Source organism: Anastrepha obliqua, chromosome 1 (assembly GCF_027943255.1).
Source record: "Anastrepha obliqua isolate idAnaObli1 chromosome 1, idAnaObli1_1.0, whole genome shotgun sequence".
Taxonomy (NCBI): domain Eukaryota; kingdom Metazoa; phylum Arthropoda; class Insecta; order Diptera; family Tephritidae; genus Anastrepha; species Anastrepha obliqua.
In genome coordinates, this window is record NC_072892.1 from 21320612 (window position 1) to 21464790 (window position 144179).

General features: G+C 37.9%; 4 protein-coding genes across 4 annotated transcripts; 3 read left to right on the top strand and 1 right to left on the bottom strand.

The window, feature by feature from the left end:
- Positions 1–13435: 13435 nt before the first annotated feature.
- On the bottom strand, positions 13436–94138 carry LOC129243392 (furin-like protease 1). Its single transcript, XM_054880406.1, has 10 exons — positions 94124–94138; positions 93828–94073; positions 93635–93763; positions 92685–93559; positions 92376–92549; positions 83108–83226; positions 81280–82746; positions 73751–73905; positions 49458–49536; positions 13436–14785 (listed from the first exon to the last, which is right to left on the bottom strand). The coding sequence occupies exons 1-10, from the start codon at positions 94136–94138 to the stop codon at positions 13908–13910; spliced, it is 4137 nt and encodes a 1378-aa protein (XP_054736381.1). The 3' UTR covers positions 13436–13907.
- On the top strand, positions 86096–87770 carry LOC129246216 (uncharacterized). Its single transcript, XM_054884842.1, has one exon. The coding sequence runs from the start codon at positions 86282–86284 to the stop codon at positions 87365–87367; it is 1086 nt and encodes a 361-aa protein (XP_054740817.1). The 5' UTR covers positions 86096–86281; the 3' UTR covers positions 87368–87770.
- Positions 94139–94178: 40 nt separating the features above from the next.
- On the top strand, positions 94179–96138 carry LOC129246214 (NADH-ubiquinone oxidoreductase 49 kDa subunit). The gene is made up of 2 exons (XM_054884826.1): positions 94179–94430; positions 94491–96138. Exons 1-2 carry the CDS (start codon positions 94238–94240, stop codon positions 95858–95860), a joined length of 1563 nt encoding a protein of 520 aa, XP_054740801.1. The 5' UTR covers positions 94179–94237; the 3' UTR covers positions 95861–96138.
- A 16477-nt stretch (positions 96139–112615) lies between these two features.
- On the top strand, positions 112616–114085 carry LOC129243454 (uncharacterized). The gene has a single exon (XM_054880529.1). It carries the CDS (start codon positions 112616–112618, stop codon positions 114083–114085), a length of 1470 nt encoding a protein of 489 aa, XP_054736504.1.
- The last annotated feature ends 30094 nt before the right edge of the window (positions 114086–144179 follow it).

Here is a 144179-nt window from a genome sequence, read left to right on the forward strand (position 1 = left end):
GCATTGAGAATATAGCGGCAGTAGCAGAGAGTGTACGTGAAAACCGCGATGAATCGATTCGGCACCGTTCTCAGCAACTTGGACTGTCGTATGGAACAACTTGGTCAATTTTACGGAAGGATCTTCATTTAAAAGCATACAAAATACAGCTCGTACAAGAACTAAAGCCAAATGACCTTCCTGCACGTCACCGTTTTGCTGATTGGGCTCTTGAAAAGATTGAAGAAGATCCGCTGTTTTCGAGCAAAATTTTGTTCAGCGATGAGGCGCATTTCTGGCTCAATGGTTACGTCAATAAGCAAAATTGCCGTATTTTGGATGAAGAGCAACCAGAACAGGTTCAAGAGCTACCTTTACACCCAGAGAAAACAACGGTCTGGTGTGGTTTATGGGCTGGTGGAATCATCGGTCCATATTTTTTCAAAAATGATGATGGCCGCAACGTAACTGTGAATGGTGCTCGCTACCGTACCATGATATCGGACTTTTTGCTAATATACCTGAAATTGAATCTATTGATCTCTACGACATTTGGTTTCAACAAGACGGAGCCACTTGCCATACAGCTCGTGAAACAATGACTTTATTGAGAAGTCATTTTGGAGAGCAGCTGATTTCACGTTTAGGACCTGTGAGTTGGCCACCAAGATCTTGTGATATCACACCTTTGGACTTTTTTCTTTGGGGATTCGTGAAGTCCAAGGTCTATGCTGATAAACCAGCTACGATTGAAGCTCTGGAAGCCAACATTACGCGTGTTATTCACGACATACCAGTCAAAATGCTCGAACGAGTGATTGAAAATTGGACCTTCAGAATGGACCACCTTAAGCGTAGTTGCGGCCAACATTTGAATGAAGTCACATTCAAAAAGTAAATGTCAAAGAATGTCCTTTCAAATGATAAATAAAGGTTTTGAACATAATTTACATTTTTGTTTTTTTTTAACTATTGAAAAAAGCACCTCATGATTGATCACCCGTTATATCCCTAAGGTCATCAGTATCATTCAAGAACGATGAGCCAAAGTACATGACTCGCAGGACAGTGCCAGAGAAGATGTCTGACAGGCTCTTCCTCCTCCTCATTCTTAAAGCTTCTGCAATAGTCGAAATAAGGTGCATTCAATATTAGAGCATGTCGACAAAAAAGATAGTGGCCTGTGATCAATGCAACTAACATAAAGACATTTTTCCTTGACCGATTAAGTAGCGTCTGACGTCCCATTTTGAGCAAATTCTTTGTAGGAGTATATGTCAGACTGTCAACATATCTCGTGTGTGCGGAAGTGACAGTGCAGCTTGTGCCACGTAGTTGGAGAGATATACCTACAATTTCCATACCAAGAGGGAGCCGAGGGGTAGTGCTCTCTCTCGCTAACCTGTACTTTAACCTTTCAGTAAGTTACTCACCAAATCAGGGTGCAAAACAGATTCATTATAATAAAAAATATGAATTTTACGAATAAGACAGTAACATTTCTATTTCAGTCCTTCTCGTTTGTCTGCGTGTAATTAAGAATTATTTCTACAAGCCGGGCTCTTTTTAATTTTCTTTAACGTCATGCATACGATAGCTGCTGGTTTAAAATAACACTTCCTGACGTTGAAAGAGTTTGTTGGCTATGGGTATGTGAGCATAACTGGACATTTCCCTCTTTAAATGTAGTCTTAGCTTCAAGCTTTTCCCTACATTTCCCATCCAAAAAACGAAAGATACGCCACAGTTATAATAATTCGAAAACAGGCGCGTATTTATTGTTTTTTACCAATATCGAGTGTCCATTCATTACGTCAGATTAGAGGCTTATCAATCAGTAACCAGTAAGTAAAAAGCATTCAGCGGCCACCAACGTACAATTATAAAATCATGTAAATACATATATATTATACTAAATATACTCGTACACTACTTATATATATCAGCTAATGGTGAAGTGTTTCGCACTTCTGATGCATGATAGTGATACGGTGTTGACATAAGGTTTGTTCATGAAGCAAATATAATAATTTGTAACAATTGTTCATGCATCCAAAACATTTGCAAAGTAGGGGAAAGTGAGAGAGCAAAATTACATTTCATTTTGAGGAGAAGTTGCAGGTGGGAAAAACAGCTGATCACAAAGTAAAAATAAACACGAACCGAATGTAAAGGGTGGTTAAGTTTCAAGGGCCGGTGTTGATTTTGAATAAAATACAATTTTTTTTAGAAAATTATTGCCATTTCTCTTTATTATGATAATATTGGTATGGCTCAAATATGTATGGAACAAAATATCAGCCAAATGGCCGCCGTGGCCTCGGCGGCACACCTCCATCCGATGGTCCAAATTTTCGATGACGCTGAGGCATAATTGAAGTTCTATGCCGTTAATGTGCCGAATTATCTCCCCCTTTAGCTCTTGAATTGTTGCTGGCTTATCGACGTACACCTTTTCTTTCAAATAACTCCAAAGAAAGGAGTCCAACGGTGTCAAATCACATAATCTTGGCGGCCAATTGACATCGCCGCGACGTGAGATTATTCAGCCATCAAATTTTTCACGCAAAAGAGCCATTGTTTCGTTAGCTGTGTGATAAGTGGCACCGTCCTGTTGAAACCATATATTGTTCACATCCATATCTGCCAATTCGGGCCATAAAATGTTCGTTAGCATCTCACAATAGCGAACTCTATTCCCAGTAACTGCCTGGCCGGCCCCATTTTGGAAAAAATACGGCCCAATGATGCCGCCGGTCCATAAACCGCACTCTTTGAGAGTGCATTGGTTTTTCCGCAATCACTCTTGGAGTATCATTCGCCCAAATGCGGAAATTCTGCTTATTGACGAATCCACCGAAGTGAAAATGTGCCTCATCACTGAAGATGAAGTGCGCGATATGCATTTTGATTTGAACGCCTGTTTTCATAATAAGCCTGAATAACTTTAACGCGTTGCCCGATTGTGTATCTTTCCATGGTTCAAATTGAGTTAGTCTGAAATTGAAAAATGTCAAACGAATTGTAGAAAAAAACTTGACGTTTAGGTGTGGTTCACATTCAACATCGGGCCATGAAATTTAACCACCCTTATAAATACATGCAAAGAAATTTCGTATAGTGGAAGTCAACAATAAAGGAGACCTAGGAGGACGCCATTTTAAGTTAAAACGAAATAAAAAAATTTCTGGTTCTGTTTTCAATTAACGATAGTTTAAATAAATAAATATATTAGTGTACACTGCCCTGAAAAATCGGCCTTATGTGATATACAGTGAACCACAAAAAAAAAAAAAACTGGAACCCTTGTTTGTTTTGATTTCAATCCTCTGCAATCCTCTGTATTTTGAGAACAGTTTAATCATTTTTCAAAAGACAAAAGCCAATAAAAAGTATTCAACTCAGTCTTTTATTATAAAAACCGAAAATAATATAATATTTAATTTATTTGGAAGTTTCCCGTAAACAAAACAATAACTTAATTTTACAACTCAAGCATAAAGATTATATAGAGATAAAGAAAAATGTATGAATAAATATTTTGTGCAGCATCCTTTTGCATTAATTACTGCTTGAAAGCGGCGTTGTTTTGAGTCTACAAGAGTTTAGGTGTCCGCTCTTGGAATATTTTCCCATATCTCTGCAATGGCTGATTTTAGGGAATTCTTACCATTAATGGTAATGGCGCAATTCTCTTTCAATGTGGGCGTACAAGTGCTCGATGGGATTGAAATTTGAGCTCTGAGGAGGATGGCACAATATTTTGTTTTTACATTTTAAAGCAAACATTCCCTTGCAATCATCGCAGTATGCTTTGGGTCGTTGCCGTGCATAAAGGTGAACGTTGCTGGTAACTGTTTTTTCGACAGTTTTGGGGGAAAAAGAGCTTAATATTTCTAGTTTTAGTTATAGTGCCTTCAATGAAGCAAAGCGAACTCACTCAATTTGCCATCATTACTGCCCCAATCCCTACATCCGCGCAACTATGTTTGACAGTACCAACCACATTAGATGGATTGAACGGCGTACCTTCCCTTCTTCATACAAAACTGCGGCCATCCGACCGTTTGATTTCGCCGGTTGCTTTAAAATTCGTTCTGTTTGCTAACGGTCTTTTTAGCACAGTTCAACCTTTTACTGAAATTAATCCTTGAAAGATGGGGCTTTTTTTGGGAGTGCACGCTCTGTATAGGCTACTGTGCAGAAAATTTCTGATAGTTGGTGGGTCTACGTCCATAAAATTGTCGAATTTTTAAGTGAATTGGCAATATTAACTGCATACATACATTTTCGGGTTCTCGTATCTTAAATGTATAATCCTTCTTTCGGTCACATTTGAGTTAATTCTGGAAACTCTTCTAGTACAACTTTTTCTAAGAAATTCTCTAAGGAAAGAAAGGTTTTAATTATATTTTTTTGACGTGATAACGTCTTATAATTCGATTTAGCCGGCTGCACGCACGAAAAATGTGTCGTTACCTTGCTCATTTGTCGTTACCCTGTTCATTTGTCGTTACCTTGCTCATTGCCGTTACCTTGAATGAACTGCAAGCGAAAGCGCGGAACGAACGACAAAGCAAACAAAGCAAACGAACGGCAACGTTCGACATCTTGCTCTCTCCTATTTAAGTGAGCGTATATATGTATGTATATGCGCATTTGTACATATATAAATTCACGTATTTGTATTTTCATATGCCTTCTTATTGATTATTATCATTAATTTTTTTATTATATATGAAGAAAAAAATGTGTGGTAATATTTACCACATAGCTTATAAGATATGTTGTATACTAATATATAAGGTTGTCAAAAAGGTCTTGCGGTATTTTTATTGAATTTTCAATTGTTCATAAAATTGGTTATAATAATGCGATTTAAGTCAAATATGTGCCGTTTTGTTCGATGACGAGTTCCCAACGAGATGCCAACTTCATAATGCCCCTCTTATAGAAGCTCGCTTCCCTATTGTCAAAAAACTCGGAGAGCCAATTTTCACAGGACTCTCTTGTGGACAACTTCTGACTACCAAGCTCGTTCGCCATGGACAGAAATAGGTGGTAATCACTTCGTGCGAGATCCGGACTATACGGTGGATGCAAAAGAACCTCCCATCCGAGCTGCCGGATCTTCTGGCGCGTCACCAAAGATGTGTGTGGCCTGGCGTTGTCCTGATGGAAGACAATTCGGCCTCTGTTGATCAAAGATGGCCTCTTCGGCATGAGTGCTGCATTCAAGCGGTCCAGTTGTTGGCAGTACAGGTCCGAATTGAGCGTTTGGCCATAGGGGAGCAGCTCATAGTGGATGATTCCCTGCCAATCCCACCAAACACACAGAAGAACCTTCCTGGCCGTCAATCCAGGCTTGGCCACCGTCTGGGCAGCTTCACCGCTTTTCGACCACGACCGTTTGCGCTTCACGTTGTCGTAAGTGACCCACTTTTCATTGCCAGTCACCATCCGCTTCAAAAACGGGTCGATTTTGTTGCGATTCAGAAGCGATTCGCATGCATCCATACGGGCAAAAATGTTTTTTTGCGTCAAGTCGTGTGGCACCCATACAACGAGCTGCTTTTTGAATCCAAGCTTCTTCAAATGGCTTATAACGGTTTGATGACTTATGCCCAGCTCTTGGCCGATGCTACGGCTGCTACTATGCCGGTCTCTTTCGATCAATTCAGCGATTTTATCGAAATTTTTGACGACAGGTCTTCCGGACCGTGGCGCATCTTCGATCACCTTTGCACCAGAACGAAAACGTTGAAACCATCGTTGTGCGGTGGAAATGGAAACTGTATCGGGTCCATAAACTGCACAAATTTTATTGGCAGCATGAGATGCATTTTTGCCTTTATCGTAGTAGTACTGTAAAATATGCCGTATTTTCTCTTTATTTTGCTCCATGTTTGCGACGCTATAACTCACGAACGACTAAAAGCAAACAACAATTAATCAAACACGTGTAAGCACGTGAAAAGAGCTTTCCAAAAAGCTCTAGCGTCAACCGATGCGACGAATACAACTAGAATTACGCGCTTGCAAAGACAAGCTTGCGGAAATACCGCAAGACTTTTTGGCCAACCTTATATGTATATAAACATGCATATACATATACAATTTCGCGCAATTTTCAAAAAGAACAAATCTATATGTAAAGATGCATACAAATCATATGGACATATCAAATATACGAATCTATTCCGTACGCAAGCAAATGTAAGCTAATATGCCTTCTTCCTGTGTGCATGGTAATGAACCATTTCTCTGTTGAGAATAGGACGATGATAGAAAAAGTAGGAAATGAAAGGGAGTGTTTCGAGTGTAAAGTGTCTTGAAAAAGGCAAATCGATGATGGTGCCTCTTAGTGTTGTTGACTTATTAACGTCTGATGCACAATCGAAATTGAAGATATCTTTCATGAATTTGATAAGTGTTTCGTCATTTTTCACGTTTGTGTAAATGTAACTTGATCAATTCCATTGCGATTCCATTTACCCCCTCCTCTATATCCATACAAAATATCTATCAAACAAATAAAATTAAAATTTTGTTTTGAAAATTGCAACCCTTACATCAGTATTTTCTTATGACGTTGTCACGTTAAACTATCGTCAGTAAACCGACTTTACAGACAACCTCTTTTTTCAATATATTAAATACTGTCGACTTGGATTTTATCAAAATTTCTGCGACTTGACACACACTTTTCCCTTCGGAATGGCATTTCACCATAAGTTCTAAATCACTCGATGTTTGCTTATTCATCTTCATTGTTAACAACTCGTAGTCAATGGCAAAATCTGAGAAATAAAACTAATTTTTGCAGTTCAGCTATGAAGAAATAACGGAATACACATAGTTTACTAAAATGGGATAAAAAATTGGGGTGTCCCACTTTTTGTTTGACTTTGAAGAATTATGCTATTGAGGTTACTACTTGAATAAACGGAGTTATCGCTAAACAACAATAATGCAAATTGAATTGTTAAAAATTAAATATATTCAATGTTAAAGATTTCTTAAAAATCTGTGAATAATTTTTTTATTTATATAAATTTGAAGTTTTTGCATATTTGGGTCCCAGTTTCTTTTCCGCTCACTGTATGCATGTAAATAGATAAGGAACTATTTGCATTTGGTGGTCTTTGGAGGCGTGTCGCCGAGGCCGCGGCGGCCATTTGGCTGATAATTTGTCCCATAAGTTATTGAGCCATACCAATATTGTCATAATAAAGAGAAATAACAATAATATCCTAAAAAAATTGTATTTCAAAATCAACACCGGCCCTTGAAACTTAGCCACCCTTTATAATTACTTTTAAGGTTAAGCCACTGTTTAAAATTGCAATTGACTTCCGATAACTTATATGTATATATGTACATATGCAAATATGCACCTACTTGTGCATACATACAAATATAAAGCACACTCACTAATTAAATAGTTTAGAATAACAAAATCATTAACAATAATTTTATCTACTTCGCATTCGAGAGTATGCATAGTCATGTTCGTATGCATGCATGTGTATGCACACACTCGTACATACATATGCACATAAGCTTTTGCTTTTTCGAACAATACAAAAATCATGTGTTGTATGAGTGCTGAAAACTGTTTATTTCCACATATTCCCATCCATACTTGATTAGAATTACACGCATCAGTTACATTGATTTCCATCGTGAAACCGACGTGATGTGCACGAGTGTCAGCAACAATAGCTTCGCTTTCATTGAGTGCTGCTGCGGTTGCCCAATGTTGGATGAGGTGCCGTAGTAAACAAACATTAATTGTTGTCTATCAAATGAGTGGTCAATGGCCACATCGACGATTTTGACGATCAATATTTATGTATCTACATATAAGCGTAGATAAGCGCACACAAACATACATACAAACGTTGCTCTCAATACATACAGGCATCACGTTTGTATGGCATAAAAATCTTTTTACGAGAGTTAGTGCTTGAAGTAGATGTGCCACAGTAGGCGTTTGACGAGTAGAAATGCCAGCGAAATTGCAATTTTTCCACGGCTACTAACTGTGGTTGTTGCAATCGCGGATTCTGATTAATTTTATCGGATATTTACATGTGCTCCAAATACCGCATGGGGAACGTCTGCGGACGCGTGTTGGTAGCGTGCGAGCGCTTGGAATATGATTCAACCACAAGTGGGTGGCTCGGTTGCAGTTGTGCATTATTCAAATATAATAAATAATACGTGGGAAGCTTAGGGGTGGAGAATAGCCTGGACTCGGGTTCTTGTGGGGGCTCGAAAACTCGGATTTATGAAAAAGTTTCCAGTTTTTTATGCTAGGAAAATATAAAAAAATGGGTTAAAAATTCGCAAGTAAATTAATCGGCGAATGAATAAATTTTTTAAGTTCCGCATATAGTTCAAAGCGCTGCAATTACAATTATCGACTGTTTATTGACTTGTGAATTTTTTGTGGCAAAAGGCACCAGGCTTATAAAATATTTTGGGGTGGCCCACGGACCTTTTGTTCCTTAAAAACAGAAATATATTTTTTTTAATTTCGACATTAAAATTTTTTTAAGTTGATGAAAAATATTCATGCTTTAAAAATCTTGTTGACGTAATAAACCTGACAATAACTGGTGAAAATTGTCTTTGGTGTCATCTTGACATCCAGACATCATTTTTTAAGGTGATATTTGACCTGCCATGAAAAAGCTTCTCATAAAAACCATTTGCCGTTCGGAGTCGGCATAAAACTGTAGGTCCCTCCATTTGTGGAACAATATCAAGACGCACACTACAAATAGGAGGAGAAGTTCGGCCAAACACCTAACAGAAGTGTACGCGCCAATTATTTTTTTATTTGGCTTAATAAAAATTTAAAAAAAAATATTTGAAGCCAATTAAAAGCGATGAGTAACTAAATAAAACTTTTTCAGTCAAAAAATTTACTGAACTAAAATGACTGTAAAGGTTTAAATCATTTGCGCAAAATAAATAAAAATAAAAATAATGGATCTCTTTTAATGGTTGAAATACACTCGGAGGCTTTCCATTGTCTGCCGAGGGGCGACCAGCCACCATGCGGCACCAATCCATTCGGCTATGGGGCCTCCATAGTTTAGGTTAGGATTGTCCACTGTGGAACACATTCAGGCTCATGGCCCATCTACTAAAGGGTGGTTAAATTTCAAGGGCCGATGTTGAATGTGAACCACACGTAAACGTCAAGTTTTTTTGTACAATTCATTTGACATTTTTCAATTTCAGACTAACTCAATTTGAACCATGGAAAGATACACAATCGAGCAACGCGTTAAAGTTATTCAGGCTTATTATGAAAACGGGCGTTCAAATCAAAATGCATATCGCGCACTTCATCTTCAGTGATGAGGCACATTTTCACCTCGGTGGATTCGTCAATAAGCAGAATTGCCGCATTTGGGTGAATGATAATCCAAGAGTGATTGCCGAAAAACCAATACACCCACAAAGAGTGACTGTTTGGGGCGGTTTATGGGCCGGCGGCATCATTGGGCCGTATTTTTTGCGCGAAAAATTTGATGACGGGATAATCTCACGTCGCGGCGATGTCAATTGGCCGCCAAGATCATGTGATTTGACACTGTTGGACTTCTTTCTTTGGAGTTATTTGAAAGAAAAGGTGTACGTCGATAAGCCAGAAAAAATCGTTTACGCCCAAACGCCCGAAAACACCCGCCCGAATCCACACGCCCGAATGTATATTTCCCCGAATTGACAGTTTCCCGAATTTTTTTGCCCGAACGTCTTCGCCCGAACCCATTTGCCCGAATCCTTTTACCCGAAAAGAAAAAAAAATTTAAAATAATTAAGAATTAGTATACACTTGAAGTACATGCAAGAAAAGAACAAAAGAGTGCTATTCCTTTATTTATTCATAACAAATGTTGTCAAAATTCTTGTGTCAAATTCATCAGTCAGTCATTCGTTCTTAATTATTCATAAAAATGGAAGAAATTGAGGAAGTGGGACAACTTGTCGGAAAAAAATTAATAATCGGAGGATACATTTATGTCAGATCCAAACCGTCGAAAAATAATCAATTCTATTGGGACTGTCAATTGGTTCGAAGAAAAGAATGCAAAGCGCGGGCAATTACATTGCAGACAGTTTCTGAGTTAATAGTTTTAAAAAATTTTGGAATACTTAACTAATTTAGCATACAACATTCAAATATCCTAAATTCACACAATTCAATTTCTTTCACACCATGCCATATAATTAAAACTTGTTTACAAAATTTTGAATTTTAATTATTTATTAACATTTTTATATAAAATTTATTTTTATTTTTTCGGGCATTTTTCGGGAAAATTAATAAGATTCGGGTATTCGTATTCGGGCAAATTTATTCGGGTAAATTATTTTCGGGTGATTGGGTTTCGGGTGAATGTCCATTCGGGCATGTGTTTTCGGGATTTTGACCTGGAATCGAAAAAATTCAAGAGCTAAAGGGTGAGATAATTCGGCAAATTAACGGCATAGATCCTCAATTATGCCTCAGCGTCATCGAAAATTTGGACCATCGGATGGAGGTGTGCCGCCGAGGCCACGGCGGCCATTTGGCTGATATTTTGTTCCATACGTAATTGAGCCATACCAATATTACCATAATAAAGAGAAATGACAATAGTTTCCTAAAAAATTGTACATATTTTATTCAAAATCAACACCGGTCCTTGAAACTTAGCCACCCTTTAAAACCAGTGTGTACTTTTCAAAAATCGTCTCTTCCTCTTCCTCATCTAGACAACTTCTGCAGAAGTCATGTGTTTGCCCACCCATCCTCTGGGCGTGCCTGCCGATTAGACGATGCCCCGTTGTAGCTGAAATCAGTGTGCTAAGTCTGTGCTTATTTCGTCTTAGCAGCGATTCTGTGCGTTTACCATAGAGAGTCGGCCACAGTTGTCGGGCGATTTCGCATGTGGTTTCATTATGATATCTCTTATTCTTTCATTCAAAAATAAGTAGCTTCCATATTTGCAAGGGTATGGCTGTATCATTGTCTATGTACGCATCGGCCAATTTGGTGCCGAGTTTCGCTAGTTCACCGGCTCTACAGTTACCCTCAATGTCGCGATGGCCAGGTGCCCATGTTAATTTAAGGTGAAATGACTCAGCCATCTCGTTAAGAGATGTGCGGCATTTCATGGCTACCTTGGAGGTGGTCGACTGTCTTGTGAGAGATTTTATTGCCGCCTGGCTATCAGCGAAAATGTAGATATCATCTCCAGGTATCGCTTAACATTGTACCAGTGTCACGGCTTTCATTACGGTCATCAGTTCAGTCTGGATGACACTGCAGTAGTCGGAAAGCCGAAAACTGAAGGAGATCTTCAGATGTTCAGAACATACACCTCCGCATACCCTGCCCTCAAGCTTTGAGCCACCTGTGTATACATGGATGGACTCGCCCTATCTTACATCGTTTCGTTCTCCCTCTTCCCTCGAGAGTAGGAGGGTTTTGAACGTTGTAATGGCAAGTGCAGGCGGGACTGTATAGTCCACCTGTGCGGGAACCTCCAAAATGGCATCCAGGACTTTACCGTGGTCTGTATATGAACACTTACTCAATGCCTTCAAGATTCTTGCCGCACTGCGCGTGTTACGATAAAGTGAAAAAAATTCACGCCCAAGCAAAAAAAAAAAAATAATCGGTGTCAAAAAGGCTTAACAATCAATTAAATTTGTACAGGGAAGTGTAACCAATTAAAAAGAAGGCCATACATTTAGTACGGAAAATTACTTTTATTCTATTCAAAGTAAAAAATGTGTGAAAATAATACAAAATTAAGAATCAATTTACTTTTGCTCGATATGACCACCTTTTTTGCCTTGACTATGGCCTTGAGACGGTCCAGAAACGAATCGCAAGCTGCCCGAATGTGACTTGTAGGTATTTTGGTCCACTCGCGAACAATGGATTTTTTCAGCACTTCGAGACTGGTGAATATTTTAGTTCCGACCTTTCTCTCCAAAATGGCCCAAAGAGAATAACCCATTGGATTCGCGTCTGGTGAAGTTGAGAGCCATTGTGTGGACGTTATGAAGTTCAGAGCAATGTTTTTTAGCCATTCTTGGTTCACTCGAGCTTTGTGAGACGGTGCCGAGTCCTGTTGAAAGGTCCATGGTCTGCCATCGAAATGTTTGTCTGCCCACGGCTTCAAAGCAACTCCAGAATACTTTTCCGATAATATTTCGTTTTTACCTTGACGCCAGGCTCAATGAAAACGATTGGGGAGCGCCCATCTGCGGTTACAGCGGCCAAAACCATTACCTGTCGCGGGTGTTGCCTCCTGGTGGCCAATCGATGACTCGAATTTGCGTACGAATGGTCGGTCAAATAAGCCCTATCGTTTTGGGAGTTTACGAGTTGCTCAATTTAAAAATTTTCCCGTCAGAAAACACAATGTTCGGAAATTTACCGCTTTCGTCCAAGCGAAGCAACTCCTTCCCTCTCTCAAGTGTGACTTGTGGCTGCTTTGATGTGAGATCACTTGCCTTATGGATCTTGTAAGGCTTGACTTTGAGATCATTTTTTAGTATGCGGCGGATGCTACGGTCAAATATTTTCAGTTCTTTCGCCATTTGATTGGCAGTTCGTCGAGGATTTCGCTCAAGTCGCTTCTTTACTTTTTGAACCATTTCTCGTGACGTTGCAGTCTTTTGATGACCACCTCCATGATGTTTCGCGATGCTACCAGTATCGTTGTAACGAGTAATGGTGCGATAAACAAAAACTTTATTTACTTTAAGGTGCCCGAGCTCACGAACAATCGCTGGTTGTGAGTTTCCAGCCAAATAAATGTAAATGCAATCACTCAGTTGCTGATTTTTTTTCTTGCGTTTACTCTCGGCAAAATGCTTCCGCGCACTTGTAAACAATACTCCGGACTGTAATTTAGCCAACTAACAAACAGTTGATGCTTTTGGATCAGCTGCGCGAGCGGTCTGAAGTTGGTTACACTTCGAATGCCGGATCCTGTACTTTACACAAAAAAAAATTAAATAAAACACGTTTTAAAGGTCATATGCATTTTTATTTAAATTATTTTGTAAAATGGAATAGTTGCTCTTATTTTCAGGTCTCCAAACTTAGTAGTCCAATGGTCAAACTGATTCATTCTCTAAAAGCGGTAAGTCTCAAGAGCCAAAAACGCGTGAAGCATTTTTTCTTTAGCTGAGTTATAAAAGAGTTTGTGTTTATGGACGTCATGACTTTTTACAGTTTTAATATAATTGATATAATAAAATGCCATAATTTAAATTTACAAACAGAAAAACCGTTTGATTTATGGATATAAAGTTTTGTGCGGAATCCCAAGTTTGAAGTTTGGAGACCACTAGTTTAGCCTAAAGTATAATTATTTTATATGGTTTTCGGCAATTTCACAAAAGATGTGTACAAGATTACTTATTTGTTTATTAGTTAAGGCTGCCCCTCTTGTAAATTGTTTCGAGGGGCTTATAAGATAAAATCACGATAGCATCAAAAAAGAATTACTATAGAAAAAATATGTTTGCAAAGCTCGAAGCCATTATATTATCATTGTTGATTAATGATCAAAGAATTTGAAGTAAATATTTTCTATGATTATATAATTATTACACATAAGACAGTGTGCACCATGTAAAAGTTTTTCGCATATATATATTTGTATATATTTCTTCATTGAAATTGTTCGTTCGTTTAAAATGTCATTTTATGATATCTGCAAGCGCTTCAGGAAGCATATGAATACTAAATAAGTTAAAATAAAAATAATTAACTATTATAAAGGCGCAGAGAGCAATAAAATGGACCACAAATGTTACTTAGTTTTTACTTAATAATTGTAGGACGACGATATACGGCAATTACTACGAGCACTTGAACCCGCACAATCCCCTTTTGCTAACGCTCAGTTGCCATTCTCTGCGGCATCCTCCGATTCGCTCATACCCACAGCTTCAATAATCGTCGGCGTCAAATCGATTTCAACTGTACCATCATCGCCGCCACTCAACTCGCAAATTGTCACTTCATCGCGATAGGCGCGCACTCCAACACGGTCACCGTGCTCCTCCTTTGCAACATCAGCTTCTTCACACTCTTCACCCTCACCCTCATCGTCATCGGTCAGCAGAGCTACGCGATCGTAGGCGACATTTGGTAGCATGACGGCGTTTCCCGCCCCAACATCACGCCGAAAAAAAGGCAGTCGTGTATTGTTACGTCGTGTTCTCGCAACGAATATGACGACGATCAGGATCAGCAGTGCCGGCACCATGATCAACATAAGTATGATGACGCTTGTCATTGCATTGCTACCTTTGCCGCGCTCTACGCTATTGATCGTCTCGACTTTGGCGGTGTAGCGGCCATCATGACTGTTACCGGAGCTGCGTTCGGCAAAGATGTAGCAGTAAGTTTCATTGGTTTGTGGTATTTTGCGTAATTGACTGCCGGGCGGGCAGGTGCTGCATTGGGAGTTGAGTGGTCCGTAACAGCGCTGGCAGCTAACGTCACATCGTTCGCAACGCCGCAATCGTGCTGGCTCCAAGAGTTCGCTGGTATCGGCATAAAGGCGCACAGCTTCGTGGCGTGTACGCCGTCTACGATCGATCGATTGCAATTCATCCTCATCGGCTTCGCTCACCTTCGAGATGATGTTGTCATTTTGGGCGCCAGAGGCTGTAGGATTGGCATCTTTATTGCTGTCGCTGGAGATGGAATAAGTGTGCGTAGGACATTGGTCGTAGCAGTGACCGTTGTAAAAATATGTGGGCATTGCACATTCTAGAGCAGTCGAAAAGAGAGAGAGAGAGAGAGGGAGAAATAGAGATTGAAATATACTGGTAAGAATTAAGTATTTATGTGTTTCAAATGTGTGAACGATGAGATGTACAGTTAAATTTTGCAAAAATGATAAACTACTACCAAAAATTATGTTAGAGACGAAAAAGGTGAAACTAGGCACACTAATCGCAATTACATCCACCAATTTTAGAGGTCATTGAAGCAAGAGTTAACACAACCGCCAACTAATTTTGTAAGTATGTAAGTATGTATTTCTACGCATAATTTTTACCTCTTCGGCTTTGCAAGCTACAAATAAAACACCAAAAAACTTATATTTGTGTGGAACCAACAATCGTTCATAAATAATTAATATGTACACACATACCTACAAACTTAAAGTACTTAGTCATGGAGTAAAGAATAAATGTTTTCTTGCTAAGCTTTTTCTTGCTGGCAATCCATTTTAATTACAGCACTGATATCGTTATTTCCAACTCTTAGGTTTTATACATACGCTACCAATTATATATTTTTTAGTATATTAAATATTTTAAATAAATACTTTCTGAGGTTATGAATCGCTGTGGTAAATCTCCCGGTTCGCTTCAATTTAGGCAGCTCGATGACTATAGATGAGTACAGAAATTATGGGACGGCCGCTGTAGCCGAAAGTGTTGATGCGTGCCCACCATTCGGTAGTGCGAAACCCGTAACAAATGATTGAAAACGTTTTTTCTAAAACCAGTCTCCCCTCACCAGGCAAAGGCAAAATTCTGTCTCGATTTCGGCCATGAAAAGGTTCCTCATAAAAGGGCTTCTCTGTCGTTCGAAGGCGGCGAAAAATTGTAGATCCCTGCATTTCAGAAAGAGAAGGAAGAGTTCGGCTAACTACCCGCTAAAGAGTGTAAGCGCCACATTAAAGTCTGGCAGGCTATTTTAGTAGAAATATCTCGTAGTTTTGCTTAAAATCCGAGTGGATTCATAGAAATATAATGCCTACACCGAAGTAAGCATTCTAGGTGAGTGCTCCGTCAATTAGTTTCCCCAGTAGTTTTATTTTGCTGCTTTTTTTTAAGTATTTATGAGGACCTTTCCGGCAACTCGGTATATGAGACAAAACTCGTCAAGTGTACGCGCCCAAAATCTTAATCGCTTCGATTTTGATGAAATTTGGTGAAGCTGTTTTAATATGAAGCAGTATAAATTTTGCAATATTTCCTCCCCCAGTGGTTTCCGAGTTATAGGGACTTAAGATTTTTATTTTTTCTGTGCAAGTGATTTTTCTTTGAATTGAAGTTAAATAATTGTCGTTTTAAGAAAAAACGAAATAAGAACTTTTTATAGGATTTTCTCTAAACTTTCCGATAAGGAATTTAAAAAAATGGAACAAATTTTTGTGGTACAAAATTTTTGTTTTTAATTTAGCCATTTTTGATTTGCCTTACAGTTGGTTGGAAAAACACGTTCTGTGTAGAAATTTACGTTGATTTGTACGTTGATCAGATCAATGCGGCGCGGTTGCGGAAGAGTGAGTGCAAGATACAAATTCAATCAGGAAATTTTGGCTCTCCGTAAAGAGATCAATTTAAGGGGAAAATTGCAAGCTTTAATTTTAGCGTAATTAAAAAAATTTAGAATTTTAATGAATTTTAATAAAAAATGAAAAATTTGTAAAAAACTAAAAAAAGAATTTAGAAAAGTTTGGCGAAAATTAAAAAAAGAAAATTAGAAAAAAACAAATAGAATTTTAATGAATTTTATTAAAAATTTAAAATTTTTTAAAAAATTATTTTTCTTAGAAAAAGCAAAATGTTTGAATTTTTTTAGATATTTTTTGTAGATTTTTTTTTTAAGGAAAAACTTTAAGCATTAATTTGAGTATAATTAAAAAAGTAAAAGTTTGAAAAAATAGTAGAATCTTAATAAAAAAATAAAATTTTGAAAAAAATAAATGGATTTTTTTATATAGTAGATATCATTCTAAAGAAAATTTAAGTTTTAATTAGTGCGTAATTAAAAAAAAAAATTTAAAATTTCAAAAAAAAAGTTTAAAGAAAAAAAAATTATAATTTTAGTGAAAAATAGAACTCTAATTGAAATATTGTAAGCTTTAATTTTAGCGTAGTTAAAAAAATAAAAATATAGAGTTTTAATGAACTTTAATAAAAAATGAAAATATTGGAAAAAATTAAAAAAAAATTTGTTAGGAAAGTTTGAAGAAAATTAAAAAAAAAACTGACTAAAAAAGAAATAGAATTTTAATGAATTTTAATAAAAGGTGCAAAATTTTTTAAAAAATTATTTTTCTTAGAAAAAAATATGTTTGAATTTTTTTTAGATATCGTTTTAAAGGAAAAATTGTAAGCTTTAATTTGAACGTCATTAAAAAAGGAAAAGTTTGGAAAAAATGGTAGAACTTTAATGACTTTAATAAAAAATGTAAAATTTTGAAAAGCAGAAATAGATTTTTGTTTGTTTGTAGATATCTTTTTAAAAGAAACAATTTAAGCTTTAATTTGCGCGCAATTGAAAAAATGAAAGATGTAAAAATCTGAAAAAAATTTCATTAAAAATCTATAGTAAAAAGTAGAATTTTAGTGAGAAATAGAACTTTAATTGAAAATTGCAATTTGGGCGCAATAAAATATATATAAAAAAATGGTTTTTGTAGAATTTTTTTTAGATATCATTTCAAAGGAAAAGCAGTTAAATATCATTTTAAAGGGAAAATTGAGTTTAATTTGGGCTCAATTAAAAACAAATAAAAAATTTAGAAACTTAAAACAAATACAAATTCTTTATTTTTTTTTATTTTTTAGATATAATTTCAAAGGAAAAATTAGTTAGATATCATTTTAAAAGAAACATTTTAAGTTTTAATTTGAGCGTAATAAAAAAAAATTATAAATGTTAACATTTAAAAAAAAAATTTGTTAATTTTAATTTCTCCTTTTTTATTTTTTTTTTATTTTTCTAATTACGTCTAAATAAAGTCTTACAATTTTTCCTTTAAAATGATATCTTACTACTACGTTTACTTGAAATTGTATCTAAAAAATTATAGAAAAAAATTAAAAAAAAAATTTTATAAAACGAAAATTTTTTTTAACAAATTTTTTTTTATAGAAAGAAAACACATTTTTTTAAGTTTATTTTAGATATCATTTCAAAGGAAAAATTAGTTGGATATCATTTTGAAGGAAAAATTATTAGCTTGAATTTGAGCGTAATTAAAAAAAAATTAATTTTTTTTTTTTTTTTTAAATCGGTCTATGTAAATATAAAGTAAGAAGGTAAAATTTTTTCTGCTGCCAATGTTATCCTTTTTCTTCTTATTTCCTTGAAATTATATCTAAAAAAATTATAGAAAAAAAAATGTTTTTACAAAGTTTTTTAAAGCATTTAAAAACGAAAATTTTTTAACAACAAAAAATTTTTTTATAGAAACAAAACAATTTTTTTTTACAATAATTTTTTTTAAGTTTATTTTAGATATCATTTCAAAGGAAAAATTAGTTAGATATCATTTTGAAGTAGAAAATTATTAGCTTGAATTTGAGCGTAATTAAAAAATAAGAAATGTAAACATTAAAAAAAAATTTTAAATGTAAAAAAATTTATTGAAAAATAAAAAATTGAAAAATTTGAAAATAACTTTTAAAGATTTGTTTTGTTTTTAGGAAGAAAGCATTGGTAGAATTCGTAGACATTTTTCTTCTTACTTTACTTTTACATGGACTGGTTTTCGAATTTTCTTCCTTCGGGATTCCTGTGGTTTACCACTGACTTGGACAGCTGCCACAAGCACACCAGCTCTTTTGACAGATGTTAGGTAAAAATCTACCATTTGCAAAAACTGAGTTCGTTTTCGTTGAATGGAAAGTTTTGAAAAAATTAAAATTTGCGCTTACGCTCAATGGATTGCGATGTCGAGATATGTTTAGAAATAGCATACAATTCTTTGCCTATGGATATTGATTGGGGTTTCAACCAGAATTAGGGAAAATTCTATGGGCAATAAAGCTGCGTGCTCGAGATTTTTCATTCTTCATTTTAAAAGATTTACATTCGTGTACAGATGTATGTATATACATATATATTTTTTTTAACAACTTACAAGCGTGGCTGTACTAAACAGCTTAACATATTTTAACTATAAAAAATTGAACAAACATATAGTCAATCGAATTTAATTTGAAAACTATGTCTAAAACTACAACAACAAATTTTCAATCAAATAGTGAATCAAACTACAGACTCCATGAATCACTAGAAACTATTACGAAGTTTGATTTAAATAACAAACATAAAAAAGAAACAAACAATTTTTTTTCATCATAAAACAAATTAACATAAAATTATGTAAAAATGAGTTCGCATGCTGCCAAGGAAATCACAATTGCAGTTCACAAAAAAACGACAAAAAAAATTGAATGACAAAACAAAAACCAGCCGAAAACCAAAACCACATTTGAACCAAAATAAAAATTGCCATTGAATAGCTAATGAAAAGCTGAGACCAAATTGAAACCATAATTCAACACGCGAGTGCATTGATTTGTTATTAATTTAGTGTTATAATTAAATTGTTGTGTCGGCAATGAATGACATGATTCTTTTTAATTTTTTTATTTAAAATGAGCGAATATGAAATTTGCATACTTGACTTGATTTCTTTTTCGAAAATATAGTACATACATACATTTAATTATTTATTTATTGCATAGTTATATGGTTTTGTTTTATTAGTGCTGCAGTTAATGAAGGAGAGATTGTTAATTAGTGAAAAAAAAATTATAATAAACTGTATTTATTTAATGTCTAAAATTAAGAAATATTAGCTGGACTCACCTTTGACTTTTTTCGACTGATTTGCTTCTATTTCGTTTTGGCTTATTTTATTAAATACATGGGAATGCTAGCAGTGACTTTTTTAAAAATTGTTTTACAACGCTTTGGTTTTCGGTATTAATTTTCTGATTACTAATAAAAATTAAATTCGACTACTCGCGCGTAATACATTCTGTCAAAAAGGTACCGGGAATTGTTCAATGTTTTATACTTTGTCGCCCTCAAAATAGGCTCGAAGCAATACACATATGCCAAGTATATAGTCCAGTCATCAGAGCACCTTTTAAACGCGTTTGAAGAGATCTTCTTCAGCTCCTTCAGCGAATTCTCCTTAAGGGGTTAGTCTACTTTGTCACTTTAAAATTTTTAAATTTTTTTTTTTTGCATAATTTGAAAGTATATACATATATCCAGAAATATTGTGTAAAAATTTTAAGAAAATCCGAGCACTCTAACTATTTTTTTTTTACCTGAACATCATTTCGTCTACCTGCGCGTATAGCGTGCATTAAAAACTTTAAACGCGTTTTTCTCAAAACAACGTTTTCAAAATCTAGCTCCACTGTATCTCAAAAACTAATCAACCGATTTTCATAAAATTTGGATCACATATTCTAGACATAATTTGCACCAAATTGACGCTCGGGGGTTTTGAAATTTTAAATTTTTACTATATATTTTTTTTAAATATGCGAAAAAAAAAACCGTTCTATCAAAAATTTTCCATTTTTATCAGTCATTTTTTTTGTCTTCATTAAAACCTAATATCCGAGGGTCATTTTGTAGCCAGTATCTTACTGAATCTGAAACATTTTGATTTTTTTGTTTCAGACAAGCCGTTCTTGAGTTCTGATGGAGCTGCCTCACCAACCCATGTTTGAGACGTTACGCTTCACTGCTATTTTTTTACTAAAAATACTATAAAATTGAATAAAAAAAAATTTATTTCTGAATTTTAAGACTTTATTTAATAAATCAAACAAATTTTATATTACTATCATTTATAGTTTTCTCAAAAAAAAAATCACGAATATAGCCTTTTTTTCGAGTCTCCAAAGTAGACTGACCCCTTAATGGCCTCTATCGCCTCAAAGCGGCGTCCGCGGAGTGGCAATTCAAGTTTTGGGAAAAGAAAAAAGTCACAGAGGGCTAATCAGGTGCTAATACGGTGCTTGTTCGTTGATATTTGTCGAGTTTTTGGTCAAAAAAGTGTTCACAATATGGGCCTTGTGAGACGGTCCGTTATCATGGTGCAACATCCATGAGTTTTCTTTCCACAATTTGTGCCGTTTTCTACGCACATTCTCTCTAAAACGTCGCATAACTTCCAAATAATATTCTTTATTTTCCGCAGAACCGTTTGGAACGAATTCCGAGACACAACACCAGGAAAATCAAACAAAACGAGTAGCATGACTTTCACTTTTGACCGACTTTGACGTGGTTTTTTGAGTTTCGGCTCATGTGGATAGCGCCATTCAGCCGCCTGTTGACTGGTTTGCATGTCAAGCTCATATATCCACGTCTCATCACCGCTTATGATGCGCTGGATGAACGTTGGGTCCGAATTCACTTACTCAAACATGTCCTCAGCCACCTTCTTTCGATGAATTTTTTGTAAGAAATTCCACTCTCTTGGAACGAGTCGAGCAGCCACGCGTCTCATGTCCAATTGATGGTGTAAAATGTTACGAATAGATTCGTGAGACACGCTAAGGTCACAAGATACCTCCCTCAAACTTAATTGATGGTTTTCGAGCACCATTTCCTTGACTTTGTTGACGTTTTCATCCGTTGATGATGTTGATGGGCGGCCAGATCGGGGCAAATCTTCCACGACTTCTCGGCCTGTCTTATACCACTCGTAGACCCGTGTTTTTGATAAAGCACACTCGCCATAGGCTTTCTGCAACATTTTCAACGATTCCGCACACGAAATCCCGTTCAAAACTTAACGTACAAAAATTTAAGACAAATTCTTTCTTCGATATTTTTATCCATAGTGAAAATCGCAGAGCACACCTGCGGTTGACTGATATAATTAAATGCCAAAAACAAGCTAATTGACAGATCGCGCTCAAACTCTGCGTCAAAATAGAGGACAGTTGTACCAACATTCCAGCAAAAAAAAAATTAGACATATGTATGTATGTGTAACGCCCGCTTTTTAATTGAAAAGTTCCTGATATTTTTTTGACAGAATGTGTTCGAAATTGGTTAAAAATTTCCTTGAAGCAATTTAAGCGTTAATAACTTTTAAGCGATAATAATTTTTATCTATAGTGGATTTTAGATTGAGTGGCGCAAAATTAATCATCCTTTTTTTTATAACTTTTTTACTAAATAAAAAAACAATGGCTTCGAGTGATGGAAACCTTTTCGCGCTCTATCGCATGCTGCAGCTATCCACTTCATATGATTGACGTACACCAACATTTGCAAAGTTTTAAATCTTCCGATAGTTTGATTAATTCTGTACACGTCAAAATCCTGGGTCCATATGAAAAGCCGCATTCGTGAACATAAAACTTGCCATGCAAAAGTTGATGTTTCTAATTCTGATATCCATAGCATATCGCCTGCTGTTGTTGTAGTTAAAAAGTATAAAATATGCTTCAAAATTTGTTTACCCAAGCTGCCGAAGTGACATTCCTTGGCTGGATATAGGCAAATCTTGCATTGTTGTGGAAACGATGCGTTGTACGTCTCATCTCATAGTTCGAGCTGATGATTTCCTTGTAGATGTGGTTGAGTTCGCTAGTTTGTGCGAGATCTCATTCGAATGTAATTGAGTGTGTGCAAATTTTGTGGAATATTAAAAAAAAAAATTAAAAAATTCTCAAAAGTATTCAAGCCCCGATATGATTACGCAAATTTTTCATGTTCATTTGCACATAGACAGCAAATTAAACTATGTTTGAGAGTAACAAAAAAAAAATACAAATTAAAAAAAAAATTACAATTTTTTTTATTATTATTTAAAAAAAATTACAAATTAAAAAAAAAATAAAATTTTTAATTTTTTATATATTTTTTTAAGCAAATAAATATGGTAGAATGTTTTTTGGATATCATTCCAAAGAAAAGTAATTACATATCTTTTATTAAAAGTACCTGTACCCCCAGTCTCGAGGTGCGTACGCTGATCGCATGCAAATCATCTCATACGATATAATGCAAATGGAGACCACTCGCTGCAGATCTCATGCGATAAATCGAAGAGCTTACGGCAAAAGGTTTATCTCATGCAATGAACTGCCACTAATGGCGTTGTGACAGCTATATTTTCATTTACACGAAATCTTTGTAGTGGCAACATTATAAGTAAAAAAAATTTAAAAAAGAAGTGTTTCTTGTATCGGGTGTTTTTTTAAGCGCATAAGAACTATCGCTATCGATAACTATAGTTTGATAGCTGAGAATGGCAAACTGTCTTGACATTTCTGTACAGTAAGGTTTGGCAAGCGGCAGGCTAATCACCTGTCAGAAATCAAATAGATTAACGAAACCAACACAAGACGAGCTTTGTCAAGGCTCTATGCTCCCGAGAAGAGTGAATAAAGGGGAGAAAAAGGTTTGGCAAGTCATCATGAATCGTTTAACACCAGAACAACGTTTTCAAGTCGTGAAAATTTAATTTGAAAAAAAAAAAAAAATCTGTTCGGGAAGTTCATAAAGCGAAGTGTTGAAAAATAGGCTGAAATGTCGATTCGTCGCCGTTTTAAACTTGTTGGCCTTTATACTTCGAATACGTTAATAATTTTTTAAATTTAATTTTACGAAGTATTAAATTCAGTTCGCGTAAGAATTGAAGCCAAATTACCATTGCTTGCTTCTCATTTTTGCTGATTGGGCTCATTTGAATTTATTATTCAGATTTATTCGAAAAAGTAGTCAAAAATTGGATTGATCGGATGGAACATGTAACTTGTAGCCACGGCGGACATATGACGGATTTCATATTAAAAAAATAAATGCCATGAATTTATCTACCAGATTATAGGGGGAAAAATTCGTTCCAACAATATATCTTTTTTTTTGTTGCCATTTTAAGTTCTCAAGCTCTTAAAAAAACGACCGATATTTATAAAATTATGCAGCCCGACCAAAATTTGACAGTTGTCTATTAATAGAGAACAGTTGAACATCATATTTTCCTTTTCTAAATGAAAATTAAGTAATATAAATACAAAATTTCAGCAAAATATGACCACACTTGGGCTGAAAAGTCCCGGGCCTAACACATAGATGTCACTAGTTTTACTGCACGCACCTCTTTTTCAGTTAGTACTAACCTTAAAAAGACATTTTAAAATTTCATGATATTATTTTCATTAGTTCGAGATTTATTGCGCTACGATCAAAAAAATGGATCAAAAATAATTTCGTGTTTTAATTTTACACTGCTTCTTGATGGGAAAAAATACTTTTCAAGCGAAGCAAAGAGCTGAAAAGTGTTATGGGGACTTCGCTCCATCAGAAACAGCAATAAAACGATGGCTTGCTGACTTCGAACGTGATCGTAGAGTCACCGCTGATGCACAACGCAGTGGACGTCTAGAAAACATCAAAAAAATCCACAAAATCGTTTTGAATGATCGAAAAGTGAAGTTGCGACATCCACCGTACCGTATTCGCCAGATTTGGCCCCTAGCGACTATTGTCTGTTCGCAGAACTAAAAAATGCTCGCTGGTACTAAATTTCGCTCGAATGAAGAGGTTATCGCTGAAACTGAAGCCTTTTTGGAGGCAAAGATAAATCGTTCTACAAAAGTGGTATTGAAATGTTAGAGCGGCGCTGGAATGATTGCGTTGTTCTTGATGGAAATTGCGTTGATGAATACAACTATAGGGTGCGCCATGTAAAATAAGGTTTTTGAATCGGCTATAAAAAAAAACTAATCAACATTTTTCAAATTTTTTTTTTATTTTGAAGATTGAACATTGTCATTTATGAATGAAAAATAATATCGTTCAAATGACTGCCACGACTGGCTTTACAGTAGGCCATTCGATCAACCCAATTTTTAAGCACATTTTCTATTGTTTGGGCTCCAATTTCATGAATGGCAACTTCGATTTCGTGTTTTAAAGCATCAATCGTCTCTGGATGGTTCGCATAGCATTTGTTCTTAACGGCTCCCCACAAAAAATAGTCCAACGGGCTTAAATAACAGCTCCGAGGCGGCCAATTGATATCGGAATTTCGGCTGATTATTCGGTTTTCAAAAACGGTAGCCAAAAGTTCGAGTGTAACTTTGGCAGTGAGACAAGTTGCACCGTCCTGTTGAAACCAAATGTCGTCCATATCATCCTCTTCAATTTTTGGAAACAACTCGTTGAGCATGTCACGGTAACGCTCGCCATTTACTGTAACCGCGGCTCCTCGCTCATTTTCGAAAAAAAATGGCCCGATGATGCCGCCAGACCAAAAACCGCACCAAACAGTGACTCGTTGTGGATGCATTTGCTTCTCTACAGTAACGTGTGGATTTTCTGAGCCCCAAATCCGACAATTTTGCTTATTGACGTAGCCACCGATGTGAAAATCAGAAAAGAAGAAGAAGACTCACCACTTTGGAAATAGGTTTTCAATATTTCCCAATTTTGTTCAAGCGTATAGCGTCCCATTTCGTAAATGTCAAACCTTTAAGTAAATTATGAACACATTTGACATGTCATTTGTGTTACCATTCTCAAAAAAATAGGTGGTTCAAAAAGCAAACGCTATATGGCCCACCCTGTACAAGGTGAAGTCCAAAATAAACAAGACTGGCGTGATAAAAGAGTTTTTGACGGCGCCATCTTTTTAATGAGTTAGTGCGTAGGAAGTTATATTCCTAGCTGACTTCCAATGACAGCTTGGAGACATTCAATTCAGTGGAAGCGAAGTTATTGCGTCTAAAGTGTCAGTATGTTCGTGTCATCGGTACAAAAATGAGCTTCGAACAAAGAGCTAATTTCAAATTTTGTTTTTAAATCGGCAAAACGTTTACCGAAAGATTTGAATCGAAAAAAACTTTATGGCGATGATTGTCTATCTCGTGCCAGAGTTCATGAGTGGTTTACGCGTTTCAGAGATGTTTGTGAGGGCATAGATGACAATGAACATATGGGCCGCCCAAAATCAATAATCACCGATAACTGCATCGAAATTGTTAGTAAATTTATGAAAAATGAACCGAAATCATCGTTGAAATTCATGAAATCGGAGTTGAATATCTCCGTCATTGATTTATTGCATTTTAACTGATCATTTGGGCTTACGAAAAGTCCGTGCACGTTTTACTCCACACAAGTTACCTGAGGACCAAAAATTGCTTAGAATTCAACATTCGAAAGACCTCATTAAAGAGGCCAGAAAAGATGAGAACTTCCTTTACAACATTGTAACTGGTGATGAAACTACTGTTTCCAACATGAACCTCAAACTAAGCGTCAAGAGTCACCACTCAAGAACTCGCGTTTGGGGAAGTCAAAAATCAAGTCGATGCTCATTTGTTTTTAAGATTTCAAGGGAATCGTTCACAAGAAGTTCATACCAATGGGATAAACCGTCAATGCAATTTGCTATCTTGGGATTTTCAAGCGTTCGTTGCATCGCATTCGTCGAGTTCGTCCTGAATACCGCGAAGGACGAAGCTGGCGTTTATTGCAGGAAAATGCACCAACTCATCGATCCAATCATGTGACTGATTTTTTGCCTAGAAATCGCATTCTAACCATCAACCACTCACCGCATTCGCCTGATATGGCTCCCTGTGACTTCTCCCTATTCGGAAAATTGCATTTGTTCATGAAAGGAAAACGTTTTGCGGCCGTAGAGGCCATCCAAAAGGCTTGTAAAGACATCCTGAAGGACATTCCGGATTCCATCCAATGACCTGAAACACTCTTTCGAAAGGCTTTTATATATACTATATATTATATATAAATGGCACGTACGCCCTTTTTGGGTGTTTGGTCGAGCTCCTCCTCGTATTTGTGGTGTGCGTCTTATTGTTGTTCGACAAATGGAGGGACCTACAGTTTCAAGCCGACTCCGAACAGCAGATATTTTTATGAAGAGCTTTTTTCATGGCAGGAATACACTCGGAGGTTTGCCATTGCCTGCCGAGGGGCGACCGCTAATAGAAAAATGGTTTTCTTATTTTGGTGTTTCACCGAGATTCGAACCTACGTTCTCTCTGTGCATTCCGAATGGTAGTCACGCACCAACCTTTAGATCACGCAAAATAGTGCATCGAGGCCAAAGAGACTATTTTGAATAAATAAACTCGACTATCAGAACAAAGCTCCTGTCGTTTCTACGGGTGGCTGATGAAAGCCGCTACCAAAAAAAAATTGAATAACTTTTTTCTTTTTAAGTTATCTGTTCCATTTTTGTTTTAATTTGCAGATTGATCTTTAAAATTTATTAAAATGGATAACTGGGACACGCAAACAAGAATTTGGATAGTCCGCCGCTATCACGCACTGGAGTCCGTAGTTTTGGTACAGAGAGAGTACAGGCGGATGTTTGGCGGCGATCCCCCGAGCAGATGGACCGTAATGAGACTGGTGAATAATTTTGCTGAGCAAGGAACAGTCGCAAGAAGGCCTTATCATCGAAACCCACCAGTTCGGACGGAGGAAACGATCGCTGCTGTAGCTGCAGCTATACAAAGCAATCCAAGGGTTTCAACAAGAAGCTTATCTGCTCAACTTGGTGTCAGCCGACAGTCTTTGCAAACAATAATGCACAAAGATTTAGACTTATTTCCCTACAAAATTCAAATGGTTAACAAACTGAATGCAGCAGACTTGCCGATTCGCTTGGAATTTTGCCAGAAGATCCTGCAAATGGTGGAAGAAGACCAAAACATGTTAAACTGCCTTTTCATGTCTGATGAGGCCCATTTCGATTTAAACGGCAATGTGAACAAACAAAATTGTCGAATATGGAGTACTTCTAACCCACAGATACTCCACGAGACGGAATTGCATCCTCTTCGCGTGACAGTGTGGTGTGCGGTTTCTTCACGCTGTATTGTCGGGTCTTATTTTTTTGAAGAAAATGGTCACACCGTTACGGTTACTGGAGACCGTTATTTGAAAATGCTGAAAGAATTTTTCTATCCAGAACCACGCCGAAAGAGAATTCCTTTCAACTCTGTGTGGTTTCAACAAGATGGGGCAACGTCTCACATAGCCCAGACTGTTATGACAGAGTTGCGACGAAAATTTCCCAATTAACTGATTTCAAGAAACTCCGAATTTCGTTGGCTCCCCAGGTCGCCTGACCTTACTGTACCTGACTTTTTCTTGTGGGGTTTATGTAAACAAGAAGTTTATAAAACAAAGCCAACAAATTTGGATGAACTAAAACAATCCATTCGGTCAACAATTGCGGCTATTCCTGTCGCAACTCTCAAAGCAGCAATGAACAACTTTTTACTAAGATGCCGCACTTGTGTCAACGAGCATGGGGGGCATTTAAATTCAATTATTTTTAAAACTAGTTAAGCTACATTTAATAAAATTTAATGACCTTTAACTTGAAAAAAAAATAAATGAATTCCATACGCTAAAAAAAAAGTTATTTGAGTTTCTTAATGTAGCAAAATTCATCAGCCACCCTGTATTTTAGCGCAGCCTTGTTTATTTTGCACTTCACCTTGCAATTTTTAACAAAAAAAACGTGTTTTCTGTGTTAGACCCGGGACTTTTCAGCCCATGTGTTATAGGGGCGAAGTTACACTGTGCGATATGGTAACTTTGAAGCTGGTTTTCTTCAATTTTTGAGTTATGACGTTTCCATTTGTTTACATTTTTTATTTTTTGGAAATTTATTTCTTTTTCCACTAGCTAAGTTGCACGTTAGCCTCAGTTAACCTTCCACGGCCAGGCGAAATAAAATACGTGAATTTTGTGAAAACATAGTTTATTTTTCGCATTTTTTCATTTCCGTTTTTTCTGGCTGTTTTCTATGCAATTGTTTGTTATAATTATTTATTATTTATCATTTATTAATTTTCAATTACGTTATCAATTACTTAAGACTGTAACTACTGCACATTACTCACATTACTATGCATTACTAAATAGATTTTTACTTTAAATTGTTTTTATGCACTTTTTTTTATATTTACACACAATACAACAACACTCAAGTGTTGCTCATTAATTTTATAGAATTGTTTTTTTTTCCTTAGCTTTTGCTTTAATTATATTTTTTATTGTATTTGTTGCTGTGCTGTGTTCTCTTATCGATTTTTGTTTTGTATATTCATAGTAGTAGTAGTAATATGTATAGTATGTATGTAGGTATATAAGTATCATATTTATGTGTATAATTGTTTATCATTTTTTCTTGCTTAAATACTAAATGCATATAAGTTTTATTGATATATTACATTTCTTTTATAAATTTGCTGCCACCGTGTTTTTTTTTGTAGTTTTTTCTTTTATAAAATTTTATATTATATTTTAAATTTTTTGTTTTCCATAATTTCCTTCTAAGTAAACTCTACGGCTTGAGTTGAAAAAATAAACTTCGCATGAATCACACATATTTTTTAAGCTTACTGTTTGTTTTTTTTTTTGTTTTTGCTGTTTTTGTTGCTGTGATTTTCCCGCCTGCATTCGCATACATACATATATTTGCTCTTTGCGGTTGCTACCTTTGCTATTTTCTATGTTAATTTTACTATTCAGTTTTGCTTTGCTTTGTATTTCCCTACATTACAGCTGCTTTTTATTCCGGCGTTTAGGTTTAGGTAGGTGTGAGTTTATTATTCATTATTTATTATTTATTACTTTTCCTATTTTTATTGCATTTGGCTTCTTCGCTACTTCGCTTGTGCTTGTTTTTGTATTTTGTATTTTTTTAAAGTACGTATGTATGTATGTGAAAACATAATTGATTAAGTCATAAGTACCAAAGCCCCAAAAAGGCAAATTTAAGCAAAGGATCAACGAAAAATATTCTAAACTTTTATATAACTAAAATATGCAAAATTTAGTTAAATAAAAATCGCAAAAAGTAACCAAATCACTACAAGAATAATGAGTTAAAATTTTATTCTAAATACAAAGTCTAATTAATATTAATAAAAATATGCTAGACTATTTTTACCACAGCTTAAAAACAAACAAAAAATATTTAAAAAAAAATTCTAAATTAAAAATTCTGTTTTACAAATTTCAACACCAATAACAGTTTAAATATAATATCAGCATTAATATTTAAAATATTGAAAATAGATGCCCATAGTTATCAAAAAAACAAAAAACTTGTTATCGTTTTTTTTAATATTTTCACCTATTTGTGCGTTGTATTTCCTGCTGCAATTTGTTCTTTTGCTAAGTATTTTTGTTAAGCAAAAATCCAAAGGCAAATTGTCTAATTAAAAAAAAGAAAAGAGAAATTGTGCTAATATTCGACTATTACTTAACGCTGCCCCACACGTACATATACATACATACTTTTTGTTATTTACTCGCTTGACCTTATCCTGTTAAATTACAAGGTTATTTTTAAATCATATCTTATTTAAATTGGTGGAATATACACAGAGGATGCGATAAAATGGCGTCCGTATGCAACAGAATCCTCAAAATACTGCGCCACTTATAGGAGTCTAATGGCGTGTGTAAGTAAAAGGGAAACAGTCAAATCGTGTAGAATTTGGGGCTGGGCACTTGAAGGCTGGCAGGCAAAAAAAAAAGTTGGCTAAATTCAAATTGCACTGTTTTTATTCGAAATAATATATTGCGTTTACATCTAAATCCTATTTATGGGATATCGGCAACGAAGCGATAGGGCTAACAAAAATATCAGAAAAATGTTCATTTGACTTGAAGGCACCTTTCGGGTCTAGAATTTCGAAAAAACTCGATTTTTTTCCATGTTAGGATAGTTTATACTTTCAAAAATATGCTTGAAAATTTTTATATTTAAATTCGTTGTAGTTTAGACTTTACAGTCCTTTAAAACGATACCGGTTTGGAGTGCGACGCCCAGGTATAAGCGCGTTTATCGTGTTTTTCTCGAAACTATTTTTTCCCAGTTGGCGTTGGTAGATAATATCTCAAAAAGTACTGCACCGATTGACTTGAATTTTTAATATGTTATTGCATAGACTCGTGGCTCTCGCGGGTGGCAGAATTATAAATTTTCTCGGTGTACAACTAATTACAACCAAAAGCGTAAAAGATCATATGTGAAGCCAGGCCAACCAGCCAAATCAACGCCAAAGCCGAATATTCATGGTTTGAAGGTAATGCTCTGTATTTGGTGGGATCAGAAGGGTGTGCTGTACTATGTGCTGTTGAAATCGGGCCAGACGATAACGGGAGAGCTATACAGGCAACAATTGATACGTTTGAAGCAAGCAATAGCCGAAAAACGGCCAGAATGGGCAAGCAGACACGAGAAATTGATTTTCCATCATGAAAATGCTCGGCCACATGTTGCAGTACCGGTCAAAAATTATTTGGAAAATGCCGGATGGGAAATTCTACCTCACCCGCCTTATAGCCCAGACATATGTAGCTCCTTCTGATTACCACTTGTTTCGGTCGTTGCAGAATCACCTTTCTGGAATACGGTTCACCAATGTTGAAGGTATTAAAAAATGGCTTGATGACTTTCTAGGCGCAAAAGATGAGAAATTTTTTTGGGATGCAATCCATAAATTCCCTGAAAGATGGGAAAAAGTTGCCGCTTCCGATAGGCAATATTTTGAATAAAATATTTGTTCACTTTTATACTTAAATAAATGCGGTTTTTAACAAAAAAATACGAAATTAATTAGTTGTACAGCAATATAATCAATTTTTTTTATTTTTTTTTCAAGAGCGAGAACGTGAAAAAAATAATTTTTTTTTTGTTTTTCCAATAAACCGATAAAATATAAGAAAATTATTTTTTTCTAAATCTGCTACCCACCATAGCGACATATTTCCTGTTGAATAATCGACCGAATTTTGTTTTCAGACGTACCTGAGCAGCCCAATCAGTGACGCCAGTGGCATGTGTTACGTCAGGGGAAGCAATTTTTTTTTATTATTGTCATTGAAAAAAATATATTTTGTTTTTTGTAAATAAATAATTGATTTAATGAAAAACAAAATATATTTGGTTTTTTGTAAATAAAAAATTGATCTAATGAATAAAAACGATATTCAATTGATACCGATTGTTTTTCTTCAAGGCTTTCAATTTTCACGTCTCTAGACCAGAAAGGAGCCTTAAGATTGCTATGCTTCATTCAGCTGTAGACTTCTTATATTCATTCAGATTTAAGATGCCTTAGCTTCATTCAGCTATAGATTTCCTAGTTTTATTCAATTGCAAGACTGCTTAGGCGCATTTGGTTTTCGGATCTCTGTGCTTTATTCAGCTATAGACTTCTCAGTTTTATTCAGCTTAAAGATTTTTTTCTTTTATTCATATTTTAGATATCTTAGCATCATTCAGCTGTATATTTCTAAGCTTCAGTCAGCTATAATGTTTTTTGGCTTACTTCAGCCGTAGATTTCTCAGTTATTTTCAGCTTTAAAATGCTTTACCTATATTCATTCATATTTCTTACTTTTCATCAGCTATAAGATTTCTTAGTTTTGTTCAGCTTCAAGAGACCTTGTCTTTATTCAGCTCTTTATTTCTCAGCTTCATTAACTTTCTTAGCTTAACTCAGCTTTAAGATTTCTTAGCTTTATTCCGCTTTAAGATTCCTTAGCTTTATTCAGCTAAAGGGTTTTCAGTTTTATTCAGCTTTAAGATGCCTTGGCTTTGTTCAGCTGTATATTTCCAAGATTTAATTAGCTGAAAGAGTTCTTAGTTTGATTCACTTATAAGTTTTAGCTCGGATTTATTCAGCTATAGACTTCCCAGTTTTATTCAGCTTTAAGATGCCTTAGCTTTATTTAGCTGTGCATCTCTAAGCTTCAATCAGTTTTGAGATTTCTTACTTTTCATCAGCTACAAAGGTTTCTTAGCTTTATTTAGCTGTATATTCAGCTTCAATCAGCCAGAAGATTTCTTAGTCTAATTCAGCTATATTTGTAACCTTTATTCAGCTGTAGCACTGACAGCGGCAACGCGCGAACGCCTAGCAGGGAGTTTCGCATAGATACTATTGGGAAAGACAATATGACAATGTTCTTATGACACTCAGAATTTCATATCAAACAATATTAGAAATCCTGGCTGCTGTAGACATAAGAGCGACCCTCTTTAGTGAGAAGAGGATGTCATCATGAATACTTTGACTTTCAGCCATTACTGCGACTTAGGCCATCGCGGTGAGTTCAAGCTGCAATATAAGTGCACCCAGACTATGCAACCATTGAGCGCCCAATTTTACAATTTTGCAAATTTAAAACATTTACAAATGTTTTCCTAATCTATTCTTACAGCATTCATTTCTTAAACGTACTTTAGTTCTGCACCCAAGTTGCTGTTCGTAGGAAAACCGCCCGTTTAAAGGCTAACATTTCGAAGTTGTAATTTTTGTAATGCTAACCATGAAAAAAAACAAAAAAAAAAAAAAAAAAAAAATTATTACAATATATTTCTAAGCTCATTGCTTCACTTTCTTGCCTACCTGCCTGCCCAACCCTTTTGGACCTCGTTTTATCGCACCCTGTATTAAAAATGCATTTAGTTAAAGCTGCTCAAGCTGCTACGGATTCCTTAGAATTTAGTCTTATTTAAAATTGAAATAAAATTTAGTTACTTAGTGTAAGCGTGTAGTGGTTTAACAAAAACAACAACAAAAAGGCAATAAAAATGTGCAAAATATTAGAACAAAATAATGTAAAACAGGGAGCAAAATGAAAACGGGGAATCACTGGTTTTCCGCTTGATTAATTTACAGAAAATATTTTTATAAATTTAAAAATATTAGAAGGCATAATAATTCAAGAAAAAAAAGACAAAAACAAATTATCAAAATAATTAGAGAAAATTATGTTGCATTGGTTTGAAACTTTTTTATAAAAATATGTACATATTTTTGTTTTAAAGCTTTGGAAAATCATACAAATTAAAATGCGTGCATATTTCTGTAGCGCTGCGCTGTAGGTTTAAGTTTTAATTTTTTTTTTATTTAACGGTGTTAATTTTTTTTGTATTATTATTATTATTTTTTAATTAATTTATAATCTGAAGGCATACAAAAACAATTTTACTGAAATAATTAACTACATAATTTTCCAAATGAAGTTCAAGTCATTAATTATAAAACACAAATTCTGTCAGGGAAGAGCAGAAATCAATTTAATTAATTAAAAACAAAAATACAATTAATTTGGGAAGACGGCAGTTGTTTAAAAAAAAACGTGTATTTAAAAAAAAAAATGTTTTAAACATAAATCGTCAAAGCGCTGCATTGGTTTTAATGCAATTTAAAAATATTAATCACTCAGGTTTTTTTCTATATTTTTTTTGTTTAGCTTAAAGAAGCAGCGATGCAATTACATTCCAGCCTTGAAGAAATTATCAAGTATTCTTAAGGGGTTATATACATTGTGGGGTTATATACCTTGTCGAACATTTTTTTATGGCATATTCTAAAAGTACATCATCTTAAAAATATAAATTCAAAAAATCATAACGATCAGAGCACTAGAACGAAAGTTACAAACCGTGGAAGCGCGCGACCTTATCCATAAATGAAGTGCACGCAAAACTTTAGACGCGATTATCTCGAAGTCGTGTTTTTTGAAAACCACCGTCGCGGTGATCATTATTTATCAACAACTATTTGACCGATTTGCATGCACTTTTTTTTAATTATTCGAAGTTACAACTTCGTGAATCTGAACGGTTCACTTTTTATAAATATTTGCATAGTTCGCTGGAATTAATTTTTTTTTAATTTTTCAACCCCCTTCATCGTTTTTTTGGTGCAAAGCGGTTTTCATATCAAGAAAACTTTTTTTTGGGTAAATAAACCGTTCAGATTCACTAAAAAACATTTTTCTACAATAATCATTTAATTTTTTTGATTTCAGTCGATCTGCTCATGCGCTAACGTGATCACCGCAATCCTCTTCTAAAAAACGGTGTTTCGGGGGAGGGACGATATCAACAATAAATAATCACATTTAAAAAAAAAAACACCAAAATGTATTCTTCGAGAGTTACCCTTCAGTGTGATATATGCCTCATTTGAATAAAAGTTCTAAAACATATTTAAAAAAATGTCTGACAATCGTCCATTTTTTCGGGCTCACAAGATATATAACCCCTTAAAATTGAGTAAAAAGCGTCTTGAAGTTGTGAACGAAATTTGTGTGAACTTTGCATCCCTGCACTGATAATTTTGCATTCAAGATCTTAGTGCCAGTTTTTCAGTGTTATTTGAAGCGTCGTGTTCTCATCTTGCCAATAGACTAGGCTTCACCCACGGAAACGATACATCTTTTCTTGCTGCAAAGTGCGCCTGGCTATTTTTTCGCTTTCTTAGAAAGCCATTAAACAAAAATGTATCAATTACGAAAGTATGGAAGCAACCGATTAATTTAATATTGAGTAACAATTTGCGTTTACCCTTATGAGGCCGTAAGGTGGCCTGAAAAAAGTTTGAGCTTAATTGAGAAAACGACTGCAATTAGTGGCGCCATAACGCCATAGCCGTAACCATAACCATATTCGCAACATTACAGCATTTGTCGATTAATCATGCCGAAACCATAAATGGCTGATATTAAAGTAGAAGTAATGACAACATTTGCCTTTTGTCATAAAAACAGGGATAATTTTCCACTAAGTCAATTAATTTTTTGTCGTTCATTTCTGGCATTCCAATTTTTATCGCAAATATTAAAGCAAATGTAAAATACAATATTTCACAGTTGCTTACGGTTTTGGGGGGAAACCAAACTTCAATAGAAACATACGGTTACGGTCATGGTTGCGGCGTAATGGTGCGGCGCCTAGAATCGTTTACAGTGATGCCCATCTGTTTGATCAGAACAGCTGATTGTTGTGGTTGCGGCTATAACTACCGTACGCCACCACTAATTGCAGCTTTAGTTTAGCTATAAAGCCGAGTTGAAATTGGGCTGAAAAACTGGCGCTTAGAGTTTTTAGACGTTTTCGGGTTCGAAGTATTTTCCTCTTATTAAATAAAAAAAATATATAAACAAAATTCCATCGAATATTAAAACCAGAACTAAACTAAACTATTGTACATATCCAAATTTAAAGTTGTTTAGACTCAGGTGTACATAAATTACAAAAAAAAATTAATTGGTAAAAAATTACAAAAAAAGAAATACATTAAAAAATTAAAAAATAAAATAAATAAAGATTAATTGTTAAAAAATTACAAAAAAAGAAATACATTAAAAAAATTAAAAAAAGAATTAATTGGTAAAAAATTACAAAAAAAGAAATACGTTAAAAAATTAAAAAAAAAAAGAATTAATTGGTAAAAAATTTCAAAAAAAGAAATACATTAAATAATACAAAAAAAAAATAATTGGTAAAAAATAACAAAAAAAGAAATGCATTAAAAAATTAAAAAAATAAAATAAATAAAAATTAATTGGTAAAAAATTACAAAAAAAGAAATACATTAAAAAAATAAAAAAAATAATTAATTGATAAAAAATTACAAAAAAAAGAAATACGTTAAAAAATGAAAACAAAAATTAATTGGTAAAAAATTACAAAGGAAGAAAAACATTAAATAATTAAAAAAATAATAATTAATTGGTAAAAAATTACAAAAAAAAGAAATACATTAAATAATAAAAAAAAATTAATTGGTAAAAAATACTCGGCATTAAAAAATTAAAAAAATAAAATAAATAAAAATTAATTGGTAAAAAATTACAAAAAAAGAAATACATTAAAAAAATTAAAAAAAAAGAATTAATTGGTAAAAAATTACAAAAAAAGAAATACATTAAAAAATCAAAAAAAAAAAAATTAATTGGTAAAAAATTAAAAAAAAAGAAATACATTAAAAAATCAAAAAAAATAAAAATTAATTGGTAAAAAATTACAAAAAAAGAAATACATTAAAAAAAAAGAAAACATTAATGGTTATTAGGTCTTGAAAGCTTGCTTTGTGGTTTGTAAGCTGAAAGGGCAATAATTGCAACCAGAGAAATCCATTTTATCTATCATACATACATAAGAAATAGAAAATATGAATACATTAGCTTGGGCGAAAAAGAAATCCATTATTTTTGCGCCAATGGTTTAAAACTGTATTATGGTCGATTTTTGATCACGTGATTAATAACATGCCGGTCAGCTCGGATTATTTCTGTGATTTTATTTACATTATCTAAATTTGTTTTTAACATCAAAAATGCCTGAACAGAATCGACGAAACCAAAACTGTTACAGTTACAGCTGTTACAGTATCGGCACTAGTATATACAGGATTCAGCATTTTTGCCTTTCTCAAAGAAAAACTGTAAAATTAATTTTCTCTTTACTGACTTCCACTGTTAACACCCTGTAACTCACAACTGAATGGAACTAACAAAAAAACAACAAAAGAATTTTTTTCAGTGTGAAATGCCACTTTGACAATGAGCATAAACTTTAAATTGTTTCATCGATACTTTACGAGATATCGACCACTACGGCAGCCTACCGAGAAAATAATGGATTTCTTTTTCCTCAAACTAATATTATAAACTGTTAACAACTTTAAATTTTATAGTTCATTTAAATAAAATATTGGCAGAGTGAAACAAAATTTCACAGCTCACTTTTATGCTACATCATTTAATATAAAAGAAATTTACACAAATAAAAAAATCGACTACTAATAAAATCGCTTGTAAATACTCTGTTGATTGAATGCTGTTAAATAGATTTCTCGGTGCATGGGCAAGGTCTACTTTTAGGGCGATGTTAAAACTTAACGAGAGCAGCATGCATTTTACATTTCAACGCTTAAATAGCTAACAGCATAGCCCCTTCAGCTTGTCTTACTCATACGATATGTACATTGCATTGTATTGTAAATGTGTACATAATAACACATGCATGCATCTGTATTTGTGTTAAAATAAATAAGCGCTATATATGTATACCCTTAGCAAATGCACATATAAACATAGTATATAGCATAAGTATGTGTACGATATTGCAGTTAAATAATATATTTATATTTTTTTTCTAAAGTATGTGTATAGTATATAAATATGTATGTATGTAATAAACATAATTAAATAGCATATGTTTGTATACTTGTAATATTGCACTCAAGTTACTTTGATTATCGAGGAATTCTAAATGTGTGTATTAGTAAAAAAATATTATGTACATTTGTACAAATAAAATAAAATATTAAAATAGTTTTACAAATAAGCTATAGTAGTTATTTATGAAGTTAAGTGCTATATAATTACAATGAAGAAAAAAATTTAAGCAAAACAAAAGGGACATTTGTGGCAAAAAAATAAAAAGAGAAGAGGCTTTAAATTACCTATTCTCAGATAGGTGGCTATGTACAAGGTGGCGCAGAATTAATCATCCATATTGTTTTTAATCTATTTATTTATTGCAATCTGCTTTCTAACATTCAGCATTTAAATTTTGTTAAATATCCTCTTTTTTTTTGTAAAACTTTTTTTACTTAATAAAAACAAAAAAAATATTATGAGCGCTGAAAATCTTAATTTTGATCCTTACACGCTTCTTTGCTTGCCTGTACACTGCAGCTGTCTTGTTCAAAAGTGTTAACTGTGATTGACCTACGGCGCCATTTGTTAAAAATGTTAACTCTTCCGAAAGCGTGATTAATTTTGCGCCACCTTATACACACATATAATATGCCTTCTGAGCTCTTAATAAGCACATACTCGATGGCACGTCCAACCTATAGTCAGTCAATATCACCCCATATAGCCGTAAGCGCTTCCTGACACTAAAATGAAATGAAAGATTTTGCCAGCTAAACAGACAAGAGCATTGACTGGTCATGCGAAAGTAAACCGTGTGTGATTTTATGAAATAGATTTTCAAGAGCAGAGTTTATAGATAGAGACTCCACAATCTTTGCAAAACTAACTCCAGACACAAGCGACTATTAGTCACGTTGTCAGTTGAGTCTCAGAGAGTACAAAATAATATTAGCTGGGCTCCCGTGACACATGCGGTTCTCTTTTTGTGTAGATTAAATGTCGCAGAAACGACTTGGAACATTTTTTTTTAGATCTTAGCTGCACTAACTGGACTTGTCTGAGACTCGGAAGTAGCTAATTTCTCTAAGTTAGGCAGTAGAGAAAATGTAACCTACTTAAGAGAGATGGTGAAAAGATTTTAGAAGTTTGTGCAAGATCTGAATGCTAACCGGTTCTCAGTGAATTTGAACGAATCAGCTGATTGGCTGCCGCATATCCGGTGACGTGGCCAGCCGAAGTTACTCGCTTAATTTCGTTTTTCTCCATAGCTGAAGGCCAAATCTGGTAATCTATCAGCTTTGCTTAAGAGCCACTTTAAAGTTGGGAATAGTTTATCTGCTCGGTGAGCAAAGCTTTCGCCAAAATGGTTAGTTAAGAAAACGACCTTAAAAGTTTTCTATCCAATTGTTATAATAACAATTAAATTGCATTTATTTTATTTACCAGCAAAACCCCACACCTACGCCTTCCATAGCCTCTGTTAACAGCGCTCTGTTAAAACAGAAATGTCAGTTGCGGACCACAAATTTCACTGTTAAAACAAATTTGTCTTACAGAATTTACTGCCATCTCTGTTTGTGTTGTTGTTGTGGTTGTAGCAGTGTAAACATTCCCCAAGCATGTGCGAGGAATGCTGCTGGAGTGACACGTCCTTGACCGGATATAAATCCGAGTCGTTTCGGAAACGTAGAACTGACTGTCATGGGAATGCTGCCATCACTGCCTCAACATCGTCTCGTCGTTTGACAACTCAATTTTCATTTTACTGCGCCTTCTATTTTCGCGAATTCAGCGATTTGATTAATTTGATGTCATTTTGAAAATGAAATGTTAAGACAAGAGGAACCGGGACAAAGTCAAAACAGAAATTTGGCAGATGTTAAAACGCATTTAGTGGAAGGTGTAGATGTGCGGTAAGAACGAAGTGAAATACGGATCATCGATGAATCGATTTTTATTTAGGAAAGAAGTTGTAATTGATTTTTTAAACGTCACAATGTCACGGAAACGCATTTGCCAAGGGAACGTAGCGCTAATTGACTGAGCATACAGTGGACATATCATCGCGAATACCCACATTATAAATTTTTTCTAAAAGCTCATCGTAGATGATAGTCAGTACGGACAATATCTTGAGCTAAGGTTTTAAGCGAATTGCCAATTTTTTATTAATTTTTATTAACAAAAATTGCTTGGAGAAAATTAAAGCAAATTTTTACAAATGCGGCAAATTCATACAATTTTCAATAGTTTCGACTTATGGAAAATTCAATGATTTGTTAATTTTTTCAAACGAATTAAATTAAATTAAAAAAAATTCGAAAACAAAAATTCCAGTACGCAAAAAAAAATGTTTTCAGCAAGCAAAAGTGTGCGGTTAACATTTAAATGTAATAATAAAAATTTAATACATTTTTGCATTTAAAAATTTTCAAGTGTTTTCATTTTAGTGAAAGAAAAACAAAAAAAATATAAATTTCCTAACTGCTTGCGACAGTTATTCCCCTATTTATGGCGTCTAATTTTAGTAATTTAAACTGCATTCTATTGCAGACGTAGGCATAGCCACAATGCTTGCGTTTCACAATGCAAAACTGTTTACGGCACATTGTAGGGCTGTTATAGCCTAGACACATGGCGTCGTTAATCGGGATTACCGGCGTCAGTTAATTCTGATTAAAATTGTAGTGTGACAGCCGGTGTTTCCGCGGATTAGTGAACAGCTGTTTTGCTTATGGGATAGTTTGCCAGTAAAGGAAGGATCGCAGGCAAAAAATACGGCTATAAGTTGCCCTGATACTAAGAAATAATTATTTATTTTAAAAAATCTTAAATTTTAATTTCTCAAACTGCTCCGAAATATCAAAACAATACATGTAATTTGGGACATGTCAGTGCAAACTAGCACAGCATCGTGTCTTTCTTGTTCTTCTCATTACAAGAGTCATTACGCTTCATTCACAATAGATATTAACTGCGATTTTGTGGCAATGTTGCCATCGAAAATTCCCATAATCCGCCTGAACTATGAGAATTAAGTTTAGTTGTGAATTCGGATTAGTTGCACTTAATTTCTGAGACAATTCCGAATTAAGTCGTTAATCCCGATCAAAAGCACCGTCTGTCTGGGCTATTAGTTTAATTGCGGCGAATTCTGTTTTTTGTTTTTGTTCGAGTGCAAAAACAAATGAAATTTTCTCGCGTAGATCTAAGTAGTTTTCGGGGTTTTGTATAGTTTCTCGCAAAACACTTGAAATTTTTAGGGGCACATTGAAAAAATTTAAATAATTTTTTTGCGTATTTGATGTTTTTTCTCTCGAAAAATTATACCAAACAAGGCACATTGAACAGGTAGTGGCAGTAGAACAAAAACAACAATAAAAATGCACTCTTTTGTGCATTTGGCCACTCGAATGTCAAAATCTATAGACTTAGATTGACAACTTAAAATAATTTACACAAAATTTTGCAATTTAGAGACCAAATAAATGGAAAAACATGAAAAAAGCTGCGTTACTGCTGCCACCTGTTTAATGTGTCTTGTTTACGGAACCGCTGACGGTCTGATGCTGGCCACAATTTTTTGAATACTCTGCAACGTGCAATTTTTCGAGCGGAAGAAAGCAACCAAAATTAAATAATTTTTTTTTTAACTTTTTGGCCACATCTGGAGCATCCGTGCAATTTTTTAAGAGAAAAAAACTTTAAAAACTCAATAATTTTTTCACATCTGTTTCGAGCGAAAAAAATCACGAAAAGCTAAATAAATTTTTTTTTTAATTTTTTAGCCACATCTTTTGAATTCTCTCCACCGTTCAATTTTTCAAGAGAAAACAACTTCAAAAACTCAATAATTTTTTTTTAATTTTTTGGCCACATCTCTTGAATTCTCTGCATCGTGCAAATTTTCAAGAGAAAAAAACTTAGAAAACTCAATAATCTTTTTTTTAATTTTTTGACCACAATTTGGTGCACCCTGCAATTTTTCGAGCGGAAAAAGCACCAAAAACTGAATAAATTTTTTTTAATTTTTTGGTCACATCTATTGAATTCTCTCCACCGTTAAATTTTTAAAGAAAAAAAAGTTAAATTTTTTTTTAAATTTAAATTTTGAATTTGCATTTTTTTCCTTAACGAGCTCATTTTTTTACATAAAAAAAAAAATAATTAAATTTTTTTATATTGTCAGTCGCTAGTGAATTATGAAAAAATTCATACAAGGTGGCTCAAAATTATTCATCCGATTTGGTTCTTGAATGACTAAATAAAAAAAGTTGAATTTTCTCCACCGTTAAATTTTTCAAGAGAAAAAATTTAAAAAACTGAATAATTTTTTTCCCCATTTTTTGACCACATCTGGTGCACCGTGCAATTTTTCGATCGGAAAAAGCACCAAAAACTCAAAAAATTTTTTTTAATTTTTGGTCCGTTTTAAATTTTTCTCCAAGCAACTTTAGTATGAAGATAAAAAAAACCATAAAATATTTTTTTAAAATATAAACTAACCAATTGCGTTTTACGTGCTTGCAACATCATTCTGATATGTGGCAAATCTAATTTCTACGTAAGTATATACATATATAAAATTTACACAATTTATTTTTAGTCATGCATTTAAAATTTTCAATTTAATAAATTGCATAATGATATGAAAATTATTGTTCGAAATTCGCTATTCACTGCGTGTCGTAGAAAATTCATAAAAAAAAACAGTTTTAATGTATTGCGCCAATGAGGCTACGTTTTTACAATAGTGTGGCATCACTTGTCATTCGTTTTATATTTTACGTAGCTGTGTTTACGCTTTTACTTTATTTTCGTTTTTAAATTTGTTTTTGTTGTTTTTTTGTTTGTTTACAGCAGCGTTTGAATTATTCTTATTTTAATTTTTTTATTACTACTTTTTTGTTCTTCTTAAAAATGTTTGCTCTGCGTTTCAAGGAACTTTTTGCTTAACCAAATTTTTTCATATTTTTGTATTCCTACTTAAACTTTGTATTCTTACTGCCTTTTCTCAATTAGTTATTGTTTTGGTCCCTTTTACCTTATTTTGCTTAATTTTTGCTTAAGTTAAAAATTATTTGTTTGCCTAAATTTAGGCTAAAGACCCGACCACCGTTTTGAGCTTAAGTTATTAGTTTAATATTTATTCCTTTATTTGCTTTCTGCCTTTTTGTAGAAACACTATTCGAAAAACAAGAACAAAAAAAAAAAAGCAAAAAAAAAGTTTTTATTATAAAATACGAAATTTCTTGCCGCATGACCACATATTTTTCCATCAAGTAAAGTAGTTGTTGCTACTAGTTTGAGCTGCCTAATAGTTCTTAAATTTGTTTTCCTTTATTTTGCTGCTTTCAGAATAACATTCTTTTAACACAGTTTTCTGCTAACGACTCTAAATGGAATATTAAAAATTGTTGTGTAAAGAAAAACATAGGCTTTGTCCTACAATAAAAGATAAAGAAGAAGAATATCTTCTCTAATCAAAAATTTTTTTTTTTCATAATTCATGGAAAAGTGTGAAATTTACTGAGCAGCTACAGTTGAAAAATTTTGTCTTTTATAAATAAAATTCGCTAAAGCTTGTTCGCTCGAATCTTGGCACCACTTCAAGCGGATTAAAATTTATCATTTTTGTTTTTGCATTTTGCACTTTGCTTGTGGTAAATAGCTTAGCATGCGCTTCATCGAACCTAAATTAGATTCTCTATGAGGTTTGCACTTCGACCTAATGGTCTTTTATGCCCTTCATCGAGCTTAGCCAGCGTTTTTGTCTGCGTTTACTTAATTTTATTTTGAGTCAAAAATTTGAACCCAAAAAAATCTAGATTTTATGTAAATTTGATTGACACATTTGGAATTAATTAATTTTTGTGTTTTGTTTTTTTTTTTTTGTTTATTAATCATTTAGAAATGCATTACTGATTCGGCTGTGATAGTAAAATGAATGAGTCTCAAATTTGAATTTTTCTCCTTAACGAGTCACTGTTTTGTATTAAAAAAAATTCAATTTTTTTTAATTAAAAAAAAATCAATTTTTTTTAATTAAAAAAAAATTAAATTTTAATTTAAAAAATTTTAATTATTATTTTTTTTATGTAAAGCAATGAGCTCGTTAAGGAAAAAAATTTTAATTCAAAATTTAAATAAAAAAAAAAAATTTAAATTAAATGTTTTTTTTTTTTAATTTAAATTTTGAATTTGAATTTTTTTCCTTAAAAAAACTCATTGCTTTACATAAAAACAAAAAATAAAAAATTAAAAAAAAGTTAAATTTTTTTTTAAATTTACAAAAATTTTGAATTTGAATTTTTTTCCTTAACGAGTTCATTGTTTTACATAAAAATATAATAATTAAAGTTTTTTATATTGTCAGTCGCTAGTGAATTATGAAAAAAATCATACAAGGTGGCGCAAAATTACTCATCCGATTTGGTTCTTGAATGACTAAATAAAAAAAGTGATGCAAATCTTTCTCTTCACCTTTAAGCAGTTCACAAGTGTGAAATATGACTGACGTGCGACGTCACCTTCTACCTTTCAAAAAGCGAAATTTACTCAATGAACACAGAAATGAGCCTAAAAATTTTATGCTAAAAAAGTTTGGCAATACAAATTTATACGCTGAAAAAGCTTGAAATTTTAAACAACTAAAAATTTCCAAAGGAAATCAAAATAGCTGGCGGTAGCAAAACAGCCTTCCTTCCTGTGCGTTGGAAAGATCAGGTGGAGAAGCCCACGACTTCACTTGGCGAGCCCAACTGGCGCCGGTTATCACGAGAAAGAAACGAGCGGCGCGCTTTGTTAAACTCGTGCAAAATTGCGTAAGCGGTTATTGCGCTTATCAAGAAGAAGAGAAGTCAAAATTTGTAAAGTTTTGAATAATTTAGGGGCCAAAGTGCTTAGAGAGAAATTTATTTAACTAAGGTTGTGAGGTAAGATTTTGCAAAAAAAAAAGTTTAAATTACTAAAAACGCGCCACAAAAAAGTTGACATTTATAAGAATTTCTACAACTTAGTTAAGAGGCGAATTTAATTTCTTCTCAAAAAATAATCATGAAGTTTAAACATTCTGCGTTAAAAAAATGGCCCATGCTCTCAGTTGCTAGCAAAATATACAAAAAATTCAAGAAATGTAAATATTTTGTAGGAGTCCGTTGAATGCGTTGCCAAAAGCCTTTTCAGTTGCTCAAAAGCGCTTCAAAAGCTTAGTAGATTCAAAACTGTAAGGGTTCACGATGGTCTAGAATTTTCAAAAAATCATTTTTTTTTTGTTAAATTCGAAAGCAAAGGCTTTTAAGAGTATACTGCCAAATTTTTGGGAAGGATATTTCCAGTATTTTCGATTCTACAGCCGTTTTAGCAGGTAGAGTCAGATTCGTCACGCGGCGGCATCAATGGGAAATATCCACTCAAAACTACTTTTATCGGCCTGGTGTTGTAAAAAAAAAACCGTTCAACCGAGTCGACTGAAATTTTAATATGTTGTTCACAACATCAATTGGCTATCGCCCGTACTAGAATCATATTATTATTTCAATGATGTCGTATTTTTTTATTAAAAAACTGAAAAACCCGAGTTTTAGAGCTTCAAATTCGAAACCGCGCCATTTTGTCAATTTTTTTTTCTAGTCTAATATTTTTTTTTCCTTTTGTGTTTCAGACAAATAGAAGAGCCAAAATGGACAACACCGTTCAGGTCCAATTTTTCGGGAGCGTCAACTTTATTTTTAAAATTATTAAGCAAAAAATTAAATTAAACTAAATTAAATTAACATCTTTTTTTCATGTGTGTATGAGAAAGTATAAGAAGTTAAACAAAAAGCCGGTGTCGTTTTTCATTTTTTTTACTGTAAAAAAAAAATTCCTGAAAGTACCCTACATTTTCGACCTCTAGACCACCGGGAGGACCCCTTAAGTGCTGAATTTGCTAAAATTTTATTTGCAAAGTTTAAACGATTTACTGTTTGCGGCGAATTTTTGTAAAATTTCACAGAATTACTTGCTCGTTCAAAAGCATTTGTTTTTATTTTTTGCTTAACACTTAACTTAAATGCAGCGCTCACTTTCACATGGCATTTGGCAGGTGCTTTCGAGCGATGCTATCATAAAAAAATTCGCTACAAAAGTTAATTGCTTGCAATTGTGAACAAAGTAAATACAAAAAATAAAATAAAGTGCCATTGATGATTTTGCTTACTTCGATTGTGGACCATTCAATGGTTAAGGGTGCGCCGAAAAATATGCAATACATTCATGTAACAAAGGACTTTTTACGCTTGACGCAGGTGGCTACATACATATGTTTTTTGTTGTTGCAAGCGTTGGCTTGCCATGGAATTTGCTGTATTGTTATTGCAAAATTCGATCCATGAAAGTTTTGTTGGACCATTTATTTTTCATGCAATTGACTTTATAAAGCAAAAATATTATATTATGAATAAATTTAATGGTCTCGCATATGAAACGCTGCTAAAAATGCATTTGATTGTTTTTTCTTTGTGGCAAGATTAAAAAAAGTTGTGAAGAATGCTTTAAAAACACGCATTCCTCTAGTAAAAAAGTAGCAGTGTGCAGCGGGAAGACTTGGAAACTTTTTGGTACTTTTCGTCATGTTTCAAAAATGATTTTTTTTTATTTACTGCCTAAAGTTTAATTTTAAATGCCTTAATTTGTTTTTTTTTCTACAACTAACTACAATTTAGACTTGAACGTTGAAAAAAAACAAAGAGTTGTAAATTTTTTGAAAAAAAAAGAAAAATATTTTGACACGGCAAGCTTGTGCGTTTAAAAACAAAAAAAAAAACTTTTTTGGTGAAAAATTATTAGCAAATGCTTCAGTTATACAATTTCTAATATATGCTATATTAATAGCACTCGAAATCGGTTTTGGCCGAAAATTTTAAAAGATTTGTGAAGGAAGTGGTAATAATAAACGAGAAACGTGACTGCAGTAGCAATAGTGAAAGGCCTAAAAAGTGGGCAAATATACAAAAATAGACGGCCAGTCCAAGGTGAATTGAGTACTGAATGTGGCGTCTTCCCAAAACAGTTACTTTATTTTTAGCGATTTTGACAGGTCTGACGTCAGAAACATTACCAATACAAAATAAACGAACAAAAGGAGGAGAAATTGCATTTTTGAGAAAATTCCACTGGTTTGGGCTTAGCAATGCTGCTGTTTGTGTGATGTAAACTAAACAAACTAATGAAAACCAAGTGCCGGGTGTTAAATTGCGAAAGCACAAATGAATTTAAAGCCGCCAAATACAGTTTTTTGCGTTTTTATGCGGAAGATGCAATGCCAAGAAAGTGTGTGTGTGTGCGTATAACTTCTTGTATGTTGGTTGTTTCCATTGCTTTCGCCTACTCTTCCGCTTCACAAACAAGTAATTCCCTTCCTTTTGACCGTTTATTGATGGACTCTGACGAAACAGCGAATTTGGAAGAAGCAACCTTGTATTTTAACATCCTTGAAGGAGAGTGAATTTCATTGAAATTTGCTGGCAATTGGATTGAAATTCACTGAAAAGTGAATGGCAGAATCTGCCCGAGAAATTCAAAATTTCAAAAAGGGGGGGGGGGGGGGGGGGGGGGAAATTATATTCAAATTAAGATTCCCATAGTATTAGTCGTGCGTAAATTTAAATTGATGTATTTATAAAAAAACTATAATTTTTCTAATAGTTTTAAAATTAAAAAAAAGTACACAATTTATCTTAAAACATTTAAGTTTTGAGTGTTAAATCGAGCTAAAGCTAAAACTCCATACCAAGCATTTCAGGCGCTTTGGCTTTTAGCGCTCCATTCAGCCATATGATTGGTCAGCTTGAAAAAAAAAACCGTGATGGAGTTCTAGCAAGGCGAATTCGTCAAAGGCGATAGCACTAGAAAAAACAGAAAACAAAAAGAAATGGACGAGCGGCATGACAGTCGGACAGGCGGTTGGAGCCAATTTACACGATGACTTTTAAGCCTGGGTGGAAATTTTCTCGAAAATTAAAAAAAAAATGGAAAAAAATTGAACAAAAAATGTAAAAAAGTATAGAGAACTCAACGGAAAAACCGGCAATTGGAAAAAAAAATCAAAAAAAAAACTAAAAAAAAAATTAAAAAAAAAAAAAATTAAAAAAAAAAAAAATAGAAAATAGAAATTAAAAAAAAAAACAATTAAAAAAATAAATTGATAAAAAATTGAAAAAAAAAATTAAAAAAAAAAAAAAACGGAAAATAGTTTAGAGAAGTCAACAGGGAAGGTATGCACGCACTGTCAGCTAAATCGAGGTTTGTTTTTGACATTTCGCTTTCACCGTATTCCCATTTTCGTATTTTTATTCCAGTGCACTTTGGGCTCGCGCTCAAAGTACGAATGACCAAACAAAATTATCCACACCTAAGCCACAAACAAAAAGTTAACGTGCAAATCCACGAAGATACCCGACGGCTTCTTTAAAAGAGAGTTTGCAAAAAACCTAGGGTGACAGGCCGTCGTGTAAATTGGCTCTTGGAAGCATACGACAGTGCGAATGGAACGTCATTTCATTTTATGCTAGCAGTCTAATGTAAACAACGAAAAAAAAAAACAAATTAGCGGGCTTACTTATATCACCTCCAAAAGATTCGCCTTGAGTTCTAGCGCAACTATCTGAAGCACTGAATTTTCTTTAGTACCTAGGCTAGTATTCTCCAAGTTTTGTGTTTTAGCTAACCAAATATTTTTTTTTTCAATTGCTTCCTTTTTTAACATGAAACGTGGCAACACTACACTAAATTCTTATCATGTTCCTCTGTTCTTCTGTCTAGTCTAGTCTGTACAAATTTGAAACAACCTTTAGCGCGTGTTCAGCATTTTTCTCCTTATTAACTACAATACATTTTTTTCTTTTAGTTTTGTCTGAATGTTAAGCATTACTAGATTTTCGAATTTCGCCAAAAACAAAAAAAAAATTTCTTTTATCAAAATTTTTTGTTGTTGTTAGCTATTTTAAATATTTGCTTTAATTTTTTGTTTTTTTTTTTTTAATTTTTTTTGCACCTAACCTAAGTTGGACACTTTTTCGCTTAGTTTTCTTTGAAATCTTAACCTACACAGCACTTTGAAATGAATTATCGAAATTCAAAGGAAATATACAAAATTTTTACAAAAAAAGTGTTTTCGGAAAAGAAAGTTCTTAGAAGAGCATTTTTGAAATTCCATTATTACACTGAAAATTTACACGCATCTTAAATATATTTTAATAATTTGTTACGTTTACAGTATTTCTAGCATCTTTTTTTGTTTTTGTGCTTTGTTTTTGTAACTCTACGTTTTACTACAGCTTTAATCTCAATATAAAATGTTTGCAAAAGTTTTTTGGGTTTAGAAAAAATTTTGCTCGTCAGAGGGTTAATGACTTCTTGTTTTTCATTTTTCATTTTCCAATTTTTCGTTTTGCAATTTTTCTTTTTGCTTTTTTTACTTTTTGGCTTTCTACTTTAATTTACAAGTTTATTTTATACAGCTTTTGCATTCTTATCGGAATTTTTAGATCTGGTTTTAGTTCTTTGTTTTGTTACTTGTTTTTGGTTAACTGTATCTATCTATTGCCACTTTTGTTGTTGCTGTTGTTGTTGTGGTTGTTGAAGTTGCAGTTTAATAGTAATTGTGTTAATAAAATGAAAATTAAACACAAACCTAAACATCTTTGGTCGGCTGTCGCCTTCAGGCAGGACGTATTCGTCTTATCATTGGCCATCGCACTCGATTCTCCAACCTGCAAGTAAGAAGGGGAATAGTTGAAACGAAAATACACATACATACATACATACATATACTATATAGTTCACAAATACAAGTTTTTATCTTTTATTATATTTACTTGTATATAAGGAGAAAAAAAAAACACTACTGGCGGTTTTCAGTCAGCAGCCAGAAGTCATTATTGGCGAGATTTGGACTCAATTACAAATTGTGACTGTTGACTGACATTGACTGTTGGGTTGGACATTTGTACCATAAGTCACATACCATGATGGAAAGAATAATGAGATGGCGCCTACCGTGGTGCCGTTACTTTGCGCTCAGCGAATTTGACAATGAGTTAGTTACGTGGTTTTAGCTTCAGTATGGCCAGATTACCATTTACGTAACTTGATTTAGCATTTTTTTTTTGTTATTTAGTCACGGAGTTTTAGTTCTTTCTTCATGACATTTTTCTAGTCTGTTCTAATTAAAATGTAATGTTTATAGTTTTGTAAAATATACATTTTTTAAAAATTAGTTCAATAATTCACTCAGTTTTATTTAGCTTTACTTTTTTTAACATCTGGTCGCATTGCCTGCGATTGCAGTTGTTGTTGGTGTTCTTCTGCTTTCAGCAGTCAAATCTCTCTCTCGCTACGGCAGTGTTGCCTAGCTTTGGATATAAAAACGCATTAAAATGCCCATTTACAGAAAACAAAATACCAAATTTTTATTAAATTACTTAAAGAACTTTGTATGCGTGATGAATTGTCTTTAAAATGTGCGTTTTTTAAATAAATGTGTTATGGATATGTACAATTTAATTTATGAGTTTTTGGTTGAAGGAAACTCTTTTGTTAAGGGAACGACTTATTTGCTATATTTGGGGTTATGTAACAAATAAGGTACTCTTTTTGTAAAAATGTCATTATGGTTTCTTTAGTATTTTCTGGTATTTTTTTGTTATTTTTGCCATGAATACACTTCTTAATGCCCTATGTCCCACTAAGAATTGAAGACCGGAAGAAATGATTACACCTCTATGGTTTTAATTCGCATTCAGTAAGTTCAAACGCTTTTTAAAATGCGTAAAAAGGTTTTCAATCTTACGAAGAGTTGAGAGAAGAAGATTTAATATTCTTGCATAAACTTAAATGGAGCCAAAAATTAAATTTGCACTTTCAAATTATCAAATTTTTTTACTAAAATCTTGTCAGAGTGACCTTTTTCAACCTTCTTTTGTTTAATAGTATAGTTTTTTTTTAAACTTACAGTTTCGGTAACTTTGAATTAAAAAAAAAGAAACAAACGCGAAACTTAAAATTTTTTGTATTTTGGGTATAAAAAAGCACTAAATTTATTGTGAAGAGCAAATGGTTGGCAACACTGCACAACTCGGCAAACGTGACGTCACGCACTCTCTGATGGGCGCAATCTTCTTTCTATCATTCTTGATCTAAACCAAACTGTTTCTCTTTGTTACATAAAAACAACAACAATTTACATTTTGACTCTCACTACTAGTTTTTAAGCTCATATTTGTTAACTAAGTTGTAAGAATTATGTGACCTTGAAAATGATTAATAAAGTTACCTTCGAAAAGAACGGATTATTATTAATATAATATTATAAATGCTTTAAATCCTTTTCGAGGGGGAAAAAATTATACTGATATAAATTATAAAATATTTATTTCTTAATTAATTAATTATTAATTTATTTATTTCCCTATTTGGAAAAATTACTCTTAAATTATTTGTATGTAAAATAAACCTATAAAATATAGTAATTAGAAGTCACGAAAAGCAACTACAGATTGATGTATGAATTCCGACATTTGTAAGAATTATAGTTAGATCATATTATACAATAAATATATTACTTGTATATAATATTGTATATGTATACATAACAATGTTAGCACAGATGCCATCCAACGGGCGTTGATAGACCTGGAGGTGGACAGTTGCGTTAGTAACTGGGTCATCTCCATGCTAGAAACCAGGATCATCAAAGCTAATATGGGCAATATCAACATAACCAAGAAGGTCCACGGGGGCACTCCACAAGGGGGAGTATTATCTCCACTTCTTTGGCTATATGTGATCAGCAAAATCTTAATAAAACTTAACGGAGGTGGGGTAAAAGTGGTGGCGTACGCTGATGATGTGGTGCTAATGGTGTCAGGACTGTGTCCAAATACGATCAGTGGGATCATCCAAAGGGCGTTAGGCGAGCTTAACTCTTGGGCCACAGGATGTGGGCTAAGTTTAAACCCGCGTAAAACAGAACTTATGCTTTTCACCACCAGATACAAGGTACCAACTTTCACCCTACCAAACATCAACGGACAAACTCTGCCACTATCAACCAGTGCAAAGTACTTAGGAGTAATTCTGGACTCCAAACTTAGCTGGAAGTTAAACGTCGAAGAACGGGTAAGGAAAGCAGAAATTGCTTTATATGCCTGCAAACGTATGCTTGGAAGAAGATGGGGTCTTCAACCTAAGCATACATTATGGCTGTATAAGGCGGTTATACGGCCAATTTTAACGTATGGCTCGGTAGTTTGGTGGAAAGCTCTGGAGAGAGAGTACAATACCAAATTACTCGGCAGAATACAAAGATCAGCCTGTGCAATAACGGTCGGTGCAATTAGATCATGTGCTAGAGAGGCTCTCAATGCACTGACACACGTTATTCCAATAGACCTACATATAAAGAAGACGGCAACCATGAGTGCATTTAGGTTAAATGAAGCGGGTCGCTGGAAAGAAAAAACGTATGGTCACGCTAGTCTATTATTGCGACAAACTCAGTTAACCTCGGTGAGGACTGACTACATCGTCCCGATGGCAACGTTCAACAGGAATTTTGCCACACTATTTCCATCTAAAAAAGAATGGAATAAGGGATTCTCTCTAAACACCTTCGATACCACCGTCTATACAGATGGCAGTAAAATGGATTGTGGTGTCGGAGCTGGTATATATTCTCAGAGACTTGGAATTGAAAAATCTGTGCGTCTCCCTAATACCAGTAGCGTCTTCCAAGCGGAAGTACTAGCAATTGGGGAAGCCTGTAGGTTACTAATCGCAGATTTCTCTTTCAAGGGCAATATCGCTATTCTTTCGGATAGCCAAGCTGCAATACAGGCGCTGGATGCGACTATAACAACCTCTAAAGTGGTGGAGCAAAGTAGGAATAGCCTCACCAACTTGAGTGAAAACCATAGAGTAACCTTAATTTGGGTCCCGGGACACCGGAACATAGAAGGTAACGAAAAAGCTGATGAACTGGCAAGAGGGGGATCTGCCATGAATAGCGCTCTTGCAGTACCAGTACTCACCCCACTAGGTGCGGTCAAGAATGCAATTTCCCTAAAATACCTTCGAATTGCAGAGTGTAGATGGAGAGACCAGACGAAATGCAAAATCAGCAGAACGTTATGGCCCACCTACAGCCTCAAGCAATCGTCGACATTAATAAACATGAAACGACGGGACACCTGTAGACTTACGGCAGTCATAACTGGCTTCTGGTCTATCGGAGAACAAGCCGCCAAAATGGGCATCCCTCACAACACATACTGTCATAGTTGTAAACAACCGGAGAAAAAAGAAACAATCTTCCATTATCTCTGTGAATGCCCTGCCCTATGGAAGGACAGAATGTCAACCCTGGGCAAACCGCTGTTCGAGAGTCTCGAGCAGCTGTCTGGCTTAGACGTCAACAACCTAATAAGGTTCCTAAACCGCACAGACTGGATATAGTCCTGCTGCAAATAACTGTTAAACAATTTGGTAACGAGGATGTGGCAACAAAATGGTGCGGAAGCGCTAGTTGGATTCTGGATGAATCACCACTCTAACCAACCAACCAATGCATACCCTACAAGACAGCTGACTATCATATAAGCACTCATATTATCATCATCATTATCCTCATTAAACTACACATTTTCGTTCTAGTCATGGGATAGTTCTGAATGTTTCCTCTTGTCGGTGTGATATTTTACCTCTCTTTTACCAATAGCAATTTCTTATCACTGAGAAATATATCTACTATGCTCTAAAGGCAAGGAAACTAATCATTTTTATTCTTACAATGTAATAACTGCTGACAACTAAACTCCTCATTGTCGTCATAACAAATTTCTCAGCACTAATAATCATACTTCTCTTTTTTGTTATCAAAACGTAATAAGCACTGATGGGCCAAACTACTCATTTCTGTTATCAAAAAGTAATCAGCACTGATAAAAACTCCTCATTTTCGTTATCATACAATGTTTTATTTAGAAATTATATAAAATTATTATTTTTTGTATTCAATAGAAACCTCTTACATATCAATTCGGTGTTTTATCCACGGAGATTCGAATTCACGAATTTTCAAATGTTAGCCAAGCATCTACTCATTCGGATATGGGGAACATACAACAAATACAGCAAAAATTCACGCTAGTTCTTTTTCTAGAGCAGCCACATTATAAGCATACAAATGAGTTGCCTTGCCGTTTAAAGTACAGTAGATATATTTTTCACTTATATTATATTAAATTGCTTTTGGTAAAAGAGAGATAGAATTCACGCCGATAAGGGGAAACGAATATCAAATGAAATATTTGATTTCCCCCATTAAAAAATGTTGTATATGCCATTCTGATAATGCGAATGTATTAGAGACTAATAAAATACTTGTAAATGTGTTTGAATTTTTGTCTTAAGTGCTCAGCACTGTCTTGTAGGGCAGGCATACCCACTACAGAGATCGAATACCCCATGCCACTAACAATCGATTGGTTTGAATTCGATTGGAAAAAATAAAATTAAATCACGGCAAAAAAACAGACCGACTTCTTAACTCCCTATGCCAAAGTTCTTAGCCATTACACATCAAGTGAAATAAAAAAAGAACTAAAACAAGTGCGACAAGAGGTTAGCTTTATTACTTTACTTCAGGTACATAATTTCTTTTCTCAACTTTCCAATAAGTCTAGTGAAAGCCGGAACATATGTACAGGCTGTGTCAGTAGAAAAGAACCGGTTTTTTTCTTGTAACTTCAAAATATATTTCGTTCTGCTTTTTGCTGCATAAGAGTCCCACTCAAGGGCTACGGCGCCAGTGCTAACTCAGGTTAGTGTCATTCGAAACTTTCCCGTAAACACATCCAAACAAAAATGAGTGAGAAGTACGCGAAGCGCTTTGAGGAGGTATTTTTATGCACGCATTCGAAAGAGCCTAAATTGTCTTACGCCGCGGCTGCAAAAGTAATTAAAAAATCAAAAAAGTTTGTTGTGATTTGGAATCAGCGGTATAAACTGTATAAAAATGTTGATGACTTTTCCGAGTGCGCCTTGAAGCGAGTGACGACAAAGAAGCAGGATAAAGTGATCGTCCAAATTTTTAAGCGGGACCCTTCTTTGTGACTACGTCAAGAACGATCAGTTCTTACTAAAAAAGCAATAGATATGAGTATCAACACCATCGAATGTCGACTGAAGGAGGCGAACATATTCTACCGTCCCACATCATGAAAACCACCGCTCTCAGAAAAACACATTGAGAAATCACAAAACAAGCAAATGGCGTCACAGTATTGGACTGGCCTTCCTAGTCCCCTATGAAAACCCATCTTGCCGGAAGGCCAGTCCATCTTTTAAAGAAACTCGTGCGTCAAGTTTGCAAAATTTAGTCCTGTTTGTCCACGAGCTACACAGAAAAGCTGGTTCAAAGCATGAAGAGATGCCAGACTATACTCGACAGCAATGAAGCCTACACGGCTTATTGAGTAATTGCGACTCGTAGTTTTGTACATACTTTACTGTACATACTGTAAAAAAAATTTTAAATACATATATGTATATCTTTTATACTTCATGAATAACCGCGGTTCCTTTTTTTTGACACAGACTGTATATACATATATATTAGTCACCAGTTGTTGTTTTTGTTGCAGCAGTACATTCCCAATATATGCACGGAGAATGCTGCTGGGGTGACAATCCTTGACCGGATATTTATTCGAATCGTTCCGGCCACGTTGGGCCAACGTGGGAAAGTCAGTAGTAAAAACTATTGCATGAAAGGAAAAAATGCGCCAAACAAGTCGAAACCTGATAAAGGGAAGTCACCAAGCAAGTCATATTTTCGATTTTTGCCAGCAAACTAAAAAAAACCAAGAAAAAGTGAAGAGATCAACTGCCCAACACATTTATTTAGGGGATTGAAAACTCGTCAATTGAGTCCGAATATTCCAAGTGTCGAAGAGCGAAGGGAAATTGTCGGCAATGCGGTTATAAAAATACCCCAAAGTGTTGTCAACTATTAAAAAGTTTTTAAAAAGTTGTGCGCACTTCACACGTACGTGGCCAATCTACTTTTCTACACCCTTCAGTATGTAAGTATGCACAGCTGGAAGATAAAGAAATGTTCGAGTAAAAAAAAAAACAAAATTCAAGACGAAAGCCAAGAGCAACGAAAAGATTTCTGATACAACTAAGTGGCAAAACGTTGTTACAAACAAATGGCTACTTTGTATTTGATTTTCGTATGTATTAGTTTACGGCGTTGACTGCAATCCCCAACCAGTGATAACTAAGGCACAACAACAACAGCAGCATGACGACAGACAAGGAATACACTTAAGAAGTGAAAAGTATACGCCAGGGAACGACGAAGGCGGAGAGTAACAACAACTAAAGCAATGCAATGCGTGAATGAGAGACGGAAAGGGAATGGCGAGAATCCGCGAAGGGAATGGAAAAGTGAAAAACCGGCAACAATGTCAAATATGCGCACAGATCCATACATTTGCCTTGCAACTTTGTGGTCGTTTACGTCGTTTTTCCTCACTCCGCTGGAATGACTCCGCTCGGTCGCTGTACAGCGCCATTTGAATAATGTACGAGTGTTTCAGGCGCTTTAGCGGAATGTCTTTGCCGCAAAGTAGTAGATACGTAGTTAAGGAGACAAAGCCACACACACACACACACACACACATCCCTGCATACTCAAGCACACAACGGTTACCGCGGAATGTTGCATGTTGCCGTGATGTCTGCTAGAAATAACGCAGTGACCAACGGCGCAAGTATTTCGACTGGTTGCCTTTTGTGGGCTGTCTAACCATTTGCAGGAGAATGGCGGCGCACTTCGTGTTCGTTGCTGTTTGCCAGACGCCAGTTGTTCGCAACATGCAATGCGGGGAGTGGCGGCGTGCGGCAGTGAGCGTCGTGATGGTAGCCGACAAGTGTCATGCATGCAACTTATAAATACACTCATAAATTTAAAGGATCTCGTGGGACTTAGCTGCATAGTCGCAACGTTGTGGGCTTTGCCTTTTACACACTTGTTTGTGCCTGTGTAGCAACTGCAGTGGCAAATGCAACAACTTGTGTCCAACTATGTGCCGCTAGTGGGCAGCTATTTTGCACCGAACTGTTGCTTTTACTTTGGCCGCTGCATTCACTTTATTTAATTTTTGTTTTTATTATATGCCATTTGCAACACCAAAATCGTAACAAGCAGCCACATGAAAAGTGGAATAAAAAATTATAAGTAATAAAAAAAAAAACAGAAAATAGTTGCGAGAGAATTATAGCGATAGCTGCAACAGTCGTGGCAACAAGCAGTGGGGCAGGAGGAACAGTGGCAGCGGACAGTGGCAGACGAATTGGCAGCACAAGGTTATTCAACTTTTAGTTTATTACACTCTTTCCAACATTGTTGCTGTAATTATTTGTTGTTTTGCTATTTCTGATGCCAATTTTTGTTTATATTTTATTTTAGTGTTGCTTTTTTCCCGTAGTGACTGAAGTGGCTTTAAATGTGCTTGTGCAGTGTCACGCACACACAAACACACATACACATACATATAGCTCGTAATTTTTTATTTATTTCTATACATTTGTATGCGAGAATTTTCATATTTTGTATCCATGCAAGTTTGTGGTTCACACTTTGCGTCCACAAAGAAAAAAGCTTTTAAATTTTGATGTGAAAAACCTAATCTGCTTACATTGCTTTTGTAGTTGCACTTAAAAATATATATACAGCTACAAATAAATACGCTGTAGTACGTACAAAAAACTGAGATGAAATCGCCAATGTTTTGACTTTATTAGCTTGACAATTTTAAGGGCTGTTATTAAAAAAATAATAAATAATTGGCGCGCACATTTTTGTAAAGAGTTTGGCCGAGCTCCTCCTCCTATTTGCGGTGCGCTGGTCTGTTTCCGCTTATAAATAATTTCTCTCACATGTCCACCTTATTCTTATGACGAGCATTCGGTGGGACCAGCGTTGCCGGCTTTATCTTGCCTGCAGCGAGCTTAGGTTAGGTTAGATTGGTATGGTTGCCCAAGGAATGAGCACACTTGGACGAGGAAAAACGGATTCGTCCTTTGTGATTTCATTATGAAGGAGGTGAGGTGAGAGAGGAAGACCGATGACATGCGGGGAGAGGGCGGGGAAAGGTGGTGCTGGGATGGTTAGGAGGGTGGGTTAGAGTGTATAAACCACGAACGATGACTGTGCTGCGTTTGCGTCAACCGCTTCGTGCTACTGATGAAATTCATCAGATTTCTAATATCAACAAGCAGCAAAGAAGTAAGAGCCAATATGCCTGGATCTTAGCCCCGCCAGAGCAGGGCAGCTAAGGAGTAGGTGCTGGGATGATTCCACCTCATCCTCCATACATCCATCGCAAAAGGGGCTTGGTAATTCCAAGCCTCACAGCATGCATTCCTCGCGCATAGTGACCTGTGAGAAAACCCACGAGATTCGGGAGCTGATATTTTGTCAACCTCAGAAGCTCGCCCGACCGCCCCCGGTCTACACGTGGCCAGAAGGATTTCGCGACCTTACAAGTTTGTGTACTTGCCCAATGCTCGCTAAGTTGGCGCGATGCCCATCTTTCCAGGAGCAGACCACAGGTAGTCAGGGGGATCCCAATTCTCTCCTTTGGCGGGGAGATCACCTCACATGTCACTTGTCTAGCAGGCTCATCCGCCTCGCAGTTTCCCGCAATGTCGCTGTGACACGGAACCCAGATGAGGCTAATGTCAAAGAATTCGGACGCAGTCGAAAGTGAGGTCAGGCAGCGAGCTTATTTTCATTCGACTTCGGTTCAGGAAGAACATTTGGCAGCCATTAGCCAAAATTTCTTGAGGAAATTGTCTTGTACAGTTGACTTCGGTTCACTTGTTCTTTCAGATGATGAGGTCATTCAGGGATTGTTAAAGATTAAAAACTCTTCTCAATCGGATGTTGACGATCTTAAATTCTTATTTTCCTTCATTTTTAATAAATCCTTATCTGAAGGAATATTTGTCGATGTTCGGATGCAGGGAAACAAACACTATTAGTGAATAGATATTCGGCCGAAATAAGACTATAAAATCTTAACTTTATTCTGAAACTGTCACGCCCATTTCAGGGACTTTCTTCTCTAACGGTGGTTCGTATCATCACCGGGCACTGTCTAAAGGGAGCACATGGGAGCACAGGGAAATGACTTCTAACGCAGTAGCAGGAACGAGAATGAGCTGGACAGCGTTGAACACTTTCTCTGCCACTGCCGGCTCATGACAGAACGCTATATCGCTGTCTAAAGTCTTTCTTCTTTGGATGTCTAGCAGACTTGGAATCGGCAGAAATGCAAGGTGAAGCCCAAAATAAGCAAGACTGGCGCCGTAAAAAAGTTTTTTATGGTGCCATCGTCTTAATGAGTTAGTGCATTGGAAGTTACATCCCTAGCTGACTTCAAGTGAAAGCTTGGTGACATTCGATCCAGTGGAAGCGAAGTTATTGCGTCCAAAATGTCAGTATGTTTGTGTCATTGGTACAAAAATTAACTTCGAACAAAGAGCTAATATCAAATTTTGTCTCAAAACCGGTAAAAGTTTACCGAAATATTTGAATTGATGAAAAATTTATGGCGATGATTGTCTATCTTGTGCCAGAGTTCATGAGTGGTTTACACGTTTTAGAGATGGTTGTGAGGACATAAATGACAATGAATATACGGGCCGCCCAAAATCAATAATCACCGAAAACTCCGTCGAAATTGTTCGTAAATTTATCAAAAATTAACCGAAATCATAGTTGAAATTCATGAAATCGGAGTTGAATATCTCCAAAACATTGATTTATAGCATTTTAACTGATCATTTGGGCTTACAAAAGGTCTGTGTGCACGTTTCAATCCACACAAGTTAACTGAGGACCAAAAATTGCTCAGAATTCAACATTCGAAAGGCCTGATTACAGAGGCGAGAAAAGACGCGAACTTCCTTTACAACATTGTAACTGGTGATGAGACGTGGTGTTTCCAACATGAACCTGAAACTAAGCGTCAAAGTGCCGAATGGAAGGCCTCAGACGAGCCACCACCCAAAAAATCGCGTTTGGAGAAGTCAAAAATCAAGTGGATGCTCATTTGTTTTTACGGTTCCAATGGTATTGTCCACAAGGAACGGGTAAACCGTCAATGCAATTTTCTATCTGGGCATTTTGAAGTGTTTGTTGCATCGCATTTGTCGAATTCGTCCTGAATACCGCGAAGGAGGAAGCTGACGCTTATTGCATGAAAATGCACCAACTCATCGATCCACTCATGTGACTGATTTTTTGACTAGAAATCGCATTTTAACCATCAATCACTCACCGCATTCGCCTGATATGGCTCCCTGTGACTTCTACCTATTCGGAAGACTGCATTTGGCCATGAAAGGAATACGTTTTGCGTCCGTAGAGACCATCCAAAAGGCTTCTACCGACAGCCTGAAGGACATTCCCGTCAATGATCTGAAACACTCTTTCGAAAAGCTTTTATATCATGCAAAACAGTGTATCAAGGCCAGAAGGGACTATTTTGATTAAATAAACTCGAAATTATCAGAACGAAGCTCCTGTCATATCTATTTTAGCTCAGTCTTGTTTATTTTGCACTACACCATGTAAACGGTATTTTGTTTTATCTGAGAGATGAAGTGGTTTCGCCATATTGGGAATTGAAAGTGGGAACTTGAGTCCAAACTAGTAAAATCTCAATGGGCTGTCAAGTCTACGCGGACCCTCTTTATACCTTTATGAAGAGTGACAACCACCGTAATCCAACGCAACCTAACCTTTCTCTCTAAAGCATAGTATTTTAAGCTCGTGTTTTAAGTGTAATGGTCGTCAGAATCTATACGAATTGCATTGCCGTGAAATATGCGTGAAATTTCATACCTATCTCACGGCAGTAGTACTCAGATGTCGGCAAAAAATTTTTCACACCGATTTATTTTGCATATGAACAATAATTTAAAATTGAACGAAAACTGACAGTTTGTTTGCGAGTGAAATGCCTGAGTTCGAATACTCCGAAGAAGTGGCATTTTTAAGCGAAACGTCATCGCAAAGAGTGGAAGTAAATATTTTTTTATATATTTTTTATTTTATTATGTTATGTTACGTATTATTTGTTTAAAAACTCTTTTCTTGCCAACATTTGCCAATTGCTTGTGGGGCGATGCTCACAATTTGTCGTTTCATCTCATTTGAGAATAAATGTTGCTAGCAACATTTCACGGCAAGCCAAATGCATGTTGCTGGCGAAATTTCACGGCTGTGAAGATTGCACTACCTTTAACAAAAAAACCTACATTTTGCTAACTCTAATCCTAAATCTGACATGCCCATTCTTATGGGTTTTCCGCTTTAAGCAAAAACCTACCCGAACAAACATTTTTACTCAATGGATATTCCACTGAATTCCATAACAAAATTTATATTTTTACCTATATTTTCTGTATGTACCACAAAATCTTAAATTGCGAAAGTATACGTCAAGCACATCCGTAGTGTTGGTATACCAAATGAGATTTAGATGCTTCTGTATGGTCAGTGAGTATGTCTGTAAGTATGTGGATTTCATCTCCCACGAGCACTCACTATTAACTCATGGCACTGTAGTAGTAAATATCCCATTACTTTTTCATCCATTTATTGTCGCCTGGCACTAAAAGTTTGGAGCTGATAAAATTAGATATTCCAGTGTTTGAGTGCACTTTAAAAATTTTACATTCTAAAAATGTTGCTTATGCTGGAATTGTACCAGGGTAACAAACACATTTTCAGTTGAGGATTAGAGATGTATGAGCGTCAATGTTAACTTAATTAAATTCTTTAAAAACTTCTTTAATGAATATTAGAAATTGAATTTTTATACAAGGGAAACCTCTTAACTGCCAGTTTCTGTAATTAACAAATTTGTGACTGCAGTACATAAAAGCACACAAAAGCACATAGGAGAGAAGACTTTAATGCTTGTAATAGGTATTTACCTTTATTTACTGGGCGAAAAGTGTGTTATACTACACAGCTACCAGCTCTGTATGTATGTATATCGGTACTAATATATTTAATTCCAATATTGTTGTTGTTGGATCAGCTTACTATACCTTGCCAGTGCGATGCACGAGTAGAAGTAGTTTCCGGTCGTCTTCGTTAGCGCTAGACCCAGGAAACATGCTGGCAGGCTGGCAACATGTTTGGCAGGTTGGGTGCAAAGGGAGAGGGGTGTTAGATGAGTAGGTTTGATGGAGCATGTGAAGAAGTACTTAATGGCGTGCGGGGTGCCTTCACATCCTGGACATTGGTATGTTGGGTTTGACGGGTCGATTCTGGATAGGTCGGCGTTTAACCTGCTACAGTATCCAGAACGGATACTACAAAGTTACGTGGGTCTCGCAGGGAGGCTGAAGCTCTTCGTTTGCAATAGGCGTTGGTTGGACTCCGATGATGGCATTCAGAGGTCGGGAGTTTAGGAAGGTGGTTAGTGTCTCCTAATGAATGTCGTTTAGTGTTTGTCTGTGTACTGTCTATTATTATTACTGTCTATTATACTATTACTATTAAGTAATTATAAATGCGGTTTGTCCTGGATCTCGTCAGAGTAGTTGAAAATATGCCTCGTGACGTGCCTGGGAGGCGGCTCAGGTTCTAGCATGCGTCTGCATGGGTGACACCTTCGGTAGCATCCGAGGAGAGACTGTTTGCTGAGCATTTTATTGTGCTCCTTGACAGGGATTGGTTGAAAATCATTGAAAATAACACATTCTAACCAGTAGAGGAAAAGATCAAAGCCTATACGTCATTTAAATATTTCATGTAGCTCAATGGATTTAATTGTGCCTGAGTGCTGTGCTTGCTAGTCTGTCCCGACAAAAAAAAAATAAATAAATATTTCATCCTTCAGTGGAACACACAAAAAATTATATTTCGATCTGTCAATTCATTCTTTGTTTACAGGCCATTAGAAGATGACGAGCCAGAGAATTTTCTTTACAGTGGAAATAAGCGAATATCGTGCGGTGGAGAAATTCTTTATTTTGGAAGAACAGAAATAGAAGAGAAATTCATAAATCAATAGAAAGTGAGAGTGTTAAAGGAATCCGCTCCTTCATTTCCAAATATATCTCGACCGCTTTAAGAGTTTAAATGATAGGAAAGTTATTGCTTCATCCGGTATTATCCACCAGGAAGATCGTCATTTATTCAGACAGCCAGCAGCAATAAAAGCGCTAGAGTCCAAAACTCACTCATCGAAAACAGTGATAGAATGTTATAAACTTCTAAATGACTTATCCCCGTATTTCAATGCAAACCTCATTTGGGTGCCAGGTCATAGAAATATAGCAGGAAACTGCATAGCAGGTGAGCTTGCCAGAAAGGGTACAGCCTCAGACTGTTCAATCAGATAAAGCGTTGAAGCCTATAGCCACGTGCAAATTACTGATAGATAGGGAAACTATTAGAACAGTAAATTCAAAATGGGAAAACCTAACAACATGCGAATCAAGCAAATTGACATGGCCGAAACTCAGCAGTGGTTGTTTAAAATGCCTGCTAAATCTCAACAGAGAGGTGCTTTAACCGGTCATTTTCTAATAGGTAACCATGCTAGCAGGTAGTTCCATACTACGATTATTGTAGAAGCTGCTATCCTATAGAAGAGGACGAAACAGACACCTGTTTTGTGGGTGTGAAGGTTTAGTTAAAAGAAGACTTTATATGAAAAAGTTAGGGTGGTATCACAACGGACCTACGACAGGTCTAAGTGTGTCATACCGGCAGTCACCAGACCTACCTGCCTGCCTACCCAGTGTCGCATTCACTTGTAATTCAACAAAAATCTGTGAAATATAATTTGCCCATCTTCCGTAAAATAATTACAGGGATGGTATAAAATGATTGAAATTCGAAAGAAAATGAGCCATCTCCAGCCAGCAATAAAGATCAAGAGCGCAAACTGTCAAAGGCAAGAATATCAAAAATGTTAACGAACGAGAGATTTGCCATCATCAGAAAATAATTCCTAGAAGAAGAATAAAATAAAAATAAAATAAACAAAGTAGCGGCCACCGCAGCCGAACGGGTTGGTGTGTGACTACTAGGGTGGGTCGATTTAAAAATCGCTCTAGGGATCAAAATAAGAAACTTTGCCGAAGGAACCGTACCTCTAAAACGAATTCTGATGTCCCCCAATTTGGGTCGAACTTTTAGTGTCTTTTGTGGGGAGGCAAAAAAATCGCCCATTGCTTTGTGAAAATCATATTCTAGGGATCAAAATAAGAAACTTTGCCGAAGGAACCTTACCTCTAAAACGAATTCTGATGTCCTCCAATTTGGGTCGAACTTTTTAGTTTCTTTTCTCATGTAAAGGCCAAGAATGGTGATATTTTGAAATGATTGTATGGGGAACCCCCCCAGGGGAGTTCCAGGGGGTGTGCCACTGGCATGGGTGGATCGGCCGTCCAAAGTTAGTGGGGGTCGGTCATACATTTGGACTCGATTGGAGCACTCTAAATGGGTCAAAGTGGGATTTTTCGTTCGACCCAAATTGGGGGATATCAGAATTCGTTTCTTATTTTGATCCCTACAATACGATTTTCACAGAGCAATGGGCGATTTTTTTGCGTCCCCACAAATCGACCCGGCCTAGTGACTACCATTCGAAATTCCGCAGGTTCGAAATTCTGGGCATAAAACACCATATGATAGAAAAGTTTTTCCTAATGGCGGGAGCTGCTCGGCAGACAATGGCAAACCTCCGAGTGTATTTCTGCTTCACAATCCGTGGTGGGCCACAGTTTCATTAATAATTTTTCTCCACTTTCTTTTATCCATGGCTTCATCTCTCCAGTTGTATACGTTCATTTCCTTAAGATTTTGTTCGACGTCCTCTAACCATCTCTTTCGTGGGCGCCCTCTTTTTCTTGCTCTAGTCGGTGTTAAAATAAAAGCATTTCGCTCTTTAGGCACGCGGCCCATCTATGTCGTTGGGGTTTGATAAGGTCCCTTCATTTGATTCAGGTTCCACGGCCACCATAGCTGAATAGATTTCTGCGTGACTAGCATCAGCAGGGCCATGGTTCGAAACTCACTGTGAGCATGAACAAATAAATCATAGAAAAAGGTTTTTCTAATAGCAGCCGCTCCTCGGCAGAAAAAGGCAAACCTCCCAATGAATTTCTTCCATTTGTGGAAAAGCATCAAGACGCGCACAACAAATAGGAGGAGGAGTTCGGCCAAACACCCAAAGAAGGATGTAAGCGCCAATTATATATAAATTACAAGAAGAATAATCAGCTGGTTGCGTATACAGTTTGATTTTAGGTAAATTCAAATCGAAAGCGCAAACACGGAAGGAAAACATCAACTAAAGTGGAAATTAGCTCAAATCGCAAATTTTAAAGTCCTCCAGCAAATAGTCAAAAAGCGCATAGAAATCCAAATTTCAGGAAACAGAAATCTGTTTACAAAACCTGTATTTCAAAATGGTGTAATTTTCATTTCGACTAAGTCCTTGCATGCTTTATTCCTACAAGGCGCTCTAGTATATACATTGAATAAATCTAGGTTAAGTTGTAGCGGTTGTCCACTATGGTATGCGACGCATTCTGCAAGTGACATTATCTTATACTTACTTTTCCTAAAACCAATGTGAGCCATTCAGAAGCCTTAGAAGATCCCTGATTTCTACCGAGCTGAGATCTTCCAACTCATTGAAAAATTATTAATATATCTGGATAGATGAATCTGAATCTGGATAGAGCAGCTTCTCTAGCCAGCTTGTGCAGAAGTCGTACGCCTACATCTTCTGGGCGTGGCTGCGTATTAGACTGTACGCCTTTAGAATGTAAATCAGTAGGCTCTGTGAGAGAGGTTCTGTGCGTTTAGCATTGAGAGTCGGACACAATTGTCGGACGCTTCTCCAGGTGGTTTCGTTACACCATCTGTTGGTGCCGAGTTTCGCTCGTTCATCTGCCTCGCAGTTCGCCTCTATGTTGCGATGGCTAGAAACTCATGTTACTTTTGGGTGAAATGGACTCAGCCATTACGTTAAGGGATTCGCGGCATTGTAGCTATCTTGGAGGTTGTCGACTGCTTTGTGAGAGATTTTATCGCCGTCTGGGTATCAGTGAAAAACTATATAACAGGTGAATACATCTTATTCACATTATACGGTGAATAAGTGAAAGAGACGAGCAACATTGCATTTGCTCTTGTCAAAAAATTCAATTCGGCCGAGCGGAGCTCCTCTTCCTATTTGTTTCGTGCATTTTGATGCTGTTCCACAAATAGAGGAACCTACAGTTTTAAGCCGACTCCGAACGGCAAATGGGTTTTTATGAATACCTTTTTCATGGTAGAAATACACTCGGAGGTTTCTCGTTGCCTGCCGAGGGGCGACCGATATTAGGAGAAAATATTTTTTTTAAATCATTTAGGTATTTTATGCAGGGAGATTCGAATTTACGCATCCCGAATGGTAGTCGCGCACCAACCCATTCGGCTATGGCGACCATCAATTATTATATAAAATTATATAATTTCTTAAATGACTGATTTTAGCAAAATTTCCATTTCATAGTGATAAATGGATGGTGGATTTCAAGGTTTTCATATTAGGAATAAGACTGTGAAATAACTTTTATGAAATTTATTTGTAGATATTTGATGAAAACTACAACCTAAATATGCCACTCTGAACCAAATGACTTCTCAGTGAAACGCGCAAACCTCAAAGCTTCTAAAAATGTTACCGCACTTTTTAATGAAACGTCCATTCCTTTACTTTATTTTCATTACTGCGGAAGCGAATACTAACAGAGTTGGTGCAAGGTATAATTTTGCTGAACAAAATGCGAAAAACGCACGATTTCATCTATGACAAACACATACATGCATAGCCTTGTCTATTCCTATTTGCTTAATTTTTAATTTATTTGACTTTAGTCCTTTTGGTGTTCAGTTTTCAGTGTTCAGCTCTCAGTGCTCAGTTCTAATTTTTTATTTTCTATTTTTAGTTTTATTGTTACTTTTTGTTTTCTGTGGCGCAACAAACTAAAAACCGCCATCAACTAACCAGCGGCAAGCAAACAAAAAATCATTCAACCAACTAAGCCGGATCCATGGCAAAGCAAAGAGTCCCACGGAGTCTAAATACTCGTACAATCCATTAAAATGAAGCGTAACATAGTGAACTGGGAAAGCAGGCGGACGACGATGCGAGCAAGCAACATTGGCAAATTGCCCGCTGGCACTGTTGTCAACACATCACAACGAATTGGAATTGCCAAAAATGAATTTAATGCAGATTTCTGAGAATCAACATGAGTACAAACATGCATACGAATGTGCTTTCATATTTATTAGGGGTGTTCTACGGGTGTCCACCTGCTTTAATTTTCACCAGCAAAATATATTCTTAAAATTGTTAATCGTTGGAAATTAAAAAAAAAAAATAAATAAATTAACCCCCTGTTTTAATTTTTGCCAACAAAATGTGTTTTTAGAAGTGGTGATCGAATTGATAAAATTTAGTACAGACGCATCGAGGCCACAGGCACACAATTCCACAGTTCCACACATGGGGAGCGGAGGACTTTTTACGTATTCTGTGGTGCTAGTCCCCTTCACTCTATAGCAGCTCTTCGGGCTTTCTTTCTAGATTTCTGATGGATTCTTCGTCTAATAAGAGCGACAGGGAATGTGCCCCAGATGAGGCATTGCAAGGCCAATGAGCTAGCCAGAAAGGATACTAATCTTCCACTGCTTGAAAACAGAGGTAATTTAATATTGGAGTTCCTATGGCAATTTGCTAATTAAGGATACAAATTATATAACTATTCTCCAGGTGGCCAATTGGTCAAGGAGAGAAGAAAACACTTGTGTTGCAACCAGGCTAACCGCAAATAGATAAGAAAAGGTCAGGAGAATTACTCAACCTCCCAAGAGAGAACATCGCGAAGGTTGTGGCTTGTATTACTGGTCAATGACTGTTAGGTAGACACTCTTCTAGGCTGGGAGTATTTCTCATTTCTCATGAATACTGCAGATATTGTAGAGACTAGTAAGAGGGAGAAGCAGTAGAATACTTTGCTTGTAATTGTCTAGCCTTAGCTTTGAGTAAAGCAAGTTTGTTAGGAAAATATTCATTTGACTCTCTTACGGAACTATCCGGGTGTTGGAATAAAATCCTACGCTTAATAAGAGCGTTTAAATGGTTCCATGATGTATAAAGACTAAGGTGTCCGTGCTACACAAAGGTACCATAACGGACCTACAAGGTCTAAGTATCATAAGTTGGCTACTCTAAACCGTCTACCACAAAAAACTAACCTAATCTAGTCGCTGGCAACTAAAAGACTCGATTTACTAATGTGGAAACGTTGGCTGCATTTTTCGGCATCTGTGCTATTTTAAAAGTTATTTTTCATGTCGTAAAAAAGGTGGCCTTGGTAGCTGCACGCCGTACCATATCCAATTTATGACATATTAGATTCTTTACTGTTAAAGCACAACAAAAGTTAAACGCGAACTCGTACATTGAATATTGAATATTGTATTCCTTTAGATATAATAAGAGCTCCTATATACATACAGTGAGCCAAAAAAGTTTTGACACAGTGAGTTTTTTTTACAATATTTGTAATTCTTTCATGCCAATTTTTTCGTTAAGTTTGCATAAAAATATAATTCATACTATTGGGTGTATTTTTAAGAGCTTGAGAACGGAAAATGATAACGCAATACAGAAATATTATGGACTTTTTTTTTGGATGTGATACTCGGCATATGTCCGTCGCGGCTCCCAGTTATGTGGTCCATTCGATCAGTCAACTTTTTTACTACTTTTTCCAATAAATCTGGCCGTATGGCGTCAATGGTGGCTTGAATATTGCAATAATTCGATTGTTGAGCGGGCCGTGTGGTAAGTTGCATTGTATTGTTGGAATTAAATGTCATCGATGTTTAGCTGATTAACTTTTGGAAATCCAAATTCCATCAGCATGGCTCGATAATTCTCGCCATTCACTATTTCGAAAGAAATAAGGACGATGACGTCAGTGCTCTATGAACTTCCCGGAGAGAGTCACTTTTTTCAAAGTAAATTTCCACAATTCGAAAGCGTTGCTCTGGCGCTAAACGATTCATGATGACTTGCCAAACCTTACTAAACGGAAATGTCCACACGGTTTGTCATTCTCAACTGTCAAACCATAGTTATTGATATCGATAGATTTTAAAGTTTTAATCTTTATAGAACATTAAAAAAATCATCAAATTTTCAACAAAATTTCGGAATTTTTACTGGGAAATGTGATTTTTTTCTGGTTTGCAGTTTTATAGCTCATTTAATTATAGTGTAGCAAGGTGGAAATTCCAGTTGATTTTGAATACTTTTTTTTTTTTTGCTGACGATCTTGTACTCTACAATGATTGAACGCTTGAAGCGAAGAAAATACAGAGACCGCGGTTTTTGGTGTTTTTTCTTTATGTGTTGAACTAAGTTTGGAACTTCAATTTTGATCCACAAAAACTACCCAAAACCTATATTTTCGTACAAAATTAATGAAAAAGTTTGGCATGAAAAATATTGCAAAAAAAAAATCACTGCGCCAAAACTTCTTGCACTGACTGCATATAATTGGCGTGCAATTCTTTATCGCAGTCGTCGTGGCCGAATGAGTTTGTGCGTGACTGCCATTCGGTAGTGCCCGGGCATGAAACACCAAAAGATAGAAACATTTTTTTCTAAAAGCGATTGCCCCTCCGCTGGCAACGTCAAACGTTCGAGTGTAGTTCTACGAAGAAAAAGCTCTTCATAAAAATGCGTCTGCTGTTCGGAGTCGGCTTAAAACTGTAGGTCTTTCCATTTGTGAAATAACATCAAGACGCACACCACAAATAGGAAGAGGAGCTCGGCCACATACCCCAAAAAGGGTGTACATCCTTTACAGGTGCTTGACCGAGCTTTCTCTTCAATAAAGTTTTATGCTGCCTTCTAACGGCGGATGTTTTTTATGCCCAACTTTTCCATGGCAGAAATGCAATCGGAGGCAATTATCTACCAAGAGGCGTTGTTATATATACGAATATTTTTCTATCATTTCTATACTCATATTTTATAACCACAGTCAATCATGGACCAGGACCTACTGTCATTATGGGCTTTGCTCGTAGAAAATTTGTTAGCTAAAAGCGGACATCTCTCATATAAAATATACAAAAAGTGTGTTTGTGCATTGCTCGTTATTGGAGCGTTCGTTTGGTGGTCTGCTTGTGAAGGCAGCGCAGAATCAGCGTCATTGTTGAGCATCCAATGACATTGTCGGCCTGCGGACAAATGTATGTACATGGGTTGACTGACGACGAAACGCCGCACAGGCAGAAAGGGTAAATTCATACACAGCCCATTTAGCAGTGCATCTACTTTAACGTGTACCTTTTACAGATAGAAATCATATTCAACATCAGCGGAGATGCATAAAGAGATTTTTCATGTTCTTCAGATCTACAACTAATTCGCTCAAGCTTAGCTTTTCGAGGTTATGTTTTCCACATCACTTAACGAAGTGAGTTTTTTTTTCGAAAAGAATAAAATTTACAGAAATTTATTAACTGCACAACTCTGTCACTGTGCCAAGCGGTAATTTGAAATTATGCCAGTGAAATGGCGTGGAAAATCCGCACTGGTACACGTAAATCGAAGCAGAAAGCCAGTCAGTCAACTGCTCCACTGCAGTCTTTCCAAGCGAATTTATTCAAATTAAGCTGAAATTTAAAAAATTTAAGAATTCCATTGCCTTTGCAGAAGCATAGCAGAAGGAAAAGTTTGCAATGTACTTCAGCACCTGTCAACAGCTGCCTCCTGACCAAATAAATTCCCAAAACTTGTGGTATCTGGAAATGATGTTGCTTCCTCTATCTTTTTTAAGTAAAATTTTGCTGTTATTTGCACCTTCCAACAGACTGACCCACAAAGTCATGTAGGCTGGAAACGAGATGGCGCATTAAAATTCTGAACAGGCTGGGCCTTTGTCATGTAAATTTCTGTTACTGATGTTTTTACCATCGACTAGCTTTGAGCACAACAACAACAGCTGGAGTCCAATGCTATGCACAGTGGTGGGGGATAGTCGCTCGTACGTTGAACAGCTGCATGTGCGTGTTTTTCATAATTCCTTAATCGTTGTGTTGTGGTGCAGGACATGCACGAAGTAAGAAACTATATACTTATAAATGGCATTGAAGGGAAGGAGGTTGGTCTCAAGCAAAATGTCCATAAAGCGGCTTTTAAACTTAGGTCAGGACAAATGGCTGCCCACGTGAGCGACCCACGTGGACAAAGAATAAAAATTCCCCCATTGTTACGCCATACAGAGGAAAAGCAGAGGGGAAAGAACAAAACAGAAGGAAAAAGGAAGACGGTGGCTAATTACATTTCCTCGCTTCCAAAGTACACAGTTAGACACGTTCCCACGGCAGTCGGTTCTGCGTATAATAATAAAAACGGATTTACTCTGTTTGCGTAGAAGCGTCAACCAAAGGAGCGTCAACCAAAGGATGGACAGTCTGGGGCTCATTACGGCAATGCAAAAATTTCGATAGGTATTGGAAGAGCATCACTAGAAAACTGCTTTAATTATTGCTTCATGATTTTCATAAAACAATTCTTAACATTTTTATTTTTTTTCTTTTCGTTTCACTTCTATTGGATCATAGGGCGTCTTAAATTAAATGGGAAAGAAATAAATTGTAAAGTATTGCCAATAAGTCACTTTGATATAGTTTTCCAACGCAGTGTATTTAGGTATATGTATTTCACACAAAGCAAGTGGAGCCACGCCCCTTAAAAATGTTTTTTCATATTGGCTGAAAGTCCTTTTCGATTATAGTCAAGGGGTTAAGGGTAGGCAGAATTTTCAAAAATTGAATTTTTTTGCATTTTCTCAAAGTCTAATATCTTAAAAATATTGTGTGAAAATTTGAAGTGAATCCGATAAATACTTTTCGAGTTATTCAACAATTAACAAAGGGGGCTCGGGCACTCCGGAGCGTTCGTATGCTGAAAAAATGGATGCTTTACATATGAAAGTGACAGATAAGCCGCTAACGATAACACTCGAGAAGGTAGAATGGGACGTAGGCATTCGATATTTTGAAAGCTGTTATAACGGCTGAAGAACTATTATATGGCCCAGAAATAGATGACACAGTGCAAGTAATTAAATAATTCGTATAACTCTACATAAATCGATAGCCAAACTTTAAATGCGTTTTTCTCAAAACTATGTTTTGTGAACTGGTGATCACTGTAACTTAAAAACCGCTTGGTAGATTTCAATAAAATTTATACTGCTTTTAAAAACCATAAAAAACGTGTGCCTGATCGAAGGATTTTTTTCAAAAATTTCTATTTTTTAACAATTAGTTGTCGGGTTTTTTCTCGAAAATCTGAAAAATATTTCCTGAGGTCTCCATTTTGTTAGTTTGGAAAAAAAACTTCGACCAGGCACAAGATTATCTATTAAAATAAAACTAATTTCTCTTGCCCGATTGATTTTAGATTAATCTCCAAGGACTTGTGATGATCACCGCAAGGGACTACTGGAGAAACGGGCTCCACACAAAAAGCGATAACTTTCACAATTATTAATTTTTTTTTTGAGATTATGCCAAAGTCAAGTCGAAACATAATGTATTACGATGCATACCTATGAAATGAGACTTTGTTTTCAATTTCAAACGTTTAATATAATAAAAAAAAAAATGGTTACAAATTTAATCTTCAAAATAATAGCCATCGCTAGCGACACATTTTTCCCATCTCTCAGGCAATTTGTGTATGCCGCGCCAAAAAAATTGGCCGTCTTTGGCCGCAAACCAATCATAGAGCCATTTTTCGTCTTCGTGAGAATTGAAGCGCTGCTCGGAAAGTGCATGGCCCATCGATGCAAACAAAGGATAATCGGAAGGCGCCAAGTCTGGTGAGTAAGCCGCATGCACCAGCGGTTCCAAATCGTACGTCTCCACCAATTCCCGGGTCGCTCTTGTTCGATGTGGCGGTGCATTGTCATCAAGAAAAATTACTTTGTGACGCCGATCGGCATATTCTGGACGTTTTCGGTGTATAGCGCTGTTCAAATCGGCCAATTATCGTTGGTAGCGTGCACCGTCAACTGTTTCACCTGGTTTTAATAGTTCGTACAAAATCATAGCACGCTTATCCCAGAAAACACACAGCATTGCCTTGCGGCCGGGGCAATTTGGTTTGGCCGTTGTTTTTGGCTTTTGGCTGGGCGGACCATACGATCGTTTGCGCTTGGGATTGGAGAAATACACCCATTTTTCATCATCCATAACGATTCGATGCAAAAAAGACTTCGTTTTGAACCGGGAGAGCAGCATTCCACAAGTGGTTTTTCGATGTCCGCAAATCGTAGTTTGAAGGCACGAAATTCGACATTTTTAAGAGCGACAAAAATGCATTGTTGTGTGAGACGTAACAAACAATGAACTGAATATTGTTGACAGGTGACAGACGAAAAACCAATACATATGGGAAGGTTTAAAAATACTGCTAACGACATATATGGACTAATAGCTGAAAGTCTCATTTCATAGGTATATACCTGCTATGTTTTTATTTTTGTAAACAAAATTATTGAAAATCATCATTTTTTCGGGGCTCTCCCCAAACTTAAACCCCAAACTCCTTAAATAAAATATATAATCACTTCTATGAAATAGGATTTTCTCAAATGTCCAATGTCTATAGATATGTATGTATGTATATATGCATGTAAGGATGCACGTATGTTAGCATTTAATATTTATGCTAAATAGCCAACTAATGAATCTCAATACGTTGTTGCTTATTTGCAATTATTATAAACATTTACCTGCTGCATATTTCGCCATTGTAAATTAGCATCGTATTCGATGTCATTGTGGCCCATATCATTGCCAAATAGACCATCGCTAATGTGGACTGTGTCTTCCGGTTGGGCGGGTGTTTCAGTGCCATAGAAAATCAAGTCCCATTGTGTGATTTGCGCTACAAAGGAAACAATGAAAACAAATACAAAATAAAAGTATAGCTCATCAATGGCAGATAATGCAGAAACTAGAAACTAAAGAGAATGCGGAACTAAATTCTCATAAATGCAAAAGTATTTACATATATAAAAATAAATGAAATATGTGGTAGTATGTAAAAGCATTTTTACAATTTTTTGAGTAGCAAAAAAAAAAAGAAGTAGAAGAAATAAATTTAAAGCAAAAATTATTAATAAACAAAGTTTCTGCAGCTTAACTACTTAACGTGAATATTTGTGCACTAGGAGGAGTCCTTGCAGGTGAGTGCAGTTGCAGTGCATAGCTAAATAAGTGCTTATACTCGTATATATATGTATGCATGAATGTATGTATGCACATATATACACGTACATAGTTACAACAGATTGCCAGATTTATTGGTAGCTAATGCTTGTTTTCATTGCCTTCCAATCTCCTGGGCAGCTTTAAAATTTCTCATGCAATAGAAAATGAACAGATGGAAACAAAAAAGAGTGCAACAAAAATTGAAATTGGAAAAATGAAATATTTGCAATTTACTCTGCCTTAGAACACTTTTGTGCACGAAATAATAATAAATAATACCAAAAAAAAATTTATTGTAGCAGAGCTGAAGCCATTGGCATTGCCTGGCAGGATGTAACTGGTAAGAGAAAGTGTAGTCAGAAGCTAATAAATTTCTTAGATGTTTGTGAAATTACGAATTTATGTTTGTTAGTACGAGTAAACTTCGATCGTCAATAGTAATTGCACTTCTGGTCGGGTAGGTAATTCAAAGCGCTCCACAGGCCCATATGTACGTGTGGACCTACGTAAGAGTATGTAAATAAATGAATTTGCACTGAAAATGCAGCTAACGAGTTTATCGCTCCAAGCCAGAGAGGAAAACTTGCCTTTGCAGTCTAAAAACTTCAAAGAGCTGAATATTAAAAAAAAAAAAACTTACAAAAGAGGTCCCCTCTCGTCTTAATCGTATGCCACTATCGAGTAGTTTGATTGATGGCGTTCGCGTGCACGCAGCTCTCACACAATTGAACGATAGTCAAACGCATAGCCCCAGCCGCTACCGGCCATCAATACAAACACGTTTACATAAATGGACGACGATAGTGGAAAAAGCCGAAGTACCGACCTCCGTTACAGTACTTTGATTGATGGCGAGGCAGACGTACGTGAAGGGTGTCAGCGTCAGCGTGGCAGGCGACTGATTGCTGGCTTTGATTGCATTTTTTTTGTTTGTTTTTTTTTTTAACCAAAAGCAAAGCGAATGCTTTGCGCCTTTATGGACAAATGGCATCAGGTGAAGATTTGCAGCACAGTGAGCATTGACTTTTATGACACTTTAGTTGAGCACTATTTCTAGCTTGAGAGAGTGCGAAATAACCGTCAGAGATAAATCAAATATTGGGTTGGGTTAGGTTTCATGTATGACTGCCATAAAAGTGGCGCAGTAGAACAAGTAGTATGGCGTAGCGGATTAGATGGGTTGGCCACATCATAAGAATGCCCAGCGAAAGAATCCAAAAAAGGGTATATACTTTTCATCCAATTGGAGGATGAAAGAGGGGCCGACTAAGAAGAGATGGCTTGATGACGTAGAAGCAGACTTAAAAGCGATGAACGTTCGTAATTGGAGAAATGAGGCAAGAGAGAGACTGAATTGGAGGAGGATTGTTGATGAAGTTTTGCTCCACCACAGACTCTGAAGCTAAGAGAGAGAGAGAGAGGGAGAGAGAGAGAAAGAGAGGGAGAGAGAGAGAGGGGAAAGAGAGGGAGAGAGAGAAGGAGAGAGAGAGCGAGAGAGAGAGTGTAGAAAAAGTAGCGAGGGTCCGTGGTTCATGGTAGGTGAGGGTAGAGATATTAAATTATGTTGTGCTTATGCAAAAATCCAGTGCTGTGTTGCACGTGTGGTATATTTATTTATAAATGGGCTTCATTTTAAAATATTGATATTCGTAAATAAATTCAAATAAATATAAAAAAGTTTTGCAAGGCTCTTATATACACCACTAACAGCTCATCACGCCTATATATAAAAAAAGGTGATCAGATTGGCGGAAATTTTTCCAATAGGGGTTTTCGACAGATAACGCTTGACTAGTGCTAAACTAAATACATAATTTTTTCCGTATTCATTAACATTTCATCATGGAAAGATTTACGCCTCAACAACTTTTACAAATCGTTAACGAAAATCGACGCCCTGTGAAAAGTGTTCATCACGTGGCTTATGGGCTGGAGGAACATCGGCTCATCTTTCTTCAAAGACGAGGTTGGCGCCAATATAACAGTGAGCGGCGAATGCTATCGAGCTATGATAAATGACTTCTTAATGGCGGATGCCAGAAATTGAAGCCCGTGATCTCTAAAACATTTGGTTCCTACAAGACGGCAGTGCTTGCCATACATTCCGGTGAGCAATTTATCTCTCATCTCGGACCAGCGGATTGGCCACCAAGATCGTGTGAGATCACACCTTTGGACTTTTATTTGTGGGGATATGTAAAGACTAAATGCTTTGTGAATAAACCAGCTTCGATTGAGGTATTGGAAGCCAATATTGCTAAAGTTATTCACGAGATACCGACCGAAGTATTCCATCAAATCATGCGAAATTGGTGTTTACGGATGACCGAATTACGGTGCAGTTGCGGCCAACATTTGAAAGGGATTGTCTTTAAAAAATAAATGTCATGATAAATGTCATAATAAAGATTGCCCAAACAATTTGGATTTTCGTGGTTTTCTTTCAATTTAAAATCCGATAACTCCAACTTGTACACCCTTTAGATACATATGCAATTGAGATTTCCGGATCCTAGCTCAGCGAAAGCACGTAAAAGCTATACTAACTCTATGGCATTGCCCTTCAGACAGTTGTAGTTGTAGGGATTTGATAGTGACCGCTTAAGACCCTCAACCAGAGAGTTGCGGTCGTTGCAGCTTTTCCACTCGCTTTAGATCCACTCGCGGTCGGAATGATTTTCCAACATGTCAAAGCACACGCTGAGTTGACTTAAGGCCTGTGTACAACATTAGACAGTTGCTAGTCGGCCGACTCTGCATGGAATACATTGCCAAATTCTGTGAATCTAAATTTTAATGGGTAGTTCATTGTAGAAGAGCAGTCCAATATATTTTCATTCAACTTTAAACCATTTGTGAATAGCTTTGGTGAAGCTGGGTTCATAATGTTACAATCTGTCCAATACTTCTTTGAAGATATGTGGATAGAGAGGATCTACACCTAAGCTAAGCCACTAGACTAGAGAAGTCAGAGCAAAGCTCGGACAAACTCTTAATAGTTTACCTCCTTTATTATACCTTAGCATTATTATCTGTTGATAACGATACTAAAGTGTCAAGTCCTTGAGACTCAGTGTTGTCTTAGTACTCACTAAAAGCTCCAAAACTGAGTGTGCGTTAGGATATGAAGTCCATACCGACGAAAATAGGAAAATATTTGCGTGCCTGCGTGTTTTGGAGATCACTAAGTCTCTTTGACATTCTGAAAGTAGCTGAATGGATTATTAAGAGGAGGTGGAGCGGGAAATAAATTGAAGTGACGGTCAGACTGCACTGAAGGCTCTGCAGAACGCGAAGCCAACCTCAAAGATGGCTCAAGAATGTAAGAATAAGCTTGATTCTGTTGCAAGACGGAATAAGCTTGTACTTATATGGATTCCAAGACACCGCAGTGTTCAAGGAAATGAAATTGGCGATGAATTGGCGAACCGTGGATTAGCGGTTCCCCCACAAGGACCAGAGCCAGTAATCGGAATCAGTTTCGCAGGAATCATGAATTTGATCAGCGATTATGTACCAAAAGCAAAGCGAATGCTTTGCGCCTTTATGGACAAATGGCATCAGGTGAAGATTTGCAGCACAGTGAGCATTGACTTTTATGACACTTTAGTTGAGCACTATTTCTAGCTTGAGAGAGTGCGAAATAACCGTCAGAGATAAATCAAATATTGGGTTGGGTTAGGTTTCATGTATGACTGCCATAAAAGTGGCGCAGTAGAACAAGTAGTAAAGCGCAGCGAATTAGACGGGTTGGGCACATCATAAGAATGCCCAGCGAAAGAATCCAAAAAAGGGTGTTTACTTTGCGTTCAATTAGAGGAAGAAAGAGGGGCCGAGCAAGAAGAGATGGCTTGTTGACGTAGAAGCAGACTTAAAAGCGATGAACGTTCGTAATTGGAGAAATGAGGCAAGAGAGAGACTGAATTGGAGGAGGATTATTGATGAAGCTTTGCTCCACCACAGACTCTGAAGCTAAGACAGAGAAAGAGAGGGAGAGAATGAGAAGGAGAGAGAGAGGGAGAGAGAGGGGAGAGAGAAGGAGAGGAAGAGAGAGGGGAGAGAGAGAGAAGGGGAGAGAGGGAGAGAGAGAAGGAGAGAGACGGAGAGAGAGAGGGAGAGAGATGGAGAGAGTAGAACAAGTAGCGAGGGTCCGTGGTTCAAGGTGGGTGAGGAAGGAGATGTTAAATTATGTTGTGCTTATGCAAAAATCCAGTGCTGTTTCGCACTTGTGGTATATTTATTTATAAATAGGCTTCATTTTAAAATTTTGGTACTCGTAAATAAATTCAATTAAATATGAAAAGATTTTGCAAGTCTCTTATATACACCACTAACAGCTCATCATGGCTATATATAAGAAAAGGTTATCAGATTGGCGGAACTTTTTCCAAAAGAGGTTTCCGACAGATTACGCTTGACTACTGCTAAACTAAATACATAATTTTTTCCCTATTCATTGACATTTCATCATGGAAAGATTTACGCCTCAACAACTTTTACAAATCGTTAACGAAAATCGACGCCCTGTGAAAAGTGTTCATCACGTGGCTTATGGGCTGGAGGAACATCGGCTCATCTTTCTTCAAAGACGAGGTTAGCGCCAATATAACAGTGAACGGCGAATGCTATCGAGCTATGATAAATGACTTCTTAATGGCGGATGCCAGAAATTGAAGCCCGTTATCTCTAAAACATTTGGTTCCTACAAGACGGCAGTGCTTGCCATACATTCCGGTGAGCAATTTATCTCTCGTCTCGGACCAGCGGATTGGCCACCAAGATCGTGTGAGATCACACCTTTGGACTTTTATTTGTGGGGATATGTACAGACTAAATGCTTTGTGGATAAACCAGCTTCGATTGAGGTATTGGAAGCCAATATTGCTAAAGTTATTCACGAGATACCGACCGAAGTATTCCATCAAATCATGCAAAATTGGTGTTTACGGATGACCGAATTGCGGTGCAGTTGCGGCCAACATTTGAAAGGGATTGTCTTTAAAAAATAAATGTCATGATAAATGTCATAATAAAGATTGCCCAAACAATTTGGATTTTCGTTGTTTTCTTTCAATTTAAAATCCTATAACTCCAACTTGAACACCCTTTAGATACATATGCAATTGAGATTTCCGGATCCTAGCTCAGCGAAAGCACGACATCTATGGCGTAAAAGCTATACTAACTCTACGACATTGCCCTTAAGACAGTTGTAGTTGTAGGGATTTGATAGTGACTGCTTAAGACCCTCAACCAGAGAGTTGCGGTCGTTGCAGCTTTTTCACTCGCTTTAGATCCACTCGCGGTCGGAATGATTTTCCAACATGTCAAAGCACACGCTGAGTTGACTTTAAGGCCTACCCGTGTACAACATTAGACAGTTGCTAGTCGGCCGACTCTGCATGGAATACATTGCCAAATTCTGTGAATCTAAATTTTAATGGGTAGTTCATTGTAGAAGAGCAGTCCAATATATTTTCATTCAACTTTAAACCATTTGTGAATAGCTTTGGTGAAGCTGGGTTCATAATGTTACAATCTGTCCAATACTTCTTTGAAGATATGTGGATAGAGAGGATCTACACCTAAGCTAAGCCACTAGACTAGAGAAGTCAGAGCAAAGCTCGGACAAACTCTTAATAGTTTACCTCCTTTATTATACCTTAGCATTATTATCTGTTGATAACGATACTAAAGTGTCAAGTCCTTGAGACTCAGTGTTGTCTTAATACTCACTAAAAGCTCTAAAACTGACTGTGCGTTAGGATATGAAGTCCATACCGACGAAAATAGGAAAATATTTCGGTGCCTACGTGTTTTGGAGATCACTAGGTCTCTTTGACATTCTGAAAGTAGCTGAATGGATTATTAAGAGGAGGTGGAGCGGGAAACAAATTGAAGTGACGGTCAAACTGCACTGGAGGCTCTGGAGATCGCGAAGCCAACCTCAAAGATGGCTCAAGAATGTAAGAATAAGCTTGATTCGGTTGCAAGACGGAATAAGCTTGTACTTATATGGATTCCAGGACACCGCGGTGTTCAAGGAAATGAAATTGGCGATGAATTGGCGAACCGTGGATCAGCGGTTCCCTCACAAGGACCAGAGCCAGTAATCGGAATCAGTTCCGCAGGAATCATGAATTTAATCAGCTATTATGTAGACAATTTACATAAATAGCGAGGGCCCAGTCTAGAACGCTGCAGAACTGCAAAGTGTTTTGTGGCAAGCCCGAACAGATGACTATCGAACTTTCTTTTAAAACTTGGTAGAAAAGACGTGCGGTTGATGGTCGGTATTCGTACAGGACACAACCCATGGGCTCACCATATGCCCACCATTGGAATCATGGAGGACGTGATTTGCCTGTTTTGCTTAGAGGAGGCGGATAGCACTGAGCATTTTCTCTGTGAGTGTTCTGCCTTCGCTAGAGGCTATGAATTTTAGGTTCCGATGTCATGAGAATGAGTCAAATTCGTTCTTTTAAGCTGGAGGATATTTTCAAATTTAGAAAAGAAATCTGGAAAGTTCTCACAGGAGTAGCTTCTCTGCCTCAGTCTCTATTCCATCCTATCTCTTTCTCTCTGTTAATTCTCACCTTTTCTCCTTGACTATCTATCCTTTCACTTTCACTTGTTTTAGCAGTTACCATTCTCTCGGTGCTTCTTGGGTTACCTTTTTCAAATTTCAATTTAAATTTCAAGTCTCTGTACTTAGATTTCTTATTTAGAATTTTGATTTTTCCCTCGCGAGACGAACAATTCGAATTGATGAGATAACGTGAATTGCTGCGTTTAAGGGGTTGCGGTCAAGCAATCTCGGTAAAGTTTTCAAATGAAGATATTAATGCATAAAATCAAAATTCGACGTAAAATATTTTTAGCTAAGAAGTTTGCGCGAACGTTGCTCTAATTTTACTCAAAATATACAATTAAAAAAAACTGAGGAATAAAAAATATTAACTAATCGGCATCGCACTAAAAAATAAAAAAAAAACAGTGAAACAACCGAAACAAAAATGTTATGCATTCCGAAAATCAATTCCACTACCGTTGCTGCTGCTACTGTCGCTGCTCCCCTTGCGGTTGGGCAACACACCGAGCACTCCGCCTATCGGTCGCTGTGTGCCGCCGCTCACACCGGCTGCCGCAAGCAGCAGTTGCTGCTTTTTGATAATCTTCTGATCGGGCACAAAACTCGGCGAAGACTTCTTTGCATTCTCACGTGATGGTTTCGACCCGCTGATACCGTTGCTATTGCCACTGCCACTGGCATCACTATTCATTGGACCCAACATCGGTCTAAAGGTCTCTGCCTCATAATCCAATGGTGAAATGGCCACAGCAGCGGCTAGTTTGCGTTTTTCAGCTAACGCTGCTGCGGCTGCTGCTGCCGCCGCCGCTGTGGTATCCTTCTCTTTAGGGCCCTGATAGGGCTGGAATTCTGGAAAGATTGCCTGTATCTTCTCGTAACGTTCGAAGAGCTTCGGTATGCGCGTATCGGCGAAAGAGGCAACCGTGAGTTTTTCGTGCGTTTGCAGTGGCAGCAGCGATTCTTTGATTTGTTTGGTCGCTTTAACGGGCAGCTTTGCGTAGCTCGATATCTGCGTGGACGCGGTTTTTGATGCCGCGTTCGTTGTGCTCGAACCGGGGGTCGCAAGAGCAGTCGCACCCTCCGGGTCGGATTTGACCTTAGTCCTACCACTGCCATATGCATTATTGCTTTTTGTATTGGTGTTAGCACTAGTTGTAGTTGTTGTTGTTATTTCCCCAATAACCTTGCGGCTCATCTTGTCGTCATAGCTCTGTAAACGTTCCGCCGATTGTGCTTTTATGCGCCCCCCTTGTTGTGATGGTTTTCCGTTCGACTTGCCATTTCCGTTGCCGCTTTGTTGCTGTTGTTGTGATATGCGGTAGAATTTATTCTTCGTATTTGTTGCTGTAGTCTGTTCTTTTTTGTTGGATGCAGATTTGTTACCACCACCGCCATTCCCGCTTCCCTTGCCGCTACCCTTTTCTCCAGACTTTCCCTTCCCTTTGCCGTTCTTGCCCGCCTTCCCGCTCTGCGAGCCCAATATGACACCGTAGGTCGCTGAAATCTGTTGATAACTCGGCGGTTGTGTTTGCTGTTGTTGTTTATACAGTTGTTGTTGTTGCTTTTTACTACTTCCAGTCGCGACATTCAACAGCGGATTATTTGCGCCATTCGCGGCTGTGTAAACGGACTTGTTCAATGGTGATGGTAATTTAATGGGAATTTTTACGCCCCCACCCGGCATGGTGTTGATGGCACCGACAACATTCGTCGCCAAATTGTTGTTGGCAATGTTGTTGGATGAGATGCGTGGATATTGCGGCGAGTAGATCTGATGGAGGTTCGTTGTGGTGCTCGCCGCATTCGAATTCGGCGTTGTATTCTCGGCGGAATTGGCGCGCGGCGTAGACACGGGGTCGTTGGGGTCGATAGGCTGCGTGGTACCGTAGAATATCAGCGACCACTCGCGGAGTAAGGCGTGACCTTTTGTGCAGGCCGGGCGTTTAGGACATGTGAGTTCAGTTGTTTGTTTGTATGCGAGTTATGTGTTAGTGATTGGCAATTATACGGTTGCATGAGCACAGTTACATTGAAGAGTTGAGGTTATGTTAAAGAAAACAGTTTGGTTTAGGTAATTTCGTTTGAGATTAGTTACAGATATTTGATTATTTCATATTGCCGTTATATCAATCAAACGCAGCATGTAAGTATATGAGTTGGAAAGAGAAGTGGTTAAATTACATTCAGAAATCTTAAGAGTTCATTTGAAACAGTTGAAACCAGTATATTTTGAACTAGAATATCATAGATTTGAAAGTCGTTTTACTTGGCTTTCTTGACTTACCCATATATCGACCCTCGTTGTGTATCTCCAACTGCCAGTCGCCATGCGGTGACTCACCCCAAGTATGGACGGACATAAAGGGCCATTGATTGAACCCAGAGCGAGAGACATCGTGAACACTGGAATTTAAAGAGGACAGAAAGTTATTACAAATACTCAAAAAATAGTTGAGGTGTGAAATAGAAAAAAACATGGGGATAAAATAAAAAATATATAATATTTGTCATTGAGCTTTTGAGCCCTCTGGGACAGTTTCTGGAGATTACTCTGAACGAACTAAATGATGTGTAGAATTTTATTAGAAATGCGAGTAACTCAGCAAAAAAATTGCTTAAGCGAGCTGCGCTTAATTTCCTTGCCGACTGCCAAAGTATGGAGCAAGTTGCGCTTTTTGTTATCATCTCAACTGCCGGGCAAATCGTTGCATCTCTCTTGAGTTGGTTCATGAACAGGTAAATTGAAAGCGTACACTGGGTCCATACCAAAGATATACACCGCAACACAGTATCCAGCTCTTCCAAAAAAAAAGCGGCTCTTTCCAAGAGTCCCTCAAGCAATAGATAGGTGGAATCGGGAGTCGGAGGAGAGGTTCTCTAAATCAGACAATTTATCTATTTCCTTAAAATTTCCGAATGTTGCTAGTGCTTTTAGGTAGAACTTTTTGCGATCCTGCAGGCACGCAAAATGCTTAGGAAACGCGATTTTTTGCGATGGCCGAGCCGCGATCAAGGCTCTGACGACGCCATGGTGCAAGTCCAAATTAGTCAACTTCTGTAAGCAGCAGATCAAATCTCTTGGGTGTGTCAGCATCCCCTTTACGGTTGTTAAAGGGGAATTGCAGAACAGAAGATATGGAGCTATTTCGAAAACCCTTGTCGCCGAGTACAATAAACGCAGGACGAAGAAAGTTCTGGCCATTCATTTTCGAAAGTCGTAGCTGTGTTTACTGGTCATTGGACATCCGGTACTCATGCAGTAAAGCTACGTTTATCGTTTAATCCCCTTGCAGAAGCTGTGGAGACCATTCAGAGAAGGAGACTGTTGAGCAGTTTGGCCGGGGGGATTGGCAACTAAATTGGTGTAGCGATTAAACTGGTGTATGGTGCGCATCTTCATATCTCTTCATGTGCTTCAAGAGAGACCGAATAGTCAATCGATAAAGTCTGCAGTGTGCGGGCGCTTTAAACACACTCGTCGTAGACTGTAGGGAGTTTCTATAGCCAAACTGCTGCTGATCAAACTGTAAGCATTCTGACATACGTATGGTGTTTTGAATTTATTCCGGGAATATATAAGGTGAAGTCAAAAATAAACAAGACTGGCGTCATAAAAATGTTTTTGATGGCACCATATTTTTAATGAGTTGGTGCATTGGAAGTTACATCCCTAGCTGACTTCCAATGAAAGCTTGGTGACATTCGGTTCATTGGAAGCGAAATTATTGCGCCTAAAGTCTCAGTATGTTTGTGTCATCGGCACAAAAATGAGTTTCGAAGAGAGAGCTAATATCAAATTTTGTTGTAAAATTGGTAAAACGTTTGCCGAAATATTTGAGTTGATGAAAAAAGTTTATGGCGAAAATTGTCTATCTCGTGCCAGAGTTCATGAGTACCATAGATGGTTGTGAGGACATACTGACATACATAAATGACAATGAACGTACGGGCCGCCCAAAATCAGTAATCACCGAAAACTCCGTCGAAATTGTTCGTAAATTTATCAAAAAGGAACCGAAATCACCGTCGAAATTCATGAAATTGGAGTTGCATACATAAAAAACACAAATTTATTGCATTTTAACTGATCATTTGGGCTTACGAAAGGCCCGTGCACGTTTCACTCCACACAAGTTAACTGAGGACCAAAAATTGCTCAGAATTTAACATTCGAAAGACTTCATTAAAGAGGGGAGAGAAGACGAGAACTTCCTTTACAACATTGTAACTGGTGATGAAAAGGGGATTTTCTAACATGAACTTGAAACTAAGCGTCAAAATGACGAATGGAAGATCTCAGACGAGCCACCGCCCAAAAAATCGCGTTTGGAGAAGTCAAGTCGATACTCATTTGTTTTTACGATTCCAAAGGAATTGGCCGCAAGGAGTTCGTGCCAACGGGCCAAACCGTCAATGCAATTCTCTATCTTGGCGTTTTGAAGTGTTTGTTGCATCGTATTCGACGAATTCGCCCTGAATATCGCGAAGGAGGAAGCTGACGCTTATTGCATGATAATGCACCAACTCATCTATCCACTCATGTGACTGATTTTTTGACTAGAAATCGCATTTTAACCATCAATCACTCACCGCATTCGCCTGATATGGCTGCCTGTGACTTCTACCTATTCGGAAGACTGCATTTGTCCATGAAAGGAATACGTTTTGCGTCCGTTGAGACCATCCAAAAGGGTTTTACCGGCATCCTGAAGGATATTCCGGTCAATGACTTGAAACACTCTTTCTGAAAGCTTTTAGATCACGCAAAATAGTGTATCGAGGCCAGAGGGGAGTATTTTGAATAAATAAACTCGAAGTTATCAGAACAAAGTTCCTGTCATTTCTATTTAAGATCAGTCTTGTTTATTTTGAGCTTTACCTCGTATATTCGGAATGTATTCCGGGAACTTTTTGATCAAGGTGCCCAGACACATTTTTATGCTACCTCCATGATTGAATCCTCATTTGTGTGCTACCTCTTAGCTCAAATTTTTTAGAACACATTGATAGTTTTCGAGAAAAGTGACATAATTCAAAAATACAAAATACTGAGGTGGGTCAGTTTTCTAAATAATTCACGCGCCAATTCGATCACCTGACAAAACGACACTAACGCCATCTCTCAGAATTGCTTCAAGATTCGCTTATGACGCTTTTCCAGATAAAAATATATAAACTCTGTAGTTGATTTTTGCTTTTAACGGCAAAACTCCGAATTTGAGTTAATTTTGAGTTGTGTCGCTTTTCCCGAAAACCATCGACATATCGATTTTCACTCAAGACCTGTCGATACTCGTATAACAAAATCACATAGGAAAATTAATCATTGAAAATAATGTGAATTTATTTGATTGAAATCATGTGAACAAATCCAAACCATTGCCTAGATAAGAGAAACCAAACCAATTGAAAACCAAATCTATAGAAAAATAATAAATTCGAAAAGTTAAAATTCATAATGTCTTCCGAATGCTATCAGCATCAAGAGATTCAGCAACAGCAGAAGCAGCTTCAGCTGCAGCTGCAAAATTACAGTTACCCAGCATACAATACAGATGAGCGAAGAAGAAGCAGCGATAGAGGTAATCAAGGAGTAAACAGCGCAGCTGCCGACAAATTTTATCAACAGCAAAATGATGGAGAGCCTGAGGCAGCTTTACTCCTCGCATTAACAACCACAACGGCAACAGCTGGGGCATTAACTGCCGCAGCATCAAACGCTGCGCCATCAGCGATGCCCACAGCGGCTGCCACAATCTCTGGCCCACCCACAAGGAGACCGCCGCCTGTAACCGAAAAAATTACTAATTTGCTCAATTTGGCGCAAAATTTACTGAACAGCGTGCGAGAGCAACAACAACGCCAAGGGCAGCGACGCCATTTCCGCCTACAAGGAAACACGCCATACCAACGGCCTAGCGGCGCAGCAAGGCAAGCGATACAGGCGGCGATGCAGGGTGCAAATGGCAGTGCAAACAATGCACATGAAAACCGTGCAAATAGAAATTCCAGTGCGTTACGCAGGCGAGCGAGTGCAAATGGTGAAGCTGGCGGCGGAAGTGTAATTACAAATGGCGGCGCTAACCCAACTGATGGACAACAATTGAACGCCTCACAATTTTGTAGCTGTGCTGAGTGTGTGGCGCGTCAGTTGCGCAGCGATATTGTAAATGCGAGCGCGGCAGCATCCTCCGCCAATGCAGTTGCCAGTGAGCGCTACGGCAATTCAGCTGCTACGACGACAGCGCGGCAACGGCAATACAATAGCAATTACTATAGAAATTACAACAATAAAAAACATCGGCATCACCACGTCAGCAACAGCAAAAGCGTCTGCAACAACAGCAACCGTAAGGATGGAGATAATATAAATTTTCAATGTTCAATTTGTTTGGATTCGTATTTGTTGCATCGGCCGATGGCCACTCAGTGCGGACATATATTTTGTAGGCATTGTATAATGAAGTGTGTCAACTGCCAGGGCAAGTGTCCCATGTGCAGTCGCAAATTGAATTCCAGCAATGTGTTTCGAGTGTACTTTTAAGGCTTTTTTGTTCGACGATGGAATCGAATTGTGCTCGCCTTAGCCGCCGGCGGCAATGCGATTGCAATGAACTTTTGTATTTTGAAATTCTCATTTATACATACATACACATTTCTTTGGTACATATGTGTGTGCACATGTAGGTATGCACTATGTACGAATGGTTTAATGCATGTATGTATGTATGTATGTTTGCATGCAGCTTTTGGCATGGCAGTTCTGCTTTTATACAATTCTTTTGGAATATTTTTTGTATGTTTTTTGTTACTTTTGTGCTATCTTTAGATTGTCGACTCTGCGTTTCAAGATGGATGCTGTTTTGGCAATTATTCGCAATATTCTATATATGTATGTGTGTAACTTTTTATATACATTTGAAATATATTTTTACTTGGAAAACAAACGCCCTACTGATAGTTGGTAATGGTAATGGTAATGGTTGTACGGGTAAGGCTTAAGGCCTTCATGCACTGCGACCAGATTGATCTATTGTGCACCCCTAATTATTTAAAAAAAAAAATAAATAATTGGCGCGTACACTTCTGTTAGGTGTTTGGCCGAGCTCCTCCTCCTATTTGTGGTGTGCGTGTTGATGTTGTTCCACAAATGGAGGGACCTACAGTTTCAAGCCGACTCCGAACGGCAGATATTTTTATGAGGAGCTTTTTCATGGCAGAAATACACTCGGAGGTTTGCCATTGCCTGCCGAGGGGCCACCGCTATTAGAAAAATGTTTTTATTAAATTTGCTTTCACCGAGATTCGAACCAACGACCTCTCTGTGAATTCCGAATGGTAATCACGCACCAACCCATTCGGCTACGGCGGCCGCCTACCCCTAATTATTTAATTATAATTATTTAGTATACCGAGGAATCGAACCAGCTCCTTAGGGGGGAGCAATTGTAGGTGTTCCTCCTCTAGTATGTATGAACCCAGGATTCTGTGTCTCCTGTGCCTCGCAGTTGGGGATTATAGTAAGTGTTCTATAGACTCCTCTTCATCACAGCAGAACCTGAATAATCTTGTGCTAGATAATCCTATTGTGTTAAAGTGTTTATTACAAGCAAAGTGACCTGTAAGTGCTCCACAGAGTAATCTGAGGCGCTTTTTGTCTAGGGTTAGAGCAAATTTTGCTCTTGGCATTGAAGTTCAAACAATTTTTGGAGTGATTAAGGCCGCTTGTGCTGTTCCAGTGTTCCCTGATTTTAGTGTGGATCCATTTTCTGTTTTATATTGTTTTTGTTAAAACCGAAAAATGGGGTTGGTCCAATAAATAGCCCTTCTGCCCCTTTTTTGGTTTTGAGTGGCCAGTTTGTTGAGTGCATTGTTACACTCTATTTTAAGACTTTTGACTTGAATATGAAGCTATTCAAGACTTTGAGAACCGATTTGCTGTCCGAAAGTATTTTATTGATAGTTACTGAAATACAATTTATTTCACGAACTTTAGCATCGTTATTATAATTTTCATTAAGCGTTACAACTCAGGGTTGGTTTTAGCCTCTCTATGATATTCCTCCAGGCCACTCTGTCTCTGGCTAGATATTTCCAGTTGGCTACTTCGAGCGTTCGTAGGTCTTCTTCTACGCAGTCCATAAGTTTCCTACACTTTGTGCCACATTTTTATCTCATGAGCACGCACGTTTCCCAGTTTAAGAATATATCCAATTTACAGCGTCCGGCCCTCGAAGTGTAACCAACTTCAGAACGCTCGCGCAGCTGATGCACGGACATAAACTGTCTATTAGTTGGCTAAGTACCAGTCCAGAGTATTGTTTACAAGTGCGCGGAAGCATCTTGCCGATACTAAACGCGAAAAAAGAAAATCAGTAATGGATTTCAAACGTAATAGTGTGATTGCATTATATTTGGGTGGAAAATCACAACCAGCTATTGTTCGTGAGCTGCAGCACCTTAAAGTAAATGAGTTCTTTGTTTATCGGTCCACCAATCGTTACAATGAAACTGGTAGCATCGCGTAACGCCATGGAGGTGGTAATCAAAAGACTGCAACGTCACGAGAAATGGTTCAAAACTTGAAGAAACGACTTAAGCGAGATCCCCGACGAAGGGCCAATTAAATGGCGAAAGAAGTGAACCTTTACAAGATGCAAAAGGCGCATGATCTCACACCAAAGCAGCCACAAGTCAGACTTGAGAGAGCGAGGAGTTGCTTCGCTTGACCGAAAGCGTTCAATTTCCGAACATTGTGTTTTCTGACGAGACAATTTTTAAATTGAGCAATTCGTAAACTCCCAAAACGATAGGGCTTATTTCACCGACCGTTCATACGAGAATTTGAGTTATCGATTGGCCACTCGCCACAGGTAATGGTTTGGGCCGCTGTAACCGCAGATGGACACTCTCCAATCGCTTTCATCGATCCTGGCGTCAAGGTAAATGCGAAATACTATCGGGAAAGTATTCTGGAAGCCGTGGGCAGACAAGCATTTCGGTGGCAGACCATGGACGTTTCAATAGGATTCGGCACCGTCTCACAAAGGTCGAGTGAACAAAGAATGGCTCAAAAACAACGTTCTGAACTTCATAATGTCCACACAATGGCTCTCAAATTCACCAGACGCGAATTTGATGGATTATTCTTTTTGGGCCATTTTGGAGAGCAAGGCCCGAACTAAAAGAGTCACCAGTCTTGAGGAGCTGAAAAAAGCCATTCTCCGCGAGTGGGCCAAAATACCTGCAAATCACATTCGGGTTGCTTGCGATTCGTTTCTGGACCGTCTCAAGGCCATAGTCAAGGCAAAAGTTCGTCATATCGAGCAAATGTAAGTTGATTCTTATTTTTGATTACTTTCACACATTTTTTACTTTGAATTGAATAAAAGTAATTTTCCAATCTATATTTATGGTATTGATTACACTTCGAGTGCCGGACCCTGTACCTTACGCGCTTTGATGAATTGGACAAAGTCCTCGCCACGTATAAATTCGAGTCGATATCGCTTGGTTAGTTGGTAATATGTAATCACTTCTTTCGTTTAGCCTGAGACCATATCCTGAGTATCTTTCTCTCAAAGGCTCTGAGTGATTCTTCTTCGGGTGCTGTCATGTACCACAGCTCGGAGCCACATGTAGCAATGGGTCCCACTATTGTTTTATATATACTCAGTTTGCGGCCGCCTTAGCCGAATGGGTTGATGCGTGATTACCATTCGGAATTCACAGAGAGAACGTTGGTTCGAATCTCGGTGAAACCAAAATTAATAAAAACATTTTTCTAATAGCGGTCGCCCCTCGGCAGGCAATGGCAAACCTCCGAGTGTATTTCTGCCATGAAAAAGCTCCTCATAAAAATATCTGCCGTTCGGAGTCGGCTTGAAACTGTAGGTCCCTCCATTTGTGGAACAACATCAAGACGCACACCACAAATAGGAGGAGGAGCTCGGCCAAACACCCAAAAAGGGTGTACGCGCCAATTATATATATAATATATATATATACTCAGTTTGCAAGTATCTTCGATTTAAGTGGCTGCATATGGCCAAAGTATATTTTATATGTAACAAGTATTCGGTCCTGAATGCACGCTTTAGAGCGCCTGTCGTTTATGAATCTTCAAAAGTGAATTGACTTAACTCTCTGTTGAACACCTTTTTTAGAACCTTCGGTTGGGCACATAGGTCTAGCCTTTTTTAGTCCTGTTTGTGAATCCTTTTTAAAAGGTCCATAAATCGATAGAAAATTAAATTGTAGGAAGCTGCCTTCTGGCAGTGCAAGGGTGTTTTTGGGAAAACGTGGGGTCTTTCTTCTATGGATCTACACGGCTATGATAAGACCTATTATCGCCTATGCATCAGTGGTCTGGATGAGTAGACTCTCTCTCGTGGGAGTCAGGAGAACCTTATCGAGACTAGAACGCACTGTGGCCATCTGTTGAACCGGAGCTTTTCCGACTACTTCAGGCCCGGGATTGGATGCTCTGGTTAGTCTACCACCATCTGCAGACTGAAACACAATGGGAATTGGTACGGCTCATAACCGGCATTGAACAACAGAGTAGGTAAGAACTTCGATCCAACCATCCTCGCCATGCCCCGTGACTTCATATCGTCCAGAGTCGTATTTAACAAGAGTTACAGTGTGGCTTATCTGTGGTCAAACTCAGAACATGAGCCCGCAAACGCTGTTCTCGCACTGCTTTTTCACGAATGGCTCCAGGATCGAGCACGGTTCCGTCTATGGTGTCTACGTGGAATCAAGTGGGACAAAACTACACTTGGCTCTTGGAATGCACGCATCTGTGTTTCAAGTGGAAGTGTATGCTGTTCAAGAAGTGATGAACTTTGTTGTGGAAAAACAGATGGAGGTGCAAATCTATATGTATCTGCAGCGACAGCAAAACTGCGCTGATCACGTCTTTAAACAGCGCTTCAACCCCTTCAAGGAAGTTGAGTATTGTAAATCCAGGTTAAACAATGACGGCAGACATAATTTCCTGATGCTAGCATGGGTCTCGGGACACGTAGGTATCGCGGGTAACGAGATCTGTGACTCTTTAGTTAGAATAGGCTCTGAGGCCAACTTCCTTTGCCCGGAGCCTGTTCTGCCACTCCCTTCTGCAGCCATCAAAGCCACGGTTAGCAAACGGGGTATTCTAATTCACAAGCGAGTTTGGCAGGCTGAGAGAGGTTGCAGTTGGACAAAACTGATGTTAGCTTTCATGTCCGATCGACTGTCGTAGTTCCTCCTGTCACTGTAGACAGCTGGTTGGACTGATGACGGGCCACTTTCTGTGGGCAAAGCATATGGAAAAGGTGGGCATCTCAGTCAGTGCACTCTATAAATGTAGTCGTCAACCCGTTAACCGCTGTCCGTTGCAATTCTGTTCGCCGTCAATGTTTTGAAAGGGCCAAGTGGATACCGATTAGGCTTTTTAGTCTTCACTTTCGTTCTAATTGACGCCAATTAGAAATATCGAGTTGGAGTGCTTTAGAATTGGGCGACTGAAAATTGGTAAAACAATTGAAAAAAAGGTTTGGACTCACCGTGATGTAAGTAAAGTAACTTTGGTGCCTGCCGGTGACTTCAGATTCAGTTGAATGTCACCGCGACGTTGTGATGTTAATGTGATTTTCGCCTGAACATGTTCCAGATAATTGACGGATGAGCAGTGTTTCACAGTTAACTGTAATGTGATATAACTTCTGGGTGGAATGACTCTGTAAGAAGAAGAATAGGAACAAAATAATTCAATGCCATTTACTGCTTATGCAAAACTTTAAAAATAGCGTTCGTTTAGTTGCTCGGATAATTTATTTTTGGAAACCTTTAACTTAAATTTTTTTACTACTTACTTGTCCACATGTGGCGCATTTATCTCGCAACGCTGCTGCTCGGGCACAGTTTTCCAATTACGCGCCACTTTCACCATAGCAGCCGCATCCATTAGACCATAACCAAATGAGTGACTAATACGCCGGCCGATACCATTCTTCGACCATGTTGGATCCCGTAAATTTGCCGGTTTCGCTGTACGCACCACAATGTGTTGCAAGTCACGCCACGTTAAATTCGTATTCGATTCGAGCACCAACGCAGCTATACCGGCTGCCAATGGCGCCGACGCCGAGGTACCCGTATGCGAGACCGTACACGAGTGATGCAAGTCTGTCGTCACCACCTGCTTCTCACTCTGGCCGCCACTACTGTACGTAGTCGCCAATGTGGAACTGCATTTCTCCGAATACCAGGGTACATGACCCTCTTCGGTGGCACTAGATATTGACAGTGTCCAAATGGAGTTCGTATAGCCGTCACAATTGCAGTTGTCAAACTCCCGCCCGCCATTGCCCGAAGCCCAAATAAAAATGCTACCCTTGCCTTGACGTCCTTTCGTCACACCCTCGATAAAGGCGCGTTGCGCCAATTCGCCAGGACCATCGACGGTTTTACCATCATCGTCCGGCCCCCATGACGCGCTATAGATGTCGATGTGTTGCGGATTGAGCGACAGGGAGCGCGCTTCGACGGCGTCCGTCACATCGCCATCCAACATTCGGACACCGCCAACACTGGCGCCAAATGCAATACCAACTGCACAGATTGAGTTATTGGCGGTGGCGGCCACTTCACCAGCGCAACGCGTACCATGACGATTCGAATCGGTCATGTCATAGTGTGGCATCGGATCATTGTCGTGGCTGTTGACATCATAGGAAGCGTCGGGATCCTAATGAGTTAAATTAAATATTTAAAATTTAAGTTATTAATTGAATGCGGAATTTGATGGGGATTTAGGACTTACATAGTTGTGCTCGATATCGGGATGATCCGATTCTAGACCATCGTCGAGTATTGTCACCACAATACCTTTGCCGGTGATGCCCGCCTGCCAAGCAGGCACCACATTCATATCCAAGCCGCCGCCGCGGTTCTAGTTAAAAATCAAAGCGTAAGTAAATAGTGAAGAAATATTTTTGCTTATGAAAATTACTAACCAGATACCACATTTGCGCCCATTTCGGGTCGTTTAAAGGAACTGTATCCACCTGTGAAAGCGCACGCGACGATGTTCGTGACGGCCGCATGCGTATATAGTCACGTTTCCGACGTGACTTGGCCTGCTGTTGCTTGGCCCAATGTACCCGCTCGTCATTATCCAAGCGCGTCTGATGCGGCACCGAGGGCGTCAGTGAACGCTTGGAGACTGTGTGATGTGAAAAATGGTAGTGATCATCGAAAATCTGGAAATAGCATTAAATATGAAAATAATTAGGAAAAAGTACTCCAGTGCTTTTAGGATAGGCATTTTTTTAATATTGAAAAACTTGGCAATCAAATTTTAAAAAGAAATTGGCAGCGAAGAAAAACGAAAAATTAGAAAAATTTTAGAAAATTAAAAATAAAAATGTCGAGCGCTTGGTATAGTATCTTAGAAAAAATTCGACTTAAACTCCTCAATGTTAAGTCGCTATCGCGCGTTACGGACTCCTCCAAGTTCACAATCACGCAGAATCTGCTAATCCGACCGAATTTTGGCGATGCATTCAAATCGTATCTTGTGAAGATGGCCGTAGCTATTCTATTTTCGCAATACAAGCGTAAGTGTCGCATACGCAGAAGAATGAACGACTGATTGTCATCTTTCCACTCGATTTTAGAACCACGTCGTTTAGTTTGTACTGCAAAAGCCGAAGAGCAAGCCAAAAAGGAAGCCGAACAGTCGCCCAAATATCACAAAAAGGAGTCGAAGCAGTGGTCACCGGATTCCGAGTTTATGAAGCAATTTCAAGGCTGCTACATAGGCGATCAAGCGCCACGTTTTGCCCATTGGAAAGGCCAAATCCCCATACCTGTAGATCGTTCCTTTCGCACAAAGTTTATCAACTTTGGACCTGCCCATCCAGCTGCACATGGCGTCCTACGCATGGTTCTGCAGCTGGACAACGAGACTGTACTGTCCGCCGATCCACACATCGGGCTGCTACATCGCGGCACAGAGAAGCTTATCGAACATAAAACATACATACAAAATCTGCCCTACTTCGATCGTCTGGACTACGTGTCCTGTATGTCAAATGAACTTTGCTATTGTTTGGCTATCGAGAAGTTACTGGGGTTGCAGGTACCGAAGCGTGCGAAGTACATACGCACAATGTTTTCAGAAATTATGCGGCTAACCAATCACACAGTCGCTTGTTCCACGGCCGTCTTGGATTGCGGCGGCATCACACCATTATTCTGGATGTTTGAGGAACGCGAGAAATTGTATGAGTTTTGCGAGCGCGCCTCAGGTGCACGTTTGCATTCCGCCTATATACGGCCAGGTGGTGTCGCCTTCGATTTGCCGCTTGGCTTCTGCGATGATCTGTTTGACTTCATTTGCCGCTTTAAACATCGCATCGACGAATTTGAAGATCTCATTACAGACAATCGCATTTGGCGCATGCGTAACATCGGCATTGGATGCATCTCAGCGCATGATGCCATGAACTATGGCTGCTCGGGTGCAGTGTTGCGTGCTACAGGTGTGAAGTGGGATTTGCGCAAGACGCAGCCATACGACGCATACCCGGAGGTTGAATTCGAAGTACCTGTGGGTACTCATGGCGACTCCTATGACCGTTACTTGTGCCGCATACGTGAGATGCGGGAAGCTTGCGTTATTATCAATCAGTGCCTTAATCAGATGCCGGCTGGCGAGATAAAAGCGGACGACTATAAGGTATGTCCGCCGCGGAGAATCGTTATGAAGCAGGGCATGGAGGAGTTGATACATCACTTCAAGTTTTTCACGCAAGGGTTTGCAGTGCCACCGGGACAGACTTATACAGCTGTCGAATCGCCAAAGGGAGAATTTGGTGTGTATTTGGTGTCGGACGGTACAGCGAAGCCGTATCGCTGTAAAATTCGTGCTGCCAGTTACCCACATCTGGCTCTAATGAATAAATTGACCTTCAAGCATTTGCTGGCCGATGCCGTTGCCATTATTGGTTCGCTAGATATAGTCTTTGGCGAAATTGATCGTTAAATGAAGGTGAAGAGCAGGGAATAAGTGTTGCCGAACTGGAGGTGGAAAACTAAAAAGCTTGCGAGGGGGGAAAATAAACTTGAAATAGCAGCAAAGCAACAGCAATATTGATACCTGAGAATTTCAAATTAATGGCACAAGAAATGCAATAATAATAAACCTAACCAGAACGATTACATACAAATAAAATTATTTACAAAATTCAAAGATCTCTTATCTACTCGAAAGATGTGGGTAAAACATTTAATAATTTGATTCAAGACTATGTCGCACCAAGACTCGACTCTTCATGAAACAGAAAAAGTGTGCTTCGCCCCTTGGCAAAAAAGAAAAAAAAAAATGATAAAAAAAAAAATAATAATAAAAATAAAAAAATACAAAAAAAAAAAACAAATACAGAAAAAAAAAACACAAAAATACAAAGACAAAAACCAAAAAAAAAAATACAAAAAAAATTAAAAAAAATGTTTTTTCTAAATTTTCATCCTAAAGTTGCATTAAACTTTTAATTCAATTTTTTTTTCTTCCTCTTCCATTCATTTTTCACCTCTCTCTTATGTACTCATATCTCAAATGGGGGTCCACTCCTTTTAAGTAATACAAAATGGATCTTGGGCCATGCATAAAGGGCTTTACTGTAGTTAGTAACACATAATTTAATTTTAATTTTCTTGCCGCATAGGCAAAGTCGACAGTTAAACATTTGAAGCGATCTTTTTCACTAAAGGGCCAACAGATTACGGTTTCTAAAACCCTCAAGGAATAGGTTGAAGCAAAAGAAGAAACCTAAAGAGAACAAAAAAAAAACAAAAAAAAATAAATAAAATAAATGCGTGTAGCGTAGTATACATAACAGAAGTGAAACTTTCAAGGCAGACAAAGAAAGAGGGAGAGACCCGAGAGAGAAAGAAAGAGACAAAGAATATATGTATATTTCAATAAGTTGACAACATTTGAGAGAGAGAGAGAGAGAAAGAGAGAGAGAGAAAGAATATATATCTAAATAAATTCACAACATTTGCAGAGAATACAAATAGACAAAATTTACAAAAAACGGAGAAGGGTCGACCGGTGTAGGTAAACGCCGCACACAAGCCGTGGCAACAACGCGCACTACTCCGAGTGTTTACTACCCGCGCAAACGCAGCGATTTCACGACCGGAGCAACGGCACAAATTACCGTTAGGCAATACCAATAAATCCGGCGCCGGAATGGATAGCACTTTATAGTACGCACAAGCACTAGCCACTGGGACTAAAAAACGCCCCAAACAGTAGGCACCAAGAAAATATAACGCCAAAAAGTAGGCAGCAAAAATATATTTCCTACAAGTTTGCACCAACAAACAAGCGCCAAAAAGTAGGCAGTGTTATTTGTCACTAGAAATTAGCAACCAAAAGCAAAAACTCAGGAAAAATAGCCTAAAGTGTATCTAAGATATATATAAGGTATACCCCTCTCTATCCTTTTCCACTACGTTATATCTGTTTTCTCTCTCGCAGAACGAAAATGCTCAAAACGTTGGCATTTCAAAGTTTACTCTCCATTTTCCCTCGTCCACCGACGCCTAAGAAGTTTCACTTCAAAAAAACCGAAAAAAATACAAAAAAAAAAAATTAAAAAAACATGATTTTTCTAAATTCTTATCCTAAAGTTGCATTAAACTTTTAATTCAAACTTTTCTCTATTCCTCTTGTATTAATTGTTCACATCTCTCTTATATATTCGTATCACAAAAGGGTTGTACTCCTTCCAACTTATATAAAATGAATCTTGGGTCATGCATAGGAGGCTTTAGAGTAGTTATTAATGCATAACTCAGTTTTAATTATCTTTCAATGCTTCACATTTATTATCGTAGTGCATCTAATTTGCAAAAATTTGCTATTTCTTACTTGCCTTTGCAATATTTCTACTCTCCTCCAAGTCAGTTCTAAAGATGCCGGATAACTCTTCGCTGAGTAATGCACTCAATTTTTTTTAATTTGCTCATTTTTTCGGCGCATTTAGATATCCGTTTATATTTTTTTTACCAAAAATGTACAACAAAGCTAAATAAGCCTGGTGTGACCGCTTTACAACATTTCAATTTTAAAAGCGCAATCATGAAAGTTGCGTTACTGAGAGAGCAACTCAAAATAGCATTTCAGCAAGCTTAAGCATGAAAATATAATGCAAAATTTACATAGACGCACAAACATATATACAAACATTTATACAAACATTTTGTGGGTATAAACGAGTATGTGGTGTATATAAAATTAATTAATTGCGTAAAAAATAAATTAAAAATGCTGAAAATTTCCCTCTGATTGGCTCATTTATTAACACGAACTTTTTTTTCCATAGTAATTACGCGAACTTTCAACAACGTGGCACCACACAGCACCAGCCACAATTAACTGTCGCTTGTTAATTACTGCTTAATTAATTAAGGGTTAAATGGCTTAATGAGATTACGACAAGGGCGCAAAGCAAACGCACGAATACACTGACAAGCAGGCAGGCACCTGAGCTTTAAAACAAAAGACGGGCGCGGTTGGCAAAAACTGAAATGCAATTATATACAAATGTATGTTTAAATAATAAAAAAAACACCCTTTAAAGCAAACAACTTCATAATATTTCGTTATATAGAGAAAAGGCGCATCAATGTTGCGGGAAAAAATGATCAAAAATCAGCAAGAATTCTGAGTCACTTCACACTTGCACTTTATTTCACTAAAATTGAATGGATTATAAAACTGCTTACCGAGATTTTCTCTAAAAATTTTGTATGAAAAAGTTGAAATTTTGATAACATTTTTTTTAATTTTTATAAAATTTGTACTAATTTTGAAACTTCGATTTATATGATATTTATTGTAGAATGACTATATTTTTTTGAAAAATTAATGCAAATTAATAATTAAAAATAATAGACAAGTAGTCAAATGTAGTAAAAATATGGTGGTAGTATAGCTGTTTTTCGTAAAAAATTTACAAACAACTACAAATGAGAAAGAATGCAAACATTTCTACTCCTGTGGCAACTTTAGCACAGCAGCACTGCCACTCACGAAGCGTTTCATAAACTAACTGTAATTAAATTTCATTTAGCTGCGGCTGGTTTTTTTGTATGTATGTATGTATACTAGGCCGGGTCGATTTGTAGGGAGGCAAAAAAATCGCCCATTGCTCTGTGAAAATCATATTCTAGGGATCAAAATAAGAAACTTTGCCGAAGGAACCTTACCTCTAAAACGAATTCTGATGTCCCCCAATTTAGGTCGAACTTTTCAGTTTCTTTTCTTTTGTAAAGGCCAAAAATGGTGATATTTTGAAATGATTGTATGGGGAACCCCCCAGGAGAGTTCCAGGGGGTGTGCCACTGGCATGGGTGGATCGACCGTCCAAAGTTAGTGGGAGTCGGTCATACATTTGGACTCGATTGGCACTCTAAATGGGTCAAAGTGGGATTTTTCGTTCGACCCAAATTGGGGGACATCAGAATTCGTTTTAGAGGTATGGTTCCTTCGGCAAAGTTTCTTATTTTGATCCCTAGAATATGATTTTCACAGAGCAATGAGCGATTTTTAAATCGACCCGCCCTATTATATACACTTGCACACTTCTTCTCACATTGTTAAGCCGCTTTATCTTTTTACATATTCACAGTATTTTCATTTGAAACTTTTTTTTTAATTTTTTTTTGAAAAATTTAATTCATTGTTTAACAAACATCAAAGTCCCAAACTGTGTACAAAATTCAAAAAAAAGTTAAGATATTTTCAAATTTCTTGGTATGCAGTTTTATAACCTATTCAACTAAAGTACAAGGTGCCGCAAAATTAATCACCCCATCCGAACTGGGATACTTGGGAACTAGAAACTGCAGTATACAGACAAGCAGGAGAGCGCGTAAAGGTCAAAATAAAGATATCCATTACTCAAAATCATTTTTTTTATTTAATGAAAAGTTAATCAAAAACAAAATTGCATGATTAATTTTGCGCCACCTTGTATGACCGAAATGGGAACGCCTTTGGCTGTGATCACTAGGAATGCTCAGGCAACCAACGTGTTAAACAGCTCGGGAGGAAAAATATCACCTCAACACTTTGCCCAATCTTGACTATTTTTTTTTTTTAGTATGTTCATGATTTTTTATAAAAGTTTTTATTGCCTAACAAGAAATTATGGAAATCTAAATTTCAAATTTTACACGAAAATTAGAAAAATTAACAAAATTTTTATCACAATTTCGAATTTTCCCCCACATAAAAAATCCACGAAATTTTTTTCCATGTAACAAATTTTTCTCTATAGAACAAATCCACGATTGTTTTTTTCTCCATATAACAAATTTTTTTCCATTTAAAAAATCCGCGAAAAGTTTCTCCACGAATTTTTTTCCCATGTAACAATTTTTTCTCCATAGAACAAATCGAAAAATGTTTTCTTTTTTGTTTTTCACATATAAGACAGTTTTCTTCATAGAACAAGTCCCCGAAATTTTTTTTTGTCCCTTCCATATAAGAAATTTTTCTCCGTATAACAAATTTTTCTCCATAGAAAAAATTCAAGAATTATATTCTTTTCATATAACAAATTTTTCTCCATATAAAAAATCCACTATTTTTTCCATATAACAAAATTTTTTCCATATAAAAAATCCACGAAATTTTTTCCCATGTAACACATTTTTCTCCATAGAAAAAGTTCACGAAGTTTTTTTTTTGTTTCTTCCAAATAACAAATTTTTCTCCATATAAAAAATCGACGTAATTTTTTCCCATGTAACAAATTTTTCTCCATAGAAAAAATTCAAGAATCCACGAAATTTTTCTTCACGGAATTTTTTCCCATGTAACAAATTTTTCTCCATAGAAAAAATTCTAGAATTATTTTCTTTTCGTATAACAAATTTTTCTCCATATAAAAAATCCATGCAATTTTTCTCCAGATAAAAAATGTTTTTCCATGGTACAAGCCCACGAATTATTTTGTTTTTTCCATATAATAAATTTTTCTCTATAGAACCAATCTACTAATTTTTCTCCATATAAAAATCCACGAAATTTTTTTTTCTATGGAGAAAATTATATAGCAAAAATTAGAAATATTTTAAGGCAATTCAAACTTGCACTTTACTTTGTTATACTAAAATTTAATGAGGTATAAAATAAAAATTTATGAAAATTTGTGAAATTTTTTCTTATATAAATCTTCTACAAAATTTGAAACTTGGGTTAATATGGCCTTGATTACAGAACAAACTATATTTTTATAAAAAAAAAAGTTATTGTATTTCAATTAAAACATAAATAAATAACTAGTCAAAATGTTGGGGTGGCACTCGCATATTTTTTCGTGGGCTGTATTAATATAAACAATGTTATAAATATTTTTCATTATAGGAAACTCAAATATTGCAATGACCAGTCGTAAAGTGAAAAAAAAAAATAAAAATAAAAAAACTGTTTTTAAAAGACGCTTGGGGAGTCCTCTCATAAAAATTGTGCACTTTTGTGGTAGTGAAGTAAATGTCCAAAATACTTTCCATTAAAAGTCGGCACTTGGAGCTTAATCAATTTTCTTTGTTTCATTAAATTTCCGACTTGAGTTGACCATAGCGGATTCAAGGCTGTGCATTTTCTTCTCAATTCAAATCCATATCTGCCTTAAAATGGCATTAAACAGGCAAAGTGTCTTATACAATTCAATTATAATTTTTGTTCCATACTCAATTAAATCTTAACCTTAGAGGCGATGATGCTGTTAATTAACACAAATATTTATCTCAAAGGAAGCATAACAAATTGCGCCTAAAAGCATGTAATTCAACTCACATACTGGCACCTACATGCATCCAAACATCGCATTTGTTTTACACCAAAAATAATAAATGATTTTTCATATATGGACTATTTTTTTTACTTCTTTTTAATTGAAGTGACCTAAAAATGTGCCCACCGGGGTCGACGGAAACTCTGCGTAAATATACAAAAACCAAAATATTCCTTCAAACTAGTTAGAGCATAGAGTTCAGGGCATTTATGTGAAGTATTCTAATGCCACCTTGGCATAAAAGTTTCACTACAAACGACAAACAGATTAGATTAGATTAGATTTGTGGGGGGTTGGACAAGTCCAAGCACTCAGTCAGGAAGACCATTGTGCTACACCCGGATAGATTACAGTGAACGGAATAGAGAGAAAGGATAGATTCAGTATGGATGGTAGGACGGAAAAATTAAGTTGAGGTCACTCTTCCGCAATCTTTTGGGATCATTGATGAATCTTAAGACATTCGGGAGAGGAAAAGTATGAATTTTATCCACACGCAGTACATCCCATCCCTTGCTACTAAATTTTAGGAGAAAGGTCGCTATTTTCTGTTCGGTGTTTTCACGAAGCACTTGGCTACTCTGCAGGAGCCCAACTCAGACCAACGACTTCTTCATGGGTAGAGCCCGTGAAGTCGTCAATCCATAGTTGAATCGATGCAGAATTGACACCTAGAAAGGGTTAGGGTTTAGTGGTATGGTTGCAGAGCCTTCATTAGTCAGTTTATCAGTCATCTGTTCAGTCTTAGACTCCATGCCTTGCTAAAGGTTTTCTTACACTTACACACTGCAGAGAGGATGTTGAGGAAACTTTAGAACACCTTCTGTGCGTTTGTCCGGCATTATTAAAAACGCGACTAAAATGTCTGGGAGCCCCACTGTTTGAGGGTCTGGAGGACGTCTGAAAAGCGGAGCTCCCAGCTCTACTTAGATTTGCCAAAAGCGCTGACATTCTACATGATGTCTACTTTAGGTATTCATAGAGGTCGGTCTCCATCTGGTATCGCTAGGGAACAAAAGGTTTGATTTGGCATGATAGATATAGTGGCAGACATGTCCCTATGAACTAAGCCTTTTCAAGAAAAACAGAAACAGAAAAACATTTGAGAAAATTGCAACAGTGATGGCTTTTACGTGTAATTGAAATGAAAGTCTACTCAATTTTAATGCTACTTCAAATAATACAAGGCGGCGCAAAATTAATCATCCTTTCGGAAGATTTATAATTTTTGTAGATGGCGTCGCACTGAACTGGAGAGCTGCAATGTAAAAACAGCCAAGCAGTGGAGCGCTTAAAGGTATAAATAAAGCCTTCCATCCATTTCAGTTTCCTTAAAAATGGTGGTTTTTTATTTAGTAAAAGAGTTATTCGCAAACCAGTTTGGATGATTAATTTTGCGCCACTTTGCACAACAAATACCCGTAGCAGCAAGTTTCCAAAACACGAAAGTTCAAGTGCGCACAAACAAAATGTTTTTTATCACACACAGACGCACACAGACGCAAGTTTAAATAGAGCGACAAAAGCAATTATCTCAATTAAAATGAATACTTATGTTCATTTGTGAAATTATTTTATAATCAAGTAAATTTATAGCCGCCAACGCAATTAAATATGCCAGGTGTTTCGAATGCAGGGCCAAAGGTGAAAAATGTACTAATGAACAGCAGCAAAAACGAGTGTGGAAAGGGCAGATAACTCTGCGAGCAGAACAAGCATACTTGCAGGCGCATTTCATTGGCATTTTTGAAGTACGAGTAGCTTAATTTAAATTTCTATTTATTATATTTTGTGGTTTCTTGTTGTAAAATAAATTAGTTTTCTTTGTTCTTAACCGCATCAATGCAAATAAAAAAACAAACAACAGCAAATGACGCTGCGTTAAGTGAAGTGATAGAGAAAAGTCATTGCCTTAGTTATAAAAAGCATATTTGTACCTTATTTCATATTAGTCAATGATACGATTATTTAAAATTGGATTCGATCAAGGCGAGTCTATTAAAGGTGGTATCGGCAAACCAGCTGATTTTTTTTTTCGCCGTGTCCATGTGGCTGTCAGTCCAGAATGAATCAAGGCGAATTCATTTTTTGTTTTCTACTTTTCCAATACTTTGCTTTGACAATCAAACGTACAAAATATTGTTGTTGGTCTAGTGCTACCACCTTTAATGAATGCGCCTTGGACTCTATTGGGTTCTTGGCCATCAACAAATTACATTGTTAAGCCTTTTATGAGGCGTGTTTGAAAAGTGCGCGCAAAAATAAAAACTACTTAATTGTTTGGGGTCAACCTTTTTGATTTTTCTATAATACATAATCTTCTTTTAGATTTATACACTTTTTCCAGCGCTGTTTTAGTTGGTTGATCGCTTCCAAAGAATAGGATTTGTCCAAGTTTGAAAAATAGCCATTCGTTTCTGCAATCACCTCCAGTTTTGAATAAAATTTTTTTCCCGCCAGCCCTTTCTTCAAATTGGGGAACAAATAGTAGTTCGAGGCATCCGAGAAGCCAAGTCTCAAGAATAGGTGAGATGTTAAACGAGTTTGAATCCTAACGGGTGGGCCATATACTATAGCATTTGCTTTTTGAACCACCCGTACTACAATTATATTATATTATTGATTGAAAAAACTAATAGCGGGTCATAGCTTCAGATTAATACTTTTTTTTAGTTTTTGTGTTTCAGGTAAATAGAAGAGTCAAAATGGATAACACCGTCCAGGTTCAATTTTTCGGAAGGATCAAAAATTAAAAAAAAATTTTGTTTTTCATTTTTGTATGTAAGAGAAGTTAAATAAAATGTCTAAGAAGTTTAAATATCGTTTTTCATTTTTTTTTTGTAAAAAAAAAATTTCTAAAAACACCCTAAATTTTTGAGCTCTAAACCACCGCGACCCCTTAACGGAAAAGGAAAATCACTCGACTTCCTCCACTCAAACAAACGCCAAACGCAAAGAAATAAACCGATCTGGTTGAAACTTGGTATGTGTTCTTCGAAGAGATGCTACTAACTAAACATAACCTTGATGTGCGCCAGTAGTATCATCTCTCTGACTTTTCACGTACTTTTCAAATGACCCTCGTAATTTTTTGTTTTGTTTTTTTCCCTTGTTTAGTCCTCTCGGCAGCTTAGGGCTTCGACAAGACTTGCCGTGCGTTGGTTTAGTTAATATATTTGATTTCTGGCAGGGTAGTTGATTAGCCTGCCGCTATACGATCCTCGTATACACCCCCCGAAATTATTATAAAATCGCCATATATTAACAAGTTTTGTGCTGGTTTTCGTTGATTGTAGCTTTTCGTTGACTGTATTAGCTTTGTTCTTCTTTTTTATGCTTTTTTCATAAAAATTACTCAAAAATTCTTCATTGCGAATACGAAACCAAAAAACTCAGGATCATTGGCTTCTCTACATTAGTACGATAAATTTCTGAGCATCAAATTTGACAATTTTTTGTTAATGTCACTGTCGAGCTGAAGACTAGTCTCATTGTAGGAACAAATAGTCAATTGCCTCCGAATAGCAGATGGGTTTTAGTAGAAGCTTTTCCATGGCAGAAATTCATTCGAAGCCTTTAATGGCCTGCTACCAGGCGACCGCAGTTAGGTACACTTTTTTTTAACATTTGGCTATCATTTGATGTTTCATTTCCACAGTGGAAATAGAACACGGGACCAATGGAATGATATTCATTAATAAAACTAGATTGCGTGCAAAAAGAAATTCGAAATTACGACCCGTCGCTGTAGAGTGTTAGTTTAGATGTAGTGTTTTATTATATATCGGGTGTTTTTTTAAGAGCTTGAGAACTTAAAATAATAATACTAGACAGAAATATTGTTGGAATGCATTTCTTTGAATTTTATAATTTTTTTCATTGCAATCCGGCATTTGTTCGCCGCGGCTGCGGTTACGTAGTTCATTCGATAAGTCCAATTTTTGTGTACTTTTTAAAAAAATCTGAAAAATAAATCTATATGAACCCTATTAGGGAAAATGCGACGCAAACGATGGGCCTTAGGCTTTAATTCTTGCACGAGCTTTATTTTATAAGCTCGTAAGGCACGATGCTTACGAAAAATTTTCCACGTAGTCGAAGGACAAAGAGCAAAAAGTTGAGAATGAATACGAATCGACATTTCGGAGTCTTCTTCAACACCTTATGAACTTTATGAATATCGACAAACTTCGCGCAACATCGACCTTCTCCAAATATTCTTTGGCCGACCGCAACCTCTGCTCCCTTGCGGGTTCTAGTCCAATTCCATTCTCCATTCCATTCTCGTGATGTTCTCCGGTGATTTTCTAAGCGTGTGAGTTTCATTTGCCATAGGATGGGTTCCTCATTAATATATCTCTACAGCTCGTCTTTGCTGATGGTGTTCGGCCAGAATATTCTACAGATGATGCGGACGAAAGACGAAAGATTGTAGTCTCTGTGTGATGGTATTAGAGACCAGCCATGCTCACTTCCGGACAACAATACTGACTTCACACGTGAGCTGAGCCGTCTGCCGCGATAGTTCAGCCTAGGTAGCAGAAACTTTCGATAAACTCCTTTGGGTACCCGCCAATCATTATATGACTTGCTTTATTGTGGTTAACTCTCATAACTTTGGTATTGGCGATGATGACCTCTAGTCCGACAGTGCGTGCTGTTGCGCCTTCGGTTGCATGCCAGCGATTTTGTGAGAGAGGAGGCAGATGTCATCGGCGAAACCTTAAAAAAAAAAATAAATAATTGGCGCGTACACTTCTGTTAGGTGTTTGGCCGAGCTCCTCCTCCTATTTGTGGTGTGCGTCTTGATGTTGTTCCACAAATGGAGGGACCTACAGTTTCAAGCCGACTCCGAACGGCAGATATTTTTATGAGGAGCTTTTTCATGGCAGAAATACACTCGGAGGTTTGCTGTTGCCTGCCGAGGGGCGACCGCTATTAGAAAAATGTTTTTATTAATTTTGCTTTCACCGAGATTCGAACCAACGACCTCTCTGTGAATTCCGAATGGTAATCACGCACCAACCCATTCGGCTACGGCGGTCGCCTACGTAATCTATACTAATATTATAAAGAGGAAAACTTTGTTCGTTTGTAATGAATAGGCTCAAAAACTACTGGACCGATTTTAAAAATTCTCTCACCATTCGAAAGCTACATCATCCATGAGTAACATGGATTATATCTTATTTTGGAAATAGGGCTCGAGATATAGGTCAAAACGTGGACCCGGGTAACCTTCGGATGTGTATGTACAATATGGGTATCAAATGAAAGCTGTTGATAAGTGCTTTAATACGGGGTAATTTTCATACCTATTGATGACTAGGGTCTCGAAATATATGCCAAAACGTGGACCTGCCGTGTCTTTGCACCGAATTAAACCAAACTTACACACATTGTTAAGGAGGTATTGAAGATTGTTTCCGTATAGTTTGGATACCTATTGGTAGATAGGGTCTCGAGATATAGGTCAAAACGTGGACCCGGGTAACCTTCGGATGTGTATGTACAATATGGGTATCAAATGAAAGCTGTTGGTGAATGCTTTAGTATTATATAATATTAGTGTAGATATTTACTCAAAAACAAATAGAAAAACAAAAAATATTGTTTATGCCAAAGCGCTTGAATAAAGAATAAATAAATAAATAATATGAAAATCATATATTTTCTGTTCTAAACCATATCTATTCTATTTTAGTGTGCCCAGCGAAGGGGGCCGGGTTTGCTAGTATAAAATAAAAATAAACTGAACGTCATGAGCTCGATTCCTATATCGGATAATTGTGAAACATTAAAGTTATGGCAGAAATTTTTCTTACAGCCACCGACCCCCAACGGGGAACGATACATTTTCTTTATAATAAATCATCACAACAAAAAATATAATATAGTTGCGGAACAAAAACTGTAAAACAGCATGAAAAATAAACTCTGCTGAATTCTGGGCGCATAAAATCAAGCCTTGCCCTTTCATCCGATAAGCACCTTTTATCCTCTAAATCCGGCATTCCGGTTGCAATTGTGATGCGATAACTACTCAAAGCACGGTGTGCAGCGTTCACCTATTTTCCGTTTCCTTTTCCGCTACTATTTTCATTTCCGTTCTCGATGCGCGCTTTTGTTGCTGACAAGTTCAATTATTGGTCGCATTGTGTTTTGTGAAAAGTTCTGTAAGTTACTTAGCATGCAGATGAAATTCCAATTGGAAATGAATTTTGGTAAAAACGGAAACGGATATAAATTTGTATGTGCGTGTGTGGGAATGTGTTGTCATATGTAGATGTAGGTGTCCTCATATATACCGTTATATATGTACACATATGTGTGATATTTCGCAATGTGCTTTGTGCGAGCCTCGCAGCTATCGCGATTTACAAGCAGCTCCTCGGCAATTGCAAGTGACATGTCGCCGCTGCGGTCGAAAAAGTTGAATACATGTGAAGCTGCATACATTTGTATGTAGGCTCAGTGGCGCACAACATAAGGGGAGGCTTTTGCGGAGAAGATTTTTCATAAAAATATGTATTCCACTCGTATTAAAGGGAACTTGTTATGTGGACAGCCCATAAGCAATACAAATTTGCTGAAGTTTTTTGCGATAAAGACCACGAAAACATTGCCAAATGCGTTTTTAAGACGGGTTACTATCAACCTATCCAGAAGCTATCGAAGCTTCCTGCAGTTTCAGTTTCTGTTATGAACTGAACGGTAAGATTTGGCACTGTTTTGATGGAGTTACGTCAGCACTAAGACAACATTTTTTCATAGGGACTAACATCACGGGGCGGCTATTTACCGGTGGCCACCATAACAGAGAATATTTCAGCTTGATTACCATTACATTAGTCTCGGGTTCGTACCTTATTGTGGACATCAACCAGGAAATGATAAAGTTTTTTTTTTCGAATACAAATTCAATAGCGAAAAAGCTTGCATTCGGAGGCAGCATTAAACTTTAGGCATGTAAATTTGTAGGACTACATCAAGTTGCCTTCTACTGTAAAAACTAGCCTTAGTCATCTCTCCAAATACGTATAAATATGCCAATTACACTTGATAGTGTTCGGTCAGAGGCTGAAATTCAATAATTTTTATCTTTATCTTTGTCCCCGTATCTCTATCCCTCTATCCCTTACCTTATCTTTATTTTTAATTTCGACTTTAAATTTAACTTTAAATTTATCTTTTTCTTGATGCAAAACTCCAGCTAGCAGCGCAACAAAAGCGGTTTTGTTGAACAAAAGAAAGGAGAGGGAGTTTAACTGTAAATGTCGAAGATCTCAACATGCAGTTTAAACCGGCTATACAGTACCTAGGGGCTATGATTGACTCACGCATTACCAACAGAGAAGGAAGTCAGCACGAAAGGCGCCGTAGTTACAAATGCTCTAATACGGTTGATGCCGAACATTGGAGGAGCCCAAGGTGTGAGGAGGAGGCTTCCATCTACTGCGACAGACTCCATCCAGTTATATGCCGGCTCCCATTTGGTCTCAAACCCGAGAAACACACCTGCGAAAGGCCAGGCAGGCTTATAGGGTGATTTCTTTGCGAGTAGCCTGCGCTTTCCGGACAGTATCGGAGGATTTGCGATTTGCGTGATAGCGGCAAAAATCCCACATATCCGAGCACGTGAACTAAATCGCCTTTACTCAAGGCAAGTTGCAAAACTAGCAAGTGACCGAAAGTTGGAACAGCGAATTGCTTCACTTAGCAAATGGCATCGAAGGTGGGATTTTTCTTTTAACTTTGCTACGTGGTTGCGCCGAAGGTGCGGAGAAGGGGATTACTTCCTCTTTCAGATGAGGAGTGGACACGGCTGCTTCCAGTATTATCTGCCTAGGGAAGGTCTCCCCACTTAACCACACTGTACTACCTGTCCAGAGAAGTTTGAGGATGAGCGACACGTACTCTTCTACTGTCCAAAGTTCGCAAGAGAACGTGAGGAGTTGGCCACGATCTGTGGGACAAAGTGAGAACAATCTCGCGAAGTGAGACAAATCTAACTGGCAGTATAATTCAAAACATTGCTGGGATGTTTCATGCAAGTATGCCAAGCAAGTATTGCGTATGCTGCAAGCAGGACGAAGAAAGGCGAATAATAGAGCTGCTGCAGCAGGGGCAGCTAGAGCTAAATAATTTCAACGCCCTGGATCGCATGTGATCACACCAAACTTCCCGACAAGTGCTGAATTCAACTTGAAACAGTGTTTTAAAGGAGGTCGATTCAGACGTATCGACATCTCACACACTTGAGCTAACGACGCATGACCATATCATATGCAGACAAGCCGGTAATGCATATGAAATTAGCGTACCCTTTCGTAGTTCCATCACAACGAAAGTAATGGAGACTATCAGCGACGTAGGTATAATCTCCATACGTCATAGGTCGAGAGCCTGCACGCAGGCTTCTTTTGCGGTTGATACCTACAATTGCGGCTCCAGCCGCGATGTTGTGCAAATGCGGTACCGGGGCCAGCCGAAGAAGGGAGGTCTGTTTTATTGAGACCATGCCTAACATATCATACGCGCAGCGGCATTAATCGAAATGTGTGTGACATTTTTATTCTCCCCTTCCCAAAAAAAATATTTATCTTTATATGGCAAAATATTGGAACCCATTAGCGCCCCCAAAATAAGGGTGTTTTAACCTTTTTTGGAAAAGTTATAAAACAATACATTTGTGCGATCGCTAGACAGTTCTAATGTTCTGTAAAATTATTGCTCGAAAAATTTCACTAGGGACCTTCTGAGACAAAGTTAAAGTTTTCCCAAAATTTGTGTGCGCCACTAGCAAAATTTGCATATGCACATGCAAAACACATATTGACACACAAAAATAGGTAAATAAAGCGGCACACGCATACACACATAATGCAAATATGCAAACATGGAGTACAAGTGAATGCACTTCAAACTCGCATTCCCTCATACAGGCGCAAAAACATCGTAGAAATACATGCATATGCAAAAGATTCTGCTAAAATTTGTACGAACTACACAGGCACACTCGCACACATACACTCACACATGTTAACCAGAACATGCACTTGGCGAACTTACTTAGTCTTCGCTCCTTTTCGTGCCTTCACCGCTTTGTGTTAATTCGAGAGGCAACCACTCGACACTCACTTTAACCGCCAACGACAACACTGCTGTGCCCGTCACAGCTTGCCCGAGTACCCACAGTTGTTGCTTCTACAGCTGCCAACCACCAGTCGGGTACAAACAACCAAACAACTAAACCTCTTCAACTTCCTACCTTCTTACACAAAGCGGTAATGATAACGAGTAAGTAAAATACACCTATGTAGTATATGCGTGTGTGTGAGTTTGTGTTTATGTGTGAAGTCAACATTACGAAATTGCAAATGTCACCTGACTTGCCTATTCAATTCATGTTTGCCGTCTACCCATTCCACACACCCACAAGTTTAACATCATCATGAGAGGCAAAAGCGACGATAGAGAAGCAGTAGAGCATTGTTGCCAGTGTGTTTGTGTGTGTATGCATGTGTGACGGGTTTATGCAAATTTAGTAGGCAAACAGCCTGGCGGGAGACCAATCACATCATATCGCATCACACCAAACTAAAGCGAGCTGAGAGCTAAGCAAGAATCCAGCCAACCAAGCTGCCAAGTAAATACAAATTGAATAGTAAAGCAGCGATTCAACTCCTTTGGTGTGTGCTTTGTCTTACACATACACACACATACGCATAAACGAAAGCTTAGCCTTGTACAATACATGTATAAGGATTTGTGTTAATATGCATTTTGTAGGCACTGTTTCACACTTTACCGCACTGCAACTGCAACGAACACTAACACTAACATTGGCGTACTATTATTACTCAAGTAAGAGTGCCGTTGGCTACACCTCACCTAACTTCTCCTACAAACACAATAGAGATACCCCTCATACCCATCTAATCGCGCTGGGTTACAAGTGCCTGTAGTTAAGTGTATTTAGCTTTGAGTTAGCTCACTGACTACTGACACCTTAAACAATGCGAGAGCAACCGTCTATGCGCATACATGCATGCAGACATACATACACACATACATACATTCATACATATGTACAGGTTGCGGATAGCCGGACGGCTTGTAGTAGCAGGTTAGTTGCGAATAAGCACGTAGATACATATGTATGGAGGTCGCGCTCCCCAGGGATCGGGCGACTAAGCTGGGCTCTAAGCTACCGTGGGGGTCGGCAGGTTGCGGATAGCCGGACGGCCTGTAGTAGCAGGTTAGTTGCGAATAAGTTCTAACAAATAAGCAGCCCCCGACAATGAGCGGCAGAAACGGAGGAAGCGGTCTAAAAGCTAGCTAATCCGAAGAGGTTTCTGTGACAAAGGCGAAACGACACCGCCTTTAATAAAATAAGTGTCCCCCTCACCATGCAAAGGCATGGTGAAAATACAAAAATCCAGAAGCGACTGACTCATATTGGGCGGCTCCCTGGTCAGCGTCTGTCCCCCATGTTAGGGGCGGCTGCTAATTTAATATGATCTACATTAAGACCGAGCCCAGTAAGGTCTTAATTACGATATACTGGAAAATGTTTGGAACATACTGCCACGAGCTGACGGCTGCACTATTCTGTTTCTTTAGTAAGCAGAGTGAAATCTAGCTGAAATGGCATTCAGGTTAATGGTGCAGCCGCCCCCACCCCGTATAAAACTATGGCAAATCTCTAAGAACGCTCCATATCCCGTCGCCATTAAGTGTCGGCGTAGGTCTAGATGTAACATTCCTAGTTAGCACTGATTCGGCTCTGAACTTAGGCTCTCATAAGGAGCTTTCGTCAACCCTCGCATGGCCTCCCTGCATGCAAAGATAACCATGGAATCATGAATAAGTGACTACGCACCGGGATAGGGATAACGGCTTACGAGTTGGGGTCCAACAACATGAATTCAAGCAATCAGAACTTAAACAATCAGAACTTAAACATAAATACCTTAGAGAAAGCTAAAATAGCAACAACCAATCCATCATTGGATTTACCAAAGGAGACTGCAGACGGCAGTAACAGCAGTGGGGAGCTGGTAAAAAACCCCTTTCAAAGGAGCTCGAGATTGGCTCATTCGCCTCCGTTGATTGGAAGAACCCGATCTGCGTCACCATGCATGCAGTACAGCAGTGTCGCAAAGGAGGCCACAACAGAAGAGCTCAACCGCAGCATCAGTGCCAAAATTAAAGAGCTAACGGAGATGATGGAGCTCCCAAAGCGTAACATTAACCAGCCAATGCGTGATCTGGTTTCGAGCATTTCGGAGCTCCATAAGAAGTTAGAAAGGTCGATTCTGACTTCTAGAATAAGGATGCTAAAAGGGTCAAAAAGTGTGGTTCTCGAAGCAAAAAATGAATGCACGCAAACATCGCCTCTCATAAAGCGCGTCACGGATGGTACGCCAAAGAGAGGTATAGACACAGTCGCTGCACGGAAAAGCCCGGCAAAAAAGAGCAAAAGTGACCGCGATGGAACACTGAAGGCAACGCCGGTATCAACAAAAGAGCAAACCAGCTCCGAAGGATGGAACACGGTAATAAATAAGAAAAACCGTAAAGGAAACAACAATAAAAGCCCAAAAATAGACGGGAAACAAAGAGACGAAGCAAACACGAGGGGAAATCGCAGGCGACAGAGACCGCCCCGTAAAGACGCGATCGTCGTGAAAAGCGTTGGCAATGTCTCATACGCTGACATTCTAAAACGTGTGAAAACAGAGCCAAGTTTGCAGGAGCTTAACTCGAAAGTATATGGTGTTAAGAAAACTGCAAATGGGGACTTGCTACTGGTGCTTGAGCGATCATCTGATCCAAACACTCAGAAGATCAACGAAGCAGTTAAAGCTGCCTTAGGAGGTGTAGTGGAAGTAAGGGCACTAACTGAACTACACCAAATCGAAATTCGTGATCTCGACGAAATCACGACGAAAGACGAAGTTCATGAAGCCATAACTAGCCAATTCAGGGAACTAAATGTGCCTTTGTCTGCAGTTGCTAACTTGCGAAAAGCTTATGGTGGGACGCAAACGGCGACCCTTAAAGTTACACCAGAGATCGCCACTAAGCTTACAGCAGCAGGAAAAATACGGATTGGCCTAGTTATCTGCCGTATTAGAGAAAAACTTGACCCGAAAAGGTGCTTCAAGTGCATGGAGTACGGGCATGTCGCAGCGAGATGCAAAAGTACGGACGATTTCACCAAGTCCTGCTTTAAATGCGGCAGTAAAGATCACCAGGCAAAGAGTTGTACCCAAACAGCAAGTTGCTTAATTTGCAAAAAGAAACAAATAAGCGACACCGCACACGCGATGACTAGCAACAAGTGCCCTTTATATCAAAGAGCACTCAAAGAAATGCGACATAAATGAAGTTTCTCCAACTGAATTTAAATCACTGCGAGAAGGCTCAAAGCCTGCTCGAACAGTCTGTACGAGAGCACAAGATAGATATTGCAATACTCAGCGAACCCTATAAATACGGAAATGGGAATGATTGGGTATCCGACACAACAGGCAAATCGGCTATATGGAATTGTGGAATGACTAGGTCACGAATGACGAGTATAAACGCAACACGTGGCTATGTACGAGCCCGTGTTGGTAAGCTGTTTGTTTACAGCTGCTATCTTCCACCTAGCCTAACCCTAGCGGAAGCCATACACGCACTGGAAGAACTTGCACACGACATTAAAGATCATAGTCCGGTCATTGTAGCGGGCGACTTTAACGCCTGGGCAGTGAACTGGGGATGCCCTCGAACCACCCCTAGAGGTAAAGCCCTTTTAGAAGCGTTTGCTATGCTTGACATTGCGCTTATGAACACCGGGAACCAGCAAACATTCCAAAGAGCAGGGAAAGGGTCAATAATCGACCTGACATTTGTTAGCTCTAGCCTCGTGAGTAGTACGAGATGGTCCCTTAGCCAGTATTACACTGGTAGTGATCACTTCGCAATACTCTGCGCTATAGGCAAACATGATAAGCCGAAGTCATCTAACTCGCACGAGGTCAGATACCGGGTGGGAACTTTGGACCCGGAAGTGTTCGAGATAATGATGGCAAATTTTACACCTACTGGAAATGCGGCTGAAAAAACTAACCAAGTCATGAGGCAACTCACTAAAGCATGTGATGCAGCTATGAGTAAAACAAGGCCTAACAAAAACCACAGAGAGCCCGTTTACTGGTGGACGGAAAAAATCTCTGCAGCACGCGAAGAATGCAATAGAGCAAGAAGAACATATCAGCGGTCAAGAGGAACGGCCAGCTTTGAAAGGAACAGACTCTTATTTAAACAAAAAAGGAAAACGCTAAAAAACGCAATTAAGAGCAGCAAACGCCAGTGCTTCCAAAAATTATGCGAGGATGCTGACAGCAATCCATGGGGATTTGCATACCAGCTGGTGATGAAAAAAACAAAAGCCTTCAAACCGCTGCCCACGACGTGCCCGGTTATTCTGCGCAACGTGGTCAAAACATTGTTCCCCCAACAGCAAGGCATCGCAGCCAACGCGGCCAGCTGTATGGAGGACGATGGAAATCGATGCCTGGCCAACGCTGACGAAATTTTGCACATTTGCAAGCAGATCAAAGGCAATAAGGCACCCGGGCCCGATGCGATCCCGAATGAAGCCCTTAAGTTGGCAATCCAAAAGCATCCAGAAATCTTTGTGGATGTTTACAACTCCTGCTTAGAAGAATGCACATTCCCGAAAGAGTGGAAACTGCAAAAGCTAGTGCTAATACCAAAAGGGTCTAAGCCGGCGGAAGACCCCTCAGGATACCGCCCACTATGCTTACTGGACACAGCAGGGAAAATACTGGAGAGGCTAATTGTAAATCGCCTGGAATCTTCCATCGATAGTGCCGGAGGGTTATCGCCGCACCAATATGGCTTCCGTAAAACACGCTCTACCACAGATGCTGTTATAGCGGTTAAGCGCATCGCCCACAAAGCGATTGAAGGTTCCCGCTGGCTCTACGGAGATAAAGAGTATTGCCTAGTCACAACGTTAGATGTAAAAAATGCATTTAATACAGCAAACTGGGGCAAAATCCTAAATGCGCTGGAGAATTTCCTAGTCCCAGCCTACATTCGGAAAATTGTTGCAAGCTACTTCACTAACAGAGTGCTGCAATACAAAACCGACGAAGGAATGAAAAGGTACAGAGTAACCGGAGGAGTACCACAGGGGTCAGTGTTGGGCCCACTCCTCTGGAATATAATGTACGATGGAGTTTTGCGTCTCCAACTACCTCCAGGATCCCAAATCATAGGGTTTGCTGATGACATTGCAATCGTAGTCGTTGCTAAATTCCTAAACCAGGCCGAAGCGATTTGCAACCAAGCGGTCGAAATCACAAAAGATTGGCTGCGCACTAGTGGTTTAAGCCATGCAAACCATAAAACAGAGGCAGTTCTCATCAGTAGCAGGAAAATAGTTGAAACAGCAAATCTCAGAGTAGGTGACCACGCACTAGAATCTAAGCTGTACATTAAATATCTCGGAGTAATGATTGACCACAGGTTAAGCTTTAAACAGCATCTAACATACGCCAGCGATAAAGCAGCGAAGGCTGTAACCGCATTGACACGTATTATGATGAATACGAGAGGACCTAGGCAGGCTTCTAGGAAGTTGCTTAGCAGTGTGGTATCATCTATCTTGCTATATGCGGTACCAGCCTGGGTCGAAGCAACTAACTGCAGCACATACATGAAAGGCATTAAATCGGTATACCGGTTATGTGCCCTCAGGGTGTGCTGTGCATTCCGCACAGTATCGGAAGATGCTGTATTAGTCCTCGCAGGTATGCTACCAGTTAAGCTGACTGCACTAGAATTCGCCGAAATACGAAAACATCGAGCGGATCCAGCACAGCTGACTAACCGAAGGACTGAACGGGAGCGAAGCATCCGTACTTGGCAGGAGGAATGGAGGAACTCCATGAACGGACGATGGACATATCGATTGATCCCGAATATCACAAGATGGATAAATCGAAAGCATGGTCAGATAGATTTCTACCTGACCCAAGTACTTAGTGGGCATGGATGCTTTAAGGCTTATCTGCACAGATTTAAGCACGAAGATGACCCGTACTGCACCTTTTGCGACAGTCTAGTTGAAGATGCAGAACATGTTTTTTTTGTCTGCCCTCGTTTCGAGCTGGAAAGAGTAGAATTGAGTGATAGGGTGGGGAAGCCAATAATGGTTAGCAACCTAGTAGATATCATGCTTGACTCAGAAGAACATTGGTCCGCTGTCAGTAACATGGCAAGGATAGTAATTACCCAGCTGCGTCGCAATGAACAACAGCGCAGATTGTTACGTAGAGGCAATAGGCCACACCCCCTCCCGTGAAGTAGTACCTAGTAATACTTAACGGTATTAGGAATAACCAAATTGCGTCACGCTGAACAGCAGCGCAGATTTTCAAGTAGAGGCAATAGGCCGCTCCCCTCCCAGAATTAATACTTAACGATAAGTAAATACCAAACTGCGACGTGCTGAACATCAGCACAGATTTTCATGAAGAGGCAATAGGCCGCTCCCCCTCCCGTGAAGTATTACCTAACGGTCGTCCCGCGGGAGGGAAACGGAGCTGGGGTGGGGTTTTTAGTGGGTGAGTCGAAAGACAAGTCTCACACTTTTCGGCTTTCAATGCTTTTTGCCACCTCCACAAAAAAAAAAAAAAAAAAAAAAAACATATGTACAGGTGCAATAGAATGTTTTTGCTCTGATTCGTCACTTGCTTGCTTGCATAAACATGAGAAAAGGCGCCTACACTTCGAGTGCATGCAGACACTATATGGTAAAGCCTCAAAAATGTGTTTTATTCGTACTCATACATGGCTTGAAATATAAGTTTAAAAACAAAAGTAAAAAGCCTAAGGACCTTCTCTACCACATATTTTTTGGTTATTTATGGCGGGTCTACACTATTCCTGCGCATACTTTCTTTACATTCTTGCAATTTCGAAATCGATTCGGACGCTGGAGTTTAGATTAATAAAATCACTTGAAAATTTATAAAACGATATGGCACAAAATTTTCAACCTCATCGAGCAAGTCTAAGTTCGTTTATTTACAGAGATAAATGAATGAAGTTTAGTCCTAAGAACTTTAAGAACTACTTTCCATGCTCCAAGCATCACTCAACAACTTTTTTCAGGAATCTTCAGTTTGCTTCAACTCACTTGAATTTTTTGATCAGTTGAAGGTGAAGGCCATACCGGAAAAATAGTATTACGAAAACTATCAAACCAAATTTTGGCAATCTTCTATCCTTGCAAGGGAGCCGTTCGCTTACGCTGTAGCTTCACCTTGAAATATCCCATTCAACGCTGGATAAAAGAATATAGGCTATGAGTTGACTTCAGAGTGCAGCTCCTTAAAAGCTTTGAGTTCTTTCCAGCTAAGGCGGTGTAATTTCTATGGAGGGTATAGAGGCGCAGTACTATTCCCCTCCACTGTAGTACTTTTCGTGGCAGTCACCATTTAGAAACATTCAAATTACGCTCGGCCCAGAACCTACTTAAGACTTTGTTTCTGTACATTTTATCGGATTGCAATATTTTTTTCTAAATATTACTTAGGCAAATTTGTATGCCCTATTTCATAGTTTCGAACATTGGCGACATTGGAACATTATATTAATGCTTGTCATTTCTGTGATTTCTTTAAACTGATGCTAAAAAAGATCTTGCGAGCCGTAGAACTTAAATGTTCAGGCACAATTTTATATTAGAGCGTACAACTGCAGGCGTATGTCCACGGTATTGACATTAGTGGCCTTAACAACTGCGCTGTTCTGACTTTTCCCAACTGCATAAAGAAGCCAAGCGAGTCGGCCACTATTGACAGTTATGATTTTGAGGTTTTAAAAGACTTCGTTTATTTAGGAACCAGCATTAATACAGATAATAGTGCCAGCCTTGAAATCCAACGTAGAATCGCTCCTATTAACAAGTGCTACTTTGGACTAAGAAGGCAACTGAGTAGTAAACTCCTCTCTCGGCGAATCAAACAAATACTCTATAAGGATCTTATCATACCCGCTCTAACGTATGACGCAGAGGCTTGTACGATGACAATATCTGATGAGGCGTCCCTTGGAATGTTTGAGAGCAAGATTGTGCGTAAGATTTTTGTGTCTTCGTACGTTGACTATCGCAGACGATGGAACAATGAGCTGTATGAGCTTAACGACGACATATACAGTGCAGTGAATAAAGATACAGTGGCTCTTTTGGCTGGGTTATGTCGTACGAATGGATGCAAACGCTCCGGCTCTGAAAGTATTCGATGCGGTACCAGCAGGAAGAGGAAGACCTCCTCTGCGTTGGAAAGATCAGGTCGAGAAGAACTCGGCTTCTCTTGGTGTTTTCAACTAGCGCCGGTTAGCACGAGAAAGAAATGACTGGCGCACTTTGTTAAACTCGGCCAAAATCGCTTAAGCGGTTACCACACCAATCAAGAAGAAGAAGAAGAATGCTGTACTTTTGGGATTTTCCAATACTTGAAGGTTCATAATAACAAAAACATCACCCTGTACTTTTATTTTGGGCAATATTTGAAATAGATTTTTCTTGGCTTCTACTTGCCCTAACCTCTATTAATTCGTATCTCTACGATTTCTTGCCATATACACCCCTTTGCGAAATTATAAACACACCACTATTTTGTTTTTTATAAAAATATAATTCACACAACACAAACCACATAACGCAAAGCTCCAAACTTCAAACACAATTCTTTGAAATTTTTCACAATTTCATCGAAACTTGCAACATTTTTCATCTGAGTGTTCAGAATTTCTGAATCTGGGTATGCGGTTTTTTAGTCCATTGAATTTTAGTATGACAAAATGCAAGTTTGAGTTGACTTCAAAATACCGTTGATTTTTTAATTTTTTTTTCGCTGAGGTTCATGCCTTTTCTTCCTTACAAAGAAAAAGTCAGGTTAAAAAACTGCCGAAAATCATGTGAAAGTTGCACTTATTCAAAGGTATTAGGGACGTTAAGACGAAAATTTAATGTTTTTCAAAAAGTTGTCACCAAGATTTTGAATTTCTTAATTGGAATCTCTAAAAAACTTCTGGGTAAGTATAAAAAAGTGTAAGCTTAAAGTTGCATTGATTGCTCAAAATTTCTTTTTCGCTTAGACGCCATGCCTTTCCTTCCTTACTAAGTATATGAATGTCAAATGTTTTTATATGAAAGAAAAAGCTTGCCTAAAAATTGTCATCATAAGTTCCTTAGCTAATTTTAACAATTTCACTTTGCATGAATTTCGAATTGAAATGCAATAAAAACCAGAGGGAATTCTAAAACGTATTTATGTAAAGCATCAAACTCTTCTAAATCTTAGGAAACGACAACGTCCAGTATGGCTTGATTTTATTTCTGTTTTCAAAAGTTCAGTCGACGTATAAACTTCTTAACATCTTTGCGGAATGGATACTTTAAATGGCCTACACCTGGCCTTCGCGTAGCAGAGAGACTTCAACCCAACCTAATCACAGGCTGACTAAGGTAGCGCAAGTAATGGCTAGCAATTCGAAGCATTTGCAAAACCGCCGCTCGAGTTCAAAGTTGAAGAACGCAAAGCAACATACATCAAAAAGTAATCAAGTAATTAATGAAAACCTTTGAATGGCTAGCTTTTGCTTTGCTACAAAGCGTGCAATTTACCAACATAATTGCCTGTGTGTGACTAATCTTAGCATTGCTTTTACTCGGTGTTTAGTTTCAATTTATCTTCAGTCCACTCGCATATAATTTTTCGATTTCCGCTTTTTTCACTTTTCTTTGACTGTTAAATGCTTTTAATCAAATCCCAATCCCAGTCATTCATTTGTCTTGAGCACTTTTTAGTGCTTTCGAAGCGTTAAAGTGAAGTGGCTGCTCTCGCATTCAGTAGAAAGATTGGCAGTACAGCATCGAAGCATACTTGGAGGCGTTTAGGTGAATGATTGGACACAGCAACCGCAGCGATTGCGTTTGTGTGCATTGCAATTGAGCTGATTAATTAAATCGGTGACAGTTTTCAGAGTGAAGACAAAGTGGCTGAGTGCTTCTGCTCAGTTACCCAAGTTTGATTCTGTTGAGTTTTCAGGTAGCAATCACAGTTACGTGGATTTACGCTGAATGCTTCTTTTTCATCTCTTACTTTTTTATGGTATGTCAACGGTACAAAATTTCTTTTAATTTCATTTTGACGATAATTAAAATGTACAGGATGCAGGTAAAGTGGCAATGAATTAAAAATAAGTGAATGCGTAAAACCAAATGAAGGAGCCTCGTTGAGTCGAATGCATCGGCAAGTGGCTGTAGTGCGTAATCAACGTTGCAGCCTGGCCCACCAGCGCAATCACATCTTATCCTTTGCTGACATCCATTCCCCCCACACGGAATTGGCCAGTTTGTAGTGGCGGAAAACCCGCAATCCGCAAAACTCGTGCAAAGTGCATGGCTATTAAACTCACTAAGGCTAATTGAATGACATGAACGGCGGCAACCTGTGGATGTAGAAAAATTGCGAATGACAGAGCGAAAGCGAGACAGCGCTCACAGAGAGCGAATTAAAGTGGGCAGCGAAAGGAAGCAGAAACAAAAAATAACTCGCTACTACATACAAACTGAAATGTATGCGAAAAGGAAGTGCGAAAAAAGAAGTGCGGAAAAAGGAGTGTGAAGTGGATTGATCAACGTTTTAGCAGTTTGCTGCTAACTGATACTGATTACACCCGAAGCATACGAGGAAATGTGTAATAATACGCCTGGAAGGGTTATTTGTGAGGTGTAAAATAAAAAAAAAAAATAGTTCGCACCCAAACGGCAGTTGAAAATTTTGCACTGTTTGAGCCACATATAAAATATTTGGCGCTGATTATTTCATAAAACCTTCCCGCCCATGAAGGACAAAAATATTTGAAGAACCCAACTACAGCCCTTCCTTTACCTCCATACCGCCAAAAAAATCTGCCATCTACGATTTGCAATTTTGTGTTCTTGTTAAATGGTCTTTCAATAGTGACGCCTGATGTGTGCCAGTATTGAACAATTTCTAGACGGTGCCTTTTTTATGTGTCATCTTTGACATTTGTCAAGTAGATGGATATAAAATTTACGCGGTAGAACAAGGCGTTAAAATTATTTAAACCTATTATTGTAAAATGATCGACCGTTAACAGCAACATATCGGAAAATTCGTGATTTTTTTATGGAAATAATAGTCTGAATGCGTCGACGATTCAAAGGTTAGTGAACAATTCCAAGATACTGCTTCTGTTGAGAATAGAAAAAGTACTGGGAGATCAAAAATTGCGCGCGCAAAGTGTTGCTGAACAACCTTCAACATCGATCTAGAGAACGTCGAGTCTCTACAATGAGGCATTCATAAATCCACTGTTTGGCGTATTTTACCTGTCGACGTGCTCATGGTGACATTTAAAATCACACATCAATTGTTAAGAGCTGTATTTTGGGTGAAAATAGTGAAACCTGAAGTCTTTGGAAAGATCCTTTACAATAATAAACATCAACACACACACACACATACATATACACACTTACCTATGCATATATATAAAAAAGCAGACAATTTCTTCGACTATTACTAAAAACTACGGCACTGATTTCAGTATCATACTTTGTTACACTGTTGTAAAGCCGTAGATGGTTTGTGTGTAATACTCATTTCAGATGGGTGTTGCCACCTGGTTTTATTAAAAAAAAGTAAATTTATTAAAGAATACACGTAAGTATGAATGCATGGTTGTCAGATAAATATTTTTATGAAAAATCTATTCCAAAAAAAATTTTTGTTTAAAGTGTTGCCACCTGAATTTCATTGCAATGCAATTTATCCCACATTTCAGTTAAATATAAAGATAAAAGTATTAAATTAAAGGTTTTTAAGCAAACGTTATTAAAAATACCTAGTTTTTTGGCAATTAATAAATTTATTACAAAAATATGTAAATTGTAAATTGTAAAATTGTATACACCAATGTAAAGGTAAGAATAGCTTTAATCCAAAAAAGTTTTTAAAAAGCGTTGCCACACAATTTTATCCAAAATTATAGATTAACAAAAAAAATTTAACTAGAGGTTAAGATATAACTATGAAATAAAATTTACTCCATAGAAAAAGCAAAACTTTAATTAAATTTATTTCCATATGGCGTTGCCACCTAACTCTTGAGATGCAAGTGGTAATTAATTGTTAATAAATTTTTGAGTGGTGTTGCCACTTATTTTTCAATTCAAAAATTCATATAAAGTGCGAACATTAAAATGAATAAAGCGAATGAATAGAATGCCAACTAAAACAAAAATTATTTGCTTTTCCCATTAAAAAAATTGATTTTGTTAAGAGTTTTATGAGAGTTAAATACATTAAATATTTCATTTCACACGTAAGCGAGGCCGTGAACACCAGCCAATAATAATAAATTCTTGTGTACATTTTTGAAGTATGTTTAGGTCGAATTCTCCTTCATACTTATAAGCAGGTGACTTTTTCATACTTTTTTCAAGACTTTCTCATTGCAGAAATACCATGGAATGCTTGCCATTACCTGCCGAAGAGGTCAAGGAAGTAGATTCGAAAAAAACCTGTCATGATCGATCCAGATCTACTGCATGTATATCATAAAAAACCCTAGGGCAAGACAGCCATCAGATTATAGTATTAGCAGACGCAAATTGTGGACGCCTCCACATAACATAAAACTGTTCCAAGCTAAAGAGGCACTTGTGTGAGCACTTAACACGGTGAATAATCGCCAATTTTCCACAAATCTGCTAGTAGTAAGTAATCGGTCTTCCTTTTTGGCGTGTCGAATGCCGCTGTCACCAATGCTGGGTACTTCAACTTAAAAATCTGGTTAAAATGCTTGCTGGCCTTCGTTACTTTTTACTAAAAGCGTGCCCATCCTGGAAAGATTTCGGATATGTGCACTAAAAAATTCTAGGAACTTATCCAGGAACACCTACAATTCTGCTAAAAAAAAATAATTTTTTCACAAGCATCCCACAAAGATTTTAATCGGATAAGGCTAAGAACCTTCAGCCAAGGTTCCCTTAAGGAGGGAGCCTGCTTTAGAGGCTTCAAAAAATCGATTTTTTTTTCATAAATGCCTTCTCAAACTATCCAAGAATGTGCCCTCAAAATTTCAGAAGCAAATTCAGAATATTTTCTGAGTTACAGAAGAAATTGTGATTGCAATTTCTCGGGTTTTTATTTTTACCATTTTTCCTAATTGGCGGAAAAAATAGGGGAAAAGTTAAACGTCCTATAGAAACGAGATAACATTGGTTGTATTCGGAATTAAATTCTCTTCTAGTTGAACCTTAAAAAGGTTAAGAAAGTTATGATTAACCCACTTTTTAAACAATCTAAAGTGAATTTGTTTTTCCAAAAAAATGATTTTTTTGTTTAATCAGCGAAAAATTGTTGAATTTCTCACATTTTCGTTAATTTTCTTGGTTTAACTAGAAGCTATACTATACTAAAATAAAAATTTTTTTGGGTTTTCGGTTTCAAATGAAAATTGCGACCTGCATCTTTCCCGCCGCACGACACATGCGCACTCGAGGCGCCTCGGCAAAATGCTTGTACCAGGCATAATATGACATATCTTCTGCTCAAATATGAATGAGACGTTATCAATAAAACGGTCCGCGGATGACATATGGCGAAAATAAATTTTTTGTTTTTTGGTAGGACTGTTATAAGCTTACGTGGCAAATTTCAGCGTGATATGTCATATAGTTTGTTTTCTGTGCTACTCGAGAGTGTTCTTCGAATTCTCTTTTATGACTTCAATTGTCTCAAAATGTATTCCACGGAGCGGCAACTTGAGCTTGGGAAACAGGAAAAAGTCACATGGAGCCATATCAGGCGAATACGGTGCTTGCGGAACGATATTAACATTATTTTTGTTCAAATAATCGCGAACAAGACGTGATGTGTGAGCTGGTGCATTATCGTGATGCAAGAACCATGACTTGTTGTCCCACAATTCCTTCCTTTTAAGACGAATGTTCTGGCGCAAACGCTTTAAAACGTCTAAATAATATTCAGCGTTAACCGATCGGCCTTGCGGAAGGAACTCCGAGTGCACCACACCTTCGTAATCGAAAAAAACAGTCAGCATAACCTTAATTTTTGAGCGACTTTGGCGTGGTTTTTTGGGTTGATGTACGGCCCTCTTTGAACGATTTGTACCACTGGAAAATACGTGCACGCGATAGAGCAGAGTCCCCATAGGTTGTCTGCAACATTTTTAAGGCGTCTGAAGCCGAAATTTTGTTGGAATAACAAAATTTCAAACAAATTCTTTGTTCAACTTGAATTTCCATCGTTAAATTCGAAAAACACACTCGAGCTTGACTTGTTTACAGTAGCACAGAAAACAAACTATGAGACATATCACGCTGAAATTGGCCATGTAAGCTTATAACAGTCCTACCAAAAAACAAAAAATTTATTTTTGCTATATGTCATCCGCGGACCCTTTTATTGATAACGTCTCGTTCATATTTGAGTAGAAGGTATATTTTAATGAAATTTTAGAAGACTGTTGAAATATATAACAATAAAACCTGAAAGTTTCGTTTCAATCGAATATTTCTTTCCTTCCCAAAAAAATCCACGAAAAAATCGATTTTTTTAAGCCTCTAAAGCAGGCTCCTTCCTTAATATTTGTACTGTTTGCTTAAGACTAAATAAGAGGAGCGGCAGAGGCATTCACTCAAAAGTGTAGCAGCTGAACTTAAGCCAACGCCCAACTCATCACTGCAATGTTTTTCAAGCTGAGCTAATAGCTATAAAAGTAGCTACATTGTGCCTCATGGCCATATACGGCAATTGTCGGCAATGGTGATCAGGCCTTACAGAAAACCATAGCATACAATCTTTAGGATGATATCTGAGTAGCATTATTTGTTTTTGGCACCTAAGGACGATCTTATGCGCATAGTTTCATTTGGAAGGACTGCATGCAAAGAAATCTGACGGATTTTCTTTATCGATGGGTCCAATAATGAAACAGGTTCGGAAGTCGGATGGTGCTTAAACGACAGTAATAAGTATCATTACGCTATGGCAGGAGTGGAAACTGTTTTTCAAATGGAAATTTCGCCATTCTAAAAGTAGCAGAATGGATAATTGAGAGGAGATAGAGTGGGAAATAGATTGCAGTCTTTAGTGACAGTCAGACTGCATTGAATCCCTTGAAGAACGCAAAGCAAACCTCAAAGATTGTTCAAGAATGGAAGAAGAGTGTTCAGGGAAATGAAATTATCGATGAATTGGCCAACTGCAGATCAGCGGTTACCCCAGAGGAACCAGAGCCAATTATTGGCATCAGTTCTGCAGAAATCAAGAATTTGATCAGCGATTATGTAGGCAATTTACATAAAGAGCGATAGTCCAGTCTAAAACGCTGCAGAACTGCAAAGTGTTTTGTGGCAAGCCCGAACAGAAAACTGTCGAAATTTCATCTAAAACTTGAAAGAAAAGACAACTAGAGGACACATCCCATTGGGTAAGCATTTGACCACCATTGGAGTCATTGACTACCCGATTTGTTAGTCTTGCTTAGAGGAGACGGCTAGCATTGAGCAATTTCTCTGTTAGTGTCAAGTGTACGAGTTTTAGGTTCTGTTGTCAAGAGAATGAGTAAAATTAGTTCTCTCAAACTGGAGAATATTTACAGATTTGCTAAAGAATCTGGAAAACTCTCACAGGACTAGCTATCGCTGTCTCTGGCTCTGGTTCGATTTTATCCTATCTGTTTCCTCTTTCCTCCTTCACTATCTACCCTCTTTATGCTGAGTGTTTTAGGAGTTACCAAATCTCTCGGTGCTTCTTGGCTCGCCTTTTCCAATTTTCAAAAATTCTTAGTACACAGTAGTCGATACTTTTCACTACAAAAAAAAAAAAAAAAATATCTTTAGGTGTTCACACTTTTCTTTTACTTCTTAAGGGGTAACACCACTGTAGAAATTTCAAAAAATTGATTTTTTTTTTATAAGCTTAAAAAATTCTTTGAACCTTTTAAAATACAGAACAAAAAGTTTTATACGTTACCGAAGTCTATTTCATAAATATTTTAAGCTTTTAACCAAGCGTTAGTGACTGCTACCTAACGACTTCTCCAAATTTCCAAACTTTAAACGCGTTTTTCTCAAAACACGTTTTCTGAAATTGGCACGCAGCATAACTCAAACAATTTTAAATATTTTTAATCAGGTTTTTCACTACGTCTGTATAATAACCTTCTCAAGAGAAGAGCGTAGGGGATTTTCGATAGATTAATTTAAACGATTGTTATAATTAGTGCCGTTTTTTTAGTCCAAAATAGAGTTTTTTCCTTCAAATGCTTGCTAATTCCACAAAAATAAATATTTTTTAAATCTCCTACGTGTTTCTCTAGCTATTCTTATCTAGATTAAGAAAAAAAATGTTTCTTTGTTCCAGATTAAAATTTGCACCCTCTGTGCTGCGTGCCGCGGAGCTCCTTCAAGAGAAACCACATTACAAAAATGTCTCCAATGCCGCCATTTTGTAAAATTTTTCGATCAAACTTTGTAGTTTTGTATTTTAGTATATAAGTAATGACTTCCCAAATCAGAGTGATTGTTTCCCCTTTCCTTCTATACAAAAAAATTCTTTAAAAATCGTGTTTATTTTACGCGTGTACAGTGGTGTTACCCCTTAAGTATTCCTCATCTGTTGCGTTTTCCTCTTCTTAGTTGCAACGCAATTAAGCGACAATAATATCGGAAAAATATGTTGCAAAATGACAACCACCTCAACCACATTGTAACTTGCGAAAGTTGCTATCTCGCTGACACATACGCATGCATTTACATACATACATACATTCACACATACGTAGGTATGCAAAAATGATCGCTACAATAAGGAGCAGCAGTTGAGGTGGCATCTAAGTGCCAATGTTACTGCATCTGCTTTGGCAAAGGAGGAGGAGGAGGGGGATGAGGAAGAGGTTGTACGTCCGGAAAATGGATGTGGACATGCTGCAGCTGTTGTCAAGCCACAGCATTAATTTACACAATGTTATTTATTCGTTTACAACTGTAGCCCAAATACATATAAAACACAAAAATACAAAAATACGCATGAAAAGGTACACAACAACAAATACAATAAAAACATAAAAATAACGACAGCCGCATATGTATAGTAATAAATGCAATTAACTTGAATGGAGGCAGCGCTGGCAATAGCGGCACGAGCGGCAAGACGGTTGGCGCCATCGGGAGCGCACAGCGCCATGCATATCCTAGTTTAATTTGCACTCATCGATAAATAATGAAATTATTTAATTGCAGGCGTTGTTTACCATGCGCAGACATTAAGAATGCAAGTGTTGCAATGCAAATATAAATAAAGTGCAAAAAAGAAACAAGAAAAAAAAAAAAATATAAATGAAAATTAATTGGTTTAAAGCAAATTTTTATTTGCGAAAATATGCAGCTACACTGATTTTTTAAAATGCGCGCTCTAAAAATACGTGCAACCAAATGTACACCTACAACCTTTTCAAATTAAATGCCAGACGGTGTTAATTCAATGGAAGGAGTGCAAAAAGTTAAAAAGCAAACAAAATAGAGCAAAAAATAACTATAAATATATGGGCGATTGCCTGATTGACCATCTGACCATCTGGTGTCAATAGAGTTTACAAAAGTGACCTGATTGCAAGGAGATGAAGTGGATTAAATTTGTAAGCAATTTAAATGCAAAAATTTCTGCTGTAAAATTGCATTGAGCAAATGAGTATAAACAAGTAGAAAAGTAAAGAAGAAATTGCGCTCGGAAATGAATTCGATAAATCCCAAAATCTAGTCGTTGTTTTTGGCCAAATTTTCGATGCCACTAAGGCATAATTCTGGTCTATAGAAGAGCAGGCAGCCAAAAACTATCTTTCACTTCCTCTGTGAATGCGCTGCCATATGGAAGGCGAGGATGTTAACACTTGGCTAGCTGTATTTTGAAAACCTTCTCAAGTGCACAGATTGGATAAAGTCGCGAAGGAATAACCCGTACAACTTGTTGGTAGCGACGATGTGGCAACTAAATGGTGCGGAAGCGCTAGTTGGATTCTGGACGAATCACCACTTCAATCAACCAACCAAAGGTATTGATGCTCTATTTCGGTGATTTTGCGCCAAACTTTATCTTTCTAAGCTTAATCTGCGTCCCGGGACATCGGAGCATTGAAGATAATGAAAAAGCAGATGAACTGAAAAGAAGGGGATATGCCTTGCAGAATCGGTATCCACACCATTAGGTGTAGTGAAGAATACGATTTCGCTAAAATACCTCCGAATCGCGAATTGTAGATAGAGACGACAGACTACTACTGTGGGCAAAAAGTAAGGTGAATTTATTTGTCAAACTTCGCGGGATTAAAATTTCGCTCTAGTTATTTTTTTGATGACCAACACGTCAATAAAGCGAAGGAGTTAGTCCTCAAAAATCGTCGGTTGACTGTTAAAGACCTTACTGATATGATCAGAATATCAGAAGGATCTGTGAAAACCATTTTGAAAGACCTCAATTTCTTGGAAAAAAGTCGTAGCGTTGATGTGCGTGAAACAATGCTTTCAGACTATCAGGACAAGCTCAAAAGCATCATTACGGGAGATGAGACTTGGATTTATGCTTACGACCCTGAAACAACCGACCAATTAAGCGAATATCGTGCTAAAGGCGAGGCCAGACCGAAAAGAGCACGTCAAAGTCGTTCAAAAATAAAAGTCATGATGACAGTTTTTTTCGATTTTCGTGGTGTGGTGCACTATGAATTCCTTCCACCTGGCCAAACTTTTAATAAGGAATATTATTTGAGCGTTATGCGTCGTTTACGTGAAGCAATTCATCTAAAAAGACCAGAATTATGGGCCAACAACCCTTGATTTTTGCATCACGATAATGCACCGTCTCACACTGCACTCGTTCTTCGTGACCATTTCGCCAAAAATTCCACGCATATCGATCCGCAACCACCGTATTCGTCTGATTTGGCTCCATGTGACTTCTGGCTATGCCCAAAACTCAAGAGACCACTCCGGGGAACGCGTTTCGAGTCGATTGAGGAGATAAAAGCTGAATCGAAGAAGGTGCTGATGGCTATACCGGAAATGGACTATTTGGCATGTTTCGGGGATTGAAAAAAGTGGCATAAGTGTATTTCATCGAGAGGGGATTATTTTGAAGGGGATGAAATTGATTTACAAGAATAAATAAAGATTTTTCATTTTACAACCAAATTCACCATACTTTTTGCCCACAGTAGTATATCATTAGGTAGACATTTGGATAGATTATATGCAAGCACAATATTGTTGTTAATATGTACAGGGTGCGCCAATCACAAGCTGCGATTTTTTTCTGCGCTTGTCATCACCTTGTCAAGCATTTCGGGTTTTATAGCGTCGATTTCGGTTGTTTCGGTGTACAGCTATTCATGGCTGAAATTGTACTGCATTGACGTATCGAAAACATGTATGTTGTAGACGATCGGTTGGTAAATGACAAAGTTATTCAGCGTTTACATACCGACATAAAAGATGGCGTACCCTGTATTTGTGTAGCTAAGTATGTGTGCTTGTGTGCAGCTAAAGCAATTATGTTGGAGTATAAATCATTGTGTCTGCATCACCAAAATAAATGAAAATAATCTAGATGTCTGGCGAAGCTGCTGCTAATGCTATGCTCCGGCTTCCCGGATTGCTTTTGTAGCAAAAATCTGCCTTTTGTCTTACTTTTCTTCTACTTCTTTCCTCGCTTTTTATCGCTTTCCGTTTTCGCACTCCACCCAACATTTGCCGGTCGGCCAGAGTGGCAGTGGTGTCTGTTTGTCTAGGCGTGCCGTAAATATTCGCAAATTTCATACCTTCATTCGCCGGCGACCAGCAGCACAACACCAATAACACCAACTATCGTTTGTCGTCACTCGTTATTCTCGTTTATTTTTATTATTTTCTTTTGTGTGTTGTTATTGTTAGGCGCATTGTTTTCATATTTGCACTAGCTGTTGCGAATTCCCTCAGGGCATGTGCACGTGCATACAAAAATAACACAAACACACACACACATACACGCATACTCTCACATACACTTTAGGAGTATATATTTCTGTTTTATTTAGTGTGTGCGCCAAAAAGTATGCGCCGTATTAAAATTCGGCTTCTCTTCAAACTCTGCACAAAGTACTTAGATGAGGGTTGCAACACGGCGGATATCGTATCATATAATATATACACGCATACTCCCCTGTGTGCAATTCAAGGTGAAGTGTAATAAAATAGATGTATGTAAATATATGTACGCCATCATTGGGTGAGGGCAACGAAAACAGTTGAAAATGTGGAAAAGAAAAATTTGCGGAAAATTTGTGGAAAATGGTGCGCCATGAGGATGGGATATTTTTGTTTAAGCACGGAAATTACATGACTGTCGGTGTGTGTATGGGTGTATGCGTAGGTGAGGATGCAGGCTATTTGTGCGCTGTTTGAGGGTCAATCACCAGGGGTTGTTTGTGATTGCCAAAAATGGTGAAACGCTCTGAGACGCACAAATCAACTATGGATGGAGTCGAAAGTGAAATAAGAAGCTGCTACTGAGGCTTTTGATGGGTCATAGAATTACTTAAATATGCAATATTTTGTGAGTGCAAAGAAGCTGGGTGAGATGCAGGTAGTTGTGGGACTGAATAGAAAGAAAAAAAGGTGCACTTGTTATACTGCGACAGGGTTGAAAAAGGCATTTTTGGAAATGGAAAGTTACCAGATAGTATTACGGCTACAGCGTATTTGCAGTAAATTAATGCAGCGGTACATTTATACAGACGTAAGTAGACAGAAATAAAATTTAATTGCTGCGCCAGGACACTTAAGGGAGTTTACTTCAACGTGAATGGGCTGCGCTATACACTTGGGAGAGTTTCAAATTTTATCTATGTACAGGGTGGGCCATATAGCGTTTGCTTTTTGAACCACCTATTTTTTTGAGAATGGTAACACAAATGACATGTCAAATGTGTTCAAAATTTACTTAAAGGTTTGACATTTACGAAATGGGACGCTATACACTTGAACAAAATTGGGAAATATTGAAAACCTATTTCCAAAGTGGTGAGTCTTCTTCTTCTTTTCTGATTTTCACATCGGTGGCTACGTCAATAAGCAAAATTGTCGGATTTGGGGCTCAGAAAATCCACACGTTACTCTAGAGAAGCAAATGCATCCACAACGAGTCACTGTTTGGTGCGGTTTTTGGTCTGGCGGCATCATCGGGCCATTTTTTTTCGAAAATTAGCGAGGAGCCACGGTTACAGTAAATGGCGAGCGTTACCGTGACATGCTCAACGAGTTGTTTCCAAAAATTCAAGAGGATGACATGGACGACATTTGGTGTCAACAGGACGGTGCAACTTGTCACACTGCCAAAGTTACACTCGAACTTTTGGCTACCGTTTTTGAATTCCGATATCAATTGGCCGCCTCGGAGCTGCGATTTAAGCCAGTTAGACTATTTTTTGTGGGGAGCCGTTAAGAACAAATGCTAAGCGAACCATCCAGAGCGCTTGATGCTTTAAAACAGGAAATCGAAGTTGCCATTCATGAAATTGGAGCCCAAACAATCGAAAATGTGCTTAAAAATTGGGTTGATCGAATGGCCTACTGTAAAGTCAGTCGTGGCAGTCATTTGAGCGATATTATTTTTCATTCATAAATGACAATGTTCAATCTTCAAAATAAAAAGAAAAATTTGAAAAAATATTGATTCGTTTTTTTTATAGTCGATTCAAAAAGCAAAATTTTACATGGCCCACCCTATACCTTCTCGAGCAGCCTTCATTTGTATCTATGTACATATTTCACACTGCATTTGTACATATATGTGAGTCCTCATCACTTAATTTACTTCATCCGAAAACTTTAATTTTCTACATTCATTTTTTTCTCACTGACTGTCAAGTCCTATATAAATACGCACAAATTTAAATTTTGGCATCTTTACCTGCTTTGCACTAAAATACTCGAATAGCGGTTGGACAAGCCATTGGATTCTTAACAGGAAAATGACCTGCCTTATTCTGCAATGTCTGCCACTAAGTTTCTAGTCAAGCAGAGCGTTCCAACCAGTGTTAAATCACCAGTCTCGATCGCAGGGCTTCACGCGCAGGGACTTCTATTTATAGTTGTTCCCTAAGAGGAAGTCTTCATTAGAAGAACAAAAGCAGAGTGATTTGAAGGCGCAAACGGCACTCGTCTTGAAGTGGCTTACAGCAGAAAACTTGCAGCACTGAATAGAAGATAATAGAAGATTCACATGGCACATTATAAGAATAGAACATGAAGATGAGGACTGATGAATGAACTCAAAATATAACATTTTGTAGCATTTTTCTCGTTGCTTAATAGTCACTCCTCGTATGCAGCTAAAATTCGGTCAAATCACATGCAATTTTTCACTTGTCAATCGCTTTGAATTGACTTTTGCTTTTGCTGCAGCTGTGTCTGAGTTCTTGATGAAAAATAACGGTGATTTTTCGCCTAGCGACGCGTTTCGACGTTAAATTCTTAGCTCACAAATGCTCAGCCATGCACCCAAACACACACACATACACACACACGCACACACGCATACACGTGCAGTTGCAGATGAATGCCAGTTGAAGAGTGATGACAGTAGGTGCTGCGCATTACGTGGCATTCAGTTTTCCCGCTCTACGCCCCTTCCAAACATTGCTCCATTTCTTACGCTGTCGGTGTTTGTTGCTCTTTGTTGTCATTCAACACCTTTGCTATCTTGGCTCCTTGGCAGTCTGGCACTGTGACACTCTGGCAACAATTTGCATTGTAGGATTTTCACCTCTCGTCACCATGCAACTTCCAATTTCTCCAAAGTGTTTGCTTTTTGCTTGTTCGCCATCGATTTGCCTCTGGAGATTTTCTTACTATTTTTTATATTTTTTGCTGCTGCTGTGAGCTGAGAATTCGTCCGCACGCCTCTCGGTATTGCCATCAACAACATCATCTTAGTTGGATCGGCAGCTCAGCGCTGTTTACAAATCGGCTTGTCTTGATGATGCTGTTGCTGTTGTTGTTGTTGTCGTTGCTGTAGTGGCTTTCGTGTGCGGTTGCTACTTTACTCTGGGCGCAGCCAAAATCGCTGAAGCAGCAAAATCCTTCTCAGCATCGCTCAGCCAGTAGTTGAGGTATTAGCCGGCACGATTTTTGTTCCTGATTTGGTTGTTATTGTTGTGGCTGTTTTTGTTGTCGTTACTATGCGACACACTTGTGGCAACTTACAGAGGATTTGAATTTTTGTTAGCTCTTTTTTTTAACTTCGCCTCAATTCACTGACATGTCTGATTGTTGTTGCTTCAGAAGTGCAAAGTGATTTTCCATTAGCCACGTTTTACAAGTCTCAACTACAGTCTTTCATTTTCCTAGCGCGTTTTGAGGAATTCGCAAATGTGAGAAATGTGACAGTGGCGGAATGGGTAGGCCAGTTAATGCTCTTTGATGTTTCAGACGATTTTGAATGCTTTTATTAGTTTTCGTAGGGCTTGGGAGTTTATCCAAGGTGGTGTATCTAATGCGGAATTGATGAGCATTTTGATTGAGCTGCTCGTCGTCATCCATCGTTACATCCACTTGCTCCGGCGGCGCTCTCAGTCAGAATGTAAAAATTGTGAATGTCACAATTCGTCTAACTGACTATTGCTAATGGGATTTTCGGCACGAGTAATATACAAAAATACCCTTCACTCAACCTATTCACTTCCTCCTCTACATGCCAGGACCGCCCTTGTACATGCATGTACGCATATGTGTGATCCATTACAACTGATCTTCCTCGGTCATTATTATGCGATTTTCCGGCACAGTTGTTGTGCAAAGACTTTATTCAACAAATTCGTTTCCTACATAATTCAGGCGGAAAATTATGTGTCTACAAATGTAGTATTTGGCGGAGCAGTAACGAATAGCTCAAAGGGGAGTGCTAAGGGTGTGGAAATGGTCAACAGCTGCAGCAAAGTGCTGTGGTAGCGAGGGATTATTTGGTTGAAATTAATTTAGCACCGATAGAAATTTTTGGAACGAATGAGTTTTAGAGAAGAAGAACAAATTGGCGATGGCACGCCAAGGCTGTAATAAGCCACAGGATTTAACAACTTGCAACAAATTGGACGCTTAGAGTGACGATAGTGGCTAGATTAGATTAGATTAGATTTGTGGGGGGCTGGACAAGTCCAAGCACTCAGTCAGTAGACCATTGTACTACACCCGGATAGATATCAGTAGAAGGAATAGAGATAGGAAAGATAAAAGGTGGATGGTAAAAACGGATAAATTAGTTTGAGGTCACTCTTCCACAAATCTCTTGGTTTCATTGATGAGTTTTAAGAGATCCGGAAGAGGAAGAGTATGAACTTTGTCCATACTCAGTGTATAGCAACCCAATACCCTAAGTCTGATTCTGGAAAATGCAGGACAGCTACAGAGAAAATGCTCTGCAGTGTCGTCATCTTCAAGACAGCCCGATATGCCTGGCTGTCCACGACCCCCATGGTAGCCATATGCTGACCACAGACGTTGTGCCCTGTGATTACACCCACCAGTACTTTCAGGTCCTTCCTGCTGAGTTTTAGCAGAAAGGTCGCTGTTTTTCTGTTTGGTTCTTTCACAAAGTACTTGGCTACTCTGCACGAGTTAAACTCAGACCAACGATCTCTCTGGGTAGACCTCATGAAGACGTGAATCCATAGTTGAATCGATGCGGAATTGACACCTAGAAAGGGTTCAGGGCCTAGTGGCATACTTGCAGAGCCGTCATTTGCCAATTTATCAGCTAACTCGCTCCTTGCAATACCACAATGTCCAGGCACCCAAATAAGACTAACTTTGTTGTGTTTTGCAACACTGCTTAGTTTTGTCTTACATTCACCGACTAACTTCGAAGGGCAGCGTGGGTTAGCAAGGGCTTTAGGTGCAGCTTGACTGTCACTACAAAATCCAAGGTAGAATGCTCGCCTGTCACGATAATGGCTACTTGTCTTATTCGATTCAGTAGGAAACTGGAGGGATGGTGCAGCGAGTAGATCTCCAAACTTGGCACTGGAATGTGCTATTAAGTGATTCGCGAAGTCAAAATTCCACCATAATAAATCAGAAGGTGGAAGAAAACGTCTCACAAGTGCACGGGAAGAACGAAACCTTATACGCGAGTCTCACAAGGATTATAAAAAATCCTCTTCTGCCCTTCAAGCTGCTCTGTCGCAGGCATTTGGAAAATCCGTTAGTGCTCGAATAGCTAGAAGAAGGCTTCCGGAAGCAGGTTTAAAACGGTGGAAAGCCCGAAAGAAGTCGTGACTTTCAGAGAAAAGCGGAAAAAGCGTTTAGAATGGGCTCTCCGATAACAAAATTTCCCGGAGAAAAATTGATCGAATGTTCCGTGGTCTGATAAATCGAACTTCGAGGGAGGCTTAGTTTACATCATTTAAAAATATCAACAACCATAGCTTCTTATCCTAGTCTAATTTCGAGGAAATAACGCAAATCTGCCTAATACTTTTCGCCATTCCTGTATTTTTGTGCTCTCTTAATAAGTCGTTATTCAGTCGGAAACGAGGTAATATTGGCAGTGGCTACTTTGATTTTTAGTTCTGTCGAAAAAAAAACTCGTCGACGCATTCGCTGTTACGTTCGCAAATCAGCTGATTCCTTCAAATTCGCTGAGAGTCCATTAACAGTCTGATGTTGGCCACATCCTCTGAATTGTTTTCTCCATGAAAGTTGCAATATCAGGGCAGCTAAGTCCTATTTACATGCCAAACGATGCTTCTAACTGGGAAAATGTGTATAAAGTAGGCAGGAAAGGCCGCTAAAAGAGTTCATTTCCCATCGGAATTTCATTGTTTTTTTTATTCCGAAAACATTTGAAACGAAAATTAGCGTTCTACGAAAAATATATTTCATGACAAAAAACTCGACGAATATTCTACCTTTTGGCCAGTGTCTGAGCTTTCTCTCTCTAATTTGTGGTGTAGTCTTAATGTTGATGCTGTTGTTGGAGAGACCATCAACTTAAAATCGACACCAAATAGGAGATGATTTCTATAAGAAGCCCTTACCTCTTTTTTCCTCCTCGAGAGTTGTCATTTTGTCGCGATGAGCGGGCTCAGTAAATGCACTGATCCCGAGAACGATGCTCGCGGTAGCGTAGATATCGGCACGAACTCCCAAGTTGGCAAAGTCGAGGGCGAGCACCGACGCTAACAATCCACTTAACAAGATTCTGTCGCAAGGCTGAATGTATCGTCTATCCACAGGCTAGTGACGGCTACAGCGGGCGTATTGTATCAAGCGGAATGTTCTTATAAAAGTTCTTCAATCGCATGTCCATAAGCCAAGTAGTAGCTATATGCCGTCAAAGATAGCAGCCCTACCATTGGACTAGAAAACCTGGGCTAATCCGCCACCTTTTCGAAATAAACTGATTACTGCAACCAGAAGCAAAGTACTGGCCCTACGCTCCAGCCGAAGATAAAGGAAATTGTATATACAGATAGAAGAAGAAGATTTGAAGAAGATTTAAATGAATAACTGTGGCATCCAGGCAAAACCTTTCTATTTGTGATAAGTAGGCGAATATTTTACAAACTACAAGCGGAGGCACCTCGCACCGCTGGAAAAATGCTATCCGATTATAACCAGCAATGTTCCTCAGTTTTGTACCGATCTGTGCCGGATCAGAGCGCTTTCTTCTTCTTTTGAAATTACATCAGGCTAAGTTCGTACCTCTATGCCGTGATGTCTGAATTTGGTATCCCCGCAAAACTAATACGGCTATGTAAGATGACGTTGCTCAACACCAGCAGCGCCGTCAGAATTGGGAAGGACCTCTCCGAGCCGTTTGATACCAAACGAGGTTTCAGACAGGGTGACTCGCTGTCGTGTGACTTCTTTAACCTGATGTTGGAGAGCATCGTACGAGCCGCAGAACTTAATCGCTCAGGCACAATTTTTTATAAGAGCGCACAATTGCTGGCGTATGCCGATGATATTGACATCATCGGCCTTAACAACCGCTCTGTTAGTTCTGCCTTCTCCAAACTGGATAAAGAGGCAAAGCGAATGGGCCTGGTGGTGAACGAGGACAAAACGAAGTACCTCCTGTCTTCAAACAAACAGTCGGCACACTCGCGTATCGGCACCCACGTCACTGTAGACAGTTATAATTTCTAGGTTGTAAAAGACTTCGTCTATTTAGGAACCAGCATTAACACCGATAACAATGTCAGCCTTGAAATCCAACGTAGAATCTCTCTTGCCAACAAGTGCTACTTTGGACTAAGTAGGCAACTGAGCAGTAACTAACACTCTACAAGACTCTCATCATGCCCGTCCTAAAGTATGGCGCAGAAGCTTGGACGATGACAACATCCGATGAAGCGACGCTTGGAGTGTTCGAGAGAAAGATTCTGCGTAAGATTTTTGGACCTTTGCACGTTGGCAACAGCGAATATCGCAGACGATGGAAAGATGAGCTGTATGAGCTTTACGACGACATAGACATAGCGCAGCGAATAAAGATCCAGCGGCTACGCTGGCTGGGTCATGTCGTTCGAATGGATACAAACGCTCCGGCTTTGAAAGTTTTCGATGCGGTACCAGCTGGTGGTAGCAGAGGAAGAGGGCGGCCTCCTCTGCGTTGGAAAGATCAGGTGGAGAAGGACTTGTCTTCACTTGGTGTGTCCAACTGGCGCCGGTTAGCACGAGAAAGAAACGACTGGCGCGCTTTGTTAAACTCGGCCAAAATCGCGTAAGCGGTTATAGCGCCAATTAAGAAGAGAAGAAGTTCGTGCTTACTTTCACAAGATTACCGGCAAAGTCGTTCTACATACTTAGGAACATTAATATTTAGGACATTTCTGAGTAATTTGGTTATTTGACATGATGTCCAAAATGTAACCGTTTGTGAGATATTCGACTTTAAACATTATTAAAAAAATTCTGTTTTGCTGTACGTCCACTTTTTTAAGTGTTAGTTCAAGGGTGCGGTTTTTTCTGTTTTTAGTTAAAGGATATGTCAAATAATAAAAATCATCAATAAAATTTTCACGCTCTGATTGTAAAAAGTTTGTCCTACTTTACATCATAAATAAATTTGTATGCAAGCTTTCTGCAAACCTTTGGGTATAGGAATAAGTTTCCGTCCTTTCTTAGCCAAAGTTACGAATTATTTAATCAATTAAACAATTTCAGATATTATGTGAAGTATTTGCCATTGGAAGCTAAAATTTTACTCCATCTTTAAGACAGCATACGGATTCCTCTGACGAAAAATTCGAGTTCTTTCGACTTGATCCATTCATTGAGCTAGTTTGCGATGCTCTCGTAAGAAGTGAACCGCTCTCCAATAAGAGCTGACTGCATTGATCGGAACAGATGGCAATCCGAAGGTGCAATGTCTGAGGAATACGGCGGATGGGACAAGATTTCTCAATTCAGTTCCCCTAAATATCTCTGGACCGATTTACAACGTGTGGCCTGGCGTTGTCATGCAGCAAAATCAGTTTGTCATGTCTATCGTCCCATTCCCGCCGCTTTTCTTTGAGCGCTCAGAGCTCGAGTTAAAAGCATTAACTGCAGTCGGTAATGATCGCCAATGATGGTTTGAGATGGTTTAAGGAGTTCATAATAGATGACACACTTCTGATCCCACCAGATGCACAACGTAACCTTTGAAGCATGAACATTTTTTTCGCTGTTGATAGACCTGGTTCACCGGGCAAGCTCCAACATTTTCAACGCTTAGGGTTATCATAATAGATCCATTTTTCATCGCCGGTGACGATGCGATGCAGAAATCCTCTTCTTTTCTGCCATTCAAGAAGCATCTCACACGTCACCAAACGCCTGCCGATATCCCTCTTCTTCAATTGATGTGGCACCCAGTGACCTGCTTGCTGGACTATTCCCATCGCGTGCAAACGTTTACCGACGATTCACCTGCCAACATCCAACTCTTCAGACATATCATCAAAGGATCGGCATGCGTCTTGATCCAATAATTGTTGTAGTTGAGTATCTTCGAATGTTTTTTTGGTGCCCCTTCGTGATCTTCATCACTCACGTCGAAATTGCCAATTTGGAAGCGTCGAAGCCACTCTTTACAAGTTGTATTTGATGGAGCGTGATTAGCGTAAATATTGATCAACATATGACACGTTTCAGCTGCACTTTTCTTTGAAAGGTCATAATGAAACATAACTTCCCGCAAATGCTGTTTTATCGCGACGAACGTAGCCATTTTTGACGTCAGATAAAAAAGAATCTTTACGCTTTAAACGAAGCGATTGGCACCTGACATAGGTATACACCTTCAAATCACCAGAGTATTACTAGAGCGAACACAAAAATAGTATCGGCAGCGACACCTCTTTTATGCGGGCGGAAACTTATTCCCATACCCAATATTTTCAAAACTGGTATGTCTTTTAGCTGTTCGCAAAGTTAAAATACTTCAATTAAAGAAGTAACCCATATTCGGACCCTGTATGAAGTAGAAAGCGATTGGATTTGGGAAAACTCGCATTTTTTTCTTTGTACATTTCAAATTTTTTCTTAGTTCTGTTCGATGACAGTTGACACCTCATCGACGTTGGCAGAGTTTAGTACTTCCGACATAGCAGCTCACGTCTTCATACATACCTATGTATATCTCCACTAATAACCACCGCCAAGCTTCTATCACTTCCTGAACAAATTTTAATACTTTTGTGATTAATAAACAGCTGTGTGCATCAAAAGTATGCGAAATTGCATTGAAAATTAAATACGGCACTTAGATTTTAAATTGAAAAAATTATTTGATCAAGTTTCAAAGCATTTCCCTGCACTGTTTTGCTTATTATCTGGCAAACTGCGCTTGTGATTGTTTTGTTGCTCTAACAAGCAGGCCAAATGGGAAAAGTTTTCAAAAACAAGAGTTCCAAATTGTAAAATTCGTGACAGAATAAAGTGCAAATAAACGAAGTAATAGCAGAAGCTGAAGCTGTGGAAAAGTGAGTTTAAGAGTCAAACAAAATATTTCTATTTTTTTTTCTAATTTAATTGTTTCTCTTCTACGAGTGCAATTTTCACACTTTTTATCAGCAATTTGGTGACTGTTTCGGATACTTCAGAAAATAATAAAAAAATGCGACACAAAACAATGCAGCACGAAATGAATTTAATAACAACAAAAACACGGACAGCAAGCAAGCCTGTGTAAATACACGTGGAAATATATAGGGAGTTGAACTGGAATGGCAAATAGCAAACAGCAATAAAATGTCCGGAAAACAAGCAAGCAAATATACGGAGTAGGGCAAAAGAATGTAAACAAGCAAATACCTACGCCGGAAGGACACGCACGTGGGACAAGAGCGATGGGTGAGCCAGGCAAGAGGGCAAGAACATGGCAGTGCAGTGCAGTAGTAGGGGTGTCAAGGGGCTATGGAGCACTGGAGCGGTGGCAATAAAACGTAAACGAAAAATAAAAGAAAGCAAAGCAGAGTGATTGCTTGTTATCCTTTGCATGCATAGATGTTGTTGTTGCTGTAGCTAAAAGTAACAAAAAAGAAAGAAGGGAAAACGAAAAACAAGACACTTCGTTGCGGACATGCAATTCATGGCGAATTGCTACTAAAGCAGATCATTGCTTCTCTTTTACCTTTTTACACACACACACACACACTCATACACGCACATACAACGTACGATGCTGTTGCGAAAAGGTTTCGCTGTAATGCTGCTTTTCTCGATTTTTCTTAAATAAGTTGTCCTTTTGGCCTATCGAGTATACTCGCCGGTGGCCAGGTTATCTATAGTCAACAATCAGTTCACAATCCTGCAAATATTTACATGTATGTGTATGGGAGTTTATGTGTGTGTGCATATTGGGAGCAGGCAGTGAATCGCCGTATGAATTGAACTATTTGAAGAGCGCACATCTTCCGGCTGCTGCAGTCGAAATGGTACCAAATTTCAATTTAAAGTGATGAAAATTTCAGCCAACAATCTTTGGTATTTACTTTATGAGCCAAGTTTTACAATTTTAAGAGTGTTGTCAAGCGCAATATTATATTTCGATCAGCTACGATCTTAGCATTACTATGAATGTATGAGGACTTGTGGAATATGGGAAATGAGAGATGATGAGATACTGCCGATATCAGATGAGTGGAATGAATGGCCCGAAATGTCAGCCAGACTTTGACAACTAAATAATGCAACGGTGATATGTGTTTTTCTTATGAGAACTATTTGGAAAAAAACATTTATTTAACTCTCCTTTTTTAAAACCTCCAGTTGGGCACCCGGGTCTGGCCTTTTCTCATCCTGTTCGAGGATCCTTTTTAAAAGGTTATATCTATAAATTAATAGAAAACTAAAGCTTAGGAAGCTACCTGCAAGCTGAAGTCGTTAGCTATAAAAGAAACATGTTAAACTCCCGTCCAAAGTCTAAAACCCGGTGCCCAACTATTCTGTATGAGAATAGAGTTTCTTCCAAAAAGTTCCAACGTTGCTCTTTATTATTATACTAATATATAATTGTTGTTGTTGTTCTAGCACATCAAGCCCTACCAGTACGGTGTAGACACCGGTCGTCATCGTCTATCTCATCTAACGGTGATTCCATGGGTTGGGTCGAAAGGGAGTCGAGAGTTAACAGAGTCCGGCTAAGGAGGCATGTGAATAGGAGGTTAGTATCGTTCAGGGTACCTTCACATATAAAGTGGTTTCCAATAACAGGTGTTATCTATCGCCATCGAGAGATGATTAACGATTTTTTATGGCCGGACTTGGATGGTATTGAACTGGACAACGTTTATTTTCAACAAGACGGCGCTACGTGCTACACAAGCAACGAAACCATTGATCTTTTACGGGAAAAGCTTCCGGACCGTGTTATCTCTCGAAGAGGTGATCACAATTGGCCACCCAGGTCTTGTGATTTAACACTTTGTGGTCTACGCCAACAGCCCAGTGTCGATTCAAGACCTCAAAGATGGAATTCGTGAGGCTATCGAGGACATAGGGCAGCGACTTTGCATTTCGGTTAGGGAAAATTTCATGAAAAGGATATTGTCCTGTAAGTGTGGTCATGGTGGTCATTTGCCTGATGTTAGTTTCCACTATTAACGGCATACCTTCCTCTTTATAATGAAATAAACATCCGATCATTTATATTAAAAAATAGCATTTTTCTTTGAATATCAAAATAACACCTCATATTGGAAAACCCTGTATATATACTGAGTATGTCGGTATCGATTCTGGATAGGTAGGTCTTTAACCTGCTCAATACCCAGAACGTTACGCGGGTCTCCGAAGGCAGCTGAAACTCTTCGTCTGCGATAGGTGGTGGTTGGATTTCGATGACGGCATTCGGGGCTCGCGAGTTTGAGTCTGTTGGTTGGAGACTTCCGATAAATGTTGTTTAATGTCTATCTGCAAACTTTCTGATCCAGTTGTTGTTGGTCCTAAAGCTCGTCAGTATAGTCGAAAAGATGTTTCACGACTCAGCTCGGTAGAGAACAGGGTTCTTCTAAAAGTTTTTAAAAGTGCACTATGATTTTAGAAAAGATAAGGACATATTCCACACGCGACATCGCTATGGACTCTAAGTCTGAGTGTGTCCAATAGCGGACAACCAGTACAACCTAACCTAAACTGATCATATACCTAGCAGAAGCCTCTGAGACTTAGACACCTATTGTTCCATGAAAAGTATTTGATAAACCTTCTTTTTGCAATAAACATCGAACTTCTTTGGCACGCTATGGCATACCATATCAGGTTGAGTGCAGAAGAATGTTTGGTCGATTCCAGGTCTGGCTTCTTGTTATGTTTAGAATTTCAATTACATCGCTGATCGACACCTTTAGAGCAGCTGGGTTAGCCACTTCAGTTACGTAAAATTCTGGCTCCTGCTCTATTTTTAACATTGTGTAGATTCTAAGGATGCTTTAATGTTCATGATTAAGCCTGGGCTAATCACCTACACTGCCAGAAATCAAATAGATTGACGAAACCAACGCAAGAAAAGAATCTTATCGAGGTCCTATGCTCCCGAGATTAGTGAATAAGGAAAAAAAAACAAAATACTAAGCCTCAGGGTATTCAACTTCATCAGAAAACAGAAAACGTCTCTTCAGTACAAGAAATATCATCGACAAACTTTCGTATTAACTGGGGCATATCTCGGTCATTCCAAATTTGGTCAATACCTGTTCTTTTTCAAACAATGGACGTTTCAGAGAAAGAAGATGGAAATTATGCCTTAAATATAGGCGAGTAGATTTCGAGCCGCAGATTGATAGTCTTTTCCGGTAGCCCTCAGATGTATT

Coding starts and splice junctions, on each gene's coding strand:
- LOC129243454 (XM_054880529.1), top strand. CDS start 112,616: ATGAATTCAAGCAATCAGAACTTAAACAATCAGAACTTAAACATAAAT.
- LOC129243392 (XM_054880406.1), bottom strand. Junction 82,747..83,107: donor CAACGAGGGTCGATATATGG/GTAAGTCAAGAA, acceptor CCTGCACAAAAG/GTCACGCCTTACTCCGCGAG. Junction 73,906..81,279: donor CGACAGTAGCAGCAGCAACG/GTAGTGGAATTG, acceptor TTTCCTTTGTAG/CGCAAATCACACAATGGGAC.
- LOC129246214 (XM_054884826.1), top strand. CDS start 94,238: ATGTCGAGCGCTTGGTATAGTATCTTAGAAAAAATTCGACTTAAACTC. Junction 94,431..94,490: donor TCTATTTTCGCAATACAAGC/GTAAGTGTCGCA, acceptor ACTCGATTTTAG/AACCACGTCGTTTAGTTTGT.
- LOC129246216 (XM_054884842.1), top strand. CDS start 86,282: ATGTCTTCCGAATGCTATCAGCATCAAGAGATTCAGCAACAGCAGAAG.